We start from the raw sequence: 105,981 nt of genomic DNA, 5'->3' as shown, positions 1-105,981 counted from the left end.
ATTAACTAGGCAAGTCACTTAAGAACAAATTCTTATTTACAATGACAACCTACCAAAAGGTCTCCTGCGGGGATATGGGCTGGGATTAAAAAATATATAATAAGAAATAAATATAGGACAAAACACACATCACGACGAGAGACAACACTACAATAAAGAGAGACCTAAGACAACAACATAGCAAGGCAGCAACACATGACAACAAAGCATGGTAGCAACACAACATGATATTATTTATTTTAAAAAAACCATAGCTGATATGGCTGACTTGCTTAAACCAATGTGGTTTCTACTGACAATTGAGATGAACAAACTATGGCATAAGGTGACGTCGAGTGGATAAGAGGAATTCTGTAATTTCGATTAAGACATTAATGAGTGATCTGGACATAACTATTTGGTCAGCACTTTTTAAATGTACAGCGACAGAATTTAGGACATGGGCCATTCTTACAGTATTCTCCCTGTATACCAAGTCAGAACCTTAGGATAAATAAAGGGGGGCATATAAGCAGACAATTGTGCATCGCCCCATGGACCTCCCGGTCACGACAGAGCCTGGGCTCGAACCCAGAGGTGGCACAGCTAGCACTGCGATGCAGTGCCTTAGACCATTGCGCCACCCCGGAGGCCTGAATGTTTATCCTTTTAAGCTTGGAAAAGAGACCCTTAAACCCAGACTTGGACCACACATCCACTCCACAGATAGCAGATTGCTTTGCAACACTTGCTGTTAGCCACTGATTCCTTCCAAACCACTCATTGTTGAATTTGCAATTTCCAACTTGTTGTGTAATGTTTATGTCCAATGGCTGATGAGCACTGATATGTTTTATCTATAATTTCTCTTCATATGACAATGATTTGCCAGGAGATTGTTGACTTTTTTATTTTACCAGGCAGGTCAGTTAAGAACAAATTCTTATTTTCAATGATGGCCTAGGAATAGTGGGTTAACTGCCTTGTTCAGGAGCAGAACGACAGATTTTTACCTCGTCAGCTCGGGGATTCGATCTTGCAAACTTTCAGTTACAAGTCCAACGCTCTAACGCCCTGGCTACCTGCTGACTTGATTCTTGATGATAACTGCTAGCTTGCTAGCTAAGATTTTGAAAGTACGATGATCACTCCAATCAAAGCTACGGTAGATATAATGTGATTTGATGTCATTTTATCTATGGCCTTGAGCCTTCTTGGATGGGCAGTTCTAATGTAACTCTATGGCAGCACCCAAAGGGGTTCTTGCCATAATATGGACTTGGTCTTTTACCAAATAGGGCTATCTTCTGTATACCAACCCTACCTTGTCACAACACAGCTAATTGGCTCAAACACATTAATTAAGAAGGAAAGAAATACCACAAATGAACTTTTAACAAGGCACACCTGTTAATTGAAATGGTTTCCAGGTGACTACCTCATGAAGCTGGTTGAGAGAATGCCAAGAATGTGCAAAGCTGTCATCATGGCAAAGCCTGACTACTTTGAAGAATCTAAAATCTATTTTGATTTGTTTAACACTTTTTTGGTTACTACATGATTCCATGTGTTATTTCATAGTTTTGATTTCTTCACGGTTTTTCTACAATGTAGAACATAGTAAAAAATAAAGAATAACCCTTGAATAAGTAGGCGTTTCCAAACTTTAAACTGGTACTGTATATATAACTGAGAATAAAAAGACTAGGCAACAGGATAGATAATAAACAGTAGCAGCAGCGTATGTGATGAGTCAAAAAAAGGGTCAATGCAAAGAGTCTGGGCAGCTATTTGGTTGACTACTTAACTAACTGAAAGTTAGTGTTAGTGTTAACTCACCAAGTTACAGATTTTGTACCTCTTATTAAAGCAGTCGCTAATTCCCTTGATTGGTTATTGACATCGTTACAGGACAGTCAGGATAGAGAAAACAGTGACGTTTCAGATTATATCATGTTTATCCTGGGAGGGAGAACTCTCCAGAATAAAGTGAATAGAGATTTATATTATACTGACATCCTCTGGTGATGAATGATCAGTACAGGCAACTGTTCCTTTGAGAAAGGGGAGAACGTCAATTGCACCTAAACACAAACCTTCATATTCCAGCCACTGTTACTAAGAATACCATGATCAATTATACAATAGATTTCGTGTGTGTTTTAGTCATAAAATGTATTCGCTGTCTATTAATTCAGTTCTAATATGCTGGAGGGTGAGCAAAATATGATTGCTGGTTGTATTGTTTATGAATCTACATAGTACCATGGGTCGCAATAGCTTTCAGAAATCAGCATTTTCTATTGTTTTATATTGAAAGTCAACAGTGGTATTTTGCGTCAATGAAGTGATTGGGGCGTGCAAGAACTAAAAGATGCATGGCCATCATATTTCTCAATGTTTATGGTAGAAAGAATTTAGCCAGATACATTTCCTAATGTTTTGCTCAAAGAATCTTGCATTTCAACTAGCTACCAGAGAAATACTAAACAGGAGGAAAGTACCGGACAAAATTAGTCTACAATAGTCTGCACATCAGTCAGAGCAAAAACATTTCACCGGGAGTGTAGAAGTGAAACTAAAGCAAGACAAATTGTCCTTTTACATGAATGATTTGGAGCGAACCGTGTCTGAAACCGAGCAGAATTTACAATAAGAAGCATTTTATAAAACGTAGCCTATTTTCTGCGTTGCATCTTTCCTTTTCTGCGTGACAAATGGGAATCCTGCGTTAACGCGACCCCTGATAATACTGTTACAAAGTCCTTAACGTTTCTTGGTAAACATCAACATAACTCTTGTCCGTAGGTCATTACAAGCTTAGAGGCATAAGGTTTGTGTGGTTTTCATTGTGTGACGTTCTGAACAGGGGATGTGATTTATATATTATTATTTCTCTATGGCCTCTCTCTTTCTGTGTTTGGTGTCAATATGTTCCCCTGTCTCTCTCAGTTGTGTCCCGGTGGTTTATTTTGAGGTCTTCTTCACAGCTGTTATATCTGTGGGGCCAGAGTTAGAGCACCCCCTCCCCCTCTCTTTACCCCCCTCTTCACGTTTCCTTTCCCCTCTCCTAGATCCTGGACCTTTTGGTAAGAAGCAGTTCAATATCTTCTATGCGTTTGTTTGCAGATATTTGAGTTTTGGATGGTGTAGAATGAAATATTTTCATGGGTATATGTTTTCTGTCTTGTGCATTGTACGTTTGAATGTATTTAGGATAAGCTTACTTTTGGGGGGGAATGGGTGACTTGTCACACTCGTGAAGCAGTGCAATGTTTCTATCGTGATGGAACCTCTTGTTCTTTGGTGTTTTATGAGAAGTTGTCAGCTACAGTATAGGCCAAATGCTTTTTACATGTCCCGTTGTATCAAATTAATGTTCTGTTCAAAGTTTTTCTTGGAATGGATTAGGAAGGCTATAGAAATAGATATGTCTTAATTTCTCCTGAGTAAATGTAAATTCTAACTCAGTTGGGTAGTCACTTAAGTACTTTGCTGGATATTTAAAGTTATGTTTTTAAGTGTCATTAATCTATCAAGTACTTTAACAAAAAATATTAGTGTACTACAATTTACAAAAACAAGCTAAGATTGCGGAGAAAAAAAATAAATCAATAACATGCCCATATTAAGAAGTTCCTAAAATAGCATATTGGCCCAGGACAGGTGCCATGTGCTCTGACTACTCTGCTCTGCCTGTGAGTTGAGACTGAGTAGAGGGTATGCACCCAGGCAGCAGGCTAATTATATGCACATTAACAGGCCACAGTCAAGCACTATCAGACTTCGATAGGCAAACAGACAGTGGAGGTTGATAGATTATAAATTCCTCATCGACTATGTCATGAAGGGTAATAAAATACATAAACAATAGAAAACAGTTTAAATAATATTGGAAAAGATTGTTTCAGCTATTCTGATAAAGATTGGTTTGACCTTGGCTTTTCTTATACAGCAGTATACAAAATTACTATTCGTATATAGCACTGCTTTTCATTTCCAAGCTTGAGAAACTAATCAGGGCGTTTTCATTGTGAGTGTGTGAAATAGGGCTATAAGATTCGTCTCATTAACCGTCATCCTTCACAGAAACATTGAACTTGAACAAGAATATGTCCATATTAGTTCAAGTAGTTCTAATTCTATGCTGTATTATATCATTATATCATAGTGCAAGCCTATCAGAATGGAGACATGTCAGGTGAGTGACCAGGTGGATCCAGCCCAGGGTCAGGGTCAGGTGGACCTGACAGAGGACCTGAGCAAGCAGCTAGAGGACATCATTAGCACCTACCAGGAGGCCAGTGAGGAGCCTGCTGAGCAGGAAGAGGTGGAGGAGGAGGTTCTGAAGGAGCAGGTCACCAAGAGCTCCGCCAAGGACCAGAAACTAGAGAAGAAGATGCTGAAAAGCCTTGGTGGGTTGTGTGTTCTTCTTCATCTTTCTTCTTCTGTTCTATTTAGCATCCATTCGGCATCAATAGTTGTTAGTGTTACAGTGTATCAATAGTTTTAGTGTTACAGTGTATCAATAGTTGTTAGTGTTACAGTGTATCAATAGTTGTTAGTGTTACAGTGTATCAATAGTTTTAGTGTTACAGTGTATCAATAGTTGTTAGTGTTACAGTGTATCAATAGTTTTAGTGTTACAGTGTATCAATAGTTTTAGTGTTACAGTGTATCAATAGTTGTTAGTGTTACAGTGTATCAATAGTTGTTAGTGTTACAGTGTATCAATAGTTTTAGTGTTATTAACTGTACTGTAACATGATCTCTATTCAGGCAAAGAGGCCATGCTATTGATGCAGAGCTTGAACAAGCTCGGCACTCCAGAGCAGAAACTGGAGGCCATCATCAAGAAGCACGCTGAGCTGGTGAGTGGACCATGCTGAATTATACATCGGAGGTAGTATGCCGTGGTGTCTAGTAGGGAACTAGATGTGGTCTGTGCCCTTGTATTATCTGTTCATGCTAAATATATTTTATATTATTCGTGGTGAAGCATATAGTTATATTTATCTAACTGGCTGCTAACCAGTACCATATCATTAGTCTACACCTATGCAGCAGTATTTGCTTATTCTGCATATATTTGTTTTGTAAAGAACAAAAATGATGTGTGTGTGTGTGTGTTGGTAGCTGGAGGAGCACCGGGGTGACCAGAAGCAGCTGAAGGTTCTGCAGAAGAAGCTTCTTCAGGTGATGAAGGAGAAGGACCAGCTTCAGAGTGAACACAGCAGAGCGGTTCTGGCCCGCAGCAAACTGGAGTCTCTGTGTAGGGAGCTGCAGAGACACAACAAGACACTGAAGGTGGGCCTCTCTTTGTAGCATATACTGTAGTACTATAGTACACAGACTGCTCTGTCTAACGTCCTAGGTGAGGCTCTCTTCTCACTGTTTACAGCCATCCATACTTAATCAAATGCATATATCAAATACTACGTTTAAATACCTAAACTGTGCTTGATTTCATATTCCCTATACAGTGGAACCAATGGAATAGTCCTGAAAGTTCAAACTCCAAGCTAAATCAAGCGCAAACTCCAAGCTCAAATACTGACCCAGGTCTGATGCAACAACCAGTGGTGCTCACTAAGTTAAAATTGTGTGGCATGTGTATGGTTAGGCTACAGTTAGCTCTATTCAATTTGTTAAGCTGAAGCGCTACAGATTCCGCTGTTAGAAATGTAAAGGTCATTTCCGATTGAGCTGACATATGCAACATTTCCCCTGAATGCAGTCTCCACTCAAGCGGGAACATTGCCTTTAAATTTAAATGATGCTGTAAAGCTGAACTTCCGGGATGCGGATTGAATAGAGCCCTTAGTATGTGTGTACACGGTCTGTGTCTGCTTGTATGTGCAGCGACATTACAGTACATATTTCCTTGCATTATGAGTATATCTGTGAGTGTAACTTACTGTGCATCAGGTGTCTGTGAGTGTGAGATCAAGATTAAGATAACGTTATTGGTCAATTGCACACAAGGTCCAACATAAATTTGACTTCCGCTTTTAACCCAACCCCTCCGAAAGATGCGCATACCTATAGAGGTTTTGGAGAGGTGCGGGGGCTGCCACACTGGGTGCTCGGGGATCTGTTTTTGTGGGGGTTAAGTGCCTTGCTCAAGGGCACAACGACAGGCAATGGTATCTAGGATTTGATACCAGGAACCCTCCGGTTGCTAGCTCACTTCCCGGGATTCTAGCTGGCAACCCATTGCTAGGCTACCTGCCACCCAACTAACTGCATCATCCTGTATAATGTGATCATGCAGGAGGAGACCCTCCAGAGGTGCAGGGAGGACGACCTGAAGAGGAAGGACATCACCACTCACTTCCAGAGCACGCTGACGGACATCCAGGTCCAGATCGAGGAGCACAGTAACCGCAACACCAAACTCTGTCAGGAGAACAGCGACCTGGCAGAGAAACTCAAGAGCCTCATCTCCCAGTACGACGCAAGAGAAGCGGTATGGGGCCTTGTTACAGACGCTCCGGACTGGAGTTTGTAGTGCAGTTTAAACTGAATGTGTTTATTAATATCAACATGCTATAATAATGATATATTTATTTTGTATAGCGTTTTTCAATACAATGAGAATCTCAAAGATGCTTCAAAACAATAAAACAAATGTTACTATGTGCGTCTCTCTAACATACGATATGTCACAAACACATTTCAAATTCCTTAGCGACAGTATTCAGTACTCAACTGAGATAGAGTCCCCCTCATTATTGACCACAACAGGTCCATGCCACACCAGGAGTCACTGTGTGACAACAACAAAAAACTTGCTCCTCCATGAGTCGAGACTCAAGAGCATGCTCAGTTGTTCATTTGTTTCCTTTTTAGTAATTTAGCAGTGCATCAATCTTAAGATAGCTAGGTGAGACAACCACACATCACAGTCATAGTAAGGTAAATGTTCTTCAATCAAGTAGCTATCAGTAAAGTCAGTGCTAGTAAGAAAAGACAAGTGTGAGTGTTTGTGCAAAGTAGTTTTTTTTTGTTCGTTTTTTTTTCAGTGTTGTTAGTGTCTGATGAGCTTGGCTCTGTTCATCTCCTCTGCATAAATGTCATAGTTCTCCTTTCAAGTAAAAATGTTACCACTAGCAATATACCAATGATTAATACTAGCCCTTGGCTCCTGTCTTACCGTGGCTGTTGCGTCAAACGTGTAATGTTCGTCTCAGTGAAAGTGACCCAGTCTCCCTCGTCTTACCTTGCAGAACCTGGAAAAGGTATTCAAACATCGAGACCTGCAGCAGCAGTTGTTGGAAACCAAACTTGAACAGGCAAACATATTCATTAAAGAGGGAGAGGAGAAGCACAAGCGAGAGAGGGATCATGTAAGTTAGCATCTTTCAGCAAGTCTGGACTGGCTTAATTGATCTCTAATATATGTGTTTGTTATGTAAGAGTTGAATCACATGTTCAGTTAATTTTTTTATACTGTATGAAATATGGATCAGTGCATGGAATAAGTTAAACACTAACATCAAATATTTTTGAGAAATTCCATTCAGTGACAAAGCAAATAATTATTAACGGATTTATTTTTTATAAATTGTATTTCTCCAAAGTTGATAAATAAGGCGGCACAGTCACAGGTGAAGGTGCAGATTCTGAAAGAGCAAGAGGAAGGGATGCAGGCCCAGGTAAATGGAGACGGTCTCTGTCTGTCTGTCTGTCTGCCCCCCTCCCCTCGTATTTTTGTCTGTAATGTATTTTTCCTTGTGTGTCGGACTGTGTAAGACTAGCTGTCACCATTGACGTCGGCTAATAGGGATCCTAATAAAATACAATCAAAATCTCTGTCTTTCTCTCTCTCTCTCCGGGTCTGTCTCTATATTTTACAAACTTAACTTTCCCATTTCTCCCCCCAGTTGTCCATGTATTCTGAGAAGTTCGATCAGTTCCAGGGGACTGTGTCGAAGAGCAACGGAGTGTACGCCAGCTTCAAACAGGACATGGAGAAGGTAGCCCAAGTCTTATTCTCCGTATATTACTATCTCCTTATCTGTAATCTTATATGAGGTTAATTTTGTTGCCATGTCACAAATACATTCCCTTTGTTTACTCTTCGATTTAACTAACAAACTTTCAAATGGGATGGGTTTTGTCTTGTAGATGACCAAGAGAATGAGGAAGCTGGAGAAGGAGTCTATTCAATGGAAAAGCCGTTTTGAGGGCTGCAACAAGGCTCTTATTGATATGCTCACAGACGTAAGATACCATACACATGGCGTACAGTTTTCACCCATTTTTTGAATGTTACTTTTACGTTCACGCTCTGTCAAAGACATGATGAAAGACATACATGCAACAGAGTTAAATATGACTCTTCTGTGACTCATGGTGGAGATAGTGGCTGCATACCAAATGCACCCTATTCCCTAGTGCCCTACGCTTGACCATAGCTGTATTGACTTTATGCACTATATAGTGAATAGGATACCATTTGGAATAATCCCTATGAGTGATCTTTATGAATATCAGTACTGATTTCACCCTGTATATTTCTACTCCATTCAGAAAACCCTGAAGGAAAAGGAGTTTGAGCTGTTCACCCTGAAGACCCAGAAGCTGGAAAAACTGTGCCGGGCACTGCAGGAGGAGAGGAACAGTCTCTCTCATAAGCTCCAGGAAGCAAATCCAGCGGCTGCCACCAATGTAGCGGAGATTAAAGAAAATGAGACAAAGGAGAACCCAGAGGTACCTGCTGCTGAGAAGCCCATTGAGACACCCTCTGAAAACCCCTCGAATGAAAGCCCTACTCTCAAAGTACCTGTTGCTACAGAAACCCTCGCAGTTGTAACTCCTGCTCCGGAAAAACCTGCTCCTGCAACACACCTGACCAGCGAGCTGGATAACCTGAAGGCCCAGAAGTCCCGTCTGCAGGAGATTCAAATGTCGTTCACCCTTTCCAACGTTGTGCCACCTGAGTTCTTTGACAACGAAGAAGAGGAGGAGACCACCACAGAGCCACATGGACACACGGAGGCCCCAGAGGCCAGTAGCGAGGCCAGCAAGACCCCAGAGGAACATCACATAGAGGGGTGTAATGGAGACAAAATGACAGAGGAGTCCACTGGCCCTTTTTCTTCTTCTTCTCCTGCAGCAGCTGAAGGACACGAGGCCCAGGAGCAGAGAGATAGGGAACTGGAGACAGTTGACTAGACTATGGTGTAGTTACAGTAGGTTACAATCAGAGATGAAGAACATGAAGTGATCATAACTTATTTGACTGGATTTTTTAAGAATAAACAATAAAAACGTGCTCTTGTTGTCTTCTTTCTATGACTCCATGTTAGAAGAGAAGCTGAGAAGGGGGAGTTGTATAAATGGGAAGCCTAACACTGGATTGATTAGGAGTTGTATATCTTGTATTTATTACACATCTTTGCTAGTAGTTAATCAGTAATCATTAACCATACAACATGGCTGAGAAAGAGACAGATGCGCAGACTTATGCGAAAGCTTTGACAAGTTTTGTTGAAAATGGAAAAGGACTATTGGAACTTGCTGAAAAGGAGAGCAAAGAGGGTAGGTTGTGTGCTAGGCCCACAGCTAGCGCTATCTGTTAAAGTTTCATGATTCATTCCTGCTCAACATGGACAATATGTGGAAGGCTAATGAGCTGTTGGCAACTGGCAACAGTAAGTTAAAGTCAGCAATGTCCTAAAAAGAGGTTATGATTGTTAATTAAATAAACATATATAATTTATAGGACTTCTGCAAGACTACATCAAGAAGAAGATCCGTATTGAACTGGACCAATCACTACTGGGACTTATTCCAGCAGGGGCAAGGTTATTCACAAGGTTCTGTTTTACATGAACAAATTATTAACCCTTTACAATCTGTTTATAAGCACATATTTGCTGTCAAACGGACTGTCTTTCAGGCCCTGAAAATATACTCTGGAAATAATGCTAAATCTAGCCTATATAGATTCAATGATTATTATTGGAAATGACTACCAAATATGTTTGCAAACAATGAAAGACGTTGATTATTATACACCACCAGCATGTCAGTGAAGAAGAAAAAGGACGCTGATGAACTATGGAAGAGAAGCTACCAGTAAGACATATAGCAAAGCTATGTTTCCTAATCAAAACCATTGACTTTTGAATGTCAACTCCTTTGTGAGATCAACTTTATTAGAGCCAATGTCTTCAGTAATAATTAACTGTTTACCTCATTAGATTAACCTTTGAACAGCTCGTACAGAAGTTACACAGTTATTGTTCTCTCTCTAGATGTGCTGAAATGCAGGATGCTGTTGAGGACTTCTTGCAGCTGGGAGTAAGCTGATATGACTGTTGCTAGGCCTGTGTTTGATATTACTTGCATGAGTCTGTGTAAAAACTCTTGTGTATTAGCTTAGCAGGTTAGTGTTTTTTTCTTGTTCTGGAGGCAGCTACCTCGCATTAACACTTCCTTCCTCTGACATCCACTGGATGTGCTTGGTAATAGGTGCAGTGGGATAGTTTTCTGGAGTACTTGGACAAAGAGCTACATCTGGGTGATAGAATCTTTGGTCAAGAGCCACAAGTAAAATGCCTGTCGCCTGACATACCCCTCATTGATGCCCAGACTGGAGCGTGAGTTTGATGACTTTGTCTTACATGGCCTCTTCCTTGTGTTAGACAATAGGTCAAACCAGGGTATTAACTTCTGCCTGTCAGAAGTGACGTATTTCCTCTGTCTCGCTGTCTTTCTGTATTTGTTTCAGAACTCTGACGTTAGGGAAGTACCTTGGGAGAGGTGAGAAAGTGCTACTTGTGTTGATCCGTCAGTTCTCCTGCCTCCTCTGTCGAATCCATCTGAAAGATCTGGAGGCCCATAAGGTGAGCCATGTGTTGACAGTTGTATCTAAGGTTTATGATACACCTAGTTGACTCTTCTCATCAACATTAGTTCTCTGTGCATAGCCTACAACCTTTATGGATACACAGAACTGTGATAAAGAAAGAATATGCACGTCCATATTCAGGTGCTGGACAGAAAATAACATATTCAAGTTGAGGCCATTACACGGAGCACTGTGCCTTGTTTTGCAGATTGCCCTGGATGCATGTTCAGTGCAAGTGGTGGTGGTGTCATTTGGCTGCAGAGAGGGGGCGTTGCATTGGCTGGCAGAGACAGGTTGCCAGTATGACATGGTGTTAGACCCACACAGGAAGGTTAGAGTTACCAGGCAAATTGATTGATTTAGAACGAGGCACCACTTCCTGATACTTGTCTGACTGAAATTATTTATGTTATACATACTATATAGTGCATGTACTACTACTATTCATTCACAATGCACTATAAACAGTCATGTTATGTCGGGGGATTGCAGGTGTACAGCGCTTTTGGCTTGAGAGCATCTCTAAAGAAAGTGTTGAATTTCAACAACATGCTCCTCTACGCTGAATACGTTGTGGCAAACCTGGAGTTTCCAAGAGGTCTGCCGTCTATAGAAGATGATATGTTTCAGGTGTGGTTGTGAGATGATCAGACACATAAAGAATACATTCACTAAGGAGTGTACTTTTATGGTTATATTTTTGCTCATTCTGTTTTCCATGTTTTCTCAGCTTGGAGGAGACTTTGTCCTGGATGACCAGGGGAGGGTGCTGTTCTCTCACTGCTGTGACAGCCCTATAGACAGACCTGCTGTAGAGGACATACTGAAAGCCCTATAGAATGACCTGCAGTAGAGGACATGCTGTGTGCCATTCAGAAGGGATACCCAAACCTGTCAGGTTCAACATTATGTAAAAAAAAAAAACAAGCAGACCCCATCTCATCTGATACAGAAATGGTTTTATCACAGGGAGATATCAGCTATAGACAATTGCCCTCAAATTCTTTCCCCCTCTAATCACTGATTTAGACCTGGGACACCAGGTGGGTGAAATGAATTATCAGGTTGTAGAACAGATAACCAGCAGTACTCCGGTCAACCATAGGGTAAGATTTGAATACCTCTGGACTGAGATTATATTAGCCGCTCTCTTTCAATAGCTGCTGTACAACTCTGGCACGGGAGACTATAGTCCAGGGGTATTCAATCTTGCCCTACGAGGTTACTTCTGGTTTTCTGTCCTACTAATTGCACCCACCTCCTGTCCAAGGTCTAAATCTGTTCCTGATTAGAGGGGGGAAGAATTTGAGGGCAATAGTCTATAGTGATAAAACCATTTCCACCATTTTCTTAAAAAACAGTGGAACTGGCTTCAAGTTCCATATTTGAATTTGAAGCAAATCTTACATGCATGCTCTAACAGTCTATTAGAAGACTCTAGCAAAACACTAACAGGTAGTAGCTGATCAATCGAGAGAAACCTTATATGATATTCCCTCATTTCTTGTGAATTATGATTTTTATTGGTTTCCAATGCGATTTCTTATTATTTGCTTGCTGTTGTAGACCTTTTTGAAAGTGTTTCGGCTGGCGTAGATGTCGGTGATGTAACCATATGCTCTAACTTTGAGCTTAGTTCTTCTACAAACTGGGGCTACAAAATGTGGTACAATAAGGTGCAAGCGTGCAGCACAGTTTTGATGATGTTGCTTAAATTCATGATTACACGTAACCTACAGCACCAGTAACTAATATATTATTAAAGGCACTGCAGAAGAGGAGTTCACCTTATGGACATTCTTGGAAAGCACCCCATGTCACTGCAATAGACACAAAGAGAAATAGTGTATTATTAAGGACCATAACTTGACTTCTTCACTTTCAAAAGGGCTGACTGCAGCAAAGATGGTGGATAAATGGTCACTCAGGCCATTTACCGTTGTCTACTTAAGGGGGTGGCTTAATGATGATTATATGATGTATATGTAATTGTATATACATACAATAAAATTACCTAGGTCCATCAGCTCAACATTCTCAACACTACACTCTAATGGACATTTTGTCAAATGCAACCAGAAAGACCCCTCAATTTCAATGACTGTTTTATTGTCATCAGAGTCAAATACATCAAAATAAACGCTTTTAATTTTGGTGAGGTAATATCTTTCTAAGTAAAATCATTGTACATACCGTCTTACCCACTTCATATGTATATACTGTATTCTAGTCATGGCTCATACTATATAACTACTGCTGTAGATACCTTTTTCTATGAATATACTGTCTTTATTTATTTATTTTTAATTTTTGGATTATTTGAATATTGTTGTGCACCTGCAAAAACATATGCAAATCTATATATGCGATTTTGATTTGAAAATGCAGCAATGCTAGCTTTCACTAAGCAAGCTAGCTGATATCCGATTTGAGTAAAATGAAATTTAACATTTGATCATATTTAGAAAATGTATTTCTGTTTCTCCCAAAAGAGAAAAGATTCTCCATTATGATCTATAGGAGTCCCAGTTTAACAGTAGGCAATTCGCATACTGGGACATTGTCCAAAGTAGTAATTTCAATTCACAATTACAACCCATTACAAAATAATGTTGTAACGAGATGCTGAATATCCTTTCTTATTTATTTTTATAACCCTAACATTATTTACCTCAGAACGCTATGCCATTTTACTTACCATTATGCATCTGTTCTCATGGCCCTATGTTCCCTCAGCCCTATGTTCCCTCAGTCCTAAGGTCATGATTGACCTTAAACTGAGGCTTTGGTGGTGGGTCACCTCCTCCCTGCGCCTGCCGGCTCAGTCGCACACATTCCGCATGGTAAGCCTATTTTATTGGTACAGGCGGTTTCCGCCTCATCTCTGCTGTAACACTTTGTAGAAATCGGGTTCTGCTCACCATTCCTGCCTCTGGTGGTTGCACATGGTCATGAAACTCGAGTACTCGAGTATTTGGATTTGCATCTTCAGCATCGAACATGTCGTCACTCTTGCTATGCAGTTCTTTTGCTAGCACCTCCTCTGAATGTTGTCACCCCTCGTTTGGTGCCGGTGATACCTGAAGTGTGCACTTAAAGTGTCTCACTTTAAAAAATCTTTGCTCGAAAAACGAGAGAAAAGCACCAATAGTCATGTTTGTCCATTTTGAGACGCCATAGCCAAAATAGTCAGAATTAATCTAAGATAACTCAAGAAATCTTTCATTCATTGTAAAGTTTTTGCTGAGGAGATCTTAGTCACACAATTTTACATCTAACTAAGATGTTTGGTGCAGTATTTCTCAATGAAAACATGTGCATGAAAATGAGTCGTCTCTCGTTGAATGACAACAAAGACTTTATTGAAGAATCCCTACTCTTGACCAATCACCAATAAAGGGGCGTAGACTTCGACTACGGACTTCAGATTGCCAATTTGTGTGCCTGAACAGCCGAAAAAACTCCACAAAAAGTCATCATAATATATGCATGAACTCTTCCGAATTGTTTTTGGCTTGTAAGAATGGGAACGCCTTAAGTCTCTCTACATACAAAACGAGGCAACAGTGATACAAAACGGGGCGACGGTGTGCTTTAGGACCATTCAGACGCCTCCGAGCAGTCGGGTAGGCTGTTTGGAGTGTTTATTCGACTGGATAAAAAAAATACACTTCTAAAACCAAAGTTGCATCCCAAATGTTTTCATCTGTTGAACAATTGTTTGAGATTGGTTTTAGAAGTGTTCATGTAGGCTAACGGCATACGTTACTCAGGGACTGCTGAACGACAGAGGGTGCAGAAAGAATATTGTCTTTAAGCCTCATTTAGACATTTTCTGCTTATAATTTCAAACATTTGGTAGGCTACTTGTTAGTAAACTTGTCTTTAATTAGATACATGCAGCTTCTCTTCTGTCATTACTTGATGCTCGTCTAGAATACTAAATAAAGCCTTATTCACCAGAAATGCCTTAAATAGATAGAATGATCAATGCATCATCAACAATCTAGTTGACATTTGTAGTTTTTCTTTCATTTCTGCTTCTCTCATGGAGCAAGGACATTTTTTTAGCTATTGCAAGAGCAGCATCTACTCTTCCTGGGGTCCACACAAAACATGAAACATGACATAATACAGAACATCAATAGACAAGAACAGAACTATATTTTAAAAAATCAAGCACACGTAGCCTACATATCAATACCTACACACAAACTATCTAGGTCAAATAGGGAGAGGCGTTGTGCCGTGAGGTGTTGCTTTATTGGAGTTGTATGCAAAAAAATGGCTCTATTATGATACTGATGCTTTCTTGAATTTGTTCTGGATTTGGGGACTGAAAAAAAACCCTGGTGGCATGTCTGGTAGGGTAAGTGTGTGTGTCAGAGCTGTGTGTAAATTGACTATGCAAACATTTTGGGATTTTTTTCCAACACATTAATGTTTCTAATAAAAGTGATGCAGTCAGTCTGTCCTCAACTCTTAGCCGCGAGACTGGCATGCATAGTATTTATATCAGCCCTCTGATTACAATGATGAAGAACAAGACGTGCCACTCTGTTCTGGGCCAGCTGCAGCTTAACTAGGTATTTCCTTGCAGCACTCGACAACTCGATAATCAAGATAAGACAAGACTAGAGTCTGCAAGACTTGTTTTTTGGAGTGTGGTGTCAAAAAAGCAGAGCATCTCTTTATTACGGCCAGACCTCTCCCCATCTTTACAACCATTGAATCTATATGTTTTTACCATGACAGTTTACAATCTAAGGTAACACCAAGTACTTTAGTCTACTCAACTTGTTCAACAGCCACACCATTCATTACCAGACTCAGCTAAGGTCTAGAATTTAGGGAATGATTTGTACTATATACAGTACAATGCTTTTAGTTTCAGAGATGTTCAGGACCAGTTTATTACTGGCCACCCATTCCAAAAGAGACTGCAACTCTTTGTTAAGGGTTTCAGTGACTTCATTAGCTGTGGTTGCTGATGCGTATGTATTTGAATCATCAGTATACATGGACACACATGTTTTGTTTAATGCCAGTGGCAGGTCATTGGTAAAAACAGAAAATAGTATTTGCATTGTGTCCCGCCAACCCCCATTCTCTGTTTATCATCTATGCATAGTCACTTTAACTATACCAAGCTTATGGGTCTGCTGTCAGAACCCGAAAAGGCCGCTTTACCACTCTTAGGTAGTGGAATTACTTTGTCTTCCCTCCAGGCCTGAGGACAAAGACTTTCCTCTAGGCTCAGATTAAAGATATGACAGATAGGAGTGGCTATAGTGTCAGCTACCATCCTCAGTAGCTTTCCATCGAAGTTGTCAATGCCAGGAGGTTTGTGATTATTACTCACAAGCCCAAAAACCAACAAGGCAGTTCAAGAACGAGTTAAGAAAATATTTACTAAATAAACTAAAGTGAAAAATAATAAAAAGTAACACAATAAAATAACAATAACGAGGCTATATACAGGTGGTACCGGTACTGAGTCAATGTGTGAGGGTACAGGTTAGTAGGTGTGGGTAAAGTGACTATGCATAGGTAATAGACAGCGCGTAGCAGCAGTGAAAAAATTAATGGGGGTGGGGGGGGGGTCAATGTAAATAGTCCGGGTGGCCATTTGATTAATTATTCAGCAGTCTTATGGCTTGGGGTAGAAGCTGTTAAGGAGCCTTTTGGTCCTAGACTTGGCGCTCCGGTATCGCATACCGTGCAGTAGCAGAGAGAACAGTTTATGACTTGGGTGACTGGAGTCTTTGACAATTGTCTGGGCCTTCCTCTGACACGCCTAGAATATAGGTCCTGGATGGCAGGAAGCTTGGCCCAGTGATGTACTGGGCCGTATGCTTTACCCTCTGTAGCTCCTTACGGTAATGCAACTGTTTCTTTCATTATTAGTTTTTTTTATGCATGAATATGATGGCTCATTGTTCGTTGTTGGCATTTCCTGCCTAAGTTTGCCCACCTTGCCAATGAAGTAATCATTAAAATAATTGGCAACATCAAATGGTTTTGTGATGAGTAAGCCATCTGATTCGATGAAAGATGGAGATCAATTTGTCTTTCTGCCCATAATTTCATTTAAAGTACTCCAAAGTTTTTGTTCCATTATTGTTTATATCATTGAGCATAGCTTCATAATACAGTTTCTTCATTTTGTTGAGTTTTGTCAGCTAGTCAGATGTTCAACCAGACTTATTAGCCACTCCTTTTGCCCCATCTCTTTCAACCATACATTATTTAAATTCCTCATCAATCCATGGAGCCTTAACAGTTCGAACAGTCAGTTTCTTAACAGGGGAATGTTTATTAATAATTGTATAAGAAGCAACTTCATAAATTCATCAAGTGCGGCGTCTGGATGCTGCTTATTAATCACATCAGACCAACAAATATTTTTCACAGCAAAATATTTAGTATGATCTCTTATACACTATTTTAGGCCCAACTTTTGGAACTTTGGCTTTCCTTGATATAGCCACTATATTGTGATGTGCACTGCATCCAATGGGTATGGATACAGCTTTATAACGAAGTTCTGCAGTATTAGTAAAAATGTGATCAATGCATGTGGATGATCTTGTTCCTGTAGTGTTTGTAAACACCCTGGTAGGTTGATTAATAACCTGAACCAGATTACAGGAACTGGTTACAGTGAGAAGCTTCCTCTTGAGTGGACAGCTTGATGAAAACCAGTCAATATTCAGGTCCCCAAGAAAGAAGGCCTCTCTGTTTAGATCATATACACTATCAAGCATTTCATACATACTATTTACATACTGACTGTTAGCACTTGGTGGCCTATAGCAACACCACAAAGGAAAATGCTTTAGATGAGCCAAGTGAACCTGCAACCGCAACACTTCAATAACATTTGACATAAGATCTTCTCTAAGCATTACAGGGATATGGCTCTGAATAAAAACAGCAACACCTCCCCAATAAGCATTTATGTATCTTCTATAGATGTTATGTCCTTGTATTGCTACTGTTGTATTATCAAATTAATTATCTAAGTGTCACGATCGTCATCCTCCTCGTCTGAGGAGGAGTAGTTGGAAGGATCTGAGGACCAAAATGCAGCGTGGTATGTGCTCATCGTGAATTTAATGAACAGAGAACACTTGAACAAACTATACAAAACGATAAACAAATAACGACCGTGAAGACCGATTTTCAGGATGTCTCACAGTCTAACAAACACCGCTCTAGCTCTGCCACCTTTTACCGCAGATGTGGAAGGGCGATATCGGCGGGTGCGGTGGATTGAGACACAGCCCATGCAAAAAAAACATATACCTTGCTTAAACAGATGGATTTTGATGGGGATTTTTTTATTACGTTAATTAGATGTCCGCGGGGGCGCGGCCATTGTAAGCCAAGGTTAAAAATCTTTCTTTAATCTTTAAACTGATTGAAGTGGATATAACAGGTGACATCAATAAGGGATCATAGCTTTCAGCTGGTCAGTCTGTCATGAAAAGAGAAGGTGTTCCTAATGTTTTGTACACAGTGTAGATATGATACATTAATGGATTTGTAATGCATTGTTTTCTCTTTATTCCCCTGCTCTCTCTCTCTAAGGTTCAAGAGCACCGTTGATTTTCAAGGGCTGGTTCTACGCCTGGGGATCACAGGATACAATTTCTTCCTGAATGTATTTATCTTTGCAGCTGTGGAGCTGCTCACTGGTCTCATCTTCAACTGCTGGTGGACAGGGTGGGATGGAGACTCCTCATGGCTGTCTCTAACTTCATATGAGTCGCCGCCTGCCTCATAGTCCCCTTTGTTTCAGTAAGTGAGTAGATGTAAGTCTTTTTATTTGTTTAATTGGAGATTCCCTTTTCCCGTATTTTTCTATTTGATTTAGAACAGCTCCTAATGTAGATGTATGGGTACAGTAGCAGAATGGAGAACGTGGCTGGGGTTCCACTTTGCTCTTGGTGGTGGCAATTCAAACTGAATAGTGAGGTTAACCAATTTAACTCAGTTACCCATTTCCGACGATAACTGACATGGGAAAGCTGATAAGAATAGATTCATGTTGAAATGAGAGCTGCTTTTTCCCCTTTTACGGATGATACTTTTTCACTCTTTCTTTTTGATCTTTTACTGTAATTTTGAGATTGTCTGTTGTAATCCCATCATAAAAATGCTGGGATGACCATTCTGCTTCATTTGGCCATTAAAGATATATTACGTTGTTTACCACCTTGCATCCCATTGCTGGCTTGCTTCTGAAGCTAAGCAGGGTTGGGCCTGGTCAGTCCTTGGATTGGAGGCCAGATGCAGCTGGAAGTGGTGTTGGAGGGCCAGTAGGAGGCACTCTTTCTTCTAGTCTAAAAAAATATCCCAATGCCCCAGGGTAGTGATTGGGGACACTGCCCTGTGTAGAGTGTTATCTTTTGGGTGGGATGTTAAATGGGTGTTCTGAGGTCATTAAAGATCCCATAGCACTTATTGTAAGAGTAGGGGTGTTAACCCTGGTGTCCTGGCTAAATTTCCAAGCTGTCCCTCATACCATCACGGTCACCTAATCATCCCCAGCTTACAATTGTCTCATTTCTCCCCTGTCACTATTCCCCAGGTTGTTGCTGTAAATGAGAATGTGTTCTCAGTCAATTTACATGGTTAAATAAAAATCTATTCAACCTCTTCTTTTCATCTTCCTACAGACTGTGTGGCTGATGAAAACCATAGCGATCATTGGTCAGGCTGTTGCCATTGGAATCGAGACTGAACTTTGCCAACTCTAACCTGTATCCAACACCTCTCAGCAAATAATAAAATGAAACTCATTAATGCTGCTTAATTCTGTTTTCACAACCTGGATTACATACTGGTAGTAATACATGCAGTAACATACAATAATAAGGTATTATGCTACATATATTGTGTAAACATATGATATGACGTTGTGTACTCTATATTGAGACTCATATTCAGTAACGTTTTTTTTTTTACACTGAGTATACCAGACATTAGGAACACCTTCCTAATTTTGAGTTGCATGAACACTAAAAGTTGTCGAAACTGCATTCACCTGGTCAGTCTATGTCATGGAAAGAGCAGGTGTTCTTAATGTTTTGTATACTCAGTGTATATTCAGCTCATATTTCTGCATTTCAGAACTGTCGGCTACACTGCTTGATAATACTGTACCATGTGTATCTGTAGGTGTCATGTCTGTGCTGTACAATGGACTGACAATTTGCCTGAGACCATAGAAGAGGTGGAGAACTTAAATGGTTGTGTTAGTTTGTCTTAGTCGCTTAATATGCCCATTCTGCATTACCAGGAGATACAAACAAAACACAAAAAGGAAAAGACTTGAAAGGAAAAGACTCCAACAGAAAGGACTACATCATGTAAACTATTTCATATATTTGTGTAAATTTCACACAGTATTACACACATTTTTCTGTTACTCGGTGAGGCTTGGGAGGAAGAAAAGCAACATGTAAAGTAGGAGGAAGAGAATAACAAAAAATAAACACTTGTCTTTCAAACACTGTTTATAACATCATGAAATATTTGTTTTAAACCATAAGAATTGTGTTTAATGCACACTATTTTATGATGACAATAAACATTGAAAGTATTTTTTTACAGTAAAACGTTCGGAAAAAATACTACTGATGGGATACAAAAGCATTTTCAACATCCAGACGACAATAGCATTTTTTTTTTAAAGAACATTTAATTGGTTGTTCATGTATATTAGGATCTTTGTTCCATTGTGAGTTGTCCTGTAAGCTTCAAGAGCAGTAACAAAAGCTGCCCTACATTAATGATCTGGTTGAATGGGCTGGATTGATGACCTGTAAACATACATTCTAGTGGAAATCACAGATATGCATGAGAAGTGGAATCCACTCAAGTGTGATCACTTCCTGGACCCCACTAAAGGAGGGTGGAATGCACTCATACGTACTGTAGCAAGCTGGGGCAGAGTTCTAGGGTTCAGGGAATACCCATAGCCTATAAATCATGCAACTATCTTCATGATCAATCTCAATGATTTAACTCTGTACACTCCACCAGATGTCAGCCGTTTGAGTACAGTATGTGCACCACACACACACACCTTGATGATAAGCCTTGTACAAGGGCATACCAGAAACCACAGGGGTGTTCCCACTTTTTATAGGCCGACACCCGATTACCCAGGACACCTTTACAGTAAAAACAACAGTTATGGGCCCCTAGACTTGATGTTGCTGTTATTGTTGACGTTGTTATGCTATAAGACTTTACACAGGAAATGCAATATATATTATTTTGGAATCAAGTCATCTGGGTTGCAGATACAGTAAGATAATTTGATTAAGAGGCCAGTCTATTGCGGTCACTGCCACACATAAGGGTGTGATGACCTGTCACTAACAGGGGTGGGATCCCAGGGACCGCTGAAGACATTAACATTACTATGTATAGGCGTTCAGAGCACTCCTGTCATCGCTATAGGTTATGCAGAATAGTGCACTGGCTGAAGATTGTGGCCAAAAGCAACGATCATTGTGAAGATATAAGACTGTTACTTTAGTATTTACTCGGTTGACTGGACATGGCAGGGAAGGAAGAGTGGCAGAGATTAGCTGACATCATCCAACATTGGAACAACACCCGACTGGATCTGTTTGAGATCAGTCTGCCATGCAAGGTGAGTGGACTTCAGAAATGTAATCAATCAAATCTACAGTGGAGTAGGAAATTATTGACTCCCTTGATAAAGATGAGAAAAAAACGACTAAATAATTCAAATACTGGGAAATTGGGAAATTATATTATTTTATACTAATACAATTGATCAGATAAAGATATTTAGTTTAATAAGTATATATTTTTTTCCATCAAAAAGGTAGAGATTAAAATTATTGACACCCATGTTTTCAATATGTTTCACAACCTCACCCTGAGAGGTTAACGGCACTGAGCCTTTTTCTAAAATGTTTTATGAGTTGGAGAACACATTGGGAGGGATCTTTCTATTTCCATCTCATACGATCATAGCACCTGGTTTCAATCCAAATGCTAATGCCGTTTAGCAAACTCCAGATTTTTACATTGGTTGCTCTCAATAAAGGCTTTTTTTCTGGCAACCCTATTGGCATGCGTCTAAAGAGCCTGACTGCCAATATGTCCAGCCTGAGACTCCCACCTCACCATTGTTACAGCCCCCCTCCGTTTATTGTAAGTCTCAACTTTTCAAAACAGTACTGCATTTAAAATTGTATGGATTGGTTCACATGTAATAAACTAACCTGTCTCTGGCATATGCCACCTTAGATTTTGAGAAGATAAACTGAGTGTGGTGTATAAGAAATAAAAGTCAACTGGTTTTAATAAAATCACAACTTAAACCATTTACATTTCATATACTTCCTACTGCCAGCCTATTGCTTATGTGTTGCATGTGAGTACCAATTATTTCAATAGTTAATATTTATTTTGAGAACTGTAACACATTAAAATGGTGATAATGTACAGTACCTGTCAAGTTTGGACACACCTACCCATTCAAGGAGTTTGTTATTTTAGCAATTTTCTACATTGTAGAATAATAGTGAAGATATCAAAACGATGAAATAACACATATGGATTCATGTAGTAACAAAAAAAAGTGTTAAACAAATCTAAATATATTTTAGATTTGAGATACTTCAAAGTAACAATGCTTTGCCTTGATGACAGCTTTGCACACCCTTCACCTGGAAAGCATTTCAATTAACAGGTGGGCCTTGTTAAAAGTTAATTTGTGGAATTTCTTTCCTTCTTAATGTGTTTGAGACAATCAGTTGTGTTGTGACTAGGAGTGGTATACAGAAGATAGCCTTATTTGGTAAAACACCAAGTCCATATTATGTCAAAAACAGCTCAAATAAGAAAATATAAACGACAGTCCATCATTACTTTAAGACATGAAGGTTAATCGATCTGGAAAATTGCAGTCGCAAATACCATCAAGCGCTATGATGAAACTGGTTCTCATGAGGACCACCACAGAAAAGGAAGACCCAGAGTTACCTCTGCTGCAAAGTATAAGTTAATTAGAGTTAACTGCACCTCAGATAGCAGCCCAAATAAATCTTGGTCAAATTGCTGAAAATAAACCACTATTAAAAGGACACCAATAATAAGAAGAGACTTGCTTGGGCCAAGAAATACGAACAATGGACATTAGACCAGTGGAAATCTGTCCTTTGGTCTGATGAGTCCAAATTTGAGAATATTGGTTCTAACTGCCGTGTCTTTGTCAGACGCAGAGTAGGTGAACGGATCTCCGCATGTGTGGTTCCCACCATGAAGTATGGAGGAGGAGGTGTGATGGTGTGGGGGTGCTTTGCTGATGACACTGTCTGATTTATTTAGAATTCAAGGCACACTTAAGGATTAGCCCCCTTTTTTTCCTCACTTTTCGCCAAAAATGACATACTCAAATCTAACTGCCTGTAGCTCAGGCCCTGAAGCAAAAGCAAGGATATGCATATTATTGGTACCATTTGAAAGGAAACTCTTTGAATTTTATGGAAATGTAAAATGAATATAGTAGAATATAACACAATAGATCTGGTAAAAGATAATACAATGAAAAAAACTACCGCTCTTTTGTATTTTTTCTTTGTACCATCATCTTTGAAAAGCAAGAGAAAGGCCAAAATGTATTATTCCAGCCCAGGTGTAATTTAGATTTTGGCCGATAGATGGCATCAGTGTATATGCAGAGGTTTAGACTGATCCAATGAACCATAGCATTTCTGTTCAAAATGTTGTATCAAGACTCCCCAAATGTGCCTAACTTGTTTATTAATAACTTTTCATTTTCAAAATTGTGCACTCTCCTCAAACAATAGCATGGTATTCTTTCATTATAATAATAGCTACTGTAAATTGGACAGTGCAGTTAGATTATCAAAAATGTAAAAATGTTCTGGGAAATATTCTTGTTACTTACAACCTCATGCAAATGGCTTGACAGAAATTATATGCATAGAAATCTAGTCTGAATACTTTCCGAATGCATTGTATGTTGCATATAAAGAAGTTGTTGACTCCCAAGAGATGTGAAAGTTACAAGCGTTCCGGTTGTTGGTGACGTTTGTCCTGGGTCGCTGCTGATGGAACTGGGGGGGTGCCTAGCCAGCTCGTTGGGCTTCCACGCCCTAGCTGGCTCGAGAGGTTTCTTTTCCCCGGTTGGCTTGGAAGGCGCCCATCCCACGTCTGGCCTCAGCCGGATCATCAGGTCTTGTTCGCCCAGCCGGCTCATGGGTTTTGTTGGTGACGCCGGGCTTGGATTCCGCCAACGATGGAACCAGCTCGTCGGGTTTCCATGTCCTAGCTGTCTCGAGAGGTTTCCTTGCCTCGGCTGGCTCAGTAGGGTCTGATCCCACGTCATGCTCCGCCGGATCATCAGGCTTCCACGCCGCAGCGGGATCGACAGGCGTACATGCCTCAGCCGGCTCGTCAGGCTCCTATGCCTCAGTCGGCTCTCCAGGCTCCCACGCCCCTGCTTGTTCATGGGGAGTTTACCTCCAGCCGGCTTGCCCAGCGCCCATGTCTCGGCCGGCTCTCCCAGGTGGGATGCCGGGCGTTGCCCCTAGAGGGGGGGGGGGGGGGGGGGGTCACGCCTCCTCCCGCTCTTCCCCCCTGGCACTTGAGGGCGCCAGGCTGCCCTGCATTGCGCAGTCCTGCCACCATAAGTTACGCACACCTGCCTTCCCTCGTCACGCGCTTCAGCAATATTGGACTCACTCAATCACCTGTTTATTACCTCCCCTATATTTGTCAGTTCCCCAGCTCTGTATTGATTGTAATATGTCTGTGTTACCTGCTGTTTCTGTCTTGTTCCATGTCTGTTCCCTATCAAATGTTTGACTCCCCGTACCTGCTTCTCATCTCCTGCGTCGGTCCTTACATATACATAATGTAGAGATTTAAGGGGGTATTCCTGACTGGAACTCAAACCCAGGCCCAGCAACTGTCAAGCCAACACCTTAACCCTTCGCCAAGATGTCCAAGCCTCTTGACGAGGTTTTTAGGTATTGGGTTTAGGTCACTACATTACCCCCTTCCTTAAGAGTGAGTCCCCACGCCTTTCTATAGCAAGTACTTAATGGACACACACCTCCCCGATGGCCGCCCTTGCTCCATCCAGCAACTTTCAAGCCAACACTTTAACCAGTGTAGGACATCATTGTGAATAAGAATTTTTTCTTAACCGACTTGCCTAAAAAAAAACTTTTACCGGTACGCCAAGAGATCTCAACCTTTTGATGAGGTCGCTAGGTGTTGGGTTAAAGTACTGTTTGTACTGTAAGTCTCCTGGAAATACACGAAGACTGATCATGAGGATGTGTAAGACTTCACTGTATGCCTGAGATTGCCAGCTGTCATAATGACCCATGTACGGAAGAGATTCAGTTTTTACCACAGTCAAGGAGTTTAACCATACAAGAACCACGTTCATCTGTAAATAGAAAAGGGTACAGTAGACTGGTATGCGTTTTGTTACACTCAGAGTAAATCAAGGGGCATTGAGTTCGACTGTCAGCAAAGGTGTGAAAAATTTGTAAACAGTCTAGTCGTGTGTTGTTGTATATGAGCACCTACAGTTGTGCTGTTGAGAAGACATTCACTGCCAACTACACTCTGAATAGGCTCAAAGAGTGTACTAACAGCCCCTATATCCCCCATGACAAAGAACTGACTGCAAGGGTGTGAAAAGTATGAGGAGCTTGTGGATTGGTGATGTTGTTTTCTCAAGATGGGGTTTTGCTTTCATAAATACCTTTGGCTGTCCTGGCTTTTTTGCATCCCACATTCTCATTATGCTCCGGGATAGCATGATGTGTCACGTTCGTCGTATGAATGAGACCAAGGCGCAGCATGGTATGTGTACATTCTTATTTATTTAAAAAATGAACACTGAACAAAATGAACCGTGACGCTATACAAACAAGTGCTGCCAGGCAACTACACATAGACAAGATCCCACAAACACCAAAGGGAAATGGCTACCTAAATATGATCCCCAATCAGAGACAACGATAAACAGCTGCCTCTGATTGGGAACCATATCAGGCCACCATAGACATACAAATCACCTAGACCTACAAAAACCCTAGACACACAAAAAGAAAACTAGACAATACAAAAACTAGCATACTCACCCTAGTCACACCCTGACCTAACCAAAATATAAAGAAAACAGATATCTCAGGTCAGGGCGTGACATGATGTGTCCGCAGAAGGATTAGTCTGTAGGACACCCACTAGACAGTGATTAGCTAACATTTTACTACTTTGTCCCAAACAGGGTACTATATCCCCCCATGTCAATAGATCATGCATACTAACAACCTTCGCACACAATACCAACAGACACCAATTAGTCACTCACATTATCCCTTCCTCTGCTTTTCTCCAATTTACATTTCAAGTTACAAATCTCATCACCAGATAGCAGCTGGCTAATTACACTGATTTGCTTTGGAATTTCTAGCCAGCAAATTATGGAAGCTAGCTATGTAGATTTTGGTTTAGATAAACAAATGAAGATTGCTAGCTAGTTAGCTAAGTTAGCTACGTTACCTCTGCTTGACTTCGTTCATCTACTCTTTCCCCTCTAGAACTTAGAGTTCCATGGAGTAATGCGGTTCTACTTTGAGGACCATGTTGCAGGGAACGTTGCCACCAAGTGCCTGCGTATCAGCAGCACCACCACCACTGGAGAGGTTATTGAAACACTGTCAGAGAAGTTCAGACCGGACATGAAGATGTTGAATACTCCCTATTTCCTGTTTGAGGTCCATGCTAACAAGGGTAAGATGGATGGATGGATAGACAGACAGATGGCTGGATGGATGGATACATTAATTAAAGAGTACACTTGGGGGCAGGGCATTTGTGAACAATTCTATATTTTGAATAGATTGAGTGTATTATCCGGTAAATTTGTTCATGTTACTCTCGCCCTGTTAACCATGGCAGAAGAACGGCAGCTGGACCTGAGTGAAAAACCTCTGGTTGTGCAGCTGAACTGGAATACACACAACAGGGAGGGCCGCTTCGTACTCAAGAAGGATAAGGACATTATTGTACATGTGACTGACTACTTACTGTATTTATAATTGAGCAGAATTTGCTCAGTTAGAAATTACTTTTCATGCCCGACCTGGCTTGAATGTCAAGGCAAGGAAAGCAATTTAGCTGGCAAGAGTTAATGCTTTGATTTCCCACTGTAGCGTTGTGTCTCTCTGTGTGATTATGTGGCCTTTATCCATACAGGACAACAGCCCAGAGAAAAAGAAGGGAGGCATGATCCAGAACTTCAAGAGGACACTGTCGAGGAAAGAGAAGAAGAAGGAGAAGAAGAAGACGGGAGATGATGCTGTTAACCACTCGGCAAAGCCTAATGGGTCCACTATGAGGAAAGAGAATGGGTAGGTCTTCCCTTAACGCCAATGAATTCATTAGCAAACAGAGAAGCATGACAATAAAAACGTTATTTATTTATTTGTAATTTTTTTTTGCTCCAAGCACCCCCACTCTGGTTCACAAAAGTTAATGTTCAATGTTAAGTCTGTCTCCTGTAAAAGTTCACTGCCTGTAGCGGATTCTCAAGTTATAGGTATAGTCTTCTCTCCACTGCAGGCAGATATCAGCTTCTGTACCTGTGGAGAAGTCCTGGACCAACAAGGATATTGTTTCTAACCCTGACACAACAGAATGCAAGAAAAGTTCCACGTGGCGAGGCATGGTCCGTAAGCATAACCAGCAACAAGACTATGGAACGAGGAATGAAAGGTAAACATGACCCCAAGTAATGTAAACATTTACATTTATTGACATGACCTTGTCTTCTGTGTGTGACAAAAATTCACACGTTTCTGGCATCTCTTGAAGCTTAATAAAATGGCTACTGTGGCTTTTGTTTTTTCATGATTCCGGTTTTGAGATATTGTTGAAGTGACTATAGGCTGGACAACTGAAATGATTACATCTTGTCTTAACAGAGATCAGGACAACATGGACCAACTTGCACTTCCAGTTGGTATTAAATTCAGGGAAAATTGTAAGTAATTCAATTTGACCATTGTAGTAGCACTGTAGTAGCACATTGTAATAACACATAGTAATAACATAGCAATAAAACAATCAGTTTGTTGTCAGTCTCATTATCATCCTGTATTAATCTGCTGTCCTCTACTGGTGTCCCTCTGTCATAACAGCTGAGGACCCCTTCCTCTCTGCAGTCATCAACTACACCAACAGTTCCACTGTCCACTTCAAGCTCTCCCCTGCCTACGTCCTGTACATGGCCGGACGCTTCGTCCTCCACCGCCATTATAGTCACAGTCAGGAGACATCACAGAGTCATCGCCCCTCAGAGCACACACACAGAGTCACCGCTACTGTCAACAAGATGGTAGCCATGACTGAGGTGGTCATCCAGGCAAGTCAGACCATGCATGCACCATCACACGTTTTACATTTGAATTATACAGCTCAACTGGAAAGAGAATGCCTCTACTACTTCATGGGTTTATTATGGTTTTGGTAACACTTTAGCCTGAAGGTATACTTAAGCAATACGGTTTGAGTGGGTGTGGTATATGACAATATACTGTACCATGGCTATGGGCTGTTCTTATGCACAACAAAATGCGGAGTGCCTGGACACAGCCCTTAGCCGTGGTATATTTGCCATATATCACAAACCCCATACACAGTCAAATAGTATCTCACAAGCTACAATAATGAACTAAATGGGTTCATAAGCATAAGTCATCACCTCCCAGTCTTAGAAACAACATGACAAATAAAACGCGTCCAGCTTCTAGAATTGTCGTTTCTACCAGTGATCCTAGCAAGCATTTGTTCATAAGATGCTACTTCTAAAATTGATTCTATTCATTGTTTCATAGTAGGAGTGGCATGATCCTTCCAAATTCTAAGGATTACTCTAGCTGCTGTAACCATACAGTGATCAGTGCAAATTTCTAATTTGACACCCAAAAGTACTCATTACATTTTCAATTCTTAGCAGTACAGGAAAATGGTCAAATTCACACACTTATCAAGGGAACATCCCTGTTCATCCCTACTGCCTCTGATCTGGTGGACTCACTAAGCACAATGCTTTGTTTGTAAATTATGTCTGGGTGTTGGAGTGTACCCCTGGCTATCTGTAGGTTTTAAAAACAAGAAAATGATGCCATCTGGCTTGCTTGATATAAGGAAGTTGAAATGATTTTTGATATTGATATTTTAGCAATTACATTTACTTTTTGACACTTAAGTATATTTCAAACAAAATACTAATAGACTTTTATTCAAGTAGTATTTTACTAGGTGACTTCCACTTTTACTTTAGTCATTTTCTATTAAGGTATCTTTACTTTTACTTAAGTATGACAATTGGGTACTTTTTATACCACTGGATATTTCAAAACAACCTTCCAGAAAGGTAGCACTAATGTACACTCCCTTATGGACTACCGAAGTGCGCAGCGGTCTAAGGCACTACATTTCAGTGCAAGAGGTGTCCCTGGTTTGAATCCAGGTTGCATCCCATCCTGCCGTGATTGGGAGTCCCATAGGGCGGTGCACAGTTGTCTGGGTTTGGCTGGCGTAGGCTGTCATTGTAAATAAGAATTTGTTCTTAACTGACTTGCCTAGTTAAATAAAGGTAAAATAAAAATTGTGTGAAAGAATTTCCCAGTGTCTTTTTGGCATTTCCAACACAGAGAATTGTTGGTCAGCCCCATCTCATAAAGCCTTGTTGGGGTCCAATAAAATCTATGTAGTATCTTATACTGAGTAAGTTTCCCCCTGACTTCCCTTATGTTCCTCCTTGGACAAGATCTTCAACCAGGTATCATCCTCAATTTCACACTTAAGGTCAATTTGACATATTGTTCTGAGGTTTTTACAGTCTTTACTCTGCAGATGACTAAATATTGATAAAAAAATGGCTGCTTTATGTTTGGGTAATTCCAGTTACTCAGCTATTGGGTTCTTTCTAAATCTTTATATCTACCCTTTATATAAACATCTACCCTTTATATAAACATGTAACTTTAGTATAGCATGATCTGTGAGGGCAATGGGCCCAATCTTGCAATCAATCCCATTATTAACCATGAAATTAGATATCAAGAAGAAATCTATTCTGGAGTGTGCCTTATGACAGTGGGAGAAAAAAGTATATTCTCTATCATTAGGATGGACTAATCTCCATACGTCTGTAAGGCCCATATCTTCTGCTAATATGTACTAGCGGTCAAAAGTTTTAGAATACCTACCGGTACTCATTCAAGGGTTTTCTTTATTTTTACCATTTTCTACATTGTAGAATAATAGGGAAGACATCAAAACTATGAAATAACACATGGAATCATGTAGTCAAATCAAATGAAATGTATTTATATAGCCCTTTTTACATCAGCTGATATTTCGAAGTGCTGTACAGAAACCCAGCCTAAAACCCCAATCAGCAAGCAATGCAGGTGTAGAAGCACGGTGGCTAGGAAAAACTCCATAGAAAGGCCAAAACCTAGGAAGAAACCTAGAAAGGAACCAAGCTATGTGGGGTGGCCAGTCCTCTTCTCTTCTCCAACTTACCATCCTGAGACAAAGCCGAGTATAGCCTACAAAGATCTCCTCCACGGCACAACCCAAGGGGGGGCGCCAACCCAGACAGGAAGATCACATCAGTGACTCAACCCACTCAAGTGACGCACACCTCCTAGGGACGGTATGAAAGAGCCCTAGTAAGCCAATGACTCAGCCCCTGTAATAGGGTTAGAGGCAAAGAATCCCAGTGGAAAGAGGGGAACCGGCCAGGCAGAGACAGCAAGGGCGGTTCGTTGCTCCAGAGCCTTTCCGATCACCTTCACACTCCTGGGCCAGACTACACTCAATCATATGACCCACTGAAGAGATGATTCTTCAGTATAGACTTAGGTTGAGATAGGAGAAAGCCCTGCCTCCAGCTGTTTGCTTAGAAATTCTAGGGACAATTAGGAGGCCTGCATCTTGTGACCGTAGCGTACGTGTAAGGTATGTACGGCAGGACCAAATCAGAGAGATAGGTAGAAGCGAGCCCATGTAATGCTTTGTAGGTTAGCAGTAAACCTTGAAATCAGCCCTTGCCTTGACAGGAAGCCAGTGTAGGGAGGCTAGCACTGGAGTAATATTTTGGTTCTAGTCAGGATTCTAGCAGCCGTATTTAGCACTAACTGAAGTTTATTTAGTGCTTTATCCGGGTAGCCGGAAAGTAGAGCATTGCAGTAGTCTAAACTAGAAGTAACAAAAGCATGGATACATTTTTCTGCATCATTTTTGGACAGAAAGTTTCAGATTTTTTCAATGTAGATGGAAAAAAGCTGTAACCAACAAAGTGTTAAACAAATCAAATTATATTTTATATTTGTGATTCTTCAAAGTAGCCACCCTTTGCCTTGATGACAGCTTTGCACACTCTTGGTATTCTCTCAATCAGCTTCATGAGGTCGCCACCTTGAATGCATTCAATTAACAAGGTGTGCCTTGTTAAAAGTGAATTTGTGGATTTGTTTCCTTCTTAATGCGTTTAAGCCAATCAGTTGTGTTGTGACAAGGTAGGGGTGGTATACAGAAGATAGCCGTATTTGGTAAATGACCAAGTCCATATTATGGCAAGAACAGCTCAAATAAGCAGAGAAATGACAGTCCATCATTCCTTTAAGACATTAAGGTCAGTCAGTCCGGAAAATCTCAAGAACTTTAAAAGTTTCTTCAAGCGCAGTCGCAAAAACCATCAAGCGCTATGATGAAACTGGCTCTCATGAGGACCACCATTGGAAACGAAGACCCAGAGTTACCTCTGCTGCAGAGGATAAGTTTATTAGAGTTACCAGCCTCAGACATTTCAGTCAAAATAAATGCTTCACAGAGTTCAAGTAACAGACACATCTCAACATGAACTGTTCAGCAGAGACTGCATGATTCAGGCCTTCATGGTTGAATTGGTGCAAAGAAACCACTACTAAAGGACACCAGTAATAAGAAGAGACTTGCTTTAGCCAAGAAACACAAGCATTATACATTAGACCGGTGGAAATCTGTCCTTTGGTCTGATGAATCCAAATTTGAGTGTTTTGGTTCCAACCGCTGTGAGACGCAGAATAGGATGATCTCTGCATGTGTGGTTCCCACCGTGAACCACACATGCGTAAACCACACGTGAACCACACTGGTGACACTGTCTGCTATTTATTTAGAATTCAAGGCACACTTAACCAGCATGGCTACCATAGCAATATGCAGCGATACTATGCATGCCAGTCTCTCTTAGCTAAGAGTTGCATCACATCTTGTTTTTCTAAGAAACATTATTGTATTGGAAATTCCAAATGGTTTGCTAGTCAACTTACACACAGCACTGACACACACAACTACCCCACCAGATATGCCACCAGGAGTCTTTTCGCAATCCCCAGGTCCAGAACAAATTCAAGGAAACATACAGTATTATACAGAGCCATGAGTGCATGGAACTCCCTTCCATCATTTATAGGGCAAGTGAACAACAAAAAACAAATAAATCAACACCTCGCAGGACAATATCTCCCCATGTGATCTACTTGTTGTGTGTATGTACTAACATGTATGTGTAACTGATAGATTCAGACACACACACACACACACACACACACACACACACACACACACACACACACACACACACACACACACACACACACACACACACACACACACACACACACACACACACACACACACACACACACACACACACACACACTAGATGTTCATTTTTTAAAAATGTATGTAAATTGTAAAGTCTTTTGTCTGTAATTATTTTTCATTATGTGTCAGACCCCAGTAAGATTAGCTGTCGCCATTGTCATCGGCTAATGGGGATCCTAATAAATAAAATAAATATACCACGGCTGTTAGCTAATCAGAATTCAGGGCTCGAACCACCCAGTTTATAATGCTTGATAACTTGTTACAAGCATGCATGACACTTTATAATGTCTCATACATAATAAGGCTTATAAAATGTCCATATTTATTCCATCTTGGTCATTCTCTCTCTCCCTTCCAGAAGCAGAAGTCCATAGCTGGTGCTGTAGCCTTCTGGATGGCCAATGCCTCAGAGCTCCTGAACTTCCTAAAGCAGGACAGAGATCTAAGCCCCATCACACTGCAGGCTCAGGAGAACCTGGCACACCTGGTGTACAAAGCTTTCAAGTAAGACATTACTTATAGCACTTCTTATCTCTTCTAATCTAGGTAATTTACTCTGACTTCAGTAAATAAGGAATTCAGTAAATAAGGATTGTAGCTGCTGTTCTACTGTGAAGACTTTGAACTGAGCACATAAGTGATCTTCCCTCATCAGTCCTGATGTTGTACAGTATTGATAAAGCCCCCTGCCCCCCTGTCTGTCTGTCTTTCTGTCTTTTGTTCCTCAAGGTGTTTGACTCAGTGTCTGCTGGCTGATCTGAGCAGACACTTGCCAGAATTCCTTATTTATCCCGAGGGGAGTCAATCACCTGCAGGAATAGGTACACCATGGATGTTAACCACAACACAATCTAGTTATAACCTCTAACTTTTTTTGTTTTAACCCGCAGCTTCCATATTTTAGTTTTGATCCAGTAGATATAGAACCATGATATTAGCATGAAAATCAACACCAGTGTGCTTATTTTCAATGTTTTTTAAAAGTTTGTTTCAAAACTTTTGGTCACTCGATCCTCCCTCCACCAGAGGGCGTACTGCAAACCTTGATGGGTGCCATGTCTCTGCTGCGTCGCTGTCGAGTCAACGCTGCCCTCACCATCCAGCTGTTCTCCCAACTCTTCCACTCCATCAGTGCCTGGCTCTTCAACAGGTGAGAGAGGCAGACATACAGTAGTTGAGGCTTTTAAATCACGTTTTGAAAACCCACCCTTTTAGCCTGGCCTTTAATCACCAATATTTTACTCATCTTTTTTTGTTTCATGTTCTTTTATTAATCTCTTTTATTTCTTTGTCTTGTTTTAATCTCCTTGTTTTTCATGATTTTATTGTAAAGTGTGTCATTTTAAATGCACTTTAAATCATGTTTGATTTGATTCAACAGGCTGCTGAGCCCCAGCCCCCAGGGAGAGGCCTGCTCCCTGGGCCTTAGGTCCCACTACTGGGGGGCCACCCTCCGCCAGAGGCTTAGCCTGGTGGAGGACTGGGCAGAGAGGCAAGGTCTGGAGCTGGCCGCAGACTGCCACCTCAGCCGCATCATACAGGTGGGTGACTTTATTTTAGTTTATTTGACCAGGTTAGTCAAATGTGTCTAAATTCCTCAAGGTGGGCGTTTTTAAGCTAGTTCCTATGTCACAGTAGGGCTGTTTAAAGGTCCAATGCAGCCATTTTTTAAAATCTCAATATCAAATCATTTCTGGGTAACAATTAAGTACTGTTTGCTTTAAATTCAAATGGTCAAAAAGAAACAAAAATAGCTTCTCAGCAAAGAGCAAATTTTCAAGCAAAAATGTAACTAAGACAAACTTATTTTACAGAAAACAGACTTTCAGCATGCTTATAGGGAAGGGCACTCAACATGCTTGGCACTGACACAAATGACTGGCTGAAAGAAGATTGTGGCAGCTGTTTTGTTAGACTTTAGTACAGCTTTTGATGTCATTGATCATAACCTATTGCTGAAAAACTTAAGTGTTATGGATTTGCATCCTCTGCCTTATTATGGATTGCGAGTTACCTACTGTATCTAATAGAACACAGAGGGTTTTCATTAATGGAATTATCTCTCATGCAAATTCAGTTGAATGTGGTGTACCGAAGGGCAGCTGGCTAGGGCCATTATCGTTTTCTGTTTTTACAAATGACCTTTCACTGACCTTGAATAAAGTCTGTGTGTCTTTGTACACTGACGGCTCAACAGTATACATGTCGGCTGCAACAGTAAAATAAATAACTGAGACATTTAACATAGAGATCCAGTCAGTTTTAGAATGGGTGACTAGCATTAGGCTGGTGCTAAATATCAAAAAAACTAAAAGCATAATTTTTCTGACAAATCACTCGCTCGATGCTAAACCTTGTTTAGATCTATTATTGAATAATATGGCTAATGAGCAAGTTGAAGGGACAAAACTGCTGTGTGTAACCCTAGATAGCGAGCTTTCACGGTCAAAACATATAGAATCAATGGTTGCTAAAATGGGAAGAGGTCTGACCATGATAGGGTGTTGCTCTGCCTTCTTGACATCTTAGTTGAACAGACAGGTCCTACAGGCCCTAGTTTTGTCACACCTGGACTACTGTCCAGCTGTGTAGTCATGTGCGGCAAAGAAGGACAGTTGGTCCAGAACAAAGCAGCACGTATCACACTTAGATGTACACAGAGGGAACGTTGAGGAAAGTTGAGGAGAGGTATTGATGTGTTGAAGTTACCGAACCCCGAACTCTGATGAGGGCAGCTTGTCTGTTGAAATGTTGGTTATTAAATTATTGAATCTGAGCTCCTAGAGTGTGCAGAAGTTGCAGCAGTGTTCAAGCAGTTGGCAAGCAGTTCGGACACACATCAGTACAATACAAGACATGCAACCAGAGGTCTCTTCACAGTCCCCAGGTCCTGAACAGATAATGGGAAACGCACAGTATTAAATAAAGCCATGACTACATGGAATTCTCTGCTACCCCAGGTAACTCAAACTAGCAATAAAACCAGTTTAAAAAAACAGATAACACAAAGGGGACTGTGAAGAGACAGACATTTTATATACAGTTGAAGACGGAAGTTTGATGTCTGAAAATGATGTCATGGCTTTAGAAGCTTCTGATAGGCTAATTGACATAATTTGAGTGTGGATGTATTTCAAGGTCAACCTTTAAGCTCAGTGCCTCTTTGCTTGACATCATGGGAAAATCAAAGGAAATCAGCCAAGATCTCAGAATGTTTGTGTTTAGACCTCCACAAGTCTGGTTCATCCTTGGTAGCAATGTCCAAATGCCTGAAGGTACCACGTTCATCTGTACAAACAATAATACGCAAGTACAGTATAAACACCATGGGACCACACAGCCGTCATACCGCTCAGGAAGGAAAGCATTCTGTGTCCTAGAGATGAATGTACTTTGGTGTGAAAAGTCCAAATCAATCCCAGAACAACAGCAAAAGACCCTGTGAAGATGCTGGAGGAAACAGGTACAAAAGTATCTATATCCACAGTAAAACGAGTCCTATATCAACATAACCTGAAAGGCCGTTCAGCAAGGAAGAAGCCACTGCTCCAAAACCACCATAAAAAAAACAGACTACGGTTTGCAACTGCACATGAGGACAAAGATCGTACTGTCACGCCTTGGTCTTAGTATTTTGTGTTTTCTTTAATTATTTGTTCAGGCCAGGGTGTGACATGGGTTATTGTGTTGTCGTATTGTTTTTTTTTGTAGGCATTGGGATTGTGGTTGATTAGGGGTGTGTCGAGTGTAGGCTTGGCTGCCTGAGGTGGTTCTCGATCAGGGTCAGGTGCTTCTCGTTGCCTCTGATTGGGAACCGTATTTAGGTAGCCTGAGTTTCGCTTTGTCTTTCGTGGGTGATTGTTCCTGTCTCTGTGTTGTGTCACCAGATAGGCTGTATTAGGTTTCACGTTCCGTTTGTTGTTTTGTATTTATTCGTTATTTAATGTACCGTCACTTTTTCTTCATTAAAGAACATGAGTAACCACCACGCTGCCTTTCGGTCCGACTCTCTTTCTACAAACGAAGAACGCCGTTACAGAATCACCCACCACATACGGATCGAGCGGCGTGGTAACAGGCAGGAAAAGCGAAAGGAGGACGTTATGGACAGCAATGGCATGGAGTATACGACGTGGGAAGAAATCGACAGGTGGGCGGCCCACCCAGAGAGAGTGCAGGAGCCCGCATGGGATTCGCTGGAACAGTGCGAAGAAGGCTATAGGCGAATGGAGTTGGAGAAACAGACACGGCGGCGCAGAGCGAAACCCGAGAGTCACCCCAAAAAATGTATTGGGGGGGGGGGGGGGGGGGGGGGGCTCAGAGGGAGAGTGGCTGAGTCAGGAGATGGACCTGAGCCAACTCTCCTTGTTTATCGTGAGGAGCCAAGGAGGAGACCAGAACCAGAGCCGGTGTTAGAGGTGAGCGAAGCAGAGACTGTGATGGAGTTAATGGGGAAAGTGGAGTGGAGAGTAATGAGGGAGTTGCTAGCTTGGTGCTATAGATATCATATTCGTCCGACGGATCGTGTCGGGGATTTGATGGCACCTGAGTTAGCGCTCCATACTCGTCCTGAGGTGCGTGTTAGTCGGCTGGTGAAGTTGGTGCCAGCCTCACGCACCAGGTCTCCTGTGCACATCCCTAGCCTTGCACATCCTGTGCCACCTCCACACACCAGTCCTCCGGTAGCAGCTCCCCGCACCAGGCTTCCTGTGCGTGTCCTCGCTCCAGTATCACCAGTGCCCGCACCACGCATCAGGCCTACAGTGCGCCTCGCCTCTCCTGCTCTGTCGGAGTCTCCCGCCTGTTCAGCACAGCCAGAGCCTTCCTTCCCTCCTGCGCTGTCGGAGTCTCCCGCCTGTTCAGCGCTATCAGAGCCTTCTTTCTCTACAGCGCTGCCGGAGCCTCCTGCCTGTTTGAAGCAGCCAGAGCTGTCAGTCTGCAAGGAGCTGTCAGCCTGCATGGAGCAGTCAGAGCTGTCAGTCTGCAAGGAGCTGCCAGTCTGCAGGGAGCTGTCAGTCTGCAAGGAGCTGCCAGTCTGCAAGGAGCTGTCAGTCTGCAAGGAGCTGTCAGTCTGCAAGGAGCTGTCAGCCTGCATGGAGCAGTCAGAGCTGTCAGTCTGCATGAAGCAGCCAGAGCTGTCAGTCTGCAAGGAGCTGCCAGTCTGCAAGGAGCTGCCAGTCTGCAAGGAGTTGTCAGTCTGCAAGGAGCTGTCAGCCTGCATGGAGCAGTCAGATCTGTCAGTCTGCAAGGAGCTGCCAGTCTGCAAGGAGCTGCCAGTCTGCAAGGAGCTGCCAGTCTGCAGGGAACTGTCAGTCTGCAAGGAGCTGCCAGTCTGCAAGGAGCTGCCAGTCTGCAAGGAGCTGCCAGTCTGCAAGGAGCTGTCAGCCTGCATGGAGCAGTCAGAGCTGTCAGTCTGCAAGGAGCTGCTAGTCTGCAAGGAGCTGCCAGTCTGCAAGGAGCTGTCAGTCTGCAGGGAGCTGTCAGTCTGCAAGGAGCGGTCAGTCTGCAAGGAGCTGTCAGTCTGCAATGAGCTGTCAGCCTGCATGGAGCAGTCAGAGATGTCAGTCTGCAAAGAGCTGCCAGTCTGCAAGGAGCTGTCAGCCTGCATGGAGCAGTCAGAGCTGTCAGTCTGCATAGAGCAGCTAGATCCGCCAGTCAACCAGAATCTTCCAGATCTGCTAGTCAACCAGAATCTTCCAGATCTGCTAGTCAACCAGAATCTTCCAGATCTGCTAGTCAACCTGAATCTTCCAGATCCGTCTGCCAGCCAGGATCTACCAGAGCCTACTACCTACCTGAGCTTCCTCTCAGTACTGGGCTTCCTCTCAGTACTGGACTTCCTCTCGGTACTGGGCTTCCCCTCAGTTACGGGCTGCCCCTCAGTTCCGGGCTGCCCCTCATTTCCGGGCTGCCCCTCAGTTCTTGGCTGCCCCTCAGTCCCGAGCTGCCTCAGTCCAGAGCTGCCCCTCAGTCCCGAGCTGCCCCTCAGTCCCGAGCTGCCCCTCAGTCCCGAGCTGTCCCTCAGTCCCGAGATGCCCCTCAGTCACGAGCTGCTCCTCAGTTCTGTGGGGTTCTGGGTGAGGACTATTAGGCCATGGTCGGCGGCGAGAGTGGATTATCCCAGGACGCGAAGGGGAGGAACTATGACATTTATGGAGTGGGGTCCACGTCCCGAGCCGGAGCCGCCACCATGGACAGACGCCCACCCGGACCCTCCCTATGGTTTTGAGGTGCGTCCGGGAGTCCGCACCTTGGGGGGGGGAGGAACTATGACATTTATGGAGTGTTCTGTCACGCCTTGGCCTTAGTATTTTGTGTTTTCTTTAATTATTTGTTCAGGCCAGGGTGTGACGTGTTATTGTGTTGTCGTATTGTTTTTTTTTGTAGGCATTGGGATTGTGGTTGATTAGGGGTGTGTCGAGTGTAGGCTTGGCTGCCTGAGGCGGTTCTCGATCAGGGTCAGGTGCTTCTCGTTGCCTCTGATTGGGAACCGTATTTAGGTAGCCTGAGTTTCGCTTTGTCTTTCGTGGGTGATTGTTCCTGTCTCTGTGTTGTGTCACCAGATAGGCTGTATTAGGTTTCACGTTCCGTTTGTTGTTTTGTATTTATTCGTTATTTCATGTACCGTCACTTTTTCTTCATTAAAGAACATGAGTAACCACCACGCTGCATTTCGGTCCGACTCTCTTTCTACAAACGAAGAACGCCGTTACACGTACTTTTTGGAGAAATGTCCTCTGGTCTGATGAAACAAAAACAGAACTGTTTGGCCATAATGACCATCATTATGTTTGGAGGAAAAAAGGGGATGCTTGCAAGCCGAAGAACACCATCCCAACCGTGAAGCACAAAGTAGCAGCATCATGTTGTGGGGGTGCTTTGCTGCAGGAGGGACTGGTGCACTTCACAAAATAGATGGCATCATGAGGATGGAAAATTATGTGGATATATTGAAGCAACATCTCAAGCCATCCAAATGGACAATGACCCCAAGCATACTTCCAAAGTTTTGGCAAAATGGCTTAAGGACAACAAAGTCCAGGTATTGGAGTGGCCATCACAAAGCCTTGACCTCAATCTGATAGAAAATGAGTGTGCAGAACTGAAAAAGTGTGTGCGAGCCTGCAAACCTGACTCAGTTTCAAGAGCTCTGTCAGGGGGAATGTGCCAAAATTCACTCAACTTATTGTGGAAAATTTGTGGAAGGCTACCCGAAACATTTGACCCAAGTTAAACAATTTAAAGGCAATGCTACCAAATACTAATTGTGTGTATGTTAACTTCTGACCCACTGGGAATGTGATGAAAGGAAATACAAGCTGAAATAAATCCTTCTTTCTAATATCATTCTGACATTTCACATTCTTCAAATTAAGTGGTGATCCTAACTGACCGTAGACAGGGGAATGTTCACCAGAATTAAATGTCAGGAATTGTGAAAAACTGAGTTTAGTTTTTACATTTTTATTTCACCTTTATTTAACCAGATAGGCAAGTTGAGAACAAGTTCTCATTTACAATTGCGACCTGGCCAAGATAAAGCAAAGCAGTTCGACACATACAACAACACAGAGTTACACATGGAGTAAAATAAACATACAGTCAATAATACAGTAGAAAAATACGTCTATATACAATGTGAGCAAATGAGCTGAGATAAGGGAGGTAAAGTTTTTTTTAAAAGGCCATGGTGGCAAAGTAAATACAATATAGCAAGTAAAACACTGGAATGGTAGATTTGCAGTGGAAGACTGTGCAAAGTAGAGATAGAAATAATGGGGTGCAAAGGAGCTAAATAAATAAATAAATACAGTAGGGGGAGAGGTAGTTGTTTGGGCTAAATTATAGATGGGCTATGTACAGGTGCAGTAATCTGTGAGCTGCTCTGACAGTTGGTGCTTAAAAGCTAGTGAGGGAGATAAGTGTTTCCAGTTTTTTGCCAAAGTGTATTTAAAGTGTATTTTCCAAAGTGTATGTAAACTTACAACTTCAACTGTATCTTGTCTTGTTTTTTTGCACTGTACTAGATATTGTTTGTATGTACTAATGTGAATATATTTTTTATTTAACCTTTATTTAACTAGGCAAGTCAGTTAAGAACAAATTCTTATTTACAATGGCAATCAGAGAACAGTGGGTTAACTGCCTTGTTCATGGGTAGAACGACAGATTTTTACCTTGTCACCTCAGGGATTTAATCCAGCAACATTTCAGTTACTGGCCCAACGCTCTAACCACTAGGCTACCTGCCGCCCCTGTAGGCTATGTGTGACTTTTTAAATGTACTGTATGTATTTCAGTCCTTGACTAATAATGTTCTGTACTATGTATTATGTCATGCTTCATGTGGACCCCAGGAAAAGTATCTTATACTTTTGCAGCGGATAATGGGAATCCTAATAAATACCAAATATCAAGATGAGTCCTAATTGGTCTGTCATGTCTATAACAGAATGGGGGCCTCCCTGGTCAGTACATTGTACACCATTTTTAAACCGCAGATTTTTGGAAAGACATAGCTATGGAAAATGGCTACAGTGTTGCTACAACTCTCAACAACATTGCTGCCCCGAATTCAGCTGGTGCTATCGACAAAGCTCAGTGGGAGAAGAAAGGCTAATTTCTGGAGGACAATGCCAAGCTGACTCACATGCGCTTACTTGTGAATTGTTAAAGAGATGTGAACAATGCTGAATGGGTTTAAACAAAGAAGAGCTCTCTAGCAAGTGTGAAAATCTCCTTATAAATCTTTCAAGGGCATTTTCTCCTACTTGTGTGTTTACAAGTTTATCAACTTTCAAAGCAGCATAACTTTCCCATGTTTCCCTGGTCAACTACAGTGTATGATTTACCATAAAGCCAACATTAGAGATGTGCAGGAAATGTACCTTTTCTAGTTGACATTTAGAATCTTCTTTTCAAGACCTGTGTTTGCCCAACCACTTAACCCATGCCATTTATAAAAATGTGTATCTTGTCAGGTTCAAGGTAGTAAAGAGGTGATTTGATTGATGGATATTTTCTAGGTAACAATGCTGTTGACCATGAACAAGTATTCCATGCAAGATTCTGAGAACATCCAGAATACCTGCTTCAAGTTAAACTCCTTGCAGCTTCGAACACTGATGACAAGCTACCTCTACGATACCAACGAGCCCCGCATTGCCCCTGTGAGTCCTAGCCAAGTCCTTAAATTTGTAATTAATTGTTCGTAAACATTTCTAAACATTTATGGGCATTTATAAACATTATATGCATTGTAATTCATACTGTGGGTATATGTATTGTTATATGTAGATGTATTTTATATGTATCTTTCTTAAATAAAATCAATCAACATCAAATAAATGATAAAGCATTTATAATGGCTTATAAAGTCTAACCAAAAACACAGGTTTTTCAAATATCCTTCATGTCTTCTTCCTCTGCCCTTTCAGGGTGTGATTGACAGGGTGGTGGCGGCTGCAGAAGCCAGTGCTGATGAAATGTTGCGTAATGAAGGGCATGACCTCCAGCTGGAGGAGGGGCCAGACCTCCACCTGCCCTTCCTGCTCCCTGAGGAAGGCTACTCCTGTGACACGGTCAATGGCATCCCGCAGGGCTTCAGAGAGTTCCTGGAACCTATCTGCCGCAAAGGTACTGTAGCTACATGCTTTTTAAAAAGAGGTTTGCTGAACTGACTAATTACTTTCAATATAAAACAGAGAATGACTTTTGTCTAAACTGGTATACAACGTCTGCCTTGTAGAGGCATTATCCGGGATGGTAAAAGGCTATATTGTAAGTAAAATGCATGATACAAATGACACAAAACAATGCACTCACTGTACAACATGTGTTGTGTGTTGTGTCTGTGAATAGTTATCTAAATAGGCTGTGCTCTCTCTTCCTTTAGGCCTCTGCACTCTGATGTCTCACCCCCAGTCTGGTGGCACCTGGACCATCTTCTTCAGCCGAGCAAACAGTTTCTTTGCACAGGATGCAAACCCGGTGCATTTAAATAAAAAGAAATCCATATTTTTTACCATACCCCTTTCAAATGATAATACCTCTTTCTTATTGAGATCTCTTCTCTGTTTCTTTCATTTAGCCACTGCATAGAGAACTTGAGGTTGTGACTATTACACTGACAAAACCCTTGAACAGTGGAATGGGGGTCAGCATCGTGGCGGCCAAGGTACAAATTCATCCATCCATCCATTCATTCATTCACCCAACAATCAGTGACAATAGTCCATCTTTGGCCCCATCTACAGGGAGCAGGACAAGACAACCTTGGGATTTATGTCAAGTCTATCGTCAAAGGAGGACCAGCAGAAATGGTTAGAACACTATAGTACAATTCAAATAATGCCTGTTGACTGGATGCAGTATGCAATAACATTTCACATCATTTGAATGAACAGCATTGGTATCTCATTACAAATCTTATGTTCCACATGTGTTTCTATGCTGTTGTGTTGGACAGGATTGCAGGTTAACTGCTGGGGATCAGTTGCTGTGTGTGGATGGACACAGTCTCGTGGGCCTCTCACAGGAAAGGTTAGATAACATTCCAACTTTCTACGTTCAGATCAGAGTTGAGCAGTTGGAAATCCCGCTCATGATTTCCTTTCCGCTAAAACTGCTTGTTGCTCATAGGAAGAAAAAAACTGCTGCTCCAAATTCGCTCCATTCATTAAAATCACAATTTAACCAACACCCATCTATATTTGTGACTACCTGTACCTACCATTTGGTTTTGAATTATTGAAATCAAACCATATGGATTTTAATAAATTGTAATGCGGTGTGTGCTGGTGGCAGGGAAGTCAGGCGCAGGAGAATGAACTTGGTAAAAAACAGAGCTGTTTAATAAACATGCAAAAAAAACTCTGAAAACCAAAGTAAACAAAAATAACATAATTGGTTGCAAAAACCCGTCGCACACCAGAACAAATAACACACCTACATACAACAAACAATCTCTGACAAAGACATGAGGGGAAACAGAGGGTTAAATACACAACATGTAATGAATGGAATTGGAACCAGGTGTGTAAGGAAGACAAGACAAAACCAATGGAAAATGAAAAATGGATCGATGGCTAGAAGGTCGGTGACATCGGCGGAAGTTGTGACATAAACATGAAAATGTGAATGTAATCATTATAGTCTATAAATTGCACATGTAGGCTGTTACTTATAATTAAATACAAATTACATTTTAAAAAATGACTTATTAGTGCATTTGAATACATTTTTTGAATACATTTTTAGAAACATGAGTTTGGTCAGTCTGTGCTTGAAGGCTCTTGTGATGGTGCCTGGACAGCAGGCCAGCAGTGGAGAATATCCTCTCCGCGCTTGCAGAGCCATCCTCTCCTCGCTTGCAGAGTCAATGGGAATGCTAAACACCCTTTTGGTCACTCTTGCCAGGCTGGGTAGAGATCTAGAGTTGTTTGTTTAGATAGGCTTAAAAATAATTTGGCAAAATAACCCAATCAAAATGGAAAGGTCCTTGAACGAGGGGAATATGCCAGGCCTATTCGGCCAAAATGGCCTATTGTATAGATAATAGAACAAAACTGAACGAAAAGTTTAAGAGATCAGATTTTTAGCTTAGAAATACTTTGCTACAATGACAAAGCATGTGCACATAGTAAGTACACCATCAAGCTTTCGGGATAGGTGTCTTTTCAGAATGATTCTTTAGTTGTGGACACATTACCGCACTCCCTCTCTTGCTCTTGGTCCTCCTTTTTATAATTCACCTTAATTTAGCACCTGTCCTTTATCAGTTTCTTTAGCGAACTCCATGACAGTAACTAAAGCAAGGGGCTAAAGCAGCACACAAGTAGACTACAAATGCATGCTGGGCCAGGCATGCCCCCCTGATCTCGTAAAGTGAGCGCTACTGGAGCGAAATTGGAGGGTGAGAAGGCCGACACACCAGCCTTTGGGAATCGCACTCCACGCTCCAGTCAAATTGGAGCGATCTGTGCCGCGCTCCGCTCCAGCAACGCTCTGCTCACGTACTCTGAGTTCAGATAGTCTGGCTAACACCAGCCTCTCCACATCCTTGATTTGAGAGTCTGAAACGGGTGCTTTGATGTGTCAGCACGAAGCAACAATACTGAAGGGGCTGTGCCCTCAGACTTCAAGGCGGCACCCTACGCTGGTTGGATATCCCCGTTTCAAATTGAACAAATTATGATTTTTGCTTTACATAGGACCGCTCCAGCCAGCCCTTTCGGGATAAACAAACACACGCACTAGCTAGGGGCGGGCACTAGCTAGCGACCGGCATTCCGGCTCTTTTCAGTGAGCCGGATCGTTGAGCTCAGCTCACCAAAAAGAGCCGGCTCTTTTGGCTCCCAGACGGCTCTTAAAAAAAAACATGTTTTGCGATAGTTTGACTATGATTGGTGATAAAACTATTCTAATTAAATTATTACATGAAATCATACTCTACTTTAACCACAATGTATTTAAAAATGCATTGGTTTGTTATAAAAAAGAATGCTATTAAACATTTACATTTAAAGTATAACGTTTTAATGTATATAAACAAAGTGCATATAAATATAACAATTCAAAATGAATAAAATCTTTACAACATAATAATAGAAAATTGCACCATATCAAAGAAAAATAAATAACAATGTGCAAAACTGCATCATCCCACTTGAAACATTAAACTGGTCCTTCTTTTCTCTCTCTTCTTTATTGCCATGTTATAACCAGCAGCACACAGCAATGCTGACCATATTTTGCTTTTATGAGAGATTTGCATTCAGAAACGCAAGCTGCCTCACTTGAGGGGCTGATGCGGTTCCTTCTCTCAGTAATTATTTGTACCGTTTTCGAGAAGACCCTCTCAGAGGGAACGGATGTGGCCACTATGCAAAGTCTCCTTGTCTTGTCATTAGTAAGCCGTGGGTAGACACGAGTTCTTCCACCAGCTCAGAGGATCTGCAGATCTTTGGAGGAGGGGCTCCTCTAAATAGGATCGGACCTCCATTATGGAGGGGATTCCTTCGTGCTGCATCCCCAGTTGCTCTCTCGTCAAACAGCATCCAAACAGCAGACATTTGTGGCACTACTGCTGGTGCTTCTGCTCCACCTGATCCCTCTTCTTCTTGTTGCTCTGGTGCCTGAGCCAGCTGACTGCTGGGGCTGTCCCTCCCTGCTGCTGAGGTTATTCTTTGAAGAGCCTCATCAATCACTCTGGCATCACTGAAGGCTAACTTCTTAAACCTGGGGTCAAGTGCAGTGGTTTCTGATAGCACGTGATTATATTCCATTCTGTGGAACTTTCTGTCCATTGATGAACATAGGTTGTCACATGTCCTGTGGTTACCTCCCTTTCCTCATGGGTCAGAGCATCAACAGGTGCATTGACAATGGCCAGAGTAGAGATGATGGCTTCCTTTGACTCAAGAAACAGCTTCAACATATTAAATGTTGAATTCCACCTTGTAGTGCAGTCTTGTTTTGGCCTCAGCTCAGGCATCCCCATCTGGCATTGTGTAGACTCGTTTTTCAGCACATGCAGTGCTCTGTGAAAGTATTTTACAGCTGATTTCACTTTGTCCACAGTGGGCTTCATCACCTTCAGAGCATCTCTTACAATCAGGTTGATTGTGTGGGCAAGACATGGTTGATGATTGGTCCATTTGAACAGTTTCATGGCTTTGTTTATGTTAGCTGCATTGTCGCTAACACAACAGACCTCTTTTCCATCTACTTGCCATTCTCTGGCCACTCTCAACAGCTCCTCTGCCAAGTTCTCTGGGGTGTGTCTGTCGCTGAACTCAAAGAAGTCCAGATGAGAGCTAGACATCAAAAAATCTTCAATGAAGTGACATGTACTCTTTCCTCTGGCACTCTTTCCTCTGGTCTAAAAAATATCCCAATTCCCCAGGGCAGTGATTGGGGACACTGCCCTGTGTAAGGTGCCGTCTTTCAGATGGGACGTTAAACGGGTGTCCTGACTCTCTGAGGTCATTAAAGATCCCATGGCATTTATCGTAAGAGTAGGGGTGTTAACCCCGGTGTCCTGGCTAAATTCCCAATCTGGCCCTCAAGCCATCACGGTCACCTAATAATCCCCCATTTGCAATTGGCTCATTTATCCCCCTCCTCTCCCCTGTAACTATTCCCCAGGTCGTTGCTGTAAATGAGAACGTGTTCTCAGTCAACTTACCTGGTAAAATAACGGATAAATAAAAAAAATTAAAATGTAACCGACATGTAAGAAGTGGTTACCCTTGATGTCCAACAGTCAGTGGTAAGGCAAACTGCAATAGCTTTTTGGACTCTTTCTCGCACTGAAGCCTGTGTGCTCTCGTACAGTTGTGGAATAGGGGCTTTTGAAAGGGTTTTCCTGCTTAGAATTGTGTACATTGGATTTAGACTATTGCTATAATTTCTGAAACCTCTGTCCTCCACAATGGAAAATGGCTGGAAATCAGTGGCAATCATTTTAGCCAATGCAATATCAATTTGGCCTTGTTTTGCTACAGACATAGACTTGGGCATAAACTGGTCCATAGGAGACTTGACTGAGTGGATACGCTGACTCCACCACTATGTTGAGCCAACCTCCCCTTTTAAAAGCCCGAGATACTAGACCAGTGAGTCACAGCGAGCTGTCTAGTCACGTGGGTCGCTGTCAGCAAGGCTAACTTTCAGGTCCTTTTTTAGTGTAACATTTATTTAGGTCTTTACAGATAACTATTCGGTCATTAACCCTGATGTGAAAACAGTTTCTGTTGGAACAATCTGCAATAGTTCCATCTGTTCAATGGTCATTTCAAATACGCTGAAAAACAAATAGAGGATTATGCTTTGAAAGCATAATGAATTGACAGTGATTGATGTGGTCTTGTCTTGATTGTAGGGCAGCAGGCATAATGATGCACACTGGGTCAGTTGTGACTTTACAGGTTGCCAAGCAGGGAGCAACATGCCATGGTCTGGCTGCCTTGCTAGATGAACCACCTTCAGTATCAACTACAGGTACGAGCAGAACAAAGGCATTATTCTCTCTGCATTGTTATCATTTTCCCCTGAACAGTCCCTCAAAAGAGGTCTAATGATCTAAGACCAAAACCAAATTCAGATCATTTAATTTCATGGCTTCCTGTTAGTTGTTTTCCAAAATGAATGGTAAGAATAGTCTTTCTCAATTAATAGTAGACCTACACCTAGATGTTCTAGATCTAACCAACTTTTCTATGGTTCTCCCAGCTTTGGATGGTAGTGGCCCCACCACCAGCAGCCATGCTAAGCCGAACGGCAAGGCCCTGATCGTGTATGACAGCATGGAGCAGAGCTCTGGGCCCTCAGGACTATGGGGTAATAACTCCCATGGAGGGAACAGGAGACAGAGAGAACAGACCCTGCTGAAGAACAGACAGCTATACCGCTCCAACCCTAACATGATCAGTGAGTCTAACAATAGTGTTCTTTTTGAAAAGTTGACTTAACACCCTTTTCACACTATTGCGTCCATCCAAGCTAGTCAAACTGTGCTGTCTCTGATATTTTAGTTTCACATGGTATTTCTCAGCACAGTCCCAGCAACCATGGTAGGTATAAACCAAGCCAGCTCAGTACAGCTTGACTTGGCTTGGCTCAGTTCGGCTAGTATTTTGCAACCCTAGATGCAAGTCTTATTATGGTGACTTGCAAAGTGATTGGTAATTTATATTGGAATCCAACTCAACATACTGCTGCCACTATATAAGCCGTTGTCCTGCACAGTGGCATTTACCCCTGCTATAGCACACACAGACAAAATGTTGAGAACCTGCAGTGGTCAATTGAGTTTCAGACAGCCCTCTGGTGGCTGAAATGTGTTAGGACACTTTGAACCTGGCTCTATAAGCACAGAGCCTCCTTTGAGTAATTAAAAGCAGGGTTGTCAAACTCATTCCACAAAGGGTCGAGTGTCTGTGGGTTTTTGGATTTTCCTTCCAATTAAGACCTAGACAACCAGGTGAGTGGAGTTTCTTACTAAATAGTGACTTTAATTAATCCATCAAGTTCAAGGTGGAGTGAAAACTCACATTTTATTGTACCTTTATTTAACTAGGCAAGTCAGTTAAGAACAAATTCTTATTTTCAATGACAGCCTAGGAACAGTGGGTTAATTGCCTTGTTCATCTTGCAACCTTTCGGTTACTATTCCAACGCTCTGACCACTAGGCTACCTGCCATGCTTCAGAAAAATGCATCCTTCCTCCCTTGTTTCCTGGAGGTAAGCACATATCTATAGGTGGATAGGTTCAAGCAAAGTTCACCAATCCAACCAATTCAGATATGTGATTACTTTGAGGAAAGTAAGAAGGGAGGAAGCATTTCTGAAGAATTCAAACAGGGTCAGGGTCTTGTTTGAATACTTTTCGGCTCAAGGTTAAAATACTTCTAAGATGCACTCTTCCTCCATCCCTTCCACTCAGTCAAATAATCACTAATCTGGCTAGATTCGAAATGTGAAAATAAGGGTTCCACCACACCGCTTCCACCAATCCACTTCATTACTTCAAGGAATGGAGAAGGAAAGGATGCTTCTTGAAATTATTCAAACAGGGCACTTATTTGCATCCTTTCTTCCTTCCATCCTTGAGTTAATTACTGATCTTTAAAGACTAGATAGGTGCAGGCAAGGGTTCCATCCCACAGCTTTCAACTTTCCTGTCATGTCTGATCAGTGATCCCAAAGCCACTCCTGCGTTGTCTTGGCTGTGTGCAAAGGGTGGTTGTCCTGTTGGAAGGTGAACCTTTGCCCCAGTCTGAGTGCGCTGGAGCAGGTTTTCATCAAGGATCTCTCTGTACTTTGCTCCGTCCATCTTTCCTTCAATCCTAGTTTCCCAGTCCCTTCCGCTGAAAAACATCCCCACAACATGATGCTGCCACCATGCTTCACCATAGGTATGGTACGAGGTTTCCTCCAGACGTGACACTTGGCCTTCAGGTCAAAGAGGTCAATCTTGGTTTCATCAGACCAAACAATCTTGTAGGTACCTTTTGGCAAACTCCAAGCGGGCTGTCGTGCCTTTTACTGAGGAGTGGCCTCCGTCTGGCCACTCTACCATAAAGGAAGGTTCTGGAAGGTTTTCCCATCTCCACAGAGGAACTCTAGAGCTCTGTCAGAGTGACCATTGGGTTCTTGGGCACCTCCCTGACCAAGCCATTTGCCCCCGATTGCTCTAGGAAGACTCTTGGTGGTTCCAAACTTTTAAGAATGATGGAGGCCACTGTGTCCTTGGGGACCTTCAATGCTGCAGACGTTTTTTTGGTACCCTTCCACAAATCTGTGCCTCAGGAGCTCTACGGACAATTCCGTCGACCTCTTGGCTTGGTTTTTGGCTCTGACATGCTGTGGACCTTTATATAGACAGGTGTGTGCATTTCCAAATCATGTCCAATCAATTGAATTTACCACAGGTGGACTCTAATCAAGTTGTAGAAACATCTCAAGGATGATCAATGGAAACAGGATGCACCTGAGCTCAATTTCGAGTCTCATAGCAAAGGGTCTGAATACTTATGTAAATAAGGTATTTCTGTTGTTTATTTTTAATAATTTAGCAAACATTTCTAAAAGCCTGTTTTCGCATTGTCATTATGGGGTATTGATGAGATTTTTTATTTATTTATTTTATATTTATTTATTAAATTTTATTTATTTATTTATTTATTTAATTTTTGATTATTAATTTTTGATTAAGGCTGTAATGTAACAAAATATGGAAAAAGTCAAGGGGTCTGAATTCTTTCCGAATGCACTGTACCTAATTTGTGTTTGTGTTTGGCTTACTTTTCACAATGGATTTTTGTTTTGTTTGTATGATATGCCTTTCTGATTATATATTTTTTCCTGTAATATAAAACAGCACGGACACAAACAACGCAAGAATTATAAAATAAAAAAACAGGTACCAATAAAATATGAAATGTATAATAATAATTTTCTAAAATGTTTTCTCTCTTGCTTCAGGAAATGTGGTTTGATTATGTTGCCCTTGTGCTTTTAATGTGGCATTCTATTTTGAATATTCACAAACACATTAAGTTAACTTTTTGCCCACAATGCAATGTGTTTACGATAATCTACTGTATTCAGTTCATACAGTGTGTTACTGTTGAGTAAAAAAGTAATTTACTGTGACAATTACAGGATTTTTTTTTTTACAGTGTACTGTAGAATACTATAGTAAATACTACAGTATTATCAGCAAAAAAAACACTGTGGTAAATACTGCAGTAATGTCTACAAAAACACTACAGTCCACAAAACACAACAGTTTTTTTTAACTACAGTAAATGCTAAAGTATTTAATTTACATATACCCTGCCCATCTCCCTCCCTCATATTCCAATTTGTGCCATCCATAAGTGAGAAACCTACATGGCAAGTATAGATCATATAATTTGTTTGCTAAAGGTTATAGAAAATAGTAGAACCTCTGGACTTTCTGTTCAGAACCCAGTCCTAATGGGAAATGCTATTTTAGTATTTCTCCAGTAGGTTTCCTTAAGGAAAAAGATTCCACTTCTATGTCAAAGATAATAAAACAAAAACAGTATAGTAAATATTACAGTAATGTCGGCAAAAACACTACGGTAAATACTACAATATACTACAGTCTGCAAAAACACTACGGTAAATACTACAATATACTACAGTCTGCAAAAACACTACGGTAAATACTACAATATACTACAGTCTGCAAAAACACTAAATTAATTACTATAGTATATAGTTTATACTATAGTTAACTGTAAATACTATAGTATTCTACAGTACATACTACAGTGTTCACTGCAGTGCTTTGTGCAGACTTTAAGAGTGTATATATAGTATGTATACCATAATACGCTATAGTATTTTTTCATGTGGGAGTAGTGTGAAAAGCCCCTTTTAGAGATGTTTCGTGGCAGTTCTGTCATTTTCTTTCTTTCCTCGCTTGTTCTAGGCCCAGAAGGAGAACCAGTTGATCCAGCCATCCCAACAGACAGTAAAATCACTGCAGTCTCCACCAGCAACCTTCTGTGCTCTGATGTAAGTCATTTAATAATAATACATGGGTTTTATATAGCGCTTTCAAGGACCCAAAGATGCTTAAACAGTGGGTCAATACTTGTAATCCGTGGCTTAGTGGGTTTGTCTACATTGAATCTGTAATGGTATAAAAACACAATCACCTTAATGTTCTCCCATCAGATGTACCAAAGGGAATACCTGACTCTACCAGCCCCTAGGTCTCAGGACAAGAAGACAGTAGCCTTTGAACTCCCACCTCAGGAGCCCAAAGTCTCGTTTAATCTAGATGGACAGATCTCCAACAAGAGGACCTTGATGGTATGAGTAGCTACATCTTATCCTTTATAAAGCAGTACGTCCCCCAATATCTTAAACCAACTATTTCAAGTATGGACCATTTCATATATGCAATTGTTACACTTACACTTAATCAACTTAAATGCCAAATGAAAAATAATTGAATATTTCCTTCCATAGCGGCAGGCCCTTTCACAGGAGAATTTGTGCATGGAGAATGATCGCCCCCTAGTGGACAATATACATAATGCATGGAACCAGAACCAGCAGGAAAGCTACTACACCTCTTTTCCTATGAAGCCTAGCATCTCTACCCACGACATACATTACAACCATACTGTCAGCCTCTCCACTAAGACCCAACCGAGCCGCCACAACACACGGTATGGCTACTGGAGAACTCCTACGTCACACGACCCTTCGTCTGCCATCCAGCCAATACACATAGACATCCCTGCTACACGGCTTTCCAACACCCAGCCGCGCAGTCCAATGACTACCTTCCAACAAACTCCCACTCTACTGCCCGTGAAGATTAACCAAAACCCTGAGGGTAAAGGCCAGGGACAAGCCCTCCTCAGCAATCAAAAACAGGGGTCTCAACTGCCAGCCCAGCATCGCCAAGCTACATGTCCTCCTCCATCCTCTGTGTCCATGAGGCAACCTCAGCCCTCACTCTCATCCTCACAGAAGATCCAACAACAACAAGCCTTGAGGAGGGTGCAAACAGTGACGTCCCAACTGTTCCCAACCCAGTCAAAAGACACATCCCTCCAGAGACCTCCAGCTAAACCACAACCAGGGACCACCACAGGACATCAGGTACTGTACATTCTTTTTTTTGTAATCAAAATCCAACTGTCTTAATACACACGACAGTGAAAACTCAAATGCATGTATGAATAAGGAATATACAAATAAATACACAAATACACTTCCAGTATAAAATACACAATTAATGCCGAATGTCGAAATCAGGACCAATACTTCAGCATGAATAAAGAGCCACCATCAGAAGGCAACAAAAGTCTGTCTCCAGACCCATGGAAGAGGGATGCATGGGAGAAGCAGCAGAAGCAGCAGAGACTACAGGTAACATAATAATAATTAACATCTTTATTTGAAGTGTGTCTACTATATTATACTCTACAGTGTTGTGTTGTATTGTATTGATTTAGTGTATTTTGTGTTTTTGATGTGTTGCTGACCTCACAAGATGAACTTCCATGCAAATAGAGAATAACGTAACGTATTGTCCATCAAAATCCAAATTTGCTTGTTGCTGGCTGTTCTTACATGGAAATGTGTCTTTTTTTGCCGTCTGTTCCTTGATCTAGGTGGTCGACCTGTTGGAACAGGAGATCCAGGATCTGCAGGCTAAAGCCCAGCTCACACCAGAGGAGACCAACAGGCTTCGTAGGCTCAACCTGGAGTGGCAATTTCAACAGAGACTGCAGGAGTTCCAACAGAATGGAAATTATGATGATGATGAGGATGATGACGAAGAAGAAGATAGAGACACGTCAACAGGAGAACATTTTCAAGAGTCGAATGAACTCAACGTAAACTTTGATGAGAAGTGCTCGAAGGAGTAAGTTTCAACTTCATTTGAATGTACATTTGTATCCCACAAAAACAGTTTTTTTCCCCAACAATGTCCCTGGCTAAACCAAAAGTTAAATTACATAATTTGTTCTGAAAGTAATGCATCATGATGTATAACAGACCATGATATACAGTATAGTTAACCTATAGGTATTGATCTTCTCAATTAAATCCATATGTGTGGGTTATTGATTGGTTGCAGAGGCCAGGAAGAGAACAACTTCAAAGGTGACGCAACACCTGAGAATCTCACATTTAAGGAGCGCCAACGTCTCTTCTCCCTCGGATCAAACACCTCCATCAAAGTCAAAGCCTTGTAAGATGAGGATCCTGAGAAGATGGCCTCAACATTCGGTCAAGGCTCATCGATCAAGGCTCAACCTTTTTATAAGCTACAGTAGAAACCAATCAGAAGATATTAGAATTAATATTATAATCTATATTCTGTGGAAAAATGTGGACTGTCTTTGTGATTTCTCGGCATATTTACTTCTCTTTTCTCCTAATTGATCTTTACATTTAGACTGTCGAAGCCTCAGCCTTTACCACGAGTATGTCCTCCCAAATTGAGGTGCCACCAACCTCCTATGCCTCCTTTACAACTCAGGACATCCTACTTGTATGAATAGTTCACTATGTTTAGGGGTGACTCCACAATAGTCCACGTGTACAGTAATCTGAGCCCTTCTGATCTCATCGGTGCCTGAGATTTTCCTGGTCTTTGCCAGCATGGTTCCTGTCCTGCCATGGCCATGAATACAGTAGACAGCTACCCCCTACAGCAGAGAGAAGTACATATGGTTGAGTACATAAGTAAACATACAGAAGGCTATGCGTTTATACACATCATTGTTTGAGAATAATTAGCCTGTGTTCACTGTCCAGACCTGTCACATTGAAATCAGTGGTTAATGTTCATTTAGCTTCATGTGTCAGAAATAAGAACCTCTTTGATGTATTGACTGAATAATGGGTTACTGAATACTTTTTAACTGAATCCTTATATAGCCTTTTGCATTTATTCCTCCACAATGGACGTAAACCTCAGAATCTTCTCTGGAGTTGGTGAGGTTTAGGAGCTTTTCTCACACAAGCACACCAGGTGTCGTATGCAATTGTCCAGTAGGTACAGGTAATAGGAAGTCATTTGAGGGAGTGCCAATCTGGCCAATTTGATAGGTTCGACCCAGGAAAAATTGGGGGGTGGACTACAGTCAATCTGAAAATAGTGTGAAATGTAGATGTTGTTATATATTCACAGCTACAGTGCCTTCAGAAAGTTTTCACACCCCTTGACTTTTTACAAATGTTGTTGTGTTAGAGCCTGAATTTAAAATGGATTAAATTGGGATTTTGTGTCACTGGCCTACCAGAATACCCTATAATGTCAAAGGAATTAATTTATTCGAAATGTTCACAAAATCATTCAAAGTGAAACGTGGAAATGTCTTAAGTCAATAAGTATTCAACCCCTTTGTTATGGCAATCCTAAATAAGTTCAGGAGTAAACATCTGCTTACCAAGTAACATAAGTCACTCTGTGTGCAATAATTGTCACGGCTGATTTGTAGCAGGGATCGGATCAAAATGCAGCTGGTAAGTGTCCATAGTTGTTTTTAATGAAATAAACCGAAACACAACAAAACAATAAACAAACCGTGAATAACCGAAACAGTACCGTGTGGTGCAACAAACACAGACACGGAAACAATCACCCACAAAGTACCCACAGAATATGGCTGCCTAAATATGGTTCCCAATCAGAGACAACGATAGACAGCTGTCTCTAATTGAGAACCAATCTAGGCAACCATAGACATACAATATACCTAGAAAGGAAACAGCCCCATAAGCATACAAAACCCCTAGACAAGACTAAAAACACATACATCACCCACGTCACACCCTGACCGGTAGGGATGTCCTTGTCTCATCGCGCACCAGCGACTCCTGTGGCGGGCCGGGCGCAGTGCGCGCTAACCAAGGTTGCCAGGTGCACGGTGTTTCCTCCGACACGTTTGGTGCGGCTGGCTTCCGGGTTGGATGCGCGCTGTGTTAAGAAGCAGTGCGGCTTGGTTGGGTTGTGTATCGGAGGCCGCATGACTTTCAACCTTCGTCTCTCCCGAGCCCGTACGGGAGTTGTAGCGATGAGACAAGATAGTAGCTACTGAAACAATTGGATACCACGAAATTGGGGAGAAAACGGGGTAAAAATAATAAAAAACTAAAATCTTAAAAAGTAAGACAATAAAATAATAATAACAAGGCTATTTACAGGGGATACCGGTACCTAGTCAATGTGCATGGCTACTGGTTAATCGAGGTAATATGTACATCTAGGTAGGGGTAAAGTGACTATACATACTGTAGATAATAAACAGTGAGTAGTAACAGTATAAAAACGGGGAGGGGTCAATGCAAATAGTCCCGGTAGCCATTTGATGAATTCTTCAGCAGTCTTATGGCTTGGGGGGTAGAAGCTGTTAAGGAGCCTTTGGGACCTAGACTTGGCACTCTGGTACCGCTTGCCATGTTTGGACCTTCCTCTGACACGCCTAGTATAGAGGACCTGGGTGGCAGGAAGCTGGGCCCCAGTGATGTACTGGGTTGTACGCACTACCCTTGTAGTGCCTTACAGTCGGATGCCGAGCAGTTGCCATACCAGGCGGTGATGAAACTGGTCAGGATGCTCTCGATGGTGCAGCTATATAACTTTTTTGGGGTAATTATCTTTTTATAAAAAATGTTATTTTCTTTTGACAGAGGTTACATAGACAACCCAACAAAGTGCACCACATATAGACTAGGTACAATAAAAGGAATAAGGATGCAGCAAAACATTATTCAAAAATATATTTTCAAATAAAAATATATATACAGACATCACAATTATAACATGGGGCAGTTATGTGAGGTTTTCTACATAGGACCACAATTGAGACCAGATTTTCCTAAATGTATCAGACTGGTGTCAAAGAGAAGTTTCTCTAGGGGTAGAATAGCAGAGGCTTGAGAAAGCCCCATTCTCGCAGTAGGTGCTTCAAGTTGTGGACCATTATAACAATAAGCATTTTTTTGGGCTAAGTAAACAAGGGTATTGAACAGACGTTCAGAGTCAGGGTCAAACACAACAATACAATCCAAGTAGAGCAAATATAAATTCAGTGAAAAAGCTAATGATCTACCTAAGATCTTCTGCATGTGTAAATGAATATAATTCCAATAAGACTGGATTCTGCTACAGTACCAAAAAACGTGCACGAAGGTGCCAGTATCCTGTTTACATTTGAAACATAAATGTGATGCATTGGAAAACGATCTGTATTAAGGGAAATTGGTGACCAGAGTGATATATGGTCTGGAATTACCGCCTTGCATCTTGCCAAGCTAAGAGTATTTTATGTACTGTCAAATTGTCAGATAAGGCCTGGATCTTTTCAAAGCTATTAATAAATGGTAAGGAAGCTAATGCTCTTGGATGACATGCTATCGATTCCATCCCAACCCAAAGTGAGTGGCATCTGTCGAGGAACCAACTAATCATGTGCTTGATCTGAGCAGACCATTAATATAGTTGCAGATTTGGCAAAGAGTCCCCTCCATCCTTAGGCTTAATTAGTTTGGTCAATTTGGTTCTAGGTTTCTTATTGTTCCAGATACAGTGCCTTGCGAAAGTATTCGGCCCCCTTGAACTTTGTGACCTTTTGCCACATTTCAGGCTTCAAACATAAAGATATAAAACTGTATTTTTTTGTGAAGAATCAACAACAAGTGGGACACAATCATGAAGTGGAACGACATTTATTGGATATTTCAAACTTTTTTAACAAATAAACAAACCAAAAAAATTGGGAGTGCTGAAAAATTGGGCGTGCAAAATTATTCAGCCCCCTTAAGTTAATACTTTGTAGCGCCACCTTTTGCTGTGATTACAGCTGTAAGTCGCTTGGGGTATGTCTCTATCAGTTTTGCACATCGAGATCGTAATAGTTTGCAAGCTCTGCAACAAAAATCAGTGTCAGAGCCGGTGTAGTAGGATTTGATCTTAGTCCTTTGTTGACGCTTTGCCTGTTTGATGGTTTATCTGAAGGCATAGCGGGATTTCTTATAAGCGTCCACATTAGTGTCCCACTCCTTGAAAGCGGCTGCTCTAGCCTTTAGCTCGGTGCAGATGTTGCCTGTAATCCATGGCTTCTGGTTGGGATATGTATGTACGGTCACTTTTGGGACGACATCCTCAATGTATTTATTGATGAAGCCAGTGACTGAGGTGGTATACTCCTCAATGCCATTGGAAGAATCCCGGGAACATATTCCAGTCTGCGCTAGGAAAACAGTCCTTTAGCTTGGCATCCCCGTCATCTGACCACTTCCGTATTGAGCGAGTCACTGGTGCTTCGTGTTTTAGTTGTGGTGGCAAGCATGAAGTTCCCTGTTATGGTGAAGAAGACCGAGGTGGCAGGAGTGAGGTCTGTCCAGCATGTCTCCTATCCAGGGGCGATGAGAAGAGTGGAAGTAGGGAGTAACGTTGAAGATAACATTGTAGGTGGATTAGAGAGACCAGTAAATGTTACTCACCAACAATATTCTGACACGTTGCATGTTAAAAAGGTGGACTGTATCGTTTATGCATTGCACACCGCAAACAAAGAGGAAATCTGAGAAAAAAGGCATTGTTTTGAGTGCGGCTGGATGTTTTTTGGGACTCGGGGATTTTACAGTAGAGGCATTACAAGGAATCCTGTCGACAAATGTCTTCACAGGCACCTGAGCCAGTGTCGGGATGTGATTTGGACTATGACTGAAGGAGTGGGATGGGTTTTTAAATGTATTTTATTCTTGTATTGCTTATGATGTTTTTCTTCTTCTCCCTTTTCCGCAACCCATACAGTAGGTGGCAGCATGCACCTTTAACTTTTGTCTGCTGATCGCCATAATTACCAGAGAAGAAGAAGTGACCAACAACATGACTGAAAAACAGGAACCAACTGCCGGAATTATGTATACAGTGGATATGTACAAATTAATGTGATATTATGGTCTCTTTCAGCGTTTCACTCTCTCAATTGATTGTAGGCTACAATGTACACACATGTCATTTCAGTTCGTGTGTGTCTGGTATGGGAGTTGGAGACATGTTTATTTCGACATTATAAAGAAACACTTTTATAAACAATGCCAACTCAGCCACATTGGTCTGAGTCTTGCTGTTGAAAAACCCATTTTAGTGTCCGACTTTCGGCTGTTGCAGATGCGCCTCCCCCGTCCTTCCTCTAACGTTACAGTAGGTAGCTTTAGCCTTACAACTCAAACGAGCCCCTTAGCTACGCCACAGCCACGTATAGAACAATGAGCTAGGTAGTTATAAACAAACAATGTGTTAATTATAAAATCTTTGCCACAGCTGCTGGAGCTTCCTCCCGTTTTCTTTTGCACGTTGCCAACAGTCATCGGTTTTAAATTTGTCCGTTGCGGCAGAGAGATTGGGGTAAAGAGAAAAAGCGTTAGCACCTGGTGTGATACAAATCTAGCAGTTTCGAAATCATGCAAGTTTAATGAAACAAAACCATATAATGTTCGCATTACATAAACTTTCTTGTTTTGTTTTGTTTTGTTTTGTTTTTTAAATCTTTAAATATGAAGATGTACAATTCAATAGCATGTGTCAGGATGGCCGAGCGGTCTAAGGCGCTGCGTTCAGGTCGCAGTCTCCCCTGGAGGCGTGGGTTCGAATCCCACTTCTGACAGTATTTTTGTTTGTGACTGAATCAGTTTCAGATAAGAAATGCAACTATGTTTATAACCTTGGCTACAAGTAAGTTATTTTAAATGTGCATTTAATGCAATACTAAATAATTTGGTATAAAATTATGTTGGAACTGTTATCCATGTGAGGGCACTAAAGTGCAACAAATGGTAACTTTTCACATTTTAGGGGTGAAATTGGCCTAGGTACAGATCTAGGATCAACTTTCCCTCCCCCTAATCCTAATTTTAACCATCAATGGGGGACATGCAAAACTGATCTAGAGGCAACTTCATCCTACTACTGCTTTAAGATGCATCTATCCATTTCAATGTATTGCTATTGCTCTTCACTTATGCTTAGTCTACATAGACTACACAGTCTACATAGACTAGGCCTACTGAGTCGTTTTTATGGTTGAATAACTCAAGATAGAAAATGTACCTGACATTTGTAGAGACTCTTTTCACTGCACTTCGATAAAAAGTGATTTTCGTTGCAGGTTAGGAGAGCATTTTCACGAACCCTAACCATTTCCCTAACCTGAACCTCAGTCTCCTGACCTGCTACACTACTTCTCCGAACCTTATGCGTAAGTTCTCCGAACCTGTTACGAAAAAGTAACTTTGGTATCAAAGTGCTGTGAAAAGAGTTTCCCTACATTTGTCTTGTCTCCTGCACAATTAGTGAAAAAATATAATTGGTCTGCCTGTCTGAACACAGCCTAAACAGAGCCTTCGGGGACTACTAGTGTAACAGGGTAGAGGTGCATTTTCCAGTCACACCTTATTAGAGTAACTACAGTAGTAAATGTGTATGATTTGCTATTGGTCAGTTTGAATGAATTGTTTGTGTGCTCTGATTTGTTGCTGGTGTGACTCTGGAGAATGCACATCTATTCTTTCACACAATAGTTATAACATCCACAATAACATCTGCTAAATATGTGTATGTGACCAATACATTTTGATTGGATTTGATTCGTTACACTGGTTGAACCAGACAAATGTGAACGATTGTGTTAGAATTCACGGACAGCAAATCTCCACTCCACAACGATCATCATTCTCCTTTTCTACCTTTCTCAGTTTGAGTATTTTGTAACACACAACAGGTTTCTGCAATACTGCAGTGAATCAAAAAAAAAAAGAATCACTTCTTATGTGCAACTTCATTCATTTATTTAGGCATATGGACAATTGGCAAGATTATAAATCTGAATGTACCCCATAATATGTGTCAGCCTACCTTTTGTTTTGTGATGAAGGGAACAGTTATTCAACCAAAACTATGGTTCAGCAATTATTAATAATCTATTATAGATTCTGCACAGTCTGGGATTATCTACTGGATTCCTCCTTTCAACTCGAAAGGGTGATTGATACATTTGATATGGTTTTATGAATAACCCTCACGATCTTGGGGCATGTGAATGGAAATGGTCATCGCTGTCTAATACTTCAACTAGTAGCTTCATGTTCAAAGTGCTGTACATATCCCACCACCCAAAACACTAACCCTGACCCAAACCCCCAAAATACTAAACTTAAGGGACATTTCTGACCAGCATCCCATTAACTGCCCAACTAGTCAAAACCTAAAACTGACCCTATTTTAAACTCAAAAATGTAATCTAACCCTAACTTTACCACTAAGCCTAACATTAGGGGTAAACCTTAATCTAATGTTAACCAATTGTGAAATTCATCATCGGCTTGCAGCTCACTTACGTCACTTTAGTTTTTCCCATGACAGAGATGTCTTTATGGAGTCCATGTTGAATCATTATTATCATTTTAATACAGTTGGCACTACCAGACAGAGGCTGCCTTGTTCATACAATCTCTACATTAAAACAAAAGAAAAAATTGTTGTTTGATAATTTCATGCAATTATTAATGATATCAACACAAACATTCAGAACGCACAGCACAACACAGTTTACTTGCTAGCATTTTTATACAAATAGTAAAAAGAGAGCTTGTATCTGAAGGAAACCAATACCGTATCACATTGCCAGATATATGTTTAGATACTGAAGAAAAAACTATTCTCATAGGTTTAAAGAAACATGTCTGTAAAGAATATCACTGAATTGAATGTTCAAACTTTCCATTAAAAAGCTTTCACCAACTCAGATGTAAAAAAAGAAAAGTTTAAACAGCCGTTTCAGTAATCACATACAGTACCAGTCAAAAGTTTGAACACACATACTCATTCTAGTTTCTCTTTATTTTTTACTATTTTCTACATTGTAAAATAATAGTGAAGACATCTAAACTATGAAATAACACATATGGAATCATGTAGTAACCCCAAAAAGTGTTAAATCAAAATAGATTTAAATAGATTAACCCATAAAAGGGTTAAACAAATCTAAATATATTTTATATTTGAGATTCTTCAAAGTAGCCACACTTTGCCTTGATGACAGCTTTGCACACTCTTGGCATTCTCTCAACCAACATCATGAGGTAGTCACCTGGAATGCATTTCAATTGGCAGGTGTGCCTTGTTAAAAGTTAATTTGTGGAATTTCTTTCCTTCTTAAAGAGTTTGAGCCAATCAGTTGGGTTTATAACAAGGTAGGGGGGTAGCCCTATTTGGTAAATGACCAAGTCCATATTATGGCAAGAACAGCACAAATAAGCAAAAAGAAATGACAGTCCATCATTACTTTAAGACATGAAGGTCAGTCAATCCGGGACATTTTAAGAACTTTGAAAGTTTCTTCAAGTGCAGTTGCAAAAACCATCAAGCGCTATGATGAAACTGGCTCTCATGAGGACCGCCACAGGAAAGGAAGACCCAGAGTTACCTCTGCTGCAGAGGATAAGTTCATTAGAGTTACCAGCCTCAGAAATTGGAGCCCTAATACATGCTTCACAGAGTTTAAGTAACAGACACATCTCAACATCAACTGTTCAGAGGAGACTACGTGAATCAGGCCTTCATGGTCGAATTGCTGCAAAGAAATCACTACTAAAGAACACCAATAAGAAGAAGAGACTTGCTTTGGGGAAGGAAAAGCAGCTCAGCATATTTGGGAACTCCTTCAAGACTGTTTGAAAAGTATTCCAGGTGAAGCTGGTTGAGAGAATGCCAAGCATGTGCAAAGCTGTCATCAAGGCAAAGGGTGGCTACTTTGAATAATCTCAAATATAAAATATATTTTGATTTGTTCAACCCTTTTTTTGGTTACTACATGATTCCATTTGTGTTATTTCATAGTTTTCATGTCTTCACTATTATTCTACAATGTAGAAAATATTAAAATAAATACAAACCCTTGAATGAGTAGGTGTGTCCAAACCTTTGACTGGTACTGTACAATAATACAAAGATATCTAAGTGATATAGCCAAACCAATGAATCTCAGAATCAAAATCAACATGAAATAAACAACAAAAATAAAAAACATTCAGATACACAGGTGGTAATATCTCGTGGTAAGCAGCTCAGTTAGCCAGCACACCTACCCTACCCAGCCCACCACAAACCATTGAACATAACACTTGGATTTCAAGTTTCCAAAAGAACCACACAATATTTTGTTGTTGTTTTTTCCTTCATTTTTAAAAACACAACACAACCTGAAGACTTGGTTGATTGGTTGTCCATCATGTTTTTGGGTGGATAACCACACTTATCTTCTGTTGTAATCTGACTACACAGATGGATCCATCAAACATGCTGCACACCCCTTAACCTCTGTAAATGGTAACGTGTTACTCTGTGGTTTTTAATTGCACTCTTTAGGTGCCATTGTAGAGAAAGGGGCACTAGTACTTCACCAAGCCCTCCTGTTAGAAGATGTCTACATATTGAACGTCCTCGTTCATGTCCCAAGATGAGCAGACCAAATAAACCACATCCTGTTTACAGGATGGCACAGAAGAACTTCTTCTCCCTAAAAGGGTTTTCGGATGCGGGCACCGGCGACAGGAGCGGGTCCTCTTTGGCATGGGCTTCGCAGTATGACATTAAGTCTGCTGCTGCTTTGGACACCTGTAATGAAAGAGAGCAGGACACACACACACACACACACAGTTTGAGTTATATTCCACACAACAGATTGGTCGGTACTTTTACATTAACTCACAGACTAAAGTGCTAATAAAATGGTAATTATAACCTGTTGTTACCATATTATCACAATGTTACAATGTCTTCCATGCTGTAATGTAAAGGGCAAGTGATGCCTCCAATATCGGTAAGGTTGCTATATCTTTTTTGGCAGGGATGCTACAGATTTCTCCTATATCTGTTACGTCCTTTATCCTCTTAGCCAGTGATGTAGGCCTAATTTCTCACCTTTATCCTGTCGATGTTGGCCTCCATCTTCAGCTGCTCTACCAGTTTCCTGGCCTGGGCGATGCTTGCTGTGTTGTTGGACGCCATGATAGGGCTTCTGAGCTAGGCCTTGTGTAGTCTGTCTGTCTGTGGTGGGGAGAGAGAAGAAAGTTTTGGTTCCTAATGAATCCAAATACATACAGGCACTAGAGATAAAATCCTATTCAAGGGAGAAGATCTTAGTTGGCACGCTGACAATACAAAAGAGTATACTGAAGGAGAGATTCATCCACACACACACACCGCAGACACACACAGACATATTATTTATGGTGGCAGTTGCTAGGCAGCACATGACAGTGAGGGGGTGGGACAAAAAGATAGTGTGAAGAGAGAGAGACCGAGGGGACATTGCTTTGTCCATTGTTAGGTTTGCAGCCAGTACTAATGTTATTTGGTGTGTGCTTCAAGGAACTGCAATTATGTGCTGACCATAGGGATGGCGTGTGTGTCATAGGGTCATAAAACAGGTTTACCCTCCAGTCTGCTTGGTGGTGCATGTGAGAGAATTTAGTAACAGCCATCCCTGCTCACTGTGTTGGTCGTATCATAAATCAATTTACAGTAGTCTGTCTCTGGTGTATGGTGTGTGTGTAGGATACACAAGTTGTCCTCTCAGTCAGCATTGCTAAGCAATAAATTAGTACTACTCCCCTGCTGTAGTAGTTTCAGGTAGCAGTCTGATTCCCTCTATCAGGCTGTGTCCCAATGGCATGTTATTACCCACACAGTGCACTACTTTTGACCATGGTAAAGAGTAATGCGCTGTATAGGGAATAGGGAGCTGACCTTATGAAACATGAACAGGCTGCATTATTGCCACCATTGAACATCAATAGGAATCTGATGACAAAGACACAGCTTGATCATCTCTATTTACAATATTCACAGTGATGATCATCCGACTCATCAGTTGACACAGTGCTGATCCCCTGACAGTGACCTTATTACACCAAAGGTTACATCCAGGATACTTTGAAGGTCAAATTCAAAAAGTGCCCCAATTACATGTTGCTGTGTGTGTATGGTGTGTGTGTGTGTCACTGACTGGCCTTCCCCAGTGCTTAATCCCATCAGGGTCTCCTACCACTCTGCCCCATGACGCAGCAGGGTAGGGCTCACCGTGGGATCAGATGAGTCAGTGTGTTGTTAAAGACTTATCTCAGATCTCTGCGTGGTGTTGGAACATCAATATTGATGTCCCACAGTGGCACACCACAGCGCCACACCTGTCCATCTCACTGTGGCACATCTGTCCATGTGGATGCCTTAGGGACAGCCCTGTAGGGGGGCCAGTTTCCACTGCTGATGCAGCATGGCCGCACCCTGTCCCTGATCTGCCTCAACCACAGGGTCCAGCCCAAACCAGTTACCACAGACTGTAGTGTTTTTGCTGACATTGCTGTAGTATTTCCTAGTGTTTTTTTTGCGGATAATATTGTAGTATTTACAAACGTATGATCAAGTATAATATAACATTCTAAGTACTACACATGATCGAGGGATACTAAAGTGTGTAGTATTGAATTCTACAGTATACTACAGTTTACCACAGAATTACATAGTAATACTGTAGCATTCTACAGCAAACTGTAGTATTTTTTCATGTGGGTTGAAGGATATCGCCGCTGAGCGTAATTCTTCAGACCCTGTCGAGAAGTTGAGTACTAACCGGACAGTTTTTGCTTTTGAGTAGAAATTCCCATTTCTTCTTCTCAGTCTCTGTTGGTAGCCAGTGTCACTGCTAGCTATTGAGACTCGGTTAGCCAATGCTGCAAGGCTACCTTACCTGCAACATAGTAGCATTGCTAGCTCCCTAGTCTCGTTCACCCGTTGTGTTAGCTAGACCAACCCTCTCTGCCTTCACGGCACCGTCGGTCACGGGAGCACTCTTTCTGAAGGCTAACTCGGTCGCTCGGTTTCCTTCAGCCAGCACTGAGCTAGCCACGGCACATCTTCACCATGACCCTTACAAAAACAAAATTGCCATTTGGAAACTGCAGTAAAAGTGCAGTAACTGCAATCGACTGGTATTTTGGATGTATTATTTTGGACGTATTTTGGATGCAGTAATTGCAGAATAACTGTAGTTAGACTTCACTTTAACTGCATTTATACTGCATTGTACTACAGTTAAACTGCACTCTGACTGCAATCTTTTTTCGTAAGGGAAAGCAGCTGCTAGCTAGAATACGCTAGGTGGGACTAGCTGGGACTCTTATGACTAAAGAGGCTTCATGCATAGCTTTCATTTTTACCCATAAGAGTAGAGGTAAAATGTCTCTATTCTCAGCACTTATGACCAATTTTCTACTCTGAGGCATTTTGTGGATACAGCTCCAGGTCAGAAGATGAAGCTGAAACGTGCATCTATCTCGATAGCCCTTCTTGCCTCCGAGCCAACAGCGACAGTTGAGGCTCAGCTCTCAGTAAACGAGCCCAGTTAGGGCAACGTCATGGATAGACTTGACTAGTGTCAGCGGAAGGCGAGCTAGGGGATGAAGAGGACAACAATGGAATTAATCTCATGGAGTTCCTCGAGATAGTCCACAACTCCTGCGCTGACGACCCCATTCTCCCGCCCTCTCAGGCCCACACACCTGATGGCCCAAGAGCAGTGGAGCTGCCCCTCCTCCAGTGGAGTTTGGTCTCCTTCATGTCTTCAAGTGGATTGCTGCCTGACTCAACATCGAGTGGCCGTCTTCTGTAGGGGATTAGGTCTTTAAGTGACCTGAACGATGGGAAGCGACTCCAGTCCCATACAGCCCGATAAAGGAACTGCTTCCCGCAGTACCAGCTTGCCTCAGTGAAAATAAGATCTTGTGGAATAACCCCTCACTCGCAGGATTCTTGATAAGCGTACCCCGGAGCTGGACATGCACAATATAAAGGAATCCGGGTTTGGCAACACTCCCATGGTGGAGTTGTCACTGGCTCGACACTTCAGCCCCTTTCGTTGTTTTACTAACAACACCAGCGCTTCACTCCCTAGGAAAGCGGAGCACTTTACTGCTTCCGTTTTTCAGAGAACGTACAAGGCCCTCAACGTGACCTCTTTATTGTTGGCTTATTTTATGAGTTACTGGAGGAGGTGGGGAAGCAACTGAACTAGGAGACCCTAGACCCAGATGCTTCGGAAGAGATCTGTATGGTTACAGACCTGAGCCTCCATTCGTCCTGTAGTGCCATCCAAAGCTGTGGTTGTACCATGAGCCTAGTGGTGGTGGGAGAAAGGGCACTTTAGCTGAGGCTATCCAGCTTAACAGACAAAGGGAGAATAGATCTCCTGGATGCCCCAGTTGTTTAGGCCCACTGTCGCTTCTATGTGGCAGAAGTGTGCCATGTGCAAAAAGGAGTTGAAGCCTTCAATTTCTGCTTGCCCCACAGAATTGGGCACCGTGGCAGCCCATTGGCCTCTGCAGCTCACGCCAGCCTCACAGCTGGGAAGGGGCAACAAGCTAACCTTGGGGGACTGAGGTCCCTGGCGATGCTGCAGTCTGCCAAGACTCAGGCACTGAACCAGGCCAAACCTATAGGGAAGCAGTCTTACACTGCAGCCACAGCAAGGATCTGCCCCTCTATCCCTCCTATGGGATGTATGAAGTGCAGCAAGGCCTACAGCCCTCTGCCCTACCCCTCCTCTTCGGGATTCTGAGGGGCATTTTCTTTTCTCCACTTGGCGAAGACGACTTAGCTCTGTTATGGAGAACACTCTCCATTGAGCTAGAAATCAGTCAGTATTGTTGTTCCTTACTTTATTTTCTGGGTCTCAGGGAAAAGACGGGGGGACCGCACCCTCACAGGCATCAGAACCCTAGACAGCTATCTTCTGGTACTCCCGAGCCCACAAAGCTTTGGCTTTTCCTCGTCATGTTTTTACAGCGATTGATTCATGCAACTGGGCCGCTGCCTGCTCTACCTCCCCATCGCACGGGTGGCTGAGTAAGCGTCTTTGCTCATGACAACCCTCCTCCATGTAACGGGGCCAAGATATACCAGTTATGTAACTGTCCTTCAGATATATTGCCCGACGTCATGCATCATGGCGCTGGTTGCTCTTTCCCGAGAAAGCCTGCTTCCCGCATCTTTCCAGATTGTCTTACTGTAGCCTGGTAGAAGCCACGATCCAATAGGGGAGACCCCATCCCATAACATGGTGACCACATGCTTTCCTTGCTCCTCTTCGAGCCCTCGATGACAAATGATTTCCCGGTCAGCAGTTACAACCCTGCCTACGACCAGTCCTAGCAGCTATTGTTATGCAGGGATTATATCCTACAGAGAAAAACAATTCTCCATCATCACCCAGATGCTTTAGCTTTCGGGGCACAGGCAGAAGAAAAAAATGAGAGTGCCAGCTGCTTATGCACACTCTGGTTTTACAGTTGGTGCATTTTTGTCGTGGAGATGTTGTGTGACTATACAGATTGTTCCTCCCCACAATCAGTTGTCCACGTCCTGTGTCCTTTTGGACGGAGAGAAGGTTAATCTTGTTAAGGTCCCTTTGCCACGTTCTCAGCCTGCCAAGGTCCCGACAGTGATACAGATTATCCATAACTGTGGTGCAGTCTCTAAGTAGGGCATGTCGCTTACGCCCAGTCACTAAGCTTTTAGCTCGTCCTGGGGTGTGACTATTGTGCTTACAATCTTTTTCACAGCATCTATTAGCCGCTGAAAAGCTTGGTAATGTCATATTCCTCCTTTTTTTGCTTTACTACTGCCATAAGCATATGCGTGGACTATGTTCTACCAGCCACTGTTCGCACAGTCTGCCCAGGGGTTTTTCAGGTTAATGTTCCTAACCCCATCTTTGGCTAGGGATGACTTTTATCCATTGCCACACCTTGGAGCCTATGGCTTTTCGCCTGTAGCCTAATCGTTGTCCAGTACGTGCGGTTCGCATCTACTTGAATTCTAAGAAAGCTAGGGCAAGGGTGTCATGCTCTTTGCTCATTGGGCAACCACCCTCAGAAGAGGGCCTTTTCGACTGTATCCTGCCTGATCCTTGGGACCATTATATTGATTAATAATGGCAAGGGAAGGGCTGTCTCCTACAGAGGAGTTGACCTCTTGGACAATGTGTTTGGGACATGTCTCATTATACTGAGATTTATTAGGGTTTCCCTCACTTTGTTATATGTTTTCTCCCGATGGGCTTTCTGCAGCTTCTTGGTGTGAACTCCTTCTGAGGGTTATTGATGTTGGGACTTCCCTGGCTTCAGAGAGCATGTTTCATGTGATATGGGAGTTGGCCACATCAAAACGATTATTTGAAAGAGAACTCAAGGTTACGTACGTAACCCTGGCTCTCTGATTTGCAGTCAATTTTGACAGTAAAGTAAACGTTTCTGACTCATACCGAGGCCACATAGGCTGTTTGAAAAGTCGTTTTTTAGGGGCAGTTGCTCTTTCATGTACATTGTCCTCAATCTGAGGAGACAAACTGCAGAGCAGGGATTCACTTTTGACAGGTTAAGATAATTCAGATATCCCTCAATTCTTTTAGCTACATATACAGTTGAAGTCGGAAGTTTAAATACACCTTAGCCAAATACATTTAAGCTCAGTTTTTCACAATTCCTGGCATTTAATCCTAGTAAAAGTTCCCTATTTTAGGTCAGTTAGAATTACCACATATTTTAAGAATGTGAAATGTCAGAATAATGTCAGAATCACATTCCCAGTGGGTCAGAAGTTTACATACACTCAATTGGTATTTGGTAGCATTGCCTTTAAATTGTTTAACTTGGGTCAAATGTTTCAGATAGCCTTCTACAAGCTTCCCACATTAAGTTGGGTGAATTTTGGCCCATTCCTCCTGACAGAGCTGGTGTAACTGAGTCAGGTTTGTAGGCCTCCTTGCTTGCACATGCTTTTTCAATTCTGCCCACAAATGTTCTATATGATTGAGGTCAGGGCTTTGTGATGGCCACTCTAATACTTTGACTTTGTTGTCCTTAAGCCAATTTGCCACAACTTTGGAAGTATGCTTGGGGTCATTGTCCATTTGGAAGATCCATTTGTGACCAAGCTTTAACTTCCTGACTGATGTCTTGAGATGTTGCTTCAATATATCCACATAATTTTCCATCCTCATAATGCCATCTATTTTTGGAAATGCACCCGTCCCTCCTGCAGCAAAGCACCCCCACAACATGATGCTGCCACCCCCGTGCTTCACGGTTGGGAGGGTGTTCTTTGGCTTGCAAGCCTCCCCCTTTTTCCTCCAAACATAACGATGGTCATTATGGCCAAACAGTTCTATTTTTGTTTCATCAGACCAGAGGACATTTCTCCAAAAAGTATGATCTTTGTCCCCATGTGCAGTTGCAAACCATAGTCTGGCTTTTTATGGCAGTTTTGGAGCAGTGGCTTCTTCCTTGCTGAGCGGCCTTTCAGGTTACGTCGATATAGGACTTGTTTTACTGTGGATATACTGTAGATCATTTTGTACCTGTTTCCTCCAGCACCTTCACAGGGTCCTTTGTTGTTCTCCTGGGATTGATTTGCAGTTTTCACACCAAAGTGCGTTCATCTCTAGGAGACAGAACGTGTCTCCTTCCTGAGCGGTATGACGGCTGCGTGGTGTTTATTCACAATTACTGCCACATCAAGGGAAGTACTGGATGTGAGGTAGTCTATAGTTTTAGCAGGGGCTGTAACATTCTTTTTTTATTGTATTTGTAACAGAGTCCATGTGCCCCAAATGGCACCACATAAGGTTCTGGTCAAAAATAGTGCACTATAAAGGTAATAAGGTGCCATTTGGGAGGCAGCCCATGCACTGAAGTATGTCTGTGACAGGGACAGGGACCGGACTTCAGTATGTCTGCTGAGTAAGCTGCAGCCACAGCATGCTGAGGTGGTGCTGTGTGGGTCAGCTGGTCAGCTATCTCCCTATCATACTTTATTCAGTCTGGTTCTACCACCGAACACAGTGTACCTGAGGTAACATACACAAATATATGTAATTTAGCAGATGCTTTTATCCCAGGTGAGTTACAGTTATGCATGCTGCATGCATTTAATGTATGGGTGGTCCCAGGTGACCATTTTCTAAGCCTCACCCCCTTTGGTTACTGTTGCAATCTTGGACATTTTCTAGGGAAGCCCAATTCTCCATTCAACCACTATTTTACTATTAAATGTTTTCTATGCTCTTTACTTGTCAGTGTTCCAAACGGGGCATTATTTATATTTGTACCTAAACATGGAAATATCATCAGAGAGATTTCATAGCAAGCACTGCACTGGGTTAGTGAGATGTGATGAAATATCACAGAACAGATGAACTGGAATGACATTCATTCTCACGGGATGTGTTGCCAAAAATAACTAACTGAAAGCCACAACCCCAATAATCCATGAATGTGACTGTATTGAGGCTTCTATGACTGTATTGTGCTTCTGTGGCTAAATGCACCACGGCACTGCCTATTGCATTTGTTCATTTAGTTTACAAGACAGCTCATAATCCAATGCCTTATCACAGTCAACAAACCTATATTTTAGCTTTAATTTGCTTTAAAAATGCTACATTTTCTCTCAGCCTCATGGCAAAATGTGTACTGTAGAATAGCAAGAGATTAGCTATAAAAATTTACATTTACCTCTCTGCCCCATGACATATGTGTAGAATTGCAAGGAAAATAGCTTTAAAACAGCAACATTTTCTCTTAGCCTCATGGCAAAATGTGTAGAATAGCATGAGATAAGCTATAAAACTGCAAATGTTTCTATTTGCCCCATGGCAAAATGTGTAAAATTGCAGGAAGTTAGATGCCCTCACTGGCTTTCATGTGTTTGAAACAGAGCTTGTCCGAGGTGTCGGACTCGACAACAGTTGCTAACCCATTGGAGCGCTGTGATTGATTTCTCAAAATTATGGGTGGGGCTGAGCGAAGGGTCAATGGCAAAGGTGTATAAAGATGTCAGAATTGACCGTTCACTAAGCCCTGCCCACGAATTTTGGGCAACCAATCGCAGCGCTCCAATGCATATCAACTACTGTTGAGTCCGGCACCTCTGCCAAGCTAACTTTTAAACCGCATGAAGCCAAAAAATAAATGTTTAAATGGCTTAAAAATTGAACACCAGAAGTACTTACTACTGTGCACCAGAAGTAGTTACTACTGTGGTTCCTGAAATGCAGAGTCTGTTTATTAATCCAAAATTATACTTTTTTTTACATTGTTAGCTAGCTCAGCTGGTTAGCTGACTACCTCTATCAGTCTGATTGACCACCAAACGTTTTTTTTATTTTTATGCTAGCTATCTAGACTGTTAATAGAACTTGTTTTCTCAAAAGGTATGTTAGCTAGTTAAGTTAACAATGTTATGAATACAACTCTCATCTGCTATCGACATCAAGATACGATTTGAGAGCACTAGTTAGCTCCAAAAGTGGTAATAGCTTTACTGCATACTGACAGTGAATTCAGACCCATTCAGTGGCTAGCTACAAACATAATTTTACCAGGTTCCCATAAAGCAATTGTAATGAGATTCCACCACAACATACCCAAGAGTTTCCTGATTAGCAAGCGGTAGTATGTGTTTAAATCAAATCAACACACACACACACACACACACACACACACACACACACACACACACACACACACACACACAGACACACACACACACACACACACACACACACACACACACACACACACACACACACACACACACACACACACACACACACACACACACACACACACACAGCGGGGCAGTGTGAGAGGAAGGTGACTCAGAATGGCGATGGAACCCACTCATAGAGTAGACTAGAGCGTGCGAAGCTATGATACAGTACATCTCAATTGTGCCAACAGAAGGGGGGCGGGGCAACAACCACTGCACCAAGGGTCACATTGATTGGTTGGGTGGGCCATTCTACCATGTGGCCCTTGAATAGTGTGATGGAAATTTTAATGTTTGTGTTTTTCTTATAACTCATTTCTGTGTTCTATTCATGAGCTGTTCTATAAACCAATTTCTGTGTTCATGCAAGTGGCTGACTGATCAAATCTTCACTATCAGTAGCTGCAATTTGGCAGTACGCCCAGACCTTGTTTTGAGAAACGAAAAAGATATCTCAGTTTCAAGGTCTCAGCTTAGAGATAAGAAGCCTCGTGAGGTATTGGTCTGTCACATGTCATGAACCACTATTGCTCGGTTACATCAATGAAACAAAACGGTAATGATGAATTAATTACGCAAATATAACCTGTCTGTGTATAGCCGTATATAAGACTACCCAGGGAAAGCTTATTGATCGACATGTCTACTATGGTGCATTGAGTTGGATGGAACCTCTCCAGCGTGCTGACAAATAAAGGATGATTCATTTAAGATTGACTTTTTCTGTCCCTGTGTGAGAATTTCCATGACAATAGTAAATACTACAATACTAGAACAAGCGAATATATGAATTGAACACTACAATGGAATATTGAATATGGAATACTAGAATACTTAAAGCGGCAATCAGCAGTTGAAACAATGACAAAGCGTTCACCCTTCTACTATCTCTGTAGGAAGCTGAGGGATGGGGCTGTAGAAATGTAACCACTGTCAAATTCATAGACAGATCTATGGATTTAAGGAGTGACCATCCAGGACATCACGTTTTGAGGTTATACAGTATTTGTTTGCGTTTACTTCGTTTACAAACAGTGGAGTAAAACAAACGTATGGGTGCTGATGGGGTACGACAGTTGATCTAAGATCATGAGGCTATATTCTTAAGCTATAAGTTATATTCTTCAAGAATCAATGGGTCCGTTTCATTAATTTAGTCCCAAATGGATGTACTATAGAGCAACTGCTGATTGCCTCCTTTAAACTGCTCCTATTTTATGATTTTAAGACTGTAACCAATCTCACTATTTATCTTATGTGTATATTATTTGGATGGTTGTCACACATTTGAATGAATGTTGTTTTTATTGTTGTAACCCTGACTACACTACACATTTCCCAATCAGGACAATAAAGATATTGATTGATTGAATACTGAATATATTCATTTAATACCCAGGTGGTAAGGGTAGGTAAAACATAACATCTGCCATGCTGATCCTCAACACGGGTGTCCATCAAGGGTGAGCGCTTAGTCTCCTCCGGTACTCCCTGTTCACACACGACTGGGGAGGTAGTTTTTCCTAGCCACCATGCTTCTTCACCTGCATTGCTTGCTGTTTGGGGTTTCAAGGCTGGGTTTCTGTGCAGCATTTTGTGACATCAGCTGATGTAAGAAGGGCTTTACAAATACATTTGATTGATTGATTGATTGACTGCGTGTCTATCATGACATTTTCTGATGACATGACGTTGGTAGGCCTGATCACCGACAACGTTGAGACAGTCTATAGGGATGAGGTCAGAGACCTGGCAGTGTGGTGCCAGGAAAACAACCTTTCCCTCAATGTGAGCTAGACAAAAGAGCTGATGGTGGACTACAGGAAAAGGCGGGCTGAGCAGGCCCCATTCACATCAACGGGGCTGTAGTGGAGCGGGTCATGGTCCAAACACACCAGGACAGTTGTGAAGAGGGCATGACAACACCTATTCCCCCCCAGGAGACTGAAAAGATTTGGCATGGGTCCCCAGATCCTCAAAAAGCTATACAGCTGCAACAACTGCTCGCCATCCGACCACAAGGTGCTACAGAGGGTAGGGCATATGGCCCAGTACATCACTGGGGCCAAGCTTCCTGCCATCCAAGACCTCTATACCAGGCGGTGCCAAAAAATTGTCAAAGACTCCAGCCACCCTAGTCATAGACTGTTCTCTCTGCTGCCGCACGGCAAGCTGTACTGGAGCTCTAAGTGTAGGTTTAAAAGGCTCCTTAACAGCTTCTACTCCCAGGCCATTAGACTGCTAAACAGTTAATCAAATGGCTACCCGGACTATTTGCATTGTCCCCCATTTTACGCTGCTGCTACTCACAGTTTATTATCTATGCATAGTCACTTTACCCCTACCTACATGTACATATTACCTCAATTACCTCACTAACCTGTACATTGCACATTGAAACGATACAAATTGGGGGAAACACACATACTTTCCCATTGACCCCCGTTGTAAAAGAGCCAACTTCTTCAACAAACATGCCGGAAAGCTTCTGTGTTGTTCAATTTACATGTAACAAGGTCCAAAATCCCGACCGACGGTTCGCAATGCTCCCACATAGGGAAATAGAGCTTACGAGAAGAGCCCAGTGGCTTCAGGCTAATCGGCGTGGGAGAGTGGGAAATGTGGGGAACCGGTGTCCAAGTAGGCTACATGTAGCTATGTGTGTGGAAAACATTTCATCACAGGTAAGACATTTAACTTGTTTAGTAAAGTCTGTTTGTTTGTGTTGCTGGTCTTGGCTAGCTTAATGTGCTGGTCTTGGCTAGCTTAATGTCAGGTTGGTACAGTACCTAGCTAGCACTCACTCACTCACATGGCTGCTAGCACTTTCATGAAAAGGGGCATGAGGGCAGCCCAACAATATTAAGTAGTGAGAATGCTCAGGAGTATGCAATGTTGAAAAGTAATCTTTGGACATGTACTTTTCTTAAATGGAGTTTTGTAATTGATGAAAACAAGCAGACAAGAAGAAAATTGCATTTGAAAAATGTTAAGCTTTTACTGTGGCCTACTGTAGGTATCCACAGGTTGTTTTCCCCACAGGCAGGCGGGGCTGCAACGTTTTTTCTAATGCCGACTGGGACTATACTATACTAAAAACGCTAGAATTAGTGAATACTACAACGATAATTATTTCAGAGAAGTAACACAGAGTAAGGCCCATTGTATGTATTCATATTTGTGAGCAGGGTGTTATAATCTGTAACCTGGCTGGAACACTATAGAATAATAATCTGTTCTCATCTGGGTCCCCTCTGTGGAGGCCATATGCCTGCCCTTCTCCATGTTGGCCCCTGATGGGTGTCAGGAAGACCAGCACTGTGAGGGTGAGGTCCCCAGGGGCCACGTCATATGTTGGACCAACAGAAGGTTACTGATTAAGGGCTCTGTTCGAAAGTTCTGAGTTACTGCATGATGGAAATTTAATGGCAAATGTTAGAGGTTGGAGACTGCAGTCATGGTAAACTGCAGTCATGGTAAACTCTGCATTTGTCGGCTCAATTGGTAATTTCCGACAAATGCTACTATCGCGTAATGCAATACAGATTAAATAAAGCCCTCCATGGTTTGTTTTAGAGAAGCGAGTCATTCTTGACTTTTAAAGGTAATATACACTTCAGCCAACATTTGCGACGTTTACTATGAATGTGAACATTGGGAATAATGCCTTTAAAAGGTGCATTTAAGACAGACCAATGCGCTTCCCTACAACTCGCCTCGGATTGAATCCCAGACTTAGTCTTCCAAATGAACATGAGAATTTAATTTAAGTTACCCCACTTATTGAAATAGGGCAGAAACTACATGACAAGGGCTTCATTGACAAAACTCTGAACAACTCTCAAATAATGCTATAATGGGGCCACAATATCATAATGTTCAATGCTCATGGGAGATGTCAAAACAGGCCATACTATCATCAGCCAGTTGATAGATACCCGAGTCACTTGTTGAAGGTTTCTGCAGTGTATCAGGGAATGTAGGTCTTATGGAAACAATTCAATTAGGAATGGCTGAACACTACAATATAGTTTAGTGTACAGTGCATTCGGAAAGTATTCAGACCCCTTGACTTTTTACACATTTTGTTACGTTACAGCCTTATTCAAAAATGAATTAAATAAAAATACATCTTCATCAATCTATACATAATAACCCATAATGACAAAGAGAAAACACGTTGTTAGAAATTTGGGCAAATTTATGAAATATAAAAACAGAAATACCTTATAAACATAAGTATTCAGGCCCTTTGCTATGACAATCAAAATTGAGCTCAGGTGTATCCTGTTTCCATTGATCATACTTGAGATGTTTCTACAACTTGATTGGACTCCACCTGTGGTAAAATCAATTGATTGGACATGATTTGGAAAAACACACACCTGCCTATATAAGGTCCCACAGTTGACAGTGCATGTCAGAGCAAAAACCATGAGCCATGGGGTCGAAGGAATTATCCGTAGAGCTCCAAGACAGGATTGTGTTGAGGCACAGCTCAGGGGAAGGTTACTAAAAAAATTCTGCAGTTTTGAAGGTCCCCAAGAACACAGGGGCCTCCATCATTCCATCAAGTTTGGAACCACCAAGACCCTTCCAAGAGCTGGCCGCCCAGCCAAACTGAGCAATCGTGAGCTCCAGAGTTCCTCTGTGGAGATAGGAGAATCTTCCAGAAGGACAACCATCTCTGCATCACTTCACCAATCAGGCCTTTATGGTAGAGTGGCCAGAAGGAAGCCACTCCTCAGTAAAAGGCACATGACAGTCTGCTTGGAGTTTTCCAAAAGGCACCTAAAGACTCTGAGACCATAAGAAACAAGATTCTCTGGTCTGATGAAACCAAGATTGAACTCTTTGGCCTGAATGCCAAGCGTCACGTCTGGAGGAAACCTGGTACCTGGTGTTGGCAGCATCATGCTGTTTGGATGTTTTTCAGTGGCAAGGATTGAGAGACAGGATCGAGGGAAAGATGCAAAGTACAGAGAGATCCTTGATGAAAACCTGTTGCTGAGCGCTCAGGACCTCGGACTGGGGCAAAGGTTTACTTTCCAACAGGACAACGACCCTAAGCACACAGCCAAGACAACGTTGGAGTGGCTTCGGGATGAGTCTCTGAATGTCCTTGAGTGGCCCAGCCAGAGCCCGGACCTGAACCAAATCGAACATCTCTGGAGAGATTTGAAAATAGCTGTGCAGTGACGCTGACAGAGCTTGAGAGGATCTGCCGAGCAGAATGGGAGAAACTCTCCATGTACACAGGTGTGCCAAGATTGTAGCGTCATACCCAGGAAGACTCTAGGCTGTAATTGCTTCCAAAGGTGCTTCAACAAAGTACTGAGTAGAGGGTCTGAATACTTATGTAAATGTGTTATTTCAAATTTGTATTTTTTTAAATAAATGTGCAAAATCTTCTAAAAACCAATTTTTGCTTTGTCATTATGGGGTATTGTGTGTAGATTAATGAGGGGGAAATTATTTAATACATTTTAGAATAAGGCTGTAGCGTAACAAAGTTTTGAAAAAGTCAAGGGGCTGAATACTTTCCGAATGCGCCGTATAGCCTACTTGGTATTGAATTGTTTGCATAGACAACTGCCAGATTCTGAAATAATCATTTGTACCAGAGGACTCATGATCTTGCCGTATGTATCAAGAGTCTTAGAGTAGGAGTGTTGAACTAGGATCAGGAACCCCCTGTTTGTGTATTCATTGTGATCTAAAAGGCCAAACTGATCCTAAATCAGCATTCCTACTCTGAGAAACTTGATACATATGTCCCTGAACCTAATCTTTTAATAGGACTAGATAGAGGATGAATGGATGGAGTCTTGGCTATCAGTGTCTAGACTGTTAACACTCTTGAACCCTGTCCTATCTGCTGTCCAAAATACCACTCTGAAATGTTACACATGGTGTCAACATGCTGATAACGATGACATTCTATTATACAGTGATAACGTGGGACATTCTAAATGTCCCAAATGGTGTATAGTGCACTATTTCTGACTAAACCCTCCTACACATTGGGTGTGCCCCAAATGGCACCATATGGCAAATGGCACCCTATTCCCTATAATGCTCCCTATAGGTCAGCACTACTGCCTTAATGGTCCTGGTCAGAAGTAGGACACAATATAGGGAATAGGGTGCCATTTGCGACGCAGACCTTATCTCTCTCCGCTGACCCCTTTGTGAACAGCTCTCAAAGTACTTATCATTGGCGCAACTTTTTAAAACGTTCATAGTTGAGAACACAATAAGTATAAGTACAGAACAAAGTGTTAGTACAGTATGTGTAAGATGGGATCTCCCTCAGTTTCGCACTGTAACATTACAAGACTCACAGACACATTCTTTCTTCATGCACACGTTCTAATATCCCGGGCTCGCCCATTTCTCAATGTGCATTGTGGCACAGACGCTCTCAGGCAGGCAGGCTCTACAGCCTGCTCTTTTCTGTGTTCTCCGTCTTACCTTGTCTGCTCACTCCGCCGCACACTGTCCTGGTGTCCTCCTGGCCTGCAGTTCTGTCAGAACTCTGGTTCAGCCCTACTCTGTAGAGAGAGTGAGAGAGAGAGAGCAGAGTAAAGTCATTCAGAACAGCACAGCATAGAGAAAGTACAGAGATAGTAAAGTACAGACACTGACTGCATGCTTCTTCCTTCCATCAGAGGCCTGCTGTATCCCAGTTAAATTATATGGAGGCCTGTGTAGCCTCTCTTGTCTGGTCACTTACACCATATACAGTACTGAAGGGCTCTCTCTCCCCTCCCTCCCTCCCTCCCTCCCTCCCTCCCTCCCTCCCTCCCTCCCTCCCTCCCGCCCTCCCCCCAGTGGATCCATTCTTCTTCATGCATCTGTGAGTTGGTTTTCTGCTGCCTCTGTTAAATGGGGCAATTACTCTACAAGAACAGATCTGCAGCGGAAGGGAATCCCACCACCGCAAATCATCTCCTCACACAATGTTAAAGCAACTAAACCTTGTTTGTACCTTCCACTAAAATGCATCCTTTGTCCTGATCTTTTCCACATACTGATTGTGCCCACATTTTCAGAAATGTTTACACATGGTATTAAAGTGTGTCTCATATTCGTCCACTGTGTCTGCATTGTGACCACTTGTAAGATATCCAGACACAATGCGTTCCTGACTACCTCCGGATGTGCTCAGAAAATATCTGATCAGAATCAGATCACAATGTGTCTTTTAATAGTTTACACCTGTCTACAAATGTGGGCACAATCAGAACAGGACAAATGACACACGTTAGAACCAGGCTTATGTGGTCCTGTGTGGTCTGCATCATGTGTCCATGTCACTTCCTTCCAGTGTGGTTAAACTCCACTCATAACAAATGGGCTGGAAGATGCTGTCATCCATCATCCATTTCTATCACTGTCTATTTTGTCTTTACTCTCGCAATTACTCTCTTCTTTCCTCTCATGTCTCCCAGTCTCTTCTAATAAAATTACTTATTGAAGAGCTACTGAACACACCAATTGGCACGGGTGTTTTTCTGTTGCTTGTTAGAAAAATGACATTTCAGTCTTGGAGGTATGTTTCCTAACCAATTCTGTGGTTAGTGATGTTAATGATGTTTGTCCCCCATGAGACACTGTAGATGTGGAAGCCTATTTAACTTCCCAGAAGTTAAAATCTCCAGAATGAGCCAGAATAAGCCAACAAAAATCTGTAATTCATTTGGAGGTTTTTGCTGAGGATGTGTTTGTTGTGCAATTTTTCATCTATAAAGGTGTTTGGTGCAGTATTTCTCAAGTAAAAAAAAATGTGCGAAGTGTGTTGTCTGATATAAACAAAGTCGGAGCTGCAAGGCAGGTCTGTCTCACTACGCTATTGGATAGAGAGTAATCACCGCAGCTGTTCACACCATGTTAGTGGGCAAATGGACAGTGTCAAATCAAAGCCCAACCTTCGAGAAGCACAGATGTTCCAAACTTCTTTTTAGATGACACTGACTTTATGACCAAAATGATCCTATTTACACTTTGTAGTCAATTATCAAATCAAACTGTATTTGTCACACGCGCCGAATACAACAGGTGTAGTAGACCTTGCAGTGGAATGCTTACTTTACAAGCCCTTAACCAACAATGCAGTTTTAAGAAAAATGTTGACACTAGAATGACTGTTTCTGAATTATATCGATGCCACATATGCCGTTTTCAAAGGGATTAGTTGCTTTTTTAAAAGCCGTCGCTTTTTAAATCTGTGTTTCAATGAAGCTCCCCTGCCTGATTTCACACCCTGGGCTTCGCAGCATGGGGCAGAGGTGAGGAACTGTGTGTGTGTGTGTGTGTGTGTGTGTGTGTGTGTGTGTGTGTGTGTGTGTGTGTGTGTGTGTGTGTGTGTGTGTGTGTGTGTGTGTGTGTGTGTGTGTGTGTGTGTGTGTGTGTGTGTGTGTGTGTGTGTGTGTGTGCGTGTGTGTGCGTGTGTGTGCGTGTGTGTGTGTGTGTGTGTGCGTGTGTGTGCGTGTGTGTGCGTGTGTGTGTGTGTGTGTGTGTGTGTGTGTGCGTGCAGAAGGCCTGGGACATGTGTGTGTGTGTGCGTGCAGAAGGCCTGGGACATTAGAAGGGATGGGAGGGAAAGAGAGGAGGCTGGGACACAGGGGAGCAAAGGAGCAGGAGAGGGAACAGGATCACTAGTCATGATGCCCCTTGTACATCCTTCTTAGTCCAGATTCTACTGCTCTGCTCTGCCCGGGAGCATGACTCAACCATGATGACGACATGCACAAACAGTAACAGGAAAAATAGTGTGCTTGCTTCAGAATAATTACTATAAGTGAGAAGTATGTGGAATATTCAGAGTGGTCTTGCTCACCAATAACAATAATAACAACAACATGATCAATTCTACTACCTCCACTAGTGCTGTATACAGTCTGTAGTGCTTGTGCTGTTCAGTATTAGTCCCAGACATCACATTTCTGATTTCTACCCGGTCTTGTACACTCATGGGACAGGGTTGTGATGATGTTGATATGGGTGTGTTCCAATGACACCCTATTCCCTATATGGCCAAAACCCTATGGGCACTGTTGAAAAGTACTGCGCTACATAGGGAATAGGGTTCCATTTGAGACGCCACTTTAGTCTCTATGATGCTCCAGCTGAACATTAGTGCATAAATAGATCCTGTCCTATAGTGTCTCCATCAAAGTCAGACTACCACCCCCCCACCACCATTAGATTACCCCAGACATCTGTGCACTCCCCTGGCCTCAGCAGGCACTGCTCTGCCCAGCCTGACTACATGGGCTCCAAGGTTTAGGGGGGAGGGGAGAGGGCAGTGACCCAGGAAATGATGCGTTCCCTGGGATCCGAGGAGACAGCAGGCAGGGCCCTGCCTCCAGGGCATGGAGATACTGTGGTTATTTTAGGTTCTTATTATCAACTGGTCTGGGGCCTGCCTCACGAATAGGATTGTAATGGTGAAGGGACAGAGAGACAGAGGACTAATTCTAGATCAGGTGCTAGAGAAAGCATGAGAGTGACCAAGGAGGGTAGAGATGCAGATAGCTTTGAGTATGTGCACATTTGGATTATAATCTTTATTATAGATTCTATACTAATAGATTGACTGAAGTATTTTTAAAATGCATTAGTGTGGTGTAGTGTGTAGATGCGTTCCTTTGTCTCTGGATGGCACTGACTGATGGACTTCACATGAAGTGCACTACTTTTTGACCAGCGTCCTATGGGAAATAGGATACTATGGGCGCTGGTGCTATGGGCCCTGGTCAAAAGTAGTGCACTAAGTAGGGATTAGAGTGCCATTTGGGACACAACCCTGGTACAGGGTTCTATCAGGGAGCAGTGTTGGGGATGATGCACATTGCACAATTATCAGGGCTCAGAGAGTTTTGAGTGAGAATTTCACCTGTTCCCTACATAGTGCACTACATTTGACCAGGGCCCATAGGGATCATATACCTTTATCCAAATGAATCCAGCCCTGCATGTTGCTGATAGCTAGTTTCCATTAGACAGATGTGTAGTTTCTTACCATCAAAATGACCTGCAAGCCTCTTTTTCAGTAGTTTAAATCTGTCATGGCCAATGTTGCCATCGAATGCGCATAACCACTGGCGTACCACGCAGCCCCCGCGAGGCTGGGGGGCCTAAAGGCTTTTTTTGTGTGTTGGAAGTCACCCCCCCCCCCCTTCCCAGATAGCATATGAACAGGTCATAAGCCAACAATGTGTAGAAGTACAGGAAATTAGCTGTAAAACTGCAACATTTTCTCTCAGCCTCATGGCAAAATATGTACGCTGGTGAGTGGAATGTAGTGCTATGTTACGTTGCTCCGGTTGAGGAGGAATAAACATAGTTTCCTCTGGCATCAATCAGCCAGCCAACAATAACACTGTCTGACTCACTCCGCTAGACTGTTAACAATAATGTCTGAATCCCAAATGGCACCCTATTCCCTATACAGCACACTATTTATGGGTCCAGGTCAAAAGTAGTGCACTAAATTAGGGAATAGGGTTCCATTTGGGACACAGGCAATTTTACAAACATTCAGGCTTGTTTAGAGTGTGCAGGACTGGAGTATGCTCTTAATGTTTCAGTACATAAACTAACCATGCTGTCCAGATAGATATGGAGGCGCTACACAGAGGGAATCATAAAACTAGTACTAAAGCTTGTTAAAACTACAAGGCCTGACAAAAAGACTGCAAGGCACATACATACCATTGGCTGTTTGATAACTTGGAGAAAAAAAGATGGAAGGGAAGCGCTGCTAGGATACAATATAGATCTTTGTAGATAGAAGGTGCTCTTTGGTAAGTGTCATAAAAAAACAGCAGGACCAAGGCACATTGTTATGGCATGTTCAAGAAAAACTGTTTTGGCATGGCATTTCTTTTCAAACATAGCCTTTGACCAAGATACAACTATAAAAGTGCAATATACTGTACAATTTCACTTGTGCAATGGTAAGTATGAGGTCAAATGTGTCCTTTAAAGGTTATAAAAGGGCTGTCCGTATACCTTCCCGGTAACAGTTTGCGTGGTATAAAGTCTAATATACCATGGCTGCCAGCCAATCAGCATTCAGAGTTCGAATCACCCAGTTTATAATGTAAAACATATTATACAATCATCCACACATTTCAAATCAAATCAAATTTTATTGGACACATACACATGGCTAGCAGATGTTAATGTGAGTGTAGCGAAATGCTTGTGCTTCTAGTTCCGACAGTGCAATAATATCTACCAAGTAATCTAACAATTCCCAAACAACTACCTAATACACACAAATCTCAAGGAGTGAATGAGAATATGTACATGTAAATATATGGCTGAGCGATGGACGAGAGGCATAACCAAGGTGCAATAGATAGTATAAAATTCAGTATATACATATATATATATATATATATATATATATACACATACATGGAAAATAAGTATTTGGTCAATAACAAAAGTTTATCTCAATACTTTGATATGTATCCTTTGTTGGCAATGACAGAGGTCAAACGTTTTCTGTAAGTCTTCACAAGGTTTTCACACACTGTTGCTGGTATTTTGGCCCATTCCTCCATGCAGATCTCCTCTAGAGCAGTGATGTTGTGGGGCTGTTGCTGGGCAATACGGACTTTCAACTCCATCCAAAGATTTTCTATGGGGTTGAGATCTGGAGACTGGCTAGGCCACTCCAGGACCTTGAAATGCTTCTTACGAAGCCACTCATTCGTTGCCCGGGCGGTGTGTTTGGGATCATTGTCATGCTGAAAGACCCAGCCACGTTTCATCTTCAATGCCCTTGCTGATGGAAGGAGGTTTTCACTCAAAATCTCACGATACATGGCCCCATTCATTCTTTCCTTTACATGGATCAGTCGTCCTGGTCCCTTTGCAGAAAAACAGCCCCAAAGCATGATGTTTCCACCCCCATGCTTCACAATCTTTGTCCTCCAAACACGACGAGTTGAGTTTTTACCAAAAAGTTATATTTTGGTTTTATCTGACCATATGACATTCTTCCAATCTTCTTCTGGATCATCCAAATGCTCTCTAGCAAACTTCAGATGGGCCTGGACATGTACTGGCTTAAGCAGGGGGACACGTCTGGCACTGCAGGATTTGAGTCCCTGGCAGCGTAGTGTGTTACTGATGGTAGGCTTTGTTACTTTGGTCCCAGCTCTCTGCAGGTCATTCACTAGGTCCCCCCGTGTGGTTCTGGGATTTTTGCTCATTTTTGTTATTGTGATAATTTTGACCCCACGGGGTAAGATCTTGCGTGGAGCCCCAGATCGAGGGAGATTATCAGTGGTCTTGTATGTCTTCCATTTCCTAATAATTGCTCCCACAGTTGATTTCTTCAAACTAAGCTGCTTACCTATTGCAGATTCAGTCTTCCCAGCCTGGTGCAGTTCTATAATTTTGTTTCTGGTGTCCTTTGACAGCTCTTTGGTCTTGGCCATAGTGGAGTTTGGAGTGTGACTGTTTGAGGTTGTGGACAGGTGTCTTTTATACTGATAACAAGTTCAAACAGGTGCCATTAATACAGGTAACGAGTGGAGGACAGAGGAGCCTCTTAAAGAAGAAGTTACAGGTCTGTGAGAGCCAGAAATCTTGCTTGTTTGCAGGTGACCAAAAACTTATTTTCCACCATAATTTGCAATTAAATTCATAAAAAATCCTACAATGTGATTTTCTGGATTTTCTTTTCTCATTTTGTCTGTCATAGTTGAAGTGTACCTATGATGAAAATTACAGGCCTCTCTCATCTTTTTAAGTGGGAGAACTTGCACAATTGGTGGCTAGTGCTTGGGTCTCAGTGTAGGCAGCAGCCTCTCTGAGTTAGTGATTGCTATTTAGCAGTCTGATGGCCTTGAGATAGAATCTGTTTTTCAGTCTCTCGGTCCCAGCTTTTATGCACCTGTACTGACCTCGCCTTCTGGATGGTAGCGGTGTGAACAGGCAGTGGCTCGGGTGGTTGTTGTCCTTGATGATCTTTTTTTGGCCTTCCTGTGACATCGGGTGCTGTAGGTGTCATGGAGGGCAGGTAGTCTGCCCCGGTGATGCGTTGTGCAGACCCCACCACCCTCGGGAGAGCCTTGCGGTTGAGGACAGTGCAGTTGCCGTACTAGGCTGTGATACAGCACGACAGAAAGTTCTCAATTGTGCATCTGTAAAAGTTTGGCAGGGTTTTGAGTGACAAGCCAAAATTCTTCAACCCCCTGAGGTTGAAGAGGCACTGTTGCGCTTTCTTCACCACACTGTCTGTGTGGGTGGATAATTTCAGTTTGTCTGTGATCTGTAGGAACTTAAAACTTTCCACCTTCTCCACTGCTGTCCCTTCAATGTGGATAGGGGGTGCTCCCTCTGCTGTTTCCTGCTGTTTCCTGAAGTCCACAATCATCTCCTTTATTTTGTTGATGTTGAGTGAGAGGTTGGTTTCCTGACACCACACTCCGAGTGCCCTCACCTCCTCCCTGTAGTCTGTCTCGTCGTTGTTGGAAACCAAGCCACCTACTTTTGTGTCGTCTGCAAACTTGATGATATAGTTGGAGGCGTGCATGGCTATCCAGTTGTGGTTGAACAGGGAGTACAGGAGGGGGCTGAGCACGCACCCTTGAGGGGCCCCAGTGTTGAGGGTCAGCGAAGTGGAGATGTTGTTTCCTACTTTCACCACCTGGGGGCGGCCCGTCAGAAAGTCCAGGACACAATTGCACGGGGCAGGGTTGAGACCCAGGGCCTCCAGCTTGATGATGAGCTTGGAGCTTTGGTGTTGAATGTTGAGCTGTAGACAATGAACAGCATTCTGTAGGTATTCCTCTTGTCCAGATGGGATAGGGCAGTGTGTAGTGCGATGGTAATTGCATCATCTGTGAACCTGTCGGGGCGGTATGCAAACTGAAGTGGGTCTAGGGTGGCCGGTAAGGTTGAGGTGAAATTATCCTTGACTAGTCTCTCAAAGCACTTCATAATGACAGAAGCGAGTACTATGGGCCGGTAGTCACTTAGTTAAGTTACCTTTGCCTTCTATGGTACAGGTTCAATGGTGGCCATCTTGAAGCATGTGGGGACAGTAGACTGGGATAGGTAGTGATTGATATGTCCGTAAACACACCAGCCAGCTGGTCTGCGCATGCTCTGAGGACGTGGCTAGGGATGCCGTCTGGGCCAGCAGGGTTAGCACGTTTAAATGTTTTACTCACGTCAGCCACGGAGAGGGGGGGGGGCGGCGCAGTCCTTGTTAGCGGGCTGCGACGGTGGCACTGTATTATCCTCAAAGCGGGCAAAGATGGTGTTTAGTTTGTCTGGAAGCGTAAAGTCGGTGTCCGTGACGAGGCTGGTTTTCTTTTTGTAGTCCGTGATTTCCTGTAGACCCTGCCACATACAGTGGGGCAAAAAAGTATTTAGTCAGCCACCAATTGTGTAAGTTCTCCCACTTAAAAAGATGAGAGAGGCCTACTTATTTTCCACCATAATTTGCAAATAAATTCATTAAAAATCCTACAATGTGATTTTCTGGATTTTTTTTCTCATTTTGTCTGTCATAGTTGAAGTGTACCTATGATGAGAATTACAGGCCTCTCTCATCTTTTTAAGTGGGAGAACTTGCACAATTGGTGGCTGACTAAATACTTTTTTGCCCCACTGTATGTCTTGTGTCTGAGCCGTTGAATTCCGATTTCATTTTGTCCCTGTAACGGCATTTCGTGGTCTGATTGCCTTGCGGAGGGAATAACTATACTGATTATATTCAGCCATATTCCCAGACCTCTTTCCATGGTTAAATGCGGTGGTTGCGCTTTCAGTTTGGAGCGAATGCCACCATCCGCGGTTTCTGGTTATGGTAAGTTTTAATAGTCACAGTGGGTACAACATTTCCAATGCACTTCCTAATAAACTCACTTACCGAGTCAGCGTATAGATCAATGTTGTTCTCTGAGGCTGACCAGAACATATCCCAGTCCGGGTGATCAAAACAATGTTGAAGCGTGGATTCCGATTGGACCAACGTTGAATGGTTCTAGTCAGTAGTACATCCTGTTTGAGGGTCTGCCTATAAGACGGGAGGAGCAAGATGGCATCATGGTCAGATTTGCCGAAGGGAGGGCGGGGGAGGGCTTTGTATGCATCGCGGAGGTTAGAGAAGCAGTGACCGAGTGTATTACCCTCGCGAATACTACAATCAAGATGCTGATAGAATTTAGGTAGCCTTGTTCTCAAATTTCCTTTGTTAAAATCCCCAGCTACAATAAATGCAGCCAAAGGACATATGGTTCCCAGTTTACATAGAGTACAGTGATGTTCCTTGAGGGCCTTTCGTGGTGTCTGCTTTAGGGGGAATGTACACAGCTGTGACGATAACTGACGAGAATTCTCTTGGGAGGTAATATGGCCGGCATTTGATTGTAAGGAATTCTAGGTTAGGTGAGCAGAAGGACTTGAGTTCCTGTATGTTGTTATGAGTCATTAATCATGAGTCGTTAACCATTTACACTCCTCCTGAAGAGTGTTTTGCACCAGAGTTTTAACCTAGGTGAGCAATACTTAGTAGACTAGACAATTCCTCTGCTGCACAAGAACCCTATGGGACACAGACAAAACAACAAGAGTGCAGTAATATAAAGTGTGACACTCAGTCTTGGCCTCTATACTGTACCATCTCCACTTGTTACTGTAACCAGAACTAGGCCACTGACTCAGTAGTCTTTTAGAAGGAGCCACTGGGAATGGGAGGCAACAATGAGCATTTCATGAAATGAGAGAAAAAGTAACAAACTGAGAAATTATTAGTCTTTTGTCAAAGTCAAGGCCTTTTGTCTCCCTACATTTGTATTCTTTCACTCTATCTCTCTATCATGCACACAGAGTGTGAATTACGGGAGCCCAGGTGGGTCTCAGACCCCCTGAATGAGACATATGAGAACCACTAAATGCAACAAAGTCCAACTTTGGGGGGTGTCTAAATAATGGTAATTTGTTGTTTATAAAAGCTTCATCCAAATAAAATGCACACCCCCACCTCCGTGTCATGGTTTAAACCATTTTTCCCCCATGTGGCTGCACAGTCATTGGTCTGCACTTATCATTCTGGGAAAGCCCCATATCTTAGACCCTTTTCAAGTGTCCCAATTTTTATTTCTACAACAACGTCCTTTTGTCAGCAAGACACATCAATTACTTCAGGCTACAAGAGTCTAGACCCAATGACAATCATCGAATGTCATTACACTTTTTGGTGTTTTGTAACAGATGTCTCTTTCCATTTATCATTTAGCCTACTTTTTGAAGTGATTTGTTCGACAAGAAGGTTAAAACATCATGACTGGTTGTATTCATGCCAAATGAAAAGGTAACACACTTTTATTACAGTTAAATGGCAGGTCTTTACTATCAGGGCTATAGGCGGCCGCCTGAAAAATATTGAGAGCCCCCGAACTTCACTGTATAATTTGCACTCTGTGTATACACACTTACACACACACAGTCCATTGTTGCCTTTTCTCATAGTGGGTAGCTATGGAGTCTGTTGACATTTAGTGTGCCATTGTTTCAGTCTCAACATGAATGTGTATCAAACAATATGTGGCCTTGCAGCCAGTCCAGCACTGCAAAACATGCCAGCTCGGCGCTCCCTCTCCCCCTCCCCCCCACACACATACGCACACGCTCGCACACACACACGTCCCTTCTCCAACATGTCGGTTCTGTTCTGGTTCTCAACAAGAGCTGAGCACTCCGGAACGGAGTGGTAGCACAATTCTGGCCCTCGACTTATAGTGTGCCTCTATAATACGAGGACTGAAAACACTAATCTATCTTAGCAGTGGCGGTGAGACCATTTTCACATGCTCACCACACAGGGCTAACAGATACTGAGATACAGATGTATTAAGTGAGAGGCTTATAATGGAAGCACACTTAACATGGCTGACTGGGGATGTGAGAGTGTGAACGTGCACTGTGTGTGTGTTTTGTGCGTGTGCATCTATACATCTGAATGTGCGTGAATGTCTGTTTGTATCTGCTTCTGTAGCTCATCAGTGTGTGCTTATATTTCCCAATAGTACTGAATGGCCACTGCCTTCTGAATAGGAACGACCAGAGAACCCACGGGAGGGTTGAGGGATTCCTCTTCCATTCTCAGCTGCCCCCCCATCCTCTCTCGTTCTCTCTCTCGCAGCATCTCTCGTCCAGTCCTCTCCCTTCCCCCCAACCTCAACTCTCCCCATCTCTCACCCCCCACCTCATGCTAATTTTCCCCAAACCAGATGCTCCTAATGTCTCTCCCTCATACAACAGACATGTCCAATGTGACAGGAGCAGGAGGAATATGAAAAGAGGAAAGAATTCCATTCTCTCATTCCCTCACTCTCTCACATACACACAGAGATCAGAAATCCAAAGAGAGCAAATTATAAACACACCCCAGAGAGAGAAAGATACAGAGGCTTTAGCCTCCCTAATCTAGAAGGAGGAAGAGGAGGGGATTCCATGATGTAGAGACCAGGGAATAGAACACAGGCATCTTTCTCTCCCCTACAGCACTGACAAAACCACTGACTGTAAAATCAACACACGCACACAAACAGACCAACGTCTCCTCTAAAGCACCCCCCCCCCTAATAAGCCATTGTCTTACAACCAAACAAAGGGAAAGACATCAAGAAATGGTTAGAAAATGGTGGAAATGTGTGTCTTACCTCTGTAATGTGTGTGCTGCTCCCCTAGTGTCGCCAGAGACATGCAGTCTGGTGGAGTAGTATCCACACGCTTACTGACTCTCCCTCTCACACACACACACACTCACACAGTCAGGCAGGCTAGCAGGAAGGCAGGCAGGCGCGCTCATACACACACACTCTCTCACTGTGCTGTGCTGTGGCTCCCTCTCTCATACACACACACTCCCTCACTGTGCTGTGCTGTGGCTCCCTCTCTCCTGCTCTGCTCTGGCTGCTCTCTCTTGCTGATCCAGCTGACATACGCCCTCTCCGCTGCTGCTCAGTCTCCACCCTTCAGCCAGCACCAACCCCACACTACACACGGCCTACAAGAAGCTACCAGGATCCCTCCTCCCTCCCCCTCCCCCTCTCTCTTTCTCTCTCTGGTCGGCTATCAGACACAGTGCTTCTCTGAGGCCACAGGAAATGGCTTGCCTGTCTTTTGTAAACACGGACTGTAAACAAACACATACTGTAGGTGCAGCTGACATTGACACCCATGACTTTTTCATCTTTGCATGTAGATTGTTCATGTATTATGGAATATATTCATCTTCCTTCTTCTTCTTCCCTGCTCTGACACTGTGCTGTTACCTGTCTGTCAGAAAATTGGAACGGAAATGGCAACACTCCAAACTGGAAGTCTTCCGACTAGCTTGGAAAGACAGTACCGTGCAGTATCGAAGAGCCCTTACTGCTGCTCGATCATCCTATTTTTCCAACTTAATTGAGGAAAATAAGAACAATCCGAAATGTATTTTTGATACTGTCGCAAGCTAACTAAAAAGCAGCATTCCCCAAGTGAGGATGGCTTTCACTTCAGCAGTAATAAATTCATGAACTTCTTTGAGGAAAAGATCATGATTATTAGAAAGCAAATTACAGACTCCTCTTTAAATCTGCGTATTCCTTCAAAGCTCAGTTGTCCTGAGTCTGCACAACTTTGCCAGGACCTAGGATCAAGAGAGACACTCAAGTGTTTTAGTACTATATCTCTTGACACAATGATGAAAATAATCATGGCCTCTAAACCTTCAAGCTGCATACTGGACCCTATTCCAACTAAACTACTGAAAGAGCTGCTTCCTGTGCTTGGCCCTCCTATGTTGAACATAATAAACGGCTCTCTATCCACCGGATGTGTACCAAACTCACTAAAAGTGGCAGTAATAAAGCCTCTCTTGAAAAAGCCAAACCTTGACCCAGAAAATATAAAACATATAAAACATTTCGGTGTTCCTCAAGGTTACGTTTTAGGACCACTATTGTTTTCACTATATATTTGACCTCTTGGGGATGTCATTCGAAAACATAATGTTAACTTTCACTGCTGTGCGGATGACACACAGCTGTACATTTCAATGAAACATGGTGAAGCCCCAAAATTGCCCTCGCTAGAAGCTTGTGTTTCAGACATAAGGAAGTCGATGGCTGCAAACTTTCTACTTTTAAACTCGGACAAAACAGAGATGCTTGTTTTAGGTCCCAAGAAACAAAGAGATCTTCTGTTGAATCTGACGATTAATCTTAATTGTTGTACAGTCGTCTCAAATAAAACTGTGATGGACCTCGGCGTTACTCTGGACCCTGATCTCTCTTTTGATGAACATATCAAGACTGTTTCAAGGACATATTTTTTCCATCTAAGTAACATTGAAAAAATCTGAAATTTTCTGTCCAAAAATGATGCAGAAAAATTCATCCATGCTTTTGTTACTTCTGGGTTAGACTACTGCAATGCTCTACTTTCCGGCTACCCGGATAAAGCACTAAATAAACTTCAACTAGTGCTAAATACGGCTGCTAGAATCCTCCCTACACTGGCTTCCTGTCAAGGCAAGGGCTGATTTCAAGATTTTACTGCTAACCTACAAAGCATTACATGGGCTTGCTCCTACCTATCTCTCTGATTTGGTCCTGCCGTACATACCTACACGTATGCCATGGTCACAAGACGTAGGCCTCCTAATTGTCCCTAGAATTTCTAAGCAAACAGCTGGAGGCAGGGCTTTCTCCTATAGAGCTCCATTTTTATGGAATGGTCTGCCTACCCACGTGAGAGACGCAAGACTCGGTCTCAACCTTTAAGTCTTTACTGAAGACTCATCTCTTCAGTGGGTCATATGATTGAGTGTAGTCTGGCCCAGGAGTGTGAAGGTGAAAGGAAAGGCTCTGGAGCAATGAACCGCCCTTGCTGTCTCTGCCACTGGGATTCTCTGCCTCCAACTCTATTACAGGGGCTGAGTCACTGGCTTACTGGTGCTCTGTCATGCCGTCCCTAGGAGGGGTGCGTCACTTGAGTGGGTTGAGTCACTGATGTGATCTTCCTGTCTGGGTTGCCCCCCCCCCCTTGGGTTGTGCCGTGGCGGAGATCTTCGTGGGCTATACTCGGCCTTGTCTCAGGATGGTAAGTTGGTGGTTGAAGATATCCCTCTAGTGGTGTGGGGGCTGTGCTTTGGCAAAGTGGGTGGGGTTATATCCTTCCTGTTTGGCCCTGTCCGGGGGTATCATCGGATGGGGCCACAGTGTCTCCTGACCCCTTCTGTCTCAGCCTCCAGTATTTATGCTGCAGTAGTTTGTGTCGGGGGGGCTAGGGTCAGTTTGTTATATCTGGAGTACTTCTCCTGTCTTATCAGGTGTCCTGTGTGAATTAAGTATGCTCTCTCTAATTCTCTCTTTCTCTCTTTCTTTCTCTCTCTCGGAGGACCCGAGCCCTAGGACCATGCCTCAGGACTACCTGGCATGATGACTCCTTGCTGTCCCCAGTCCACCTGGCCGTGCTGCTGCTCCAGTTTCAACTGTTCTGCCTGCGGCTATGGAATCCTGACCTGTTCACTGGACGTGCTACCTGTCCCAGACCTGCTGTTTTCAACTCTCTAGAGACAGCAGGAGTGGCAGAGATACTCTTAATGATCGGCTATGAAAAGCCAACTGACATTTATTCCTGAGGTGCTGACTTGCTACATCCTCGACAACTACGGTGATTATTATTAGTTGACCATGCTGGTCATTTATGAACATTTGAACATCTTGGCCATGTTCTGTTATAATCTCCACCCGGCACAGCCAGAAGAGGACTGGCCAACCCTCATAGCCTGGTTCCTCTCTAGGTTTCTTCCTAGGTTTTGGCCTTTCTAGGGAGTTTTTCCTAGCCACTGTGCTTCTACACCTGCATTGCTTGCTGTTTGGTCGTTTTAGGCTGGGTTTCTGTACAGCACCTTGAGATATCAGCTGATGTACGAAGAGCTATATAAATACATTTGATTTGTCACACACACACACACACACACACACACACACACACACACACACACACACACACACACACACACACACACACACACACACACACACACACACACACACACACACACACACACACACACCAGTGTGGGCTGAGCTCCTGTAATCAAAAGGCTTTCATCTTTAGACAACTGGAATATTAAATCCACAGAAGATTAAAGCAAAAAGAAATTCCAGACAGAAATTCAGAACAGAATCATCTTAACAAATACATGTGGACAAACAGAAACATGCACTAACAAACAAATACACGCACAGTTTATGCAAAGGCTTTGTGTGTGTGTACTCAAACCCCTAGAAATGTTATCTTACACACGGTTATCATTTTTAAATAAAATATGTGCCGTTCTGGCTCGGACAAGGCTCACTTACTTAGTTATTCTCCATTCCCCAGACCTTTTCTGTGAATCACCATTTCCTCAGCTCCATTCATGCTGATGTTATCCTGTGTGGAGAGTTGCACATAGCACACACAGAGCGAGAAAGGGAGAGTTTTTTTTATTCAAGTGTAGGCTATTATTATTATATGTTTATAGGCTTCATTTAATTTAGCCTAGATGTGTGCATTTCTATTACATATTTGTGTATCTATTATTCAAATATTGTTAAATTGTTAAACATTTTTAAAGCACTGTAGGTAATTTGAGCCGTTAATTTATATTACAACATTAAGTGGACGGTGTTGTTTTCGTTCTTATTGATGCACATGTGTAGCAGGTCACGGTTCCCTAGCCGCAGGCAGAACAGTTGAAACTGGAGCAGCAGCATGACTAGGCGAACTGGGGACAGCCCGGAGTTATCAGGCCAGGTAGTTCTGAGGCATGATCCTAGGGATCAGGTCCTCCGGGAGGGAAGGAAGAGAGGGAGAGAGAAATAGAGGGAGCATGCTTAAATTCACACAGGACACCGATAAGACAGGAGAATTACACCAGAAATAACAGACTGACCCTAGCCCCTCAGCACATAGACAATTGCAGCATAGATACTGGAGATTGAGACAGTCCGACGATACCCCCAGACAGGGCCGACCAGGCAGGATATAACCCCACCCACTCTTCCAAAGCACAGCCGCCACACCACTAGAGGGATATCAACAGACCACCAACTTACTACCCTGAGACAAGGCTGAGTATAGCCAACGAAGATCTACTCCACCACATGAGCATACTACTCAATAAAAAAAACAATACACAATCGTAACCCCCTATCAAAATATAGCTACAAATGTTTTACTCCATAATCCAACCAATCCTCCTTTATTTATATTTGTATACTTTTTTCATGGTATCCAATTGGTAGTTACAGTCTTGTCTCATTGCTGCAACTCCCATACAGACTCAGGAGAGGCAAAGGTCAAGAGCCATGCATCCTCCGAAACACAACCCAACCAAGCCGCACTGCTTCTTGACACAATGCCCATCCAACCCGGAAGCCAGCCGCACCAATGTGTCAGAGGAAACACCATACACCTGTTGACCTGGTCAGCATGCATTGCACCCAGACCACTACAGGAGTCGCTAGTGCACGATGAGACAAGGATATCCCTGCCGGCCAAACCCTCCCTAACCCGGTCAACACTGGGTCAATTGTGCACCACCCCATGGGCCTCCCGGTCGCGGCCAGCTGCAACAGAGCCTGAACCCAAATCTCTGGTGGCACCCCTAGCACTGCAATGCAGTGCCTTAGACCACTGCGCCACCCGGGAGGCACCAATCCTCCTTTATGACAGTGAAATATGGGGCGCATATTACAGTCAAAATACACATCATGGGGCAAAACACCTACAGAAAAACTGCAGAATACACATCATAGGTCAAAACCATCCTACATGTAAACAGAATTTTAACCAACCACGCATGCAGTGCAGAACTAGGAAGACTTCCTCTTTTACTGCCCACTAAAAAAAGGGCATGCGAATGATGGGTGCACCTAGCCCAATCTGACAAGTGGTCATACAAGCACAGAGCATTTATGGACAAGCGACTGTCCAGAGAGTGACTTAACAAAACTAGCCCCAAAACACAAGATTAAAATTAACACAAGTGATCTGACCCCAAGGACAAAATTTACAGCTGGAGGTGAACAATATGAACGCATACATCAACAATTGGCAGCGTGAGGTTGAAGGTCAGAGAATGATGGAATGCTACCAAACATTGGAAAGATACTTCACTTCAGCTGAATACTTAACCTATTTAAAAGATCCCCCAAAAATAAAAAACCTTGACCAAATGCAGAATTAATGATCATAGCCTGTCAATTGAAACCGGACGGCATCAAAAAACATGTTTGGCCAGTGAGGATGTCCTCACTGTGGGCTAAGGAGAAATAGAAAGCGAAGGTAACGGCCAAAATAAAGGAAACACCAACATGAAGTGTCTTCATAGGGCGTTGAGCCACCACGAGCCAGAACAGCTTCAATGCACCATGACATAGATTCTACAAGTGTCTGGAACTCTATGGGAGGGATACGACACCAGTCTTCCACAATAAATTCCATTATCTTGTGTTTTGTTTGATGGCAGTTGAACACGCTGTCTCAGGCACTGCTCCAGGATCTCCCATAAGTGTCCAATTGGGTTGAGATCTGGTAACTGAGACAACCATGGCATATGGATTACATCGTTTTCATGTGGATGAGGGCATTGTCATCCTGGGTCCATAGCATGGTAGCCAAAATAATGTCCAAAATAATGGCCTGCCCAGAATTTTTATACAGTACATGACCCTAAGGATGATGGAATGTTAATTGCCTAATTAACTCAGGAACCACACCTGTGTGGAAGCACCTGCTTTCAATAGTCTTTGTATCCCTCATTAATTCAAGTGTTTCCATTATTTTGAATTTATAATTGATTAAATGTACCTTTTTTAATTTTAATTGTATTATTATTAAAAATGAAAAGCTGAAATGACTTGAGACAATAATCATTCAAAATTAATGTTAGGCAAAAAGGTCAACTCTACTCTATCATTCATTGAATCAGATGGGTCATTCATCACAAAAGTAACTGATATTGCCAACTACTTTAATGATTTTTTCATTGGCAAGATTAGCAAACTTAAACATGACATGCCAGCAACAAACTTTGACATTACACAGCCAAGTATATCTGACCAAATTATGAAAGACAAGCATTGTAATTTTGAATTCCGTAAAGTAAGTGTGGAAGAGGTGAACACAATTGTTATTGTCTATCAACAATGACAAGCCACCGGGGTCTGCCAACTTGGATGGAAAATTACTGAGGATAATAGCAGATGATATTGCCACTCCCTTTTGCCATATCTTCAATTTAAGCCTACTAGAAAGTGTGTGCCCTCAGGCCTGGAGGGAAGCAAAAGTTATTCCCCTACCTAAGAATAGTAAAGCCCCCTTTACTGGCTCAAATAGTCGACCAATCAACCTGTTACTGGCTTTGAGTAAAGCACTATACATGCCAGCTACCACAGCAACTGAAGTGACAGCAACACTTAACAAAGAGCTGCAGTTAGTTTCAGAATGGATGGCAAGGAATAAGTTAGTCCTAAATATTTCAAAAACTAAAAGCATTTTATTTGGGACCAATCATTCTCTAAATCCCAAACCTCAACTAAATCTTGTAATGAATAATGTGGAAATTGAGCAAGTTGAGGAGACTAAACTACTTGGAGTAACCCTGGATTGTAACTGTCATGATAAAAACGTATTGTTACAACAATAGCTAGGATAGGGAGAAGTCTGTCTATAATAAAGTGCTGATCTGCATTCTTAACAGCACTATCAACAAGGCAGGTCCTACAGGCCCTATTTTTGTCACACCTGTAGTATTGTTCAGTCGTGTGGTCAGGTGCCACAAATTGGCTCAGAACAGGGCAGCACGGCGGCCCTTGGATGTACACAGAGAGCTAACATTAATAATATGCATGTCAATCTCTCATGGCTCAAACTGGAGGAGAGATGGACTACTACATCACTACTTGTATTTGTGAGAGGTGTTGAATAAACCGAGCTGTCTGTTTGAACTACTGGCACACAGCTCAGCTACTGGCACACAGCTCAGACACCCAAGCATACCCCACAAGACATGCCACCAGAGGTCTCTTCACAGTCCCCAAGTCCAGAACAGACGATAGTAGGTGCACAGTACTAAATAGAGCCCTGCCTACATGGAACTCTATTCCACATCAAGTAACTCATGCCAGCAGTAAAATTAGATTTAAACAACTGATCAAAATACAGAGGTAGATGTGGTAGTAGAGTAGAGGCCTGAAGGTACACACTTAATATGTTGTGAAATCTGTTATGAATGTATTGCAATGTTTTTAAAATGTATAACTGCCTTAATTTTGCCTGAACCCCAGGAAGAGTAGCTGCCTTGGCAGCAGCTAATGGGAATCCATAATAAATCAAATACAAATCTTTTGTTATGGCAAATCTAAATAAGTTCACAATTAAAAACTTGCTTAACAAGTCACATAATAAGATGCAGGGAGTTTGTGTGCAATAATAGTGTTTAAACATTATTTTTTTATGACTTCCTCATCTCTGTACCCCACACATATAATTATCTGTAAGGTCCCTCAGTCGAGCGGCGCATTTCAAACCACAAAGGCCAAATGAGTATGACATTGTTGCTGCCCGTAGCATTGAAGGCAAGGGAAGCCAGCGAGCATCTGGCCTCCCCTGACAAAAAAAGTGTCAAACATTTTCCAATCAGCGTTGATCTAAACTGAGCGAGCTCTACTGTGAATGGTCGTGGTAAGGGAAGCCAGCTTGGATTTGGTGTCACTCCTATCAAATCCCATTGAGAGCATACATCATTGACAGAAACACTTGAATTGTTTCATCTTGTAGTGTTGTTTTCCTCCAATGGCTAGCTAGCTAAAATTAGCCCTCTCCTAAATTAGCCATGGATGGAGATAGTGATTTGGACTTGTGGTTTTACTTAATTCTTCATTATGGGCAATGATTATAATGGCGATTCTGATCCATTCATTAATTTGTACATTGTTGTGCCCCTGGCCTGAGAGGATGGAAGTTCAACATGTAGCTAGATGTAGAAGGTTATTGTTAACTAGCTAACGTTGCCCATGATTGTAAGTTAAGCTAGTGAGCAAGCATTTTAGCCAGGTAGCCTAGGACAACAAAAAAATAAGAGTGTACTGTATGACAGAGTGACAGACTGTTTCGTCAAGGAGGATGGCATTGGCGTTTCTCTACAAGGAGGGAGACATGTTTTTCTACTTGCGCGCGTACACACACACACACACACACACACACACACACACACACACACACACACACACACACACACACACACACACACACACACACACACACACACACACACACACACACACACACACACACACACACACACACAGAAATCAGAACCATAGACAGCCACATCATATTTAACTTACGTTGATTGGACTAAATAGTTTTTGGTATCTTTTAGTTGTCACTGTATTAGACTAAGTATAGGTGATTTGATAATGTTGGGATGTTAAAGTTGAAATGATGCTGGAATAGTGGAGGCAGCTCATGTTTTCTTTGCCTCATGTGGTGCAGCGGTCTAAGGCACCACATCTCAGTGCAAGAGGCGTCACTACAGTCCTTGGTTCGGATCGCCACCATAGGCCACCAAAGGGTGGCGCACAATTGGCCCAGCACCGTCTGGGTTTGGCTGGAGTAGGCGGTCATTGTAAATAAGAATTTGTTCTTACTGTAACTGACTATCCTAGTTCAATAAAGGCTAAACTAAAATATATGTATTTTTTTTACAAAAAACTCTCTGTGGTTCTAAATCAATAGTTTAGATATAGGTCCCGAAAATGTCCGAAAAATGTACTTGCATGACCATCATGTAGGTCATGCAACTGTTTGTTACTGTACATGCAAAAGTCTTAGTGGACTTCGCTGGACAGAAGTTGCGATCTGGTTTTGTTATAAAACAAAGGTGTGGTTGAATTTATTCTGCCACTGTGTCTTCTTATTGTCTTGGCCTTTCGGCCTATATATCAAGGTCGCAATGCATATGAAATAACAGGTTTAGAGCAAGCAATGAGGTGTGTGTGTGGGGGGGGGGAAGAATGACAAGGTCAATGTTGCCAAAGTGAAGTGATACAAATAAAATTATGAAAACAACAGCGACAACATAATCTTCATAATTGTTGTGTGTATCACTTCACTTTGGCAACATTGACCTTGTCATTCATGTTATTAAGAGAGACACACAGAAAGAGAGAGAGGAGAGAGAGATTTTTATTAAACTGTAGGCTATTCTTTTTATATATTTATCAGACACATTTTATTTAGCCAAATGTGTGTATTCTTATTACACATTTCCATATGCATTATTAAAATATTGATCTTCCGGCAGCAGAAAAGACAGGAGTACTAGGGGAGTACTAGGGGAGTGCTAGGGGAGACCAGAGAGTATTTTTGGTAGCTAGCAGGGTTGGAGTTGATTCCATTTTGATTCAGTCAATAAACATAATATTTTCCTCAATGCTTTTCAGTGACAGAAACTGGAATCAGAATCAGAATCAACTGAATTGAAATGGACCTGACCCCAAACCGGGCGAGGTGGTGTGTAATTCATTCAGTAGTGGTTGCTCTGGAAGAGGGATGGTTTAAAGTCAGGCTGTGTCCCAAATGGCATCCTATGCCTATTCTATATGTAGTGCACTGCTTTAAAAAAAAAAGAAGCCAAAAGTAGTACACTACAGAGAGAAATAGGGTGTCATAAGGGACACAACCCCAGAGAGAAACATCAAAGTTATAGGCCACAACCTCCACGGAATACAACAAGATAAAGAATTTGTAATCTGATTATCATGTTTTATTATCGGCTCATGGGATCATCTCTGAACCCTGTTTCGGTGTCACTGAGGCTGTTTTAGTTAATGAGCTAGTTTAATAAGCACTGGATTACTAATCCCTCGGATAGAGGACACTCTCACAGATATGGCTACTACAATTATACATTGGTATAGTGAGGGTAGGCTAGTGTTTGTGACAGAGGAGGGAGAGGGGAGAAGAGGAGCAGAAACAGTTCCTCCTTCCCAGATATACTACAGGCTTCTGTTTTATTTTCATAATTATTAGGATACTACAATTATAAATTGGTATGGGGTGGTAGGCTAGTGTTTATGGCAGAGGAGTGAGAGGGGAGACAAGCAGCAGAAACAGACATTCCTGATACATAAAAAACTCAAATAAGAAGAAGCTTTGACAGGAAAAAATGCTATCCGAATTCTAAGAGATAATAAGAGGATGTATGATTGAATGGGTCTCCCGATGAAGAGTGTGAGTGTGTGGGCAACAGGCCATGGGGTGGGGTTGGTTTGGTTGGCATCAGGGCGGGGGTAAAGAGGGTTGGGGGATTTCAAATCTGCTTCGTGACCATCTGGCTCCAGCAGCAGCTGTTGTCCAGGGCAGGGGAGAACGGTCCTGCCCTGATGCCCCATGGGATTAATGAGAGGTCAGTCAGCACGGTTGGACTGGAGACACTACTGTAACCTAAACACACAGACACGCACACACACGCACACACACACACACACACACACACGTCTCTAATGATCTGCCAGCAGCCTTTGTGCATAATTTCGGAATCATCCTGCTTCGCGTAATAATATAAAAATAATATGCATGTTTAGTAAGAATTACATATTATTTGGTGAGACAAAAGACTGAGAAAAGAAGAGAGCGAGAAAGTAATCGAGACATGGGGAGAGAGAGCGAAAGAGAGAGAGAAAAGGAAAGAGGCTGATAAAAATTGATTTCCCCGTCTGTGTTGCCGTGGCGACAGTGGTGGATGGTGGATGACTGATTTCCTGTACAGCTGTGTAGCTGGGGGGGAAAGGGGGGAGCGAAGGATGAGGAGGGGTGAAGAGAGAGAGAGGGACACTATTGACGTCATAGGCTGGGGGAGGAGTTTAGATGTCCATGTTTCCTGTAGATTTGAAACCACATCTGATCTCTCTACTCCTCTGTGTTTTTACATGGAAAGATTGGATTCTTGAATTGACAGTTATTACAATTCACTACAGAATTTGTAGGGTACAATAGTAAATATACAAACGATTGGGAGATGAGGTTGAAGATGATGTTGAATGGAAGGTTATGATGTTCCAACCATCATACTGAGAAAGGTAGAGAGAGAGGGAGAGAGAGAGAGGAGGGGTGTCCCTATTGTGTACAATGTTATTAATGTTCTCTTTAACCTATCCACCCACACACAGCATCTCTCTCCACGAGAAACACTCATCCAAAGCACAACACAACTCTCCATCCCACTCAAGTACTGTAGTGTAGAGCAAAACTCAACAATTGGGAACACTTACTCATATACTCTTACGCACAAAGCGTACTATACACAGTTCCCTCATATACACATGCTTATAGCTTTAGGAAACCACTGTAACTTTTTGTCACACTCAAGTAAATAGTATACTGTACAGAAAAGCCAATCACTCTCGTACACTCCCATATGTATACACTATTCCCTCTTATACATAGGCTATACTAAAGTCATATAAGTAACAACTATTACTTATATCCTTGGAGCCAGAGCACATAGGGAGGGGCTAGAGAGAGACAGGCATGTCACATCTATGTGCAATATGTGTGTGTGTGTGTGATGATGATGATGTTGCCTCATGATTCCTCATCTCTATTCGACCCTTCTGCAGACCGCACGGCTCTGGCTTGGTGTTGTAGGAACACAGCCAACATAGTCACCTGGTGGCTAACTAGAGTATGACGAGGTAGAAAAACTGCAGTGGTAAGATGTTCTCCGTGGGCAGCAGAGGGCAGCATGTCTTCATGGATACAGCATCTTGGCTTTCCCCAGTGTTCTCAGAATGTCGATCAGAGAGCAGATGACTCAGTTTGAATCCTTTAAAATTCCCCACTTAAAGTAATTCATGATCTAAACATTATTTGGACAGGTGACTGACTCTACTACAGAGCTTTGCTTTGATAAACCAACTTTTAGATCCGTGAATACTTCACGGAAGGGTTAAAGTATTCACTCGTCTAACAGTTGGTTTACATTCGAGTCACTTGGCAGACACTCTTATCCAGAGCAACTTACAGTCATTGTACTCAACCAAGTTAATTAAGTAGGGGAAAACAACCAGAAATCATAGTCACTGCAAGTAGATCCATCTTTGAAATAGCCGCTATCGGAATTGGTTTCAGGAAGAAACTAAGTACAATGTTTTAAAGTATTCGAACAGGGCCAGTGTGTTTGACTGTCTGATGTTTTTATTGCTCTGTCTGTTATATAATAATGGCTTCCACAAGATTGACCAAACATCAGAGAGGACAGGACAGCTCGATTTTGGCAAATAAATGTACCTTTTTATTGAATATTGTTATGGGTATTATTACCAAGGCGGCACGCCCCAGACTTCATATTAACAAAACATTTTCACTACTACAGGGTTTGACCCCAAAAAATGTTTTTCCTGAAGGGAGATCCTTTCACAGAAAGGACTATGGATACTTAGTGCAGACATACAGACACTTACTCGGTGTCAGTATGGCCGTGTATATACAGTGCATATCATAAGCATTCACCCCCACCACCCCCTTGGATTTTTTTTCACATTTTGTTGAGTTAACAAAGTGGGATTGAACTGGATATAATTGTGATTTGTTGGTACATTCTTATCACTACCCCACACACACAATTATGTGTAAGGTCTCTCAGTCGAGTAGTGTATTTCAAGCACAGATTCAAACACAAAGACAAGGGGGCTTTTCCAATGACTCACAAAGAATGACACAGATTGGTAGATGAGTAAAAAGTAGACACAGAATATCCCTTTGAGCATGGTAAAGTTATTAATTAAGCTTTAGATGGTGAACCAATACACCCAAGACACAGGTGTCCTTCCTAACGGAGTTGCCAGCAGAGGAAGGAAACAGCTCAGGGATTTCACCATGAGGCCATTTAAAAAAAAGTAACAACGTTTAAAGGCTGTGATGGGAGAAAACTGAAGCTAGATCAACAACATTGCAGTAACTCCACAATACTACCCTAAATGACAGAGTGAAAAGGCTCTAAACAATTCATACTGCAACAAATGTGCCAAAGGACTTTTTGTCCTGAATAAGTTTTATGTTTGGGACAAATTCAACGCTACACATCGCCAAGTACTATGCTCCATATTTTCAAGCATGGTGGTGGCTGCATCATGTTATGGGTATTCTTGTCATTGGCAAGGATTAGGGAGTTTTTCCAGGATAAAAATAAACAGAATGGAGTTAGCCACAGGCAAAATCCTAGAGAGGAACCTGGTTCAGTCTTCTTTCCACCAGACACTGAGAGACAAATTCATCTTTCAGCAGGAAAATAACCTAAAACACAAGGCCAAATCTACACTGCAGTTACTTACCAAGATGTTCCTGAGTGGCCTAGTTACAGTTTTGACTTAAACCCACTTGAAAAGCTAATGGCAAGACTTGAAAATGGCTGTCTCGCAATGATCAACAACCAACTTGACAGAGCTTGAAGAAGTTTGAAAGAATAATGTGAAAATATTGCACAATCCAGGTGTGCAAAGGTCTAAGAGACTTACCCAAAAAGTCTCACAGCTGCAATCGCTGCCAAAGGTGTTTCTAACATGTATTGACTCAGGGAAGTTACATATTTATCTAATCAAGACACAATGTCCATGACATAGACTGACCAGTTGAAAACTATGATCCCTTATTGATGTTGCCGGGTAAACCCACCTCAATCAGTGTAGATGAAGGGGAGGAGACAGGTTAAAGAACGATTTGAGACAATTGAGTCATGGATTGTGAACGTGTGCAATTCAGAGAGTGAATGGGCAAGACAAAAGAGCCTTTGAATGGGGTATGGTAGTAGGTGCCAGGCGAACTGGTTTGAGTGTGTCATCATGAACTGCAACGCTGATGAGTTTTTCACACAACAGTTTCCCATGTGTATCAAGAATGGTCCACCACCCAAAGGACATCCAGCCAACTTGACAGCACTACGGGAAGCATTGGAGTCAACATGGGCCAACATCCCTGTGGAACGCTTTTGACACCTTGTAGAGTCCATGCCCAACAAATTGAGGCTGTTCTGAAGGGGAAAAAACAGGGTGAAACTCAATATTAGGAAGGTGCTCTGTTTTGTACACTCAGCGTATATGTGTGTCCTATTTTCCGTTAATTCAAATGTACATGAGTATTTTGTGTAGATCATTGACAACAATAAATGTTGAAGAAATCTATGGGGGCTGAATACTTATGATATGCACTGTAGCCTAAGTCACCAGAGTAGAGAGTTTATCCGAATGCAAAAGTTTTCAGGTTGTGGTTCTGTTTTTATGGCTATGTACCTGGACACACACTGGGTTAATATATCACCAATAATCTACCAGAAAACGATTCATTTCAACATGTGAACAACCTTCTTTCTGTTTCTCAGATCCCCAATATTAATGAGTAGAAATAATAAGTAACATCTTGTTGGAAATAAACTGTTACAGCATTAATTTTTGCTTTGAAATCACACAACGATATCAAATTCATAAGTGTATTAATTATTACACATTTTTTTCCAACAATTGTTTCGTGCTGCCTTGGCCTGATCTGTGTTTCTAGGCCAAGATGCTTTGCTCTGTGGTTCTAGGCCAAGATGCCATGCTCAGTATTCTAGGCCAACGTGTCCAGCTGATGAGACCAGCTGTGAAGAGAAGTGAAGTGATGTCAGGTCTCTCCACTGTACCACAGCAGAGCTGCTTCTGAAACATTCTAAAGGTCCTAGAAGTGTTTTAGAGGGCTCTAGAATGTTCTAGAATAAAGATCTCTGGAGCAGCAATGGAAAAGCTCAGCTAGAATGTTGATCCACACTGACAAATGATTGCTTAACTGAGGCACACAGTAGTTTTGAATTCCAAGTACATAATGAAGTAGTAATTTGTTTTGTTCATTACTCTAGCGATATTAAACCATGTGAATGAGGTTTGGAATTCAACTGTACATGCCTACTGTACTATCACTACACATAAAATGAGGAGGTCACTGAAACGGTCTTCTCAATAAGGTTTACTGACTGGGGTAGAAATGCAAAAGTACTGAATGTAAAACAAATTTGGAAGACAAACGCTAGATTCAATTTACATTGAGTAGGTACGGTTCGGAGATTTAATAGTAAGAAATCTCTATGACGATAGCGAATAAAAGAGGCAAGAGAGGGCAGTCTTGTCTGTTTCCACACCTTAACGGAAAGTAATGTATAAGAAATCTAACTTTATATTTGTGAAGTGTTGGGTTTCACACCTTGCCTCTTGGCCAATTAAACGGATTGTTATCAATGTTCTTCAGCTACTGTACGTTGAAATCATGACTATACCTGGGTAAAAAGGGGCCCAATATATTGAAAATAAGTGAATTTGGTGTCACAGGGTTGTAACACTGTCCCATACACTCCTTGGACAGTTCATTAGGTACATCACAGCGTCTAGGGTTTACATCCAGTCAGCGGAGGTCCTGTGGGCGAAAACAGCTCGGTGACGACGGAGGTCAAAGGAGAATGGCAAGAATCGTGGAAGCTAACAGGCGGGCCACAAACAGATAAATAATGGCGCAGTACAACAACAGTGGTGTGCAGACCGGCACATCGGAATGCACAACTCGTCGATCCTTGTCACGGAT

At 42.2% G+C, this 105,981-nt stretch overlaps 5 protein-coding genes and 1 non-coding gene across 10 annotated transcripts in view; 4 read left to right on the top strand and 2 right to left on the bottom strand.

Annotated features, from left to right (window-relative positions):
- Positions 1 to 3,024: 3,024 nt before the first annotated feature.
- LOC109894242 (beta-taxilin-like) lies at positions 3,025 to 9,260 on the top strand. The gene is made up of 10 exons (XM_020487562.2): positions 3,025 to 3,068; positions 4,151 to 4,394; positions 4,759 to 4,850; positions 5,116 to 5,286; positions 6,254 to 6,448; positions 7,209 to 7,328; positions 7,563 to 7,637; positions 7,866 to 7,958; positions 8,110 to 8,205; positions 8,515 to 9,260. Exons 2-10 carry the CDS (start codon positions 4,166 to 4,168, stop codon positions 9,157 to 9,159), a joined length of 1,716 nt encoding a protein of 571 aa, XP_020343151.1. The 5' UTR covers positions 3,025 to 3,068; positions 4,151 to 4,165; the 3' UTR covers positions 9,160 to 9,260.
- Positions 9,261 to 9,401: 141 nt separating this feature from the next.
- LOC109894241 (uncharacterized) lies at positions 9,402 to 13,003 on the top strand. 2 transcript variants are annotated; one of them, XM_020487561.2, is made up of 9 exons: positions 9,402 to 9,525; positions 9,710 to 9,791; positions 10,012 to 10,065; positions 10,245 to 10,290; positions 10,462 to 10,589; positions 10,721 to 10,835; positions 11,049 to 11,171; positions 11,333 to 11,470; positions 11,571 to 13,003. In XM_020487561.2, the coding sequence occupies exons 1-9, from the start codon at positions 9,420 to 9,422 to the stop codon at positions 11,676 to 11,678; spliced, it is 900 nt and encodes a 299-aa protein (XP_020343150.1). In that variant the 5' UTR covers positions 9,402 to 9,419; the 3' UTR covers positions 11,679 to 13,003. The 2 variants fall into 2 exon arrangements, with proteins under 2 accessions (XP_020343150.1, XP_020343149.1); XM_020487560.2 differs by having other exon boundaries at positions 9,710 to 9,803.
- An 8,346-nt stretch (positions 13,004 to 21,349) lies between these two features.
- On the top strand, positions 21,350 to 55,207 carry LOC109894797 (afadin-like). The gene is made up of 25 exons (XM_031828235.1): positions 21,350 to 21,512; positions 26,479 to 26,671; positions 26,840 to 26,943; positions 27,119 to 27,291; positions 27,503 to 27,655; positions 27,865 to 27,923; positions 28,081 to 28,304; positions 32,967 to 33,112; positions 33,338 to 33,429; positions 33,635 to 33,758; positions 33,990 to 34,149; positions 41,635 to 41,778; positions 42,046 to 42,244; positions 42,504 to 42,598; positions 42,699 to 42,785; positions 42,865 to 42,930; positions 43,077 to 43,150; positions 47,493 to 47,611; positions 47,843 to 48,040; positions 51,577 to 51,662; positions 51,825 to 51,962; positions 52,632 to 52,763; positions 52,920 to 53,033; positions 53,279 to 53,532; positions 53,749 to 55,207. The coding sequence occupies exons 1-25, from the start codon at positions 21,417 to 21,419 to the stop codon at positions 53,864 to 53,866; spliced, it is 3,348 nt and encodes a 1,115-aa protein (XP_031684095.1). The 5' UTR covers positions 21,350 to 21,416; the 3' UTR covers positions 53,867 to 55,207.
- A 4,003-nt stretch (positions 55,208 to 59,210) lies between these two features.
- On the top strand, positions 59,211 to 59,293 carry trnal-cag (transfer RNA leucine (anticodon CAG)). The gene has a single exon. It is a non-coding gene; the product is annotated as a tRNA-Leu (tRNA).
- A 3,232-nt stretch (positions 59,294 to 62,525) lies between these two features.
- LOC109894240 (guanine nucleotide-binding protein G(I)/G(S)/G(O) subunit gamma-2) lies at positions 62,526 to 90,187 on the bottom strand. 3 transcript variants are annotated; one of them, XM_031828560.1, is made up of 5 exons: positions 89,991 to 90,187; positions 87,197 to 87,343; positions 78,766 to 78,845; positions 63,607 to 63,732; positions 62,526 to 63,300 (listed from the first exon to the last, which is right to left on the bottom strand). In XM_031828560.1, the coding sequence occupies exons 4-5, from the start codon at positions 63,691 to 63,693 to the stop codon at positions 63,172 to 63,174; spliced, it is 216 nt and encodes a 71-aa protein (XP_031684420.1). In that variant the 5' UTR covers positions 63,694 to 63,732; positions 78,766 to 78,845; positions 87,197 to 87,343; positions 89,991 to 90,187; the 3' UTR covers positions 62,526 to 63,171. The 3 variants fall into 3 exon arrangements, with proteins under 3 accessions (XP_031684420.1, XP_020343147.1, XP_031684421.1); XM_020487558.2 differs by lacking the exon at positions 87,197 to 87,343; XM_031828561.1 differs by lacking the exons at positions 87,197 to 87,343; positions 89,991 to 90,187 and adding an exon at positions 86,493 to 86,511.
- Positions 90,188 to 102,643: 12,456 nt separating this feature from the next.
- The window catches only part of LOC109894239 (FERM domain-containing protein 6), an 86,157-nt gene continuing 82,819 nt past the window's right edge, over positions 102,644 to 105,981 (bottom strand). For both annotated transcript variants that reach the window (XM_031828558.1, XM_020487557.2), the window contains one exon: positions 102,644 to 105,981. This exon is cut by the window's right edge and continues 3,024 nt beyond it. The gene's annotated coding sequence lies outside the window, so the exon portion shown is untranslated.

The sequence above is a fragment of the Oncorhynchus kisutch genome, linkage group LG7, assembly GCF_002021735.2.
Source record: "Oncorhynchus kisutch isolate 150728-3 linkage group LG7, Okis_V2, whole genome shotgun sequence".
Lineage (NCBI taxonomy): Eukaryota > Metazoa > Chordata > Actinopteri > Salmoniformes > Salmonidae > Oncorhynchus > Oncorhynchus kisutch.
This window is presented reverse-complemented; position numbering and strand designations above follow the sequence as displayed.

Excerpts from the sequence above, each read along its gene's own strand:
- LOC109894797 (XM_031828235.1), top strand. The coding sequence starts at position 21,417 with ATGGCAGGGAAGGAAGAGTGGCAGAGATTAGCTGACATCATCCAACAT. Across the intron at positions 27,656-27,864 it reads TATGGAACGAGGAATGAAAG|AGATCAGGACAACATGGACC; the intron begins GTAAACATGACC and ends TTGTCTTAACAG. Across the intron at positions 42,786-42,864 it reads TCAGCATCGTGGCGGCCAAG|GGAGCAGGACAAGACAACCT; the intron begins GTACAAATTCAT and ends CCCCATCTACAG.
- LOC109894242 (XM_020487562.2), top strand. The coding sequence starts at position 4,166 with ATGGAGACATGTCAGGTGAGTGACCAGGTGGATCCAGCCCAGGGTCAG. Across the intron at positions 5,287-6,253 it reads GACACAACAAGACACTGAAG|GAGGAGACCCTCCAGAGGTG; the intron begins GTGGGCCTCTCT and ends GTGATCATGCAG. Across the intron at positions 6,449-7,208 it reads AGTACGACGCAAGAGAAGCG|AACCTGGAAAAGGTATTCAA; the intron begins GTATGGGGCCTT and ends CTTACCTTGCAG.
- LOC109894240 (XM_031828560.1), bottom strand. The coding sequence starts at position 63,693 with ATGGCGTCCAACAACACAGCAAGCATCGCCCAGGCCAGGAAACTGGTA. Across the intron at positions 63,301-63,606 it reads CCAACATCGACAGGATAAAG|GTGTCCAAAGCAGCAGCAGA; the intron begins GTGAGAAATTAG and ends CTTTCATTACAG.
- LOC109894241 (XM_020487560.2), top strand. The coding sequence starts at position 9,420 with ATGGCTGAGAAAGAGACAGATGCGCAGACTTATGCGAAAGCTTTGACA. Across the intron at positions 10,291-10,461 it reads AGGACTTCTTGCAGCTGGGA|GTGCAGTGGGATAGTTTTCT; the intron begins GTAAGCTGATAT and ends GCTTGGTAATAG. Across the intron at positions 11,172-11,332 it reads TGTTAGACCCACACAGGAAG|GTGTACAGCGCTTTTGGCTT; the intron begins GTTAGAGTTACC and ends GGGGGATTGCAG.